The sequence below is a fragment of the Panthera tigris genome, chromosome B4 (assembly GCF_018350195.1).
Source record: "Panthera tigris isolate Pti1 chromosome B4, P.tigris_Pti1_mat1.1, whole genome shotgun sequence".
In the NCBI taxonomy this organism is placed as follows: Eukaryota; Metazoa; Chordata; class Mammalia; order Carnivora; family Felidae; genus Panthera; species Panthera tigris.
Window position 1 is genome coordinate 79230913 of NC_056666.1, and position 144179 is coordinate 79375091.

Here is a 144179-nt window from a genome sequence, read left to right on the forward strand (position 1 = left end):
GCTCAGTGTGGAGCCTGACAGGGGCTCAATCCCATGACCCTGGGATCATAAACTGAGCCAAAATCAAGTCAGATGCTCAACCGACTGAACCACCCAGGAGCCCCTCGAGTATGCAAAATAAGTCAGGCAGAGAAAAACAAATGCCATATGATTTAACTCAGATGTGGAATTTAAGAAATAGAAGAAATGAATAAACAAAAAGACAAACAAAAAATCCCCCTAGATTCTTAAATACAAGGAACAAATTTGGTGGTTACAAAAGGGGAGGTGTGTGGGAGAAAGGGTGAAAGAGATAAAGGGAATTAAGAGTGTACTTATCTTGATGAGCACTGAGAAATGTATAGAATTGTTGAATCATTATATTGTACTCCTGAAACTGTATGTTAATTATACTTCACTAAAAAAGTAAACTAGAAAGAGACAAAAAATATATATAACTGAAATATGGTCCCTTCCCTTAAGGAGCTTATATTCTGTGTTTTTCTGTGTTTTTAAAAAATGTTTATTTATTTATTTTGAGAGAGAGAGAGAGAGAGAGAGAGAGAGCGCATAGGGGAGGGGCAGAGAGAGAGAGGGAGAGAGAGAATCCCAAGTAGGTTCTGCACTATCAGCACAGAGCCCGATGTGGGGCTTGATCTCATGAACTGTGAGATCGTGACCTGCCAAAATCAAGAGTCAGATGCTTAACTGACTGAGCCACCCAGGTGCCCCAGGAGCTTATATTCTAATACAAGGGGTAAAGCATAGCTTCAAGTGTTGTCATTAGTAATATACAAATAAAGGGTCTTGGAAATTTGGAGTGGAGGTTGATCATTTGTGGCTGGCACAGTGGTGAGGGTTGATCGGTGAAATCAGAGAAGACTTTGTTGAGGAATGGCATTTGAGTTGGCTCTCTTTAGGGATAGATAGGATTTTTCCATAAGTGGGCAGCAGGGAGAGATTGTAGCAGAGAGAGTAACACCAGGAAACGTACAGGAAAATGAAGCAGAGGCTTGGCTGTGTGAGAGGGCAACAGGCCATGCACAGGTGGATTGGAGCCAGAGCCTTCCTCTGAGCACAAAGCACTTTGGCTTTGAATCCACCGCCCATGCTGAAAATCCCTGGGGTTGGTTTTTTCTACTTGCTAATATCTGTATCCCTGGATTTTAAAGTTTCTCTACTATTGTCTGCTTTGGTCCACTTGTTCAGAAAGTGCGTAGTTGAGAGCCAGGTGTCCTGGGTTTTGTCTTGTTTCCACTACTAACTAGCAATGTGGCCTCGAGCAAGCCACTCAGTTCTTTCAACACTCTGCTTATTTATCTGTAACACAAGAGGTCACAACTGATCATTTCTTTTAAAAATTTTTTTAATGTTTTTATTTTATTTTTGAGAGAGAGAGAGAGAGAAAGAGAGACAGAGATCGAGCAGGGGAGGGGCAGAGAGAGAAGGAGACACAGAATCCGAAATAGGCTGCAGGCTCTGAGCTGTCAGCACAGAACCTGACATGGGGTTGCAACTCACGGACCATGAGATCATGACCAGAGCCCAAGTCAGATGCTTAACCGACTGAGCCACCCAGGTCCCCAGAACAGGACATTTCTAAAGTTCCACTTAGTTAAAAAATTCAAGGATTTCCTCTGTTTTTTTCTGTCCTGTTATTCTCTCAACTAGGTCTGTCTACTGCACGAAATCTAAACCTGTATCCTGCCCACTTTTCACGATGACCCACTGTTGGAGCAATAGAGGTACAGTAAATAACACCCCATGTCCCCCCTCCTATGTTTAGAACCAATCGATAATCAAGATACAGAGACAGGTGGTTAAACCGTCAACTTTAGACAGACTTACTCATCACGAGTAGTACTGAGCACCCCCGGCCATCCATCACAGTAGAGAGCCTGCTTTTATTAGATTTTTCTCATGTATGAGCAGGTTGAATGCATGTGTCCTGTGGGCAGGTCAGCCCTGGATAAAAAAAGAAAACCAACAAATAACTGGAAGAGGCTGAGCTGGGCATGCTCAGTGCTGTCTCTTCAACTCACTAATCAGGTACAGTGAGAGAGGGGATGTGGAGAGAGGCCAGGAATAGTACTCTGCTCAGTGGTTCTCAAACTTCAGTGAGTGTCTGTCACCTCACCTGAAGGGCTTGTGAAAACAAGCTTGTAACAGGTTCCAGGTGATGCTGACACTGCTGGTCCAGGGACCACACTTTAAAAACCAAAGCTCCTGCTGAAGCCCTTCCACATGTAAAGATGAAGTAAGGGGAACAAAGGTGCCCTTTTAACATTTATCTTCATTTAATGAAACATTTAGATTAAAATACCATTGCTAAGTCTTTCACAGTGGGGAAATCATAGTGAATCATTTCATAATGTATGTGTATATCAGATCACCACAATGTCCACTTTACATAGCTTTACAATTTTATATGTCAGTTATACTTCCTCACTAAAGCTGAAATAAAAAAATAAAATACTACGGTTATCTGTGTGTCTTTATTTTTTCTACTAGATTGTAGGTCATAGGTAAGGAGTGTATCTTGTTCACTCCCCCAGAGCATCCAGCTGGGGGCCAAGCACATAATGAACATTTAATCAATTTATGTTAAATTGAATTAAGCCTTACATGTGTCTTTGGTGTAGAAAATTCTCCCTCTTCTCATGCTAGCACTGTGCTACTCCTTTATTTTTTTATTTTTATTTTTATTTTTTTTAACATTTATTTATTTTTGAGACAGAGAGAGACAAAGCATGAACGGGAGAGGGGCAGAGAGAGAGGGAGACACAGAATCTGAAACAGGCTCCAGGCTCTGAGCTGTCAGCACAGAGCCCGATGCGGGGCTCGAACTCACGGACCGTGAGATCGTGACCTGAGCTGACGTCGGACGCTTAACCGACTGAGCCACCCAGGCGCCCCTGTGCTACTCCTTTAAAACTATCTCCTAGGACAGTCCCCTTGACAAATGGCATTTCTCTCCATCTAGAACCCAGCGTCTAGAACTGTACCCAGGCACTTCTACTTTTTCCTTTGTTTGGCTCTGCCTGAGTTCTGGTGACTATCCTATCCTGTCTGTTCCATCACAGTGGAATCTTGCTCAGGGCAAGAGGGGAGGTTCTCTCCTTCCTCTAGACCTAGCAGAAAGAACAGTGTTGTTCATTCAAAGAGCAACAGGGAAAATACAGCCCTGGGGCAAGAGAATGCCTGAACCTACCTCCTCTGGTCCCTCTCCATCTATTCCCATGGGATTTGGGGAGGAGCAGGAAGTAGTGAAATTGATAGAAGACCCAACCCATTCTACCTGACTCCACAGAATCCCTGAAGTCTAGACTGTCTCCAGCGTGGGCACAACAGACATCTTTCTTGAAGCAGTCAGAGTTCTATGTTTTGGCATAGAAGGACCAGTGTCTTTCTATTTATGTATGGGGCCTGCCCTGAGAGAGGGGGATAGGAAGCTACTATCTTACTTGTGGAATTTCTCATATTTGCAACAGGGAGCAGTTGACTCCAGAGAAACCTGCTGGAGGGAGAATTACCATATACTTACCAACTCCTTTAGACGCTTTTTGAGAGACTGCTGAAAAAACCTTGTGAGATCATCTAAGATTCTTTGGGGAGAGAGAATTTATACTGCATGGGGAGAAAAATTGGACTGAAATAAGAGGAATCAGGAACTGGTTAAGGATTGAGACATCATGACTTTGGAAGGGAAGGTATGAGTAGAAACTGAGAAAGAGGTATTGGCCAAGAGAAACTTCCTGGAGGAGGATGCCTATGGAGAAATTTGGGAAATAAAAGAAGGATAGGTGAGCTGGAAAAGAAATGGGATGGTAATTCTAGGCTACATGGACCTTTAAGAGTCATGAAAGAATAAGTCTTGTGAGGGATGTGTTTTTTCACATTTGAAGGGAATTTATGAGGCAGGTTTGTATTGTGTATTTGTGCCATGGAGTGAGATTTCTGAATCAGGAAGATGAGATATGATTCTTATTGCAATCTGGAGGATAGACAGGATATAGATAGACTCTTCCTGGGAGACAGTTGTAGAAACTACTACAGTCACCTATCTAGATCCTTGCTCTTCAAAGTATGGTCCATGGACCACCAGCATGAGTGCCACCTGAGAGCTTGTTAAAAATGCAGAATCTTAGACCTCGTGAATCCGACCCAGACCTCATGAATCCGAATCTGCATTTTTAATAAGCTCCCAAGTGATTTGTATGCTCTTTTTGGCTTGAGAAGCACTGGCCTTAAATGATCGATAATACATGTCTGTCCTCACATGAGCACTTCTATAAGGCCTGAAAACTTTGGAATTGGGAGTCTAAGAGGAGGGGCCTAGGCTGGGGAAATTGAGTTTGGGGAAGAGGGAGAAGTGTGGGCCCTGGCTCCTCTTCTGTCTCCAGGCCTCCCACGCCAGTCACTATGCCAGGGTTTGGCACTCTGCCCACTTTGGGAAAATACCTTGCCATGCCCACGCTGGAGTCTGCCTGGTCCTCAGGGGCTCCCCTGGGGCAAGCATTGCGTGGGTCATGACTTCTGCCAATTTTGTTTCCCCTACTTCATATGATGGACTGGAAGGGACTGGGGAGGTCATGTTAGTCATGCTTCGCCTCAGGGTTGTACTGTCCCTTAGTCAAATGAGTGATAATTTGGTGATACTAATTGAAGAGACTATGGGGGTTGGAGGGACTGAAATAGGAGTTCTTAACTGTCCTGGCAGTTAAGATATTATCATGATATTTTCATGTCTCAAAGATATTTATTTTCATCTTTCAAAAGTTTAAGGAGAGACCGGATGACTGGATAAGGGGTTACACCCTGGTAGGGACCAAATTAATGCTTTTAGAGGGATCTTTTGATGATTTTTAATGGGTTAATAGCAAAATACATGGGACCTAAAATTTCAGAGACCTAGGGTGATAAGCAATAGAACAATGTTATCATGTGGATGTTGGAGAATTTTCTTAAGCTTTTGAGGGTTTGTGTACCTCACCCCCAATCAGATGAGTCATAAGGAGAGGCCAATGTTGAAAGAAAACAGATTGAGATTGAACATAAGGAAGAATTTTCTGAGATTAAAGGGTGACCAGGGGAGATGGGAAGGTGCAGTCTCTGGCCATGTGTATGGCTGTCTCACTTGGGTTTGGAATGCTTCAGACGGTCTCTTGCCCAGAATGAGGGAAATGCACAGAATGAACTCTCATTATCTTTTTTATCCCAAGAATTCTCCAGTCAACGCCTTAAATGAGAAGCTGAGGTGGATGTGTGGAGTATGTAAGACAGTGAGGCATGGGAATGATGAATGATGGAAGAAAAAAGCAATCTTATTAGAACATTGAAATCTGCTAAAAATTTTAAAACAGGGCTTGGATTTAAGAGAATAAATTGCATTTTAGGGCTTGAATGAGAGTTTTAGGTTTCTATGTCTTTCCATTCTCCAGGTACTTATCTTGTTTCATTGATGAGATTTTAAAAACTCATAAGGAAAAAGAGCAGCTCTTTTATGTATAACTTCTTTTTTAAAAAAATTACTTATTTTGGGGCGCCTGGGTTGCTCAGTTGGTTGGGTGACCGACTTCAACTCAGGTCATGTTCTCGCAGTTTGTGGGTTCGAGCCCTGCGTCGGGCTCTGTGCTGACAGCTCAGAGCCTGGAGCCTGCTTCAGATTCTGTGTCTCCCCCTGTCTACCCCTCCCCTGCTCATGCTCTGTGTCTCTCTGTCTCTCAATAATAAATAAATGTTAAAAAAATTAAAAAATATATTTATTTAAATTCAAGTTAGTTAACATACAGTGTAGTATCAGTTTCAGGAGTAGAACCCAGTGATTCATCACTTACATATACTACCCAGTGCTCATCCCAACAAGTGCCTTCCTTAATGCCCATCTCCCATTTAGCCCACCCCTCCCAACCTCCCTTCCCGCAACCCTCAGTTTGTTCTCTGTATTTAAGAATCTCTTATGATTTGCCTCCCTCTCTGTTTTTATTTTATTTCTCCTTCCTTTCCCCTATGTTCATCTGTTGTGTTTCTTAAATTCCACATATGAGTGAAATCATGTGATATTTGTCTTTCTCTGACTTATTTTGCTTTGCATAATACTTCTTTCTATCTCCAATGCCCATAGAGTGATGATGAAAATATAGCTATCATATGCGAATACTTTGTCCTATACTTTGTTCCAAGCACTTTCCATCATCACCTATTTAGTACAGAAGTTCAGTGAGGTGAGTATTGTTATCCTCATTTTACAAAAGTTGAATCTAAGGCTCAGAGAGGTTAAGGCATTTGTGCAAAGTGAGTTGTAAAGCTAGGATTTGTACCAAGTTTGAGCAAAGCTTTTGCTGCTAACTCCTAATCTGTAGTCTGCATGGAATAGCAGCTTAGTAAGGGATAGATGGCCATTGAAACTTGATGGCATAGAGGTAATTGAAAGACAGCGGATAATTCCAAATAGTGAATAATGAAAACACAATTTCTATTTGTTTTGTGGCATGTAGTCAGAGACACACTTAGTGACACATGCAAGCTTCTACTCAGACATTCTCTCATTCACCTTCACCGTGCCCCACCCTGCAGTTAGGAGCTTGGGAAGGGGGAGAGGCTGCGTATATTATGTTCATAAAGCAACTCATTGAAAATCATGTGTATGTGCCTACTATATGGACATAAATGTTTGAATTTGAGTGGAAATATGCACCAAGGAGTGGGGTACATTTATCTCAGTAGGTCTATAAACATGAACATATTTGTTAGACTTTTTGGGTATGAGGTGTGTGTGTGTACAAATCCTGAAGGAGTTAAACCAGCTATAAGGAACTGGCTGCCTTCCACCCCTGGCCCTGGTTGATGTGTTTGTACCAAACCCTGATATTTATTTTCATCACCTCTCAAGGGAACCTCAATGAGTTTTCTTTCTGGGAAGTTTATGGCTAAGATGCTGGGCTGCTTTGGGGCCCCTATAAATCTGCTATAATCAGAGGAGGTTTGTAGAGAAAGAGAAACAGCAGCCGCAAGGCAATCCCCTCCTGTCTTTTACTTTCTAGCCTAATACACAGCCGCCCTTGTATGTACACCACCCACGTAACCACCTCCCCTCTCCTAGAACCCCCTCATGGAAGGTACTAAGAGGAGTCATTTCATTTACTTCTTTGCTTCCAAGTAGGACTCTCTATTTGAGCCATCCCAGAAAAAATAGAACTAAAAATTATATAATTAAGGAATCTAGGGTTGAGATTGTGAGAAACTGGTCATTTGTGAAACTAATTTCATAGGAAGCAATGAGCTTTGACAGAAGCAGCAATGGTAAGAGGAGTTGAACGTCTCTGTTTACTTCTTTTTTTAAATTTTTTATTTATTTTTGAGAGACGGAGTGAGACAAAGTGAGAGTGGGGGAGGGGCAGAGACAGAGGGAGACACAGGATCAGAAGCAGGCTCCAGGCTCTGAGCCGTCAGCACAGAGCCCGACGCGGGGCTCGAACCCACAGACCGTGAGATCATGACCTGAGCCGAAGTCAGACGCTCAACCAGCTAGCCACCCAGGCGTCCCTCTGTTTACTTCTTTAGAAAACTTGAAGCAAAGCTCCTGGAAACAGGAGGCGGGACACATGGTTCAAAGGCAAACACAGCACAGGAACTCCCCTCCTCCAGCTTCCAATGCCGGTAGTTGGGAGATTTTTTTATGAGGGATTTTTATGACAAACTTTACTTTACATTTGACATTTAACAGCATCTCTTGTCCAGAGAAGGAGGAAATATAGATATTTATTGACGTAGAGTGTCAGAAGATCGAGGAAAATTGACTATGGAGATAGAAGGAGGAGGAGGGGGTTTCTCTCTTTCTCCAGGTATGCAAATTACCTAACTTAATTTGTGTAGCATATGCTTTTCTGTGCTTTGTGCTCTTCTCGGTAATGAGATTAAGAAATCATTTCATTGTTAATAAAGAACTCAGTGGGGGGAGAGAGGAGATGAGAGACATATAGATGGAGGCATAATAGGTACCCTGTCCCATTTGAACCATATACCCCTTAAATAAGATCAGATGCAAGACAAGTGGGGATAAATGGAACCCAAGGTGGGGCCCAGGTCCTGGCTCCTATCTTTTCTGTTCAAAGCCTCTGGCTTCTGCAGTTTTATCTTGAATTTCGCTGGTCCTTGCATTTCACTCTCTAATGATAAACAGAATTCAATATCAAATGATGCCCAAAGTCAAGAAATCCTTCCCAGTAGCTGTGTCTTTTCCTTGGAATTCGATCCTCCCAATCTCTGACTACTGAATCCTACATAATCATCATGGTCCAGTTTAAACTTTTTAAAAAATGTTTTATTTATTTGTTTTTGGAGAAAGGCAGAGCATGAATGGAGGTGGGACAGAGAGAGAGACACAGAATCTGAGGTAGGCTCCAGACTTTGAGCCATCAGCACAGAACCTGATGCAGGGCGCAAACCCATGAACCATGAGATCATGACCTGAGCCGAAGTCATATACTCAACCGACTGCGCCACCCAGGTGCCCCCATCATAGTCTGGTTTATTTTTAAATTTTTTTTTTAACATTTATTTATTTTTGAGAGACAGAGAGAGACAGAGCATGAGCAGGGGAGGGAGGGAGGGAGAGAGAGAGAGAGAGAGAGAGAGAGAGAGAGATACAGAATCTGAAGCAGGCTCCAGGCTCTGAGCTGTTTGTTAGCACAGAGCCCGACATGGGCTCGAGCTCATGAACTGCAAGACCGTGACCTGAGCCGAAGTCAGACGCTCAACCGACTGAGCCACCCAGGCGCCCCCATCATAGTCCAGTTTAAATGTTACCTCCTGCCCAAGCCTTCCTGGATAATCTGCATCAGAAGCAATTTATTTCCCTTGACCTCCTCCAGTCTTTGTGTCAGTCTTTCTGCACACTGTCTTCAGTGGTAGTTACCGTGTGTCTTCCCTTTCTCCCTTACTCAACTGTAAGCTACTAGATTGGGGAGACTGTACCCTGTATATTTTTATATTCTCTCTGTAGTGCTTAACACAGAGCTAAAGAATTGTTAAATAACTTTTGTGCATGGCATACAGTTGTAGGGAAAGAGGCTATGGGTAGAGATGTAGAATAGGGGCATTATGAGTATTGATTAAGGGTATTATTGTTAAATGGACATGATACTTTCAGATATAGATCATATTATTAGGAAATTTTTATCCCACCAGTAGATTTATTCCCATATAGTCGATTTATTCATCATTAATCCTTTCTCTCATTCAAATATATAGTTTTCCTAGTGGGAAATAGACAATAAGCAAGAAAACAAATGTTCAAATAATTACAGATTGTGTTAAACACTCAAAGGAAATAAACAGGATCTTGTGATAAAGAATAACAGGGAATTTTCTTTAGGCATGGAGGTTAGGAGAAAGACCTTTGTGGTTGCTGTAATATATATATCCTACTATTATTATGAGTTAATTCAATTTGTAACCTGAAGAGAAGTAATAATAAAATCAATAACAGAATAAGAATAGCAGCCTTCCCACCAGGGGGCGTTTTTGTCAACCCAACCTTAGGTTTAGTTTCTTTGGTCCAACTTCCCAGCCTCCCCTCTGCCTTGGGAAGTGGGGAAGTCAAGGCCCTCCCCTTGCCTCGGGATGGACCCTGCCCCCTCTTCTCTAGCCTAAGAGTCGGCAAGCAAAACAGGTGTTAGGAGCTTTGATCTTATTAGAGACTTGGAGACAGATCAAGGTACAGGCCTCTGAAATAATGCCCCAGGACGTGAGAAGCTGGGGAAGAGATGGAGACAGAAGTACACAGAGAGGCAAATTGCTGTCACAGAGACTCCCTTTTACCTCCCGTCTCAGTGTCAGTGGGTTCTGGGCTCTGTACTTCATGGGGGAGCTGGTCAGGGCTTTCGGCTTTTGGGGAGTGGGAAGATATCCCCTGAGTGACTTTTGAGACCTGCCCTAGTCATTCTTGGATCCATGCTCCAAAGTTGAAGACAACCAAGGCTGTGAGGAGCACAGAGTCTGCCAATCTCCCGGCAGGCTCAGGTAGTTCTTTAATTACCAGGATCTCCTTTGACTACTTTTCTGCTCCCCTTCTCATGGCACAAGTTGGTAGCATTAGTTTCTGCCTCTTGTAGAGGAGTGGTCACATTAAGAAAGGCTTGGGAGTGGGTAAGAAGAATAGGAGACTGGTGCCTGGAGCTTTTATACCCACTAACCTTTCCTGAGCCCTGTCTCCTGTTGGGATAACACATTTTGGTTGCTGGCTCAAGAGTAATGGTTTCCTCCTCACAAAGATCCTGACCTCCTTGGTCATGCTGAGGGACACCTCAGACTGTTGAGAACGTCTTACTGAGATTACCAGAAGTTTCTCTCATTGAAATTGTAGCCCTAACCTCTCTTCAGCCTTCACCCACCCCAGCTTCTCTGCAAGTGGTATCCTGCACAAGGGTAAAGGCTGTACTTCTTTCTGCTTCAAGAGGAACCCTACCTCTCTGCTCCATAGTCCAGAATTGTGCCTAGAGGACTCGATTCACATTGCTTTGTTTGAAGAGATACTTGTTGGAAGAGGAAGAATTATACCTCGTTTGAGTTGCTCAGGGCATACATAAGACACACTTCTGAACATCGGAGATGGACAGGCACTTTGGAATTGTGGTACCCACATAGCCCTTGAAGTCAAACAGCCAAGTCCTTGTCCAAGCTGGGCTTGCTGTGCCTGAAGCAGGAGGTATATCTTCTAACGTTTGCACTAAGGCCAGCACCAGAGATGAGCTGAAGTGGATTTTACATCTGGCAGGGGACTTCATGCTATGGGTGCAGGGAAATGGGGTAGGATAGAATGAATATTGCTTGAAGAGGAAAAGGAAGAGTGAGGCCAGAACATACATGGAGGCAGGGGAATGGGGAAGCTGATTCCTGAACCCAAGGTGCCCAGATTTATATACGGGGCAGAGTTCATAATCTGTAAGCTGTACTAATACTCTAGTTTCTAGCTGAAGGTCCTTTCTGGAGTCTCTCCCTCAGTGGGCAGCAGCATTATTGGCTCTCTTCTGAGGCAGACAGGATAGGGCATGTAGCTCAGGGCAGGCCAGGGCAGATTCTGGTGCCAGAGCCGACATTAATGCGGGTGAATATGGACATATTTTCTCAAGGAGCTTTGTTCAAAAGATAGAAGACAAGGGGATGGCAGATAGAGGAAGGAAAGGGTCCAATTATCTTTTCTGGGTCCATTGGATTAGGGGATGAGAGAGAAGGGGAGGCTTCAGCCGGAATCACAATCTCCATTAACCCTTTTCTACCACAATCCAACTGATTGAAAATAGATTGCTAATAACTTCCTTGGTCCTCCGTTCCACATCATGTGAGTATATCTTGTCAAGTTTCCCTTCAGCAGATACTCCTATGACCCATCTCTTCTAGGAAACAGCTTTAAGTCCCAAGTCCTTTCCAGAATAAGGCTCTGCAACACCGAAGCAGTATGTGTATTGGGAAATTTCCCCTTAGACCTAAACTCATGTTGTTTTCCTACAGAAAAGCTGTCTGCCTTCCTCTCCATTCCTCTCCCTTCTTCCTCTTTCCCTCCTCACCAGGCCTGTTTCTTTCTATAACCACCGTGTAGAGTTGGGGATAATGTTCTATACATTTTATTCCTGCTACTCTTGCTTCTTCAGTCTTTTGATTCTCCCCCTGCAATGTCTCCCTCCTCACCTCCTATCCTGGTAACTCTGCTGTATTTACTAGTCAGTTATTTGTGCCTTCTTTTTCTCTCCTTTCCACTTCTCTTTCCCTCTCAACTTTCTTAATATATGATTCCAACTTTGAAGAGATGGGAAGGTAAGTTTTCAGGACTGCATCTGTGAGGGAGTGGGCTTTAGGCACAGTAAGAGGCATGGTGATCAGACATCAAGAAGAAGCTGATAAGCGCTGACTTGTGTGGCCTTTGGGGCAGGTGCCTTCTCACCCATCTTCCCTAGTAGATGGGGCTGAGGTGCAAGTGACAGAGACTTAAATAAAGTTGGTTAGATTAAGGGATCAAAGCAAAGGTTCCCTTTGGTCCTATAGAACATATTCCTTTATCCATTCGTTCTTCTCAGTTTCTTAATTCAGACTTTTGTTTTGTGGGCTTATAAGGTAATTAGGGATCCTTAAGAAGATAGTATGGGCCAAGGTTATGGCCTCAATTGCAGCTTGATCCCAGCTTCAATGGAGGCTACCCTCTTTGGCCCATATGGTTCCTTAGATATGTATATTCAGCCTTCTGGCTTCACTTCATTGGTAATTAGCTCAGGTTTGAAAGTTGGGTGGCCACATAAACTTCGGGTTTTTTGATGAGTTGATTTATCCATTGCCTAATTTTGAGTAGACCAGAATCATCATAATAGGGATGATGGTAATAATGGCAGCAACTATTTATTGAGCACTTATGTTAAGACACTATACATATCATTTCACAATATATACAAATATTAAATAATATCCCACCTTCTGTAATTCCACAAGAATTCTACAAAATAGGTGATATTATTTTCATTTTATAGATGAGAAATGGAAGCTTAGAGAGGTGAAGTTCTTTGCTCAGGAAATTATGTTGATCTGACTTTAAAGCCTTGCTTTTACCCACCACGGCGCTATACTGTACAACTGTATTTTGGAAATCTTTAAAACTTTTTTTTTTAATTTAATTTATTTATTTTGAAGGAAAGAGAGAGGGAAAGGGGAGGGGCATACAGAAAGGAAGAGAGAGAATCCCAAGCAGGCTCTGCCCTGTCAACATAGAGCCTGACACGGGGCTCGAACTCACAAACCATGAGATCATGACCCGAGACAAAATCAAGAGTGGGATGTTTAACCCACAGAGTCACCCAGGCACCCCTGGAAATCTTTAGATAAAAAGACTTCTTATCCTTAGTGTTGCTGATCGGCCTGAAAGCAGCATCAGGAAAATTTAAGATGTATTGACTCTTGGGAGTAGAAAACTGGCAGATTCTGAAGGAGACTGTGGAATACGTTTTCCTCAGTAATGACAGGAGGACAACTGAGAGACCCTTCTGACCAAAGACAGGGGATGCTTTTGGCCATCCTGAGAACAATATCTGGCATATGATAGGAGCTGTGGGTCTAGTAAAGAGAATGCCTTCAGTCGATTTAGCCATGGGGATACTTATGAGAGCCCACGGTAATGCCCAAGTTCCCCTGAACTAGCCTCAGAGGGATGGTGACTCTGAGGTTACCTGTGAGTTTTGGCAGAAGAATGATTATCTGCCTTCTGGATTATTTGTGGCAGAATTTGAATTCTAGACTGGCTTTCCTCAGTGATACTCTCCCTGTTTACCCCTTCAGTTTTTTTCTGCTGTATACATCTTCTACTCCCTCTGCAGGGATGTAAACTCCTATTTATTTGAGTCAAATGGAATTAATAAGGTAAATTTGTTATAAAATATTATGTAGTGCTATCTGGTCTAACTGCCTCAACTGAGTGCACAGTCATGAATAATCCTAATCAGCAAATCTTCTGAAATTTGAATAATTAAAATATCATTTTAGTTTGGAAATGATCCTGATGTAGGAATAGGACATATCTTCTGTTCTACAAATTTGCAAAATTTCAGATCAAATGATGGAGCTTCCCTGAGGGGTTCGGATCCTCTCAGGGAGCTGGACACAGTTTGGCTCTACACCTGGCCACCAGGTCCACCCTCTGAACTCAGACCATGACAAATAACCTGCCTAAGCAGATGGGATTTTTCTTTTTGTTAATGAAATTAAAACATTTTAATAATTTGTTTTTAACTGCGTCCTCTGAACCACACATGAGTGCCCATGATGACCAGCCCTGGGCTGGGAATGGGAGATTCTCAGCCACTGGAATCTGCAGCCCTCCACCTGAACAGCTGAGGAAATAGCTCTGCAGCTGGTGAAGGTGACAGAATCAAGCTGCTTTATAGACCTGAGAGAACTTAAGTGAGGGGAGGATGAAGAAGGGGGGAGGTTGGAATAAGCAGGCAGCTTGGGATGCTCCTTGGTACTGGCTCCTTGGCAACGGTTACTTAGCAACCCTCATTCACCTCTCTTGGTTGCCTTCTCCCTCACCAACCCCCCCCCCCCCGCAGCCCTCTCCCCACCCCCTCTTAGCTGCTGCAAGGAGCTAGAGAGCTTGGAGTGAATGACAATTTGGAGAAACAGCCGCAGCCTGAAGATCTAAGAGGCTCTAAAGAAGATGGATAAGAAAATCGATGCATAATAAAAACTGCAGGCAAAGCCACCTTGACGGAGGGCGGGTGGTTCTCTCCTCCCGCCCTCGTTAGTCTCTCTGGGCTCAAGGCTTCCATCTTAGCCCAGTGTCCTCTCCTTCCCTTCCATCTGCCTTTTACTGGTTTAGGGAGGGTTGTTTGCCTTTGGGGTGGAAATAGGGAGCAAGGAACCGAGAAGAGAAGAAAATAAAGTATATGCAGGGTATATGTAGGGATGCGGGGATAAGAGAGGGAGAAGGATAAGGTAGGGATTATAAGAGTGAAACTTTGAATGGAAATGAGTTTAAATTGCACCATAAAGTACTGCCTTTAGTCAAAAGGAAAACCTTAATAATGGAAGTAGGAAGACCCCATGTAAAATGTGTGAAGTTACCTTCTCTGCAAGATATTAAAGGAAAAAGTATAAGCACTTTTCTGGAAGGGCTGGGTTGGAATATGGCTTGCATAAATGAAATACTATATTTATAAACATGCCTACTGCTGGCACATACTGGGGAGATACCAAGAGTCACCTTCCTTCTTTCTTAGAAGTGAGGGATGGAGGAAAAGACATTTGAGAGGTCTGTGTTGGCCTGATTATCTGTGGAACAATTCTGTGCCCATGAATATTTTTGGCTTTTACTATTTTCCCATCCACACAGGTAGGAAGTCATTTCTGATATCAAATTTCGCCCCGTTCTGTTGAAATTAAAACATTTGATCAGTTATCGACCCTTTATTCTTTGGTGTTTATTGAGCACCAGCTATGTGCCAGACATATGAAATAGGAACTAGGAGCACTGTGTCTATTTTGTGATACAGGGTCTAACTATTATGCACAGAGGGTAGAATAGAAATTCAGTAGTGAGTGGGGGTCTCAAATGAGAAGAGACTTATGAGAGTGCTTTGAAAATTGTGAAGTATGCCACAGTTGTAAACGCTATTGGTGAACAGATTTATTTCAGGATTTGAAGTTTTGCACTCCACAAGGGAAGAGAAGGGGTACTAAGGTGTGGAACTCATTCACAGCAGGCCAGTCTTGCTGGGAACAGTTCTCTGTTCCAGGGAGCTATGGGGACCTGGGATTATAGTGCTGACCAGTGTAGGATTGAGATGGGAACAGAACACTGCCCCCAACTTGCCTCCCACTCAGGCTTATATGCTATAATCCTCTTCTACTTTCACCTTTTCTCAAACAGGGTCTGTGCTCTTTAGCGAACCATCCCTTTCCTATCCTTCAAACCATTCCAAAATTTCCTTCATTTCAAGGATGTCTTCTTGGATTAGAGGAGAGCTGGCGACTTCCTTGGGCTCACAATGGCTGGACTTGGGCCCCTGACCCCAACCTCATGTTATATCCCTGCCCCACTCCCTTTCTCAAACCCTGTCCTTCCCTCTCATTTTGTATACATCTTGGTCTCTATTCGCAATTACACTTACTTCTAATTTCTGTGGGATATTATTATTATTTCATATTTCAGCCTTCTGATTTTTCCTTTTTGATTTTTTTGGGTTCATCTGTCCTTTATTTATTATATCATTGTGACTATACTACGAAACTTGAACGTGCAGGAAGCCTATCTATATCATTTCTTTCTGTATAACTCAGCCCAGAAGTAAGTGTAGACAGATGATGGAGAAAAGCTTAATGATTGTGCTCTTATGTCGAGTTGTCTCCTACATCAATTCTACATCCCATATTCCCACCTTCATGATCTTCCACCCATCACTGCCTGCCTCCTCCCTCCCCAGGTTGCCCATTCTGGTTTTTATAACTCTGTAACTTGGGTTCTTTTTATGCTTGATTACAAACATAAAACTCTAAAAATTATTGAGGGGGAGGAGGAGCATCAGGCTATACAAGTTCAAGTCTGACAGATACATACACATGAAATTGCAAATGGAGTACCAGATACTAACTGTACATAGTGTAAAAGAGAGCTTGAAATTGGACATTTGGCTTACTTAAGGAAGCCTTCCTGGAGGAGGAGGACACTGAGCAGGACTTGAAAGAAAGGAAGGGATAGATTTAGGTAAAAAAGAGAAAAGGATGTGCTATGCAGAAGTCAGTGTGAAGGTTGGGAGGCAGAAAGAATAGAAACAGGTTTGCTTTGCTTAAAGCAAAGAAGGCATTGTGGAATTGCAGCCTGAAGCTTAAGCTCTAAAGCTTAAGCTGAGAAATAATAATTTATAATTTTAAAAAAATGTTCATTTATTTTTGACAGAGAGAGAGACAGAGCATGAGCGGGGGAGGGACAGAGAGAGAGGGAGACACAGAATCCCAAGCAGGCTCCAGGCTCTGAGCTGTCAGCACAGAGCCCAATGCGGGGCTTGAACTCACAGGCCGCGAGATCACGACCTGAGCCGAGGTCGGACGCTCAACCGACTGAGCCACCCAGGTGCTCTGAGAAATAATAATTTAAAATGAGTGAGGATTATGAGCTACCTCCAGCCCCTGAGAAAAGGAAAGATCAGGATGACGGTGAAAGTCATGGTTGATGAGTGTGGAATGGTTAGACAGAAGCCAGAGGCTCTTAGGAAGCGTCTCCTGTTGTCCTGATTCTGACCAAAGACCTGGTCAATGACCTGTCTGGGGTGTGGGGAGAGGAGGTGGACGGGAGGGGGTGAAGATACAGGGAACACATTGTTTCCCCAGAGCTTGCATCATAGACATCTTCCTCTTGAACAAAACCCTCTGTTTCCAGCTCCTGCTGACTCATCCCTCCCTTTCCCCTTCTCCCCATTAGAGGAGCTCTCCTGGCCCCGGTGGAGACCTGCCATGGCTGCTCAAGGTAGCAGTGATGGGAGAGGATGCCTCTGCCTCTACTGGGCCGGGACCCCTGGGTTTTATCCTTTTGTGTTTTGTTTGTTTGTTTGTTTGTTTGTATTTTGATCCTCACTTGAATCTAAAGAAAAATGGAAGGAATGTTTTAGTCATATCCCCTTCTTCTGGGATGGATGACCCTTGATTTATTTCAGTTGCATGGGGAGGTGCTAGACTTTCCTGAGCCTTCTATGGCCACTTTATTACTCAGGTCAGTGTCTTAAGATTTTTGACAGTATCTGTGAGATTCTGGGAGAGGTGGGGGTTGAGGTTGATGAGGAGATTGGACTCCTTGAAGGGAAGTTAAGACCCTGTGACCTAATACCCTAGAAGGCCTAAGCATTTTCAGAAAAGATTAATAGATGATGTGAGGTCTAGGAAATGGTAAGATGGAGAAAATAAATTCTCCAGACTTGGAGTTCTGGGATTAATTTTATAGCTTGGGGAATCCCAGGTAAAAGTAGAGTGGGAAGCTTCCTAGAAAATAGGGGTTGGGATATGTAATTATAAAACATAGGCTGAATACTGAGGATTTTAACAATAAAGATGGAGAGAAAGCCAGCAGTGATTGAATAAGGTAGTGCTTCTCTCTCTGTTAGCTTCCTGAGACCTGCACAGGCTGAAGCTGGAAGGTCCAGGGAGGTTATTCCATCCAACCTGCTTTCTTACCACAACCAAACTGAAATAAATAAAGGAAACAAATATTTACTGAGCATTTATTTGTAGGTGGTAGGCACTGATCTACTCTTTCCATATGTTTTCTCATGAAGTTAAATCCTCGTAAAACCTGGCACAGTAGGCTCAGAATTTAAGGTCTCTAATAGCTGGTGGAGCTAGAAAGCAAACTCACTTCTTCTGGGTTGAGAACCATTGTTTTTTCCATAACTCTACACTGCATTTCCATCCTGGAAGTCTGTTTCTTCAGTTGGCCAGTATGGTGTCTCCAATCATATTATATGCACAATCATGTGCTTAAGGCACTGTACTAAATGCCTTGGGGTGACAATAAGAAAGGCAGAGTCCTGGGGTGCCTGGGTGGCTCAGTAGGTTAAGTGTCTGACTTTGGCTCAGATCCTGATCTCATGGTTCGTGGGTTCGAGCCCCGCATCAGGCTCTGTGCTGACAGCTCAGAGCCTGGAGGGAGCCTGCTTTGGATCCTGTGTCTCCCTCTCTCTTTGCCCCTCCCCAGCTCACGCTCTGTCTCTCTCTCTCTCTCAAAAATAAAATAAACATTAAAAAAAAGAGAAAGCCAGGGGCGCCTGGGTGGCGCAGTCGGTTAAGCGTCCGACTTCAGCCAGGTCACGATCTCGCGGTCTGTGAGTTCGAGCCCCGCGTCAGGCTCTGGGCTGATGGCTCGCAGCCTGGAGCCTGTTTCCGATTCTGTGTCTCCCTCTCTCTCTGCCCCTCCCCCGTTCATGCTCTGTCTCTCTCTGTCCCAAAAAAAAAAAAAAAAAAAAAAAAAACGTTGAAAAAAAAAATAAAAAAAGAGAAAGCCAGAGTCCCTACCCTTTGGTGCTTGAAGTCATTTGGGGTGATTATATGTATGTCATATATAGTGTATATAAGCAATATATAAAACTTATAGTGTATATTTAAGTATAGCATTGGCAAACTATACATCAAGGCAGTAAGACAATGACTAGTGAGTGATACAGACAATTAAGTGCTACTAGAATTCTGAAAAAGGAGGGGAAATCATGATGGGATGGCTAGGGAAGGCTGCATGGAAGTGGTAGGATTTTAAAGACAAAATTTAAGACTGGACAGAACTTTCTGCATGAATGGAATGGCACAAAGTTATGGAAGCAGGAAAGCCAAAGATATATTCTAGGGATAGTAAATAGAGGCTTCTCTGAGCTTCTTAAGGTCAAGGATGATATATATTCACATTTGCTTTCTCAACACACCAAAGATATAGTGGCTAGATGTTAAATGCATATTTGTGGAAGGAATGAATGACCCATTTATCTAGCATAGAACATTCATGTGAGGATCTTTTAAGAGATACGAATTGAATGGTAGGCTATAGTGGAGCCGATGAAATGACATGCAAAGTGGTTTAAATGAGATTATTCTTGAGGCAGTGGGAAGATAGCTTGGAGAAGAGACAGAGGCAGAGAGACCAGTTAGTATGCTAATGAAGTCTAGATGAGAGGCACTACAAGACTAAACTAGGCCAATGGCGTGGGAATAGACATGAAAGGGTGGAGGTACCAGCATTGTGAAAGCATGATGGACAGACCTGGTCACTGAGGGACTTTGATGGGCTAGTGGTGGGGAGGGTGTGTAAGATGGGAGAAGAGGGAAGAAGAAAGAGGAGTCAAAGATGAAGCTGGAGGTTCTCAGCTTTGGCGATTAGTAGAATAGTGGTGATTCTAACAGAAAAAGAAGAAGTTAGAAGAAGAGGCTGGTTTTGGAATATGAATTCTGTTTTAGATTAAATTACTGGTAGAACCTCCCCACCACCAGGAAAATTCATCATACATTGGAAGTGGAAGGCTAGAGAGAATGGGGTCAGGTTTGGAAGGACAGATTCAGAATTCACCCACATAGAAATAATCATTGAAGCTGTGAAAATAGATGGATGAGATAATTGAAAAAAAAAATAGGTGTCTAGAGGGAAAAGTAGAAAGTTGGAGGTGTCATCGCAAAGGAGAGAGTATATTATAGGACCACCTCTAATGTCTTCTGGTGTTGTCACCAGCTCTTTACTTGTCTTGTTCTTGAGAAGTGAGGTTAAATAACTCTCTGGAAACATAAAAGACCCTATGCTCAGCCCTCTGTAAGAATTCTCTTCTCCACTGAATTCTGGATCTTGACGAGGACAATAATAGGCTGGATTTTCATGGAAAATTTTTAGCTCATCTGGCTGAAACAGACAGAGTCTATCCTAAATAAATGTGTCTGTCTTCCCAATTTTCAACTCCCTAGAGAAGAAGTAAATACTTGGGCAGTTCTGTTTAGGTTAGCTTAAAGTGCTCATGCTTCGATGCAAACCTGTCTTGCACCCATTTATGAAAGACTAAAAACCTCAGTCTGGGAAGTGGGTGGGTGGGGTGGACAGTGATTTGCTCCTGAGCCCCAGACGCTTCAGTTTACTTTTTCACAATTCCCCACCCTTTTTACTTTTCATCCAGAGATCTCAAAGCTCTAAACAAGCCTTGATCCTCCCTGACCCCCTGAGTCATCTTCTGCTTCCATTTTCCCAGATGGGGGCGGGCAGTGAGATACTATGTTTGGGGATGGGTACATGGTGGGTGGGTAGGAAGGTTGGGGGACAGCAGTGGGTATCTAGGTGCCCCTTCCCAATCACAGGGTGGGGCTGAGGGCAGGCATCAAGGTGGTTCTATGCAGTTTGGTTTCAGCTTGTCCTTTTGAGGTTGTTTTATGACTGAAGAGACTCGGATAAAGAGTCCGAGCTGAAGAAATTGAAGAACAAACAAAGCCATAAAAGACGCCGATAAAATTCCTCCCAGCTCAGTATAGTCTTTGGATCTTCTCTCAAAAATCTCAGGGTAATCTGTGAAGGCTAATTAAGTCTCACAGCCCCCATTGGGGGCCAGGGCTGGACCAGGGCAGAACCAAGGTTAGGAGAAGGGAGCACTGAGAGATTTCTCTTCTCTCCCTCTTCTCTCAAGGGACCCCGCTGTTCAAACATCCAGTTTGGAGGTTGAAATAGGACCGTGAGGCAAAAGGGGAATGGATAATGGGAAATATTGATATTTTCTAAGAACTCTTTATTACAGAGTGCTTGAGAATCTGGGGGCAGGATACGTGATGAGGAATCTGAATTGGAGGATATTAAGAATGGAGGCTCTGGAACATGAAAATGGGGGTAGTAAAATGGGGGTGGTATGAAAAAAGGGACTAGATGGGGGTGAAGGCACATGGCCTCAGAGAATGGCAGTCTGAGGGTGAGTGGGTCTGCACTGGGGGGCTTATGAAGCTAAAGGATCTGTATTTGGGGACCAGTAGAACAGGGAGTTCTAGATGGGGACAACTGTGTGAGAATAGGGAGGAGGGCTCAGAGGTGTGGTAAGAGAGCAGAAGAGGAATGATGATCTGGGAGGGAACCTCAGCTCAGGTGAGAGGTTAGAAAGCCAGAGGTCAGCCTTTCCCCTGCAAACCAGTGATTTTTCTGTTCTTTGTTTCAGATGAATTGGTGTATTGGCCACAAAGAAATCTTATGAACTGATGTGACATAAAGGTGGGAGGGAAGGAGGTGCTAGGGGGAGTGTGTGTGTAAGGAGGAGACAGAGAGACTGCCTGTTTCCATGGTGATGGCCAAAATCTTCATTTCTATTCTCCTGATTTCTGCAGTAGGTCAGGAAAAGCTATAAGGGAGAATGCTACCTTTTCACCTCCCCAAAATAATCAAGATCTAGGGCTGGGGAGGTTGGTGAGAGTAGGGGTTTTTGGTGGGGGTAGAGTCTCTAGTTCCAAGATTAATTGAGTTATCTCCTTATATCTCTAGTTATATTTAAAAAGTCTGTGGATGGAAAGAAGCAGCAGAATCCAGAGACCCTTCTTGCCAGTGGAGTGGTCTGGGGTTTCAGGGAGTCCTTCAAGTAGTGCCATCTGGTCTGAGTGTAGCCAGCTGGACCTCTCCTCTGAAACCAGAGACTAAGTTTGGGTACTCATAGTCCAACGATCCCTCCTGAAATTGCCTTCGTGGCAGTAGGAACCTTTTTCTGAGTCTCTTCAAGAACCCTCAACACAGTCTGACTGCTGTTAGGCACTGGGCATTGAATCATGGGAGAAGAGGTTGATGATGGTGGGTGGGTAAGAAAGGCCAGTGAAGAAGCTGTAGCTGCAACAGCTCAAGTGTCACATGTGTAAGGCCTGGATATTGTAAAACTCCTGGCTACAGAATTGTTCACCCTCTCTGTGAGGACCAGAGAACTTGAGTGACTTACCAAAAGATATACCCAGCATACTAAGGATTCAAACTCACTTCCTGTCCCAGAGTACCCTGACTTTTGCTCCAGTTATACCCCTTCATAATCAGCTCTGAGTTTAAGTGGGTGCCCAGGTCCCCAGCATAATGAGATCATGTCTTAGGCACAGTAGACTCTGTGTGCTCCCCAAATTCCTTCCACCTGCCTGACTTGTCTAGTGACTTCAGAGTAAGGCAGCTGCCAAAGCTGGCTCTTCCATTCTCAGAGATTTGCTACGGGGATGTTTGCTGAAAAAATATCTGTCTCCTGCTTGTCTGTCCTGTGCTCAGTTTTTCTTAGTCATCATATCTTTGGCACCTAACTTACAGGGTCTCTGAGAAGGTACCTCCTCCAACAGTAGGCACCAACTGTGAGGCTATAAGGGAATGCCCCTTGTGCAGATATTTCCCCCCACCTTCTTTTTTTCCTGTGACCCTGCCACATTCTGGTTCCACTAGTATCATGGTGGCCCCTAGGTCTCTTGCTTCTATGCCCCCCAGTGCCTATTTCTTCTCCACCGGTAGTTCCTGCACCTTTTCCTATGTCCCCTTAGCTTTTGTCTCCTTCCCCTAGTTTCCTGTCAACCTCTGCTCATGTCCCTACAATGTCCTTAGCCCTGTTTACGCTCCCTTTCCCTTACTTTTTCCCCTTCCTTCATCCAACATTTACCGAGTACCTATTATGTGCCAGGTCCCCTTGTTGGTTCTGAGGGCACACAGGCTCTAAGCAATTTGAGAAAGCACAAAGAACTCACTCAATTTTGATATAATGTGACAAGCGAAGCCCCTTGGCCTTTTTCCAGAGTCCTCTTTCAGCTGTGACAAGTTGGATTGACTCACATCCCTTAGTAGTGCATTCCAAAGTTTCACAATTCCTACAGATGGTAAGTTCTTCTCAATGTCTGGCCTTAGTTTGTCCTGCAGGTAAGATCATTTCCTGGGCTTCCATTTACTCACCTATACTTTTTTTTTTCCAAAGATTTATTTTATTTTTAGGGACAGAAAGAGAGGAGAGAGAGAGAGAGAGAGAGAGAGAGAGAGAGAGAGAGAGGTCTTAAGCAGGCGTCATGCTCAGACTGGAGCCCAGTGTGGGGCTTGATCCCATGACCCTGGGATCATGACCTGAGCCAAAATCAAGAGTTGGACACTCAACCTACTGAGCCACCCAGGCACCCTTACTCACCCATACTTTTTAATTAAAATGGGCATCATAATACTGATGCCTACTTTTCCCAGCCCCATATGGGATGTTTGTGAAGATTGGTTGAAATAATGGGTGTAAAAGTTCTCTAAAAACTTTGTGAATGTTAGATTGTGATTCCCTCTTCTCAGTGGAAATAGAGGACAGTCTTTTCCTCCTACAAATAGTACAGCTCAAAAGATAATTTTAAATAATTATGAGTTGCGTCAACCTTTAGTCTCTTTTCTACTTACTCATTATTTGCAACTGGAAATTCTTTGACCTCTGATGCCAATAAGATCCATGTCCCAGAGAAAGACAAAAATCATATGACTTCACTCATATGAAGACTTTAAAAGACAAAACAGATGAACATAAGGGAAGGGAAACAAAAAGAATATAAAAACAGGGAGGGGGACAAAACAGAAGAGACTCATAAATATGGAGAACAAACTGAGGGTTGTTGGAGGGGTTGTGGGAGGGGGGATGGGCTAAATGGGTAAGGGGCATTAAGGAATCTACTCCTGAAATCATTGTTTCACTATATGCTAACTAATTTGGATGTAAATTTAAAAAAACAAAAAATAAAATTAAAAAATTTTTTTTGCCTTGAAGAGAACAAATGCTTTTCAATGTAGTACTAGGGATTGAGGGAAGACTTCAGAAAGGAGTCCTTAACCATCTACATATGAGGACATAAATAACAGAAGAAATCCTCCCCATCACAGTGCAATTCCTTTGCGTTATCGTTGGAGACAGGGGATCGCTATGATGACTGGGGAGGAGCCCGAGGATTACATGGGAGAGTGGTATGACGCTTGATCCCAGATGATGGATTTCCAAAAAGAAATTAAGGGTCTGACGAGGCTGCCCTGAGTCAGAAAATATCATCAAGCTCTGCTCCTATTAATGACTTAAGAGCAGCTGCTGGATTCACCCCATTACCTACAGAGGGTGGAGGCAGAGAGCAGGGACAGAAGCTGCTTAGGGGCAGAGAACTTCCCTGAATCCTAGGGTGGGAAGCCAGACTCTTCCCAGCTCGGTGGAGCCCTTGCTGACGGGGCTCACCCTTATGGATAGGGTGCAGTGGGGGATCATTCTGATGCTTCCACACTGGATGGGTCAGCCTAACTGGCTTCAGGGCAACTGCCTGACTTCTCTAGAGTTTCCTTTCTCCTCTGTCTACCTCCAGACTGACCCCAAAAAATGTTTTTGGTTTTCCAAACTCCCTTCTCTGTCCCCCACCCCCCAATAATCCTGTCAGGAATTTCTTCCTATTGTCTGACTTGAGGCTCATCCTGTATTTTCAGGCCAGCGTACTTCACAGCCTGTGCCTGGTAGAAACGTTTGCACATTGTGCTGGCATTTTGTTGTGTGGTCCCTTCGCTAACCTAAGTGGCACTTTTGGGTTTTTTCCACTCTTGTTGGTCTGCGTCTCCCATGTCTCTGACTTGAGGCAGAGCGGTTTCTTTGCTTCTCTGGCTTCTTAGGGCAGACACCACTATTTTCTTCTTGGGAATGTTTCCAATTTTGATGGTTGGTGGGTTCTTTTCAGTTTATTTTCATTCTCCACCAGTTCAGCTTATCCCTCTTCTCCCCAAGTCCCTTATGAAACCAGAAAACAGCTGTGTGTTCCCTGGGACTCCAAGCTTGGGCATTTGCAGAGCTCACCTTTCCTCTTCATAAGCCTGCTTCTGCTGGCTGCTGGGCAAGGAGATGCACACATGGCACCTGCAGAGCAGTGCCCGGTGACTCAAACCAAGCAGGTCTAGCTCAGAGTCACAACAGAAAACCATTTGTAATGTGGTTGTTTCCTTCAAATCCTCAAGAACATAAGTGACCTATCTTATGGTGGAACAGTGAAATGGAGGTGGGAGTTTGGGGCTGAGAGGTGGTTCCAGATTTTATTTTGACTTCAGGAGGCCCATTTTTCAGTATCTCCTCAGCCTAGAGGGAGCTTGGATCTTAGTCATATTTAGATTATAGCACCAACTTCTTATGGCCTCTGCCTCCACTATGATTTTTCAAAAAAGTTTATTTATTTTTAAAGGGGAGAGGGGCAGAAAGAGAGGGAGAGAGAATCCCAAGCAGGCTCCGTGCTCTCAGCGCAGAGTGTGACGTGGGGCTCAAACCCATGAACCTCGAGACTATGACCTGAGCCAAAATCAAGAGTCAGACACTTAATGGACTGAGCCACCCAGGCGCCCCATCCACTATGATTTTTTATTTTGGTATGACATACATAACATAAAACTGACCATTTTAAACATTTTTAGGTGTGCAGTTCAGTGGCACTAAGTACATTCACATTGTTGTACAACCATCACTACCATCCATCTCCAGAATGTCTTCATCTTCCCAAATTGAAACTCTGTGCCTATTAAACAGCAACTCCCCATTCCCCTGTTGCCCCCAGCCCCTGGCATGCCTGCACTACTACGATTTTACTCAGTTTTTTAAGGTGCCATTCTCATCACAGAGGCTCTATTTTATCTTCTATTAAATCTCAGCTCCTCTGACAGAATTTCAAGACCCTTCTCCACTGGCCCCTATGGACTCACTCCGATGAGCTCCTATCATTTCTTGGCCGAGAATCTCACTCTGAGAGGCAAATTTAGGCTCATGCCCTTGTGTGAATATCCTTCTTTCCTACCTGACCCTTTGCACATGTTGCCCCTGAGTCTTCCCCTCAGTCCCACTGGCCCTTATCTTCATATTCTGTTCTTAATTCTCCTGTTTTAAGACATCCTCCCTGATGTTCTAAGATGTACCAGCCTCTATTATATGACTCCTATTCTTTTTAAAAAAATTTTTAATGTTTATTTATTTTTGAGAGAGAGAGGCAGAGAGAGAGAGGGAGGGGGCAGAGAGAGAGAGAGAGAGAGAGAATGGCAGAGAGAGAGGGAGACAAAAAATCTGAAGCAAGCTCCAGGCTCCATACTGTCATCATGGAGCTCGACATGGAGCTTGAACCCACAAACCGTGAAATCATGACCAGAGCCAAAGTCAGACGCTTAACCGACTGAGCCACCCAGGAACCCCATATGACTCCCATTCTTAATCTCTGTAGTATTCTGCCTGGTTGCTCTTACCCTGTTCTTGCCTTTTTATCTCTGTCTTTGTTCCCTCTCAGACTGGAGGCCGCCTCAAGGCAGGAGGTGAAATCCATTCTGGGTTCAGGTACTCTGTTCTAGGTTCTCAACACTCACAGCGTGCTCTGGGCTCTAGGGGCATTAGTCTAACTCAAGACCCTGTTAGAAATGCAGGATCTCAGCACCCCCCCCCCCGCCCCGCCAGACCTACTGAACCAGAATGTGCATTTTAACAGGATCCCCAGATTACTGACCTGTACATTAAGTGAGAGACGCACCTCTGTAGGAGGGGGGAACAAATAATTTATATTGCAGGTGAGTGTGAGTAAAAGCTACCTAAGTAAAGCTTCTAGGCTAGATTCAAACTGTGTGGCTATTTTCGAGGAGGAGGAAGGAGGGTATTTTGTGTCTTTTGAATTTATGAGTCTCTATCAGAATTGCCTAGAAAGCTGAAAAGGAACAGGAGTCAGTGTTCTCAAGGTTAAGGACCTCAAGGGGAAGGACCTCCCTAGGTGTCTGTCTCACGGTTAGGCAGACCAGGGGCAAAGTTTCCCATGATTCACTTTGAGATTCACTGGTGGTGTTCCTCTAGAATTAAGCACTTGTTCCCCAGCAGATATTTGTCATCGAGCGCTAGGGGAAGCAGAGCTTCAGCCTTCAAGATAGCCTTCCTTGTTTCTGTCTCCATGGCTGGTGCTGATTCATATTTTGTGGGAGGTTTGACCATAGCCCAGAATGGCTGAGGTGCTGGTGTAATTCTCTCCTTCCTCACCCCATGGAGAGGGAGTGAGGAGAGTCATGAAGAACAGAGACAGGGTGTGGGAGTCAAACCTGTTCTTCACATAGCAAACGCCTCATCTCACTCTTTGCTCTCACTCCAAGAAGTGGAGTCCACAGCCCGGAAAACTAGGAGCCAGTCTCTGAGTCTGCTTGGCTCTTATTCAGCTTCCCTCTTTTTCTGTTCCTTCTCCCTACTGGAATTAAAGGGAACAGGTAACATCTCCCCCTGCTCTCCCACTTCCAGATGTAGGACAGCTGTAAGGCACAGAAGCATAGGCCAGAGGCAGGAGTCTGACATTCTTTAGGCTAGTGCCTTGCCCTCCTTGCTTATCTCCAGAAGAGGATGGCAGGATCCATTGGCCCTGCTGCTTACTCTTTAGGGCATGAAGGGATTATAAAGGAGCTGGAGGGCAAAGCAGCTTAGGGGAATTGGGAAGACATGGTATGTTGTGTAGGAAAATAATGTAATGAGAGGTTTTTCCCCCAGAGTTATGGAAAAGATTACTCTGAATCTTTCCCCCATTTTTCTAGGTCTCTGGATTTTGCTCTACTGGTGGAGACATGTATTTTTTGGTCTTCTCCTAGAAGTGATTTCTAGAACAGAGGCCTTCAGATCACATCCAACCTGAGCAAAGAACTCATGTGTGTCTCTTGTCATCTCTGCAAAAGCATTTACCCTCAGAAGCAGTGCCCTTTTACCACATGCTATAATCTAGTCCTTGAGTGTCATTGCAAAACTGGGGGTGGCAGGGTGAGGCCCTGGGCCTGGTGTCTAGGACCAGGAGGAGAGTGTAGTCCAGACCTTTCAGAATACAGTTAGTTTCCAGCATTTCAGTAAATAATAATACCTCCTCACTTCTCTCTTCTTGGGGGGGTGGGGAGCGGTGCAGCACGGGGTTGGTCATTTCATCTTTCACCAGGATATCTCACTCTTGTACTTTGTACCAGATCTGGGAACTTAGAACCACTGCTCTAGCATTCAGTGCATTATTTCAGTGTTCTAAACGTGTCCATTTTCTCCATCAGACTGAACGCTTCCTTTAAGGGAATCCCACCTTCCTACTTCAAAAAGTACTTAAGATGTTGACTTGTTTACACATAGTTCCATTATGAGAGAGGTTACTGGCACTCTTAAAAAAACCCTCAACTTCTGAGTCAGGTCATGTTGGTTTAGTTGGGCAGAACTTGTGACAAGGCTGTAGTTTTGAGCCTGTATTCTATCTCTGACTTCTTTCTGGAGCAGACTCAGTGTTTTGAATATTCAGAGGTGGGGGGATATTGCTGATGACTGGGAAATGGAGAAGTCATGAAATTTTAGCCAGGAGAAGTATCTCAAGAATCTTTAATGACTGTGTGTGTGTGTGTGTGTGTGTGTGTGTGTGTGTGTGTTGTTATTTCTTTTCCAACAGGCTGCATAATTTTTATGACCAATTATTCCATTTGTAATGATGCTGAGATAACAGAGATCCCATCTCATGCTCCATGGCACATGCCAGGCACTCATGGGAGCTAGAAGACACCATCCCTTATACAATTGGATGACTGGAGTGCTATGAGCAAGACTCAGTTCTAGCAGGAGAGAGAGACAGGGGTTGCTAAGGGAAACTGTGACAGGAAGGGTGTGAAGTACTAGAAGGGGGTGTGGAGGGGACTGTAGTTTTAAAACAAAAGAGATTTATTGGGGACAGATAAAAGACCTGTCTTCCAGCCTGAGAATTTTGTGATCCAACATAGCTTTGGTGGTGTTATTTATGCATAACAAATGGACAAGTGTCTTTGGCTGTGGAGATAGTGTCATCTCAAGCCACAAGGAACCAGATCTTTCCCACAAAGGATTTGAGGGCTCAGTTGAAAAGGACTGATTTTAGGAGGTTTAGAAAAGACTTGGCCCAGACAGGGGGGAGGATGCTCCTTTTGGGGCTAGTGGTTCTCTTTTCCCTTCCACCCAACTTTTGAGTTAGGGCAGGGCTGATAATCTCCCTGACAGATCTGGTAATTTGTCTATCAGGCTTTAAGGAATGCAGGTTAAAGACTGACACCTAGTTGCTCCTACTGATTGGTCTGGAACACTTACTTACTCCTGCCTTCATAGTGTTTTCCAGGATCTTTCCCATATACTTGCCCTCTTACTATTTTTCTGCCTGTTTTTATCTTTTTTTCCTTGCCCATTAATTGTTAAGGTTTTGATATTGGAAGTCAGCAGGCGTAAGTTTGAATCCTGGCTCTACCACTTACTTAGAATCTTTGATCTTGTTTTCCCATCTGTAAAATGCGAATAATAAGACCTACTTCTTAGACTAGTTGTACGGATTAAGTAAGAGACTGTTTGTTAAGTGAGTGCTTGAGTACTCAGTAAAAGCCAGTGAACAATTTTCTTTAGAACTCCCTCTCTGTGCTCCTTGGCCACTTTTTGATAGAGTGGAGATTCAGAGAAAGAGTGATGGCCAAGTAGATGGACGTAAGAGGATGACTGTAAAAAAAGAAAACCAGGGGGGCGCCTGGGTGGCTCAGTCGGTTAAGCGTCCGACTTCAGCCAGGTCACGATCTCGCGGTCCGTGAGTTCGAGCCCCGCGTCGGGCTCTGGGCTGATGGCTCGGATCCTGGAGCCTGCTTCCGGTTCTGTGTCTCCTTCTCTCTCTGCCCCTCCCCCCTTCATGCTCTGTCTCTCTCTGTCTCAAAATAAATAAATGTTAGAAAAAAAAAATTAAAAAAAAAAAAAAAAAAAAAAGAAAACCAGGAGGACAACAAGAGGGACAGACACCAGGGAGACAGGGACACAAACACAGTTAGAGTTTGAGGAACAGATAGTGAATACCAGGAGGAAGCAGAGAGACCATGATAGATATGCAGATGGACACGGAGAGAGGAGCAAGGAAAGGAAAGAGAAAGAAAAGGAGAGATAAAGTCAGGTGGAAAGGCAAGGACATGAGTGGAAGCCAGATAAGACTGCCAGAAGACAGGGATGAACGATTCATTTGTGGAAGCTGGCATAAGATCCCTGGGCCAAAAGCATTCCTGCTTTCTTCTTGCCCCTTGCTATTGCGGGACACAGGTTCTAAGTCCCTGGTCCTCCTCCTATACTTCCCTGCAATCAGGTCACCAGAGATGGTTCTACCGTGAGGCTTGAGCAGCTTCGCCCCCTGTTCGTCTACACACCTTGGCCCGCACCATCATAGTTACTCAAGTCCACAGGGATTTTTCATTTTGAACACAACTGTTTGGAGTGCAAAAGCATCATGGTGTCAGCCAGTCAGTGCAATAACCAGGTGTAGTTTTACAGTCACTCCCTCCCGACTGTAACAGCGCTTTCATATATCTCTAGCTGCGACAGGCAATTTTCTTTCAAAGATTGTTTTTTCTGGAGCCTGTGATTTCTACTCTCGCCTCCAACCTCTGGGATATTAAAACGGGGTCAGTGGCTCTTGGCAGGCTGACCGATTTGTGGTCATTTCCCAGCTCCTCTGTTCACCCCCCTCCTTGTTGTCTTGTCTCCAATCTTGGCATCCCTCTGCCTCCGCACCCAGTCTAGTTGGGCTAGAGGGAAAAGGCTTCTGTGGCCCTCCATACTGAGTAGTTTTGTCATGTTGTCTCACCTGAAGAGCGGAGGCTGAGTGGGGTGCGGGTGAAGAGCCAGGAGAGGATTCACCTTCCAAGCCTCACCCCTGTTCTCCGTGGTCCCTACTCTTGCCATGCTGTTCTGGGATGGAGCTGTCGGTTCATTTCCATAAAAATATTGTGGCTTATTTTCCAGGGGGAACAGTTGAAGAAATTGGTGAATTGAGCTAAGATTTAACAATAAGGAATTTTTCTCTGCTAGAGATTGAGGGTGGGGTGGAAAACATAGTGTGATATCTTTTTTTTTTTTTTTTCTGGAAAACTCAGAGCGTAGGAGGAATTCCCATAGAGATTAAGGGCTGGGTTGGGGGAGATCTGGCATACGGGGAAGAGATACGGCAACCTTTGGATCCCTGCTGCCCTAAAGAGAGACTCTACGACTCTGCTCTTGCTACCAAAAGCAGTCTCTTCCATTGTTTGCTGGTATGGCAGTTGCTAGCCAGCAAAATCGCTTTCCTATTCCACCCAGGTAGGGGTTCTTTTCTTGGAAGAAAGATTTAAACCTGCTTTTGGGGTTGCCCATTTTAGGATTTCTCCATTCCCTTCCTTAGCCCCTGATCTGATGCAAAAATCCTTCCTGAAGTCTAACTCCTGCTCCTCTTGCTTTGCTAACAGATCAAATCCTCTTGAAAAACAACACGACACCACATACTCCCCCCTCCTCACTCATACCATCCCTTGTTTTTATTAAATAAAAGTAAGTGGAGCTATAAGATGTGACTGGCCTGGATCCCGGCTTCATAAAACAAAACTAACACCCTCTTTATCAAGGGGCTGAGGCATCCAGAGAAGATTTCTTAGGCCATTTTGCTGTCACGTAAATGGGAATCAATATTCAATAAGCCCTTGATGCACTACACTAGCGGTTCACTTAATACCGGCTTCCAGTACAGTAAGTGGCGTTGATATAGGGAGGGCTTGTTTGTAAAATAACACTGCAGCCCTCACCTTCTGGATATTGGATCTGGCTTCCCCTAGGAGAGAAGATTCAAGACTCTGAGCAAGCAGAAGAGTCATCTTGCCAGGCCTGCTGCCTCAGGACAGACTCTCCTATGACCTCTCTGGAAAAAGAAAACAAATTCTATGCTTTTAAAGCAACCAGTCTAGGATCCTAGAGGTTAACAGGACTGCATTCCTATTAGGAAATTTTCCACCGTGCCGGGTCTGATTGCCTCCCTGCTTCCAATAAATTAGTCAAATTGAAAACCAATTGAAGGATAGAATTGATTCCACCATTAACAGATGAGAGTAGACTCTTCAGTGCTCTCAGAGCCTACTGTAGTTAGTAATAATACCTCATTTGCCTCAGCCCCTGTGTTGGCTGCAGGGGAACATTGCGGCCGCCTGGCCCCCTGGTGGATGCATGGTAGGTCTGGGTTTCTCCATGCTGAGTGATGGAGAGTTTGGTAGGAAATGACCATTTAAATGTGGTCAATTATTTCGTTTCCATTCTAGGACATCTTTGCAGGGAATTTGTAACCTTAGATTTACCTCTCCCACACAGCTCCAAGCAAGCATGTGTTAAGGAAAATCAATCTCATGTCTGTCTAAATAACACAGATAAATCTTGTACAAAAATTTTGTATAATACATTTCAGGGCCAAATGGATTTTAGAAAATTTATCAAACGTTTTTGGATTGCCTATGTTCTCCATTTCCAGTGTTTATAGAGTATATAGGATTCACAATCTGGGGTGGAAGTGGAAACTTACAGAGAGATTTATTCTGCATTATGGTCTTGGCTATTTCTTATCCCATTTAGGTGGTTTGACAGGAGGGAGCTGGGGACAGAAGACTTTTCCGTTCATTACTGTTTGGGGATACACTGGAGGAGGTCATATCTTCTCTCTGCAGTGACCTTGTAGGTGTCCCTACAGAGAGATGTCCTGGCTTAAATCTCTCCTAGAGCCATTTATTTATTTATTTATTTTTAAAGTTTATTTATTTCTTTTGAGAGATAAAGAGGGAGAGAGAGAGAGTGAGTGCAATCAGGGGAGGGGCAGAGAGAGAGAGAGAGAGAGAGGGAGGGAGAGAGGGAGAGAGAGGGAGAATCCCAAGCAAGCTCCGCACTGCCAGCGCAGAGATCACGAACTGTGAGACCATGACCTGAGATGAAACTAAGAGTCAGATGCTTAACGGACTGAGCCACCCAGGTGCCCCTCCTAGAGCTATTTATGTACTTAATAATTTATTGTCATGTTAGCTAACATATGGTGTATACAGTGTAGTCTTGGCTTCAAGAGTAGATTCTTGTGATTCATTACTTACATACAATACCCTGTGCTCATCCCAACAAGTGCTCTCCTCAATGCCCATCACTCATTTTCTCTGTCCCCCAACCCACCACCCCCATTAATCCTCAGTTTGTTCTCTGTATTTAAGAGTCTCTTATGGTTTGCCTCCTTCTCTGTTTGTAATTTATTTTTCCTTCCCTTCCCCTATGGTTTCCTAGAACCATCTTATACCAGACCTTTAGAAAGTTCCCAACCTGTTGCAGACAGCTTTAGTGAATCCAGAGCAAGAGGCTGGCATCTGGCCTCTTTGCTTAGGCACGAAGAGCAGGAGCGAGCTGTCCCACAGCATTTGCTTGTATAAAGTTGTTTTTATGGGGTGAGCCCTCCAAAGAGTAAGGGTTCATATTTTGAAGGAGAGGTGTAAATAAACTCTCGTGGGTTTCTTGTCTTCAGAGCTCCTTGCTTGGTATACCTGGTATTCTTGGGAAAAGCCCAGCAAAGAGTACCCAGGAGTGCTGAGTTTAGAACAGGTTCAGGGGTTTGATGACGTGGCTTGGGGCTTTTACAACTGGTTTCTGGGGTAGCTAAATGAAGGAGAAGGGTACTTCCTTTTCTCCTTTTCCAAATAAGAAGAAAAGAGATAATCTGAAGCTGGCTTAGCAAAGGACTTGCTGACAGTAAGCACAACATGACCAACTCATTTGGTGTAGAGGCCATTCTGGCCTTCCTCCCAGGCCTTATTTTCTGCTGCCCTGCATCTGGTGCAAGGCCCAAGTGTCATTATGGCATCTCTCACCACTTCAGTTTCCAGGGTTGACCAGATGGGAGTCCCTCCTTCACTCTCCCTTTCATGTCCATCCCTCTTGCAGCTGCATACTTTAAAAAAAAGTGGTGGGGGGGAAGTGCTTGTCTTTGGTTAGAAGTGTCTTCTTTGGTTAGATGAGAGGAGTCTTCTCTGCTAAGCCTCCAAACAAGCTCTCTTGTTTTAGTGAGGTGCATGCAGAGGATGAGGTCAGACCAAGAATATAGACTGAGAGCAAAGATTCTAGGGGATAGACGTCCTAGGGGATAGACGTCCTAGGGGATAGTGAACCTCAAGTTACTTTCCTAGGGAAAGAGGTCATGGACAAGACTTAAACTTTCATCACTCTCTGAGATGGTTGGGCTTCTCTCAGCAAAGGGATACATGGCCACATGTTTTCTTAAAGAGTCCTACCATGCTATATGCTAGACTTTTCCTTTGCAGTCTGCTTTATGCTAGTAATGGAGGAGTTATCATGGAGCAAGAACATCTCAACATAGGGTGTTACTGATGACCAAGCCCCTCTTCCCCTCTGGTTAAACTCCTAATCATTCGGTACCTCTGGTGGTTCGTTCTTGCCACAACTTGTGTTCTGGCATCAGTGTTCCCCCACGCAACAGCTGATGACATCTCTTGGCCTCCCCCATCCATTCAGCAACACCTCTCCCCCCAACCCGCCTCCTCTGCCTGCTGTTCCAGCCTGTAACCCTGATCTCATTTCCTCCTACCTCTCACACCATTCTAAGACCTCTTGCCTCAACCTGTGCTTGCACTCCTTTCTTGGGAGCCCCTCTCATTCTTTTGGAGAGCCTACTTCTCTCTGATCTAGAGTCTTCCCTGCAATTTTGCCTTCCCCAAGACTTTCAGGAACCAGAGGACTCTCCAGAGAGGAAGATGGCTCCTATCCTTGAAGTTCCAGCTCCTCAGTGGGATGGATTTCATGCCTGGGTTGTGTGTTGTTTGTCTGTCTCAGACTTTGCAGCCCCCGAGGCAATGGCTCTGTCTTTGCAGGCTCAGGGAAGCTTTGGCAGCCAACAAATAATAAATAATACCCTGGTAACACCACCTGCAACTTGCTAATGAGTGTCTTTACCCTGCCTCCCTCACTTCTTGGAGGTTGGGGGTGGGGACCCCCAATTTCTGGGCAAATGGATGCCTTCTTCTTTTTAAGGTCTGGGAGAATTGAGTTTGGAGGGTGGGGTCAGGTTCTTTCTTTGGGGCAGAAGAATGTATAAATGACCTTGAGGAGTATACTAAATAAAAAGAGTATACTCCTAATATTTCTTCCGACTGCAGAGTTTTGGAGATGGAAACCTTCAGGAGTGGGACAACAGGTCTGGGGCTCTTTGGATTTCCGGGGGCTTCTGGGATTTGGTTCCAGAGGCAAGCTGGTGAGTTATCACTTGACCCCATCTCTTTCCTCAAGGCATATTTTCCTAAGTAATTGGTTTTCTGAGTTTGATACTCAGGGAGTCATCTTCCTCCAAGTCCTTAGGCCTCCAAGGCCACTAAGTGACTACTGTCTTCCTTCATTTTTGGAGTACTAAAGTTAGCACACTGAAGGTAGTTTTCTTGAAGGCACCTATACCTGAAATTCCAGCAAGTGCCACCAGGTGAATCAGTTGTGATTTGGCTTTGGGTCATCTAAAGAAAGCAAGACAGGTATGCAATCTTGTCCATTTATGCATTTCCATATTGTCACCAAAAATGCCATTATTTTAAAGTATATCTTTGGATGTAGGTTTGACCCTACACAAGCCACATATGCCATCAGGCAAAAGCCCTTTCAATCTTTGTTGTGGTAGGTGTAGTAGCAAAAATAAGTGAGGAGAGTATATGATTTGCTGAGATTGTCTAATGACCCAGCTAAATGGTTCATGGAATTAGTTTGTGGTCCATTTTTCTAAAGGCAAGCTTTGTGGTCTATATCAGAAAGAGCCATTCAAAATAATTTTGGCTTCATTCCAGTGTGGTGATCTCTCTGGAACTGGGCAGGTTTGTTGGGATGTTTTCATTTACTTGATCCATGTAGCTTTTGGCATTGTGTTACAGAGGCTGTAAAGTGGGGCAGGAGAATAGGAACACTGGTAAACAGAAATCACATTCTGATGTACAAACTGTGGGTTTGCATTCAGGGTTTGTATATAAGCTACTTCGATAGAAAAATTGGTGTTGCCTCTTTTTATACCCAGGAAAATGAAGACCAGCCCTTCCCTGCTTGGCCATCCAGTGCCACTCCAAAGACTTGAGTTTCCCAGAACCATCCTCCTCAGATCCCTCTTGATTTAGGGAGTGTTTCTTTAGCTATTTTCCATCTCCTTTGAGTGGAGATGTTTCCCTCATTTCTGCTTCTCTCTTCCAAAATTGCCCTTGCCTATGCTCACTCCCCCATGCCTCCCACCAGTTCTTGGGGTGTAAACAGTTCTGTCTGGTATTTGGGGTAGACGAGCTCTGTGTTGGATTAATTCTACATGACCCTACTTGTAGACTGCTGGGGGAGGAGCTAGCCTCCTTTTCATTTCTCTGGAGTCGGCTCCCAGACCTGGGCCAAGGAGGCTAATTTTCCCACGTGTAGGAAGCTGATGGGCCCCCCTCCTCTGCAACATTTGGCTCCCTAGGTTCTCTGAGTCACCCCCTGACCCTGACCGTCTGTAGCTAGGGCTCAGACCCATAGAGCCAACCTCATCCAAGAGGGCTTAATGAGCACCTGGCGGCTAAGTGCTTTGAGATCGTTCAGATGAAAAAGGCTGTCAGTGGTTCGGGGTTATTATTGTCAAGGTGGTGGCGGCGGCAATTACTCTAGATGATCAGGGCATCCAGCTTCCTTTGTCCCTCATGGGAGCGCCAGGCTTGGAGGAATGGCAAATTGTCTTGCTCTATCTGCCTTGGATTCTGGTAGGGCATTAGCAATGTTTCTTTAATGATCTGCCATCTTCCCTCTGCAGCCTGACAGGTAGCACCGTGGAAGCTCAGGAAACTCTGAAATGCTCATTCTCTAGGAGGTGAAGTGGTCTGAGGAGTGTAGAGTTACAGCAGCTAGACTCTGTTCCAGCTCTTGCATCTCAAAAGGGACTGGAGGAGCATTCGGGACTTGAGGATGGAGGATGACCACCTCATTTGACCTCCTGTCTCTGGGACTGAAAGGGGGAGGAGAATGGTTGGTACATGGGAGCTTGAGAAAACCAATTAGATGGGTAGGCATGAGAAGAAAAGAAAATGGGTTCCCACTAAAGCTGCTCAGGACTTAGGTTAAGTTTATAGGAAAGAGAGGAAACATGTCAAACCAGGGAAGTGGTGGAGACGTTCCACCTTCTCTGAACCGTTTTTTTTTTTAATAGATTATTTTTTAAAGTTTATTTATTTACTTTGAGAGAGAGAGGAAAAGAGAGCAAGGGAGGGGCAGAGAGAGAGGGATAGGGAGAATCCTAAGCAGCCCGGAGCCTGATGCAGGGCTTGATCTCACGAACCATGAGGCATGACCTGAGCTGAAATCAAGAGCCAGTCGCCTAACCAACAGAGCCACCCAGGAGCCCCTGAACTGGTTTAAATAAAGAGAACTTTTATCTCTGACTTGGATGGTTGAAGTGAAAGAGCTTTCCAGAGACAGAAAGATACTGGGGATAACCCTAAGGGGTATGTGCTCCTAAGTGAATAAATCCACAGGCCACGATCACATCCCACGTTTCTGCCTGAGAGGAGTGGGGTTTAGTCCCTAATAATAGTGAAAGCTGGCAGAGTATTTTGAGGGGGTCACTCAAATGAAGGTGCCTCTCCATTGCTCTTGCAGCCACCTGGATGGGGCGGGCAGGTAGGAATGTCACTGGCACAGGGACCCAGGGCCCTTGCTGCTTCCCATCTTGCCTGCATCTTTACTCTGGGTGCAAACACCATTCCTTTACCACTTCCACAAAGCCAATCATTTTCCTTGGGAAGAAAGAAGAAGCACAGATTTTCCTTGAGAAGTTACTTTGTCCTATTTTCTCGGAAAGTTAGTTTTACCTCCTAGAAAATCTAACTCAAACATGAGAGATACCCTTTTATGTTTAAAAGTTTGAAATGGAGATGTCACACACTCTAGCATTTTAGAAGTCGCACAATAGTCCTCTTTTACCTTGCTTTCAAAGCCACAAATTATGAATAACGTCATCTTCTTCACTCACATTCCTCCCAGAAAGACCCTCCCAGTCACAGGTCCTTGGGGTCTGGCTTACATCTCTGCACTGTTTGCTGCCAGAAATGATGATTGTTTGAATTGTATGTTTCACCCACTCTGATTTAAGTGATATTCATTGCAATGATTAAGGATTCTAGAAACATCTTTTTAAAAAGTCACATGGCTTTGGTGAAAGATTATAAATAAGAAAGTTGTGATTGGATGATGGGCATTGAGGAGGGCACTTGTTGGGATGAGCACTGGGTATTGTATGGGAACCAATTTGACAATAAATTATATTTAAAAAAAAAGAAAGTTGTGATTGATATGGAGAAGAGAAAGGTCGGGAAAGGAGGGGAAGATAGTGGAAGAAGGGAGGAGAGAGAATATTGACCAGGGGATTTAAAGTGTTGAAGCTTGAGAAAAAGAGAATGCTGGCCTTCCCTGAGACCAGAGCAGAAACAGCTGGACTTTCAGCCTGAAAGATTAGGAGTAGACTTGGAGAAGCACTGCTTTGCGGGGATGTTGAGGATCTTCCCTCTGAGAGACTGTGGAATCTACTGCTGTTAGGAGCCCTGTGCAAAGGAACAGTGAAGGGGGGCAGACAGTGCAGAAAGAGGGCTCACTATGGTGATCCCCTGCTACCTTCCCCTTGAGCTGTTTGCTGCCCTCTCTTATCAGTTAGGACTGTCCAGTCCCGCTGCCTTAAACAGATTTGATGACTCAACAATGACCAATTAGGCGTTAACACATCTATCTCTGAGGCTATCTAGCCATCTTTATGGAGAACAGGATCTTAAATCTCTGCTCATTGGGACAGCCAGAGGCTTTGCCTAAATGGTGGAAAGAGCCATAGACATTTTTCATAATTATAATGACTTTTTACAGGGAAAGCCATAACTCCTGCTCCATAACTTTAGTGTGGAGAGGAGCCCCTCGCAGACTCCATGATGCGGGGAATGGAGCCATCTGATGGCTGTCTTCTTCCGGCAGTCTGTGCTTTCCTACCATGAACAACTTCTGGGAGCAAAATTCAAAAGGAGGATAATGTGATTTCTATTCCAGGTGCCCTTCTACTGAAAGCAGACAGACTGCAATCTCCAGAGGTAGACAGTGAGTGACAGAAGGTCTGGAATTGAATGAGTAGTACATAGCTCGGCCAACCTCCAAATAGCTATGTGTGGAAGGGCATGGGGGGGGGGGTCATTTGTTCTGGAAGGCTTCCTGGAGGAGGCAAGTGTGCAGAGGAAGAGTTCATTCTTAGAGGAAAATGGCCCTTGTGTAGAGGTGGGTAAGATGGAGATGTAAAGCAACTTGGGAGCATAGATCCCATTATGCATCATCAAGAGTCTTGTCATTTCAGTCTTCTGATCCATTAATCAGGTCATATTCAGTCTCTCCCAGTGATCCCCTATGTTTTTATAACAATTTCATGACACTCCATGAATCAGGCCCAAGAGCTTCCTGTCTCATCACTCCTCCTCTTGGCCCACCTTATTTATTGATGATTTGGTCTCTTTACTCTTCCCCTGTAAGACATATGTAAGAATATGAACCTTGTTTCATATTGTACTTCGGTAGTTTGACTTCCCCCAAACTACTAGACAGTCTTTTTCTCATCCTTCTGACAGTCTGTGCTTTCCTCACTACACCTCAGAAGCTCTTTTGGGCCAACGAGAGGGCAGCTTGTCAAAATGTGAATGACCAGCCACTCCTGCTCATTTCCCAAGCCAAGTACCCCAGAGCCGTACCTTGTCTGATGACTTTCTTTGGCTAATTATACAGCATTAATGGTTTTCAGCTTCCTGCTGTTCATCCTCACTGATGTGTTTCAGTCAGGGCGTCCCTGACAACAGAGCCTGCGTTGGCACTTTTTGCTTCATCCCACATCCCTCTTGGCGCAACTGAAAGCCTGACTTCATAATAATCCAAGGTGTTGGGGCACCTGGGTGGCTCAGTCGGTTAAGTGTCCAACTTTGGCTCAGGTCATGATCTTATGGTTCATGAGTTGGAGACCCGCATTGTGCTCTCTGCTGTCAGAGAAGAACCTGTGTCAGATTCTGTCTCCTTCTCTTTCTCTGCCCCTCCCCTGCTCGCACTCTGTCTCTCAAAAAAAAAAAAAAAAAAAAAAATTCAAGGTGCTAGAGGTGAATAGTTACCTGGGTAATTTAACCCATGTAGACCGTTTTCCTTTTCTTTTTTCTTTTCTTTTTTTTTAAAGACTGTCTTTCTGAAACATGGTTAAAGAATTTGAGTATCCATGTGATTGCTTCTGCAAGCCTCTTTGGTCAAGTAGACTTAATGTTATGGGTGTATCTTTTGTCATAGAGATTGACCTGTGACATCCTCCTGAAGGATTCTTTCTTTTGTCATAACACTGGAAAGATAAGCTAGTATGCTTCTTGGATTCAGTTGAGAAATGTCCTTTGTGATTGCTACTACTCTGGATAAGGGAAGCAAAAATGAGTAAGACAAAATCTCTACCTTTTGAGTGGAGTGCTTTGAGGTTGGTGGGAAGATAGACAAGTAAACCAGCATTTATAATACAACATGGTCAGAGCTACAAAGGAGGTGTGCATGGGGTATGGGGATGAAGGGCATACATCTAACTCAGGTGCAGGGGCTATCATTTACTGGTTCAGGAGGCAGAGGGGATGAGTGGTTGTGGTAGCATAAAACTAAGGCTAGACACTAGAAAGTCTTTCTCAATTAGATTACCATTTTTTATCTATGCATTCCTGCATTGAACAGTCAGATGCAAGTACTAACCAGGTGCTAGTCACTATGCTCAGTTGTATTTGAAGACAAATAAGCCAGCAGGGAGCTTACAGTCTAGGGTGGTGGACAGAAAAAATAACCACTTAAAATCCAATATGGTAAAGCCTGAGGTAGAAGCTGACACTTTCTCAATTAAAGCCAATTGAAGCATTGCACTGTGTAGGAATGCTTAGAAGCGGGGGGGGGGGAAAGAGGGCACTTTCAATGACTTGCCCTTTTGCTCCCTTCTAGTCTGTGAATAGGTTGATTCAAATTCCACTGTGCAGTTTATTTATCATCTGGAATCCCAGCAGTTGAAGGATCCGGAATATATCAAACTTCCTAGGTCTCTGCCTGGACACCCTTCCTAGTTCAGGAAGCAATTAGTCTGAGAGAGACAGAAGTGAGAGTGTAGGAGCAGAATATATATCCTTTTAAAATAATTTAGTAACAACCCTAGGTAAGTGACCAATAATTTATAGAGTCTATTCTTTTTATAGAGATATTTCCTTGCTGCTCAACCAGCGAGCTTGCCGGGTTTAGAGGATTAATCTTTGACGTAGTAAATATGCTCAAGTTGTAATTCAGTCGCAGGGATAAAGGGAACTTAGACTTGTCTTGTATAAGGGAAAAATATTAAATGGATTTGTGGAGGAACCACCATGGCAGTCCTTACTGGCTCTTGTATCTCAGCATCGAGAGTTTTCAAACTGCAAGGGACCCTCTCTCTAGGCCCTCTGATCCAATGGCCTTGTTTTACAGATGGGAAAACTGAGGCCTATGACACCTGAGATGGTAGTAGACCCAAGACTAGAACCCACATCTTTTGAGTCACACACACTTCAAGAGTTTTAATACTGCACCATGCTACTACCTGTCACATTCGGACTCTGGTTTACTGGCAAGACTCCTCTGTCAACTTCCTTCCACTCAGATCTTTTCTGTCCCCCTCTATTCCTGGCCTCCTGCCCATGAAACACCTTTTCTGGCCTCTGAAACATCCTTCACACACTTCCCCTCCTCAGGCCAGAATGCCTTCACTTTTCTCTCCCTTCTGCCCCTTTCTTCTCTAGCCCAGCTTCCTACTCCCTCTTCCAGGAAGCCTTCCCTAACCATCCTCCTGGCTCTTCCTCTTTTCAGCCCAGTTGTTGGTTTGTGTTTGCTGCTTTGTTGTTTTGTAAGCATTTTGAAAGAAGTTTATAGAAATGTATGTTCTACCAACAAACTCAGATGGCAAGGGCTGGAATGCACAGGGAGGATCTTGTACTGTTACCTGACAGTTGGGATTGGACAGTCTGAGAAAGTTAAATTATTTCTGTATTTGGGAAGAGGAAAGAAGGAAATGAGACTGTCTTTGAGGTGAGTGGGTATGTTAGAGACAGGGAGGTATTCGAAATGACTTCTTAAGTTTATTTTCAGTCCCAGGATTCTGTAACCTTGTGCACCACCTTGGGTATGCCAGAGACTTAGGCTGATGCTGTTACCAATTCTGTGGCCTGTGTTAAAGAACAAGACATCCTGCAACTAGTAGGTGGCAGATTGGTGCATCCATTATGTGTTACGAAGAAAAAACAGCTTGGTGAAAGGGACGTCCCATGTGGAAAGCATTGTTAGGTGGAGCACCTGGCTGCCCAGTGGATGACCTCAGTTGCCGCCTGGAGGTCTCTACCTCAGGGAAGGGAGGCCCTGAGAGCCATTTTGACCCAAGTTCAAATTCTCTAGAACAAACAAGCTGATCTCTTGCTCCAAGGCCCAGTCAAAGAGGCTCCAGTGTGTTTATTGACTCTTGCATGTCCCTGCCCTGGAGAACAAACAAACAGCTCAACCTGACTCATTCCCTCCACAACTGCACTCAGTTGTATTGCTGGGTTTTGCCCGGAAAAATCCCTCAGACCCTATGGAAATAAGAGAGTCCGTGCTTATGGGTCTCTGGTCATATATTCTTACTCCTCTTTCCCATTGAAAATTAATCCTTCCAAGAGGTGCAGAAGACTATCAGTAACTTCAGATTTGTTAGGCTTGGGCTCTCTCCATTGCTTGAGGCAAAGAGACTTGCTTCATAGATTCATTCATTCAACAAATATTTGTTGAATGCCTACTATGAAAAGAGAGGCTCTCTCTTCTCGTGATGGGGGCTTGCTGGCTCCTACTTTGGAGAGTGCTGATGCTTTTACTTTTGACTAAATGATTTGAAAGTCCCCCTTTCCTAGCATCTTGTTGTAATAGCAGTAGTAGTAGTCAGTAATAGTGACAGCTTTTCTCTCCTTTTCCACCATTGGGAGAATTTGGTTTATGAACCCTAACCATCTCCTTTCATTAAGCCTTTGGTGGAATTGTTTCTACCTCTTGGGATATTCCCACCTTGCTTTTCATAGAAACCTGCCTCACATTTTCCTCCACAGAAAAGGAGGCTGTCTTATGCTCACATCTCTGCTCAGCTCATTGCCTCTCTTTTTTAGAAGAAACTCAACTCAGACCTTCCCCGTTGTTGTGTTTCCTAAACTGTGTAATCCTCAGAAGGTTCATGTTAATAGGGGTTTCTTAAAAACAATCACACGATCAACTCAGTTTGGGAAATATAGGACTAGACAAACCAAAATGTTAAACTGCAGGACTTCTCAGAACCTTTAACATATTAATATTCATTTTGAATCTCCAAGAGGGGACTGATATGCCATATCATTAGGCCACAGAACCCCTTTGAGAGAAAAACCTCTTATCAATTTTGGGGACATTTGCATTTCCTGAAATTTCAGTTTGAAATGCTGACGTCGTGGAAGGAATATTGGACTAGGAGACAGGAACTTGGAATTGCTTCCCTCTCTGCCACTCACTTTTCTAGGTGACTCTGGGCAAGTCAACTTCTCTAGACCTCCATTCCTTTACTTGGAAAATGAGGAGTCTGACTTAAATCATCTCCCAATCTTCTTCTAGCTCTGATATTATAGAATTTTTTTTCTTTATTATCCCATTTCTTTCTTAATGTTTGTTCCTATGGTCAGTCTGAGAACCCCTAAGATGGATGTTATATCTCTTTTTCTCTGTATATCTTCCTGAAACACCCAAGACAGGGCCCATCTAAAGATAGAGTGGAAATAGAATGAAAATACACAACAGTGTCAGCACTGTGCAAAGGCATCCACAGATAGGCTCAATATTCTAAGAATCAGAAACTTAAAATCTAAGATAGTTATCTTGACATACTCATAAAGGACATGCAAATAATGGAATAGCACATTAAACCAATATGTAACTAAAGACAGCTGGAATAAATGCATTTTAGACATTACTGGAAAGGAAAACTATTTGTGGAAAGAAAACATGGTTGTTCCATGTGCTGCTGAATGTCTTAAGGGAAAGATTGGAGAAGCTTCTTGGAAGAGAGCTTCACTGATATCAAGCAAGGAAAGAGGATATTCTCTTCTTATGGGGTAGGTGAGGAGAGGGGGAGTATCTCTGGTCTATGGAGCAATCTCCTTGACTGAAAATTCAGAGAATGGAAGAAGGTTCATCTGGGAAGTATGATGGGACAGACCAGACACTGGATGTCAAGGAGGCGAAATAGGAGCTTTATCTGGAGCACCTGGGAAAGTAGATCAACACATTTCACTCCCAGCAATCTGTGGTGAAGTCAAAATCCCCGGGTGTTTGAACAAGACACACACATACATAGATGGCCCTAGAGACAGACGGATTCCCTAGTGGGTGGCCCAAACCTTTTTTGCCTTCTCTTGCTTTGGGTGTGATGGGCTAGAGCCCTAGATTAAGTTCATGCCTCTGGGCACTGTCATTTAGAGAAGATAAGAGAGATGAGCAGAGACGCTTATCTTTATGGCTGTTCTTATTTGATTTACATTCTGTTTGTGTGTGCACACGCACGTGTTTTGATCTCTATGCGCCTGTGTGTGTGAATGTGAGTTTATGCGAGTGTGTACCTCTACATATCTGTGGAAATGCGTTTTATATGTGTATATGGGTTTGCAAAGTGCTTATATGTCTAGGGCTGTGTCTATTGTAAAAGGGTGAGGCTTAATTTTATGTGTGTGTGTATAAAATGGTGGGTGCACTCCATATATATATGGATAGTGGTCAATTTTATATACATGAGGACTTTGTTCACATACCTATTGTATACATGTTTATATGTATTAACAGGCCTATATCTTAGGCTGTATCTATTTGGGTTACTTACTTTTGTATTTCTTTGCTTTAAGGGGTGAGTTTGTTCATTAATTTACTAACTGTAGAGAGCATACAGTAGAGTAGAGGTACATTTGTATACATGTACGGAAAGTGCACATGCACTTTTGTCTTATGTCAACACATTTATGAACTGTCTGTGTGTATCCTGATTTTCTCATCTAATTTAAAAACCTTTGCATTTTATAACGTTATTTTGAAAGAGAGATAGAGAGAGTGCTGAAGGAACAGAGAGAGAGGGAGAGAGAGAGAATCACAAACAGGCTCCGCACCATCAGTGCAGAGCTCGATGCGGGGCTCCAGCACACGAACAGTGAGATCATGACCTGAGCTGAAATTGAGAGTCAGAGGCTTATCCGACTGAGCCATCCGGGCGTCTCTTGCTTTGCATTTTATCATAAGCTTTCCCAAATGTTTTTGGAAAAAGCAGGAGAACCTAACTAGATTTAGTACAAGCATCTAATGTAGGTATGTCCATGTGGAGTGAAATGCATGCCCTGCTCTTTATCCTTTTGCGATCTCCTCCTTGGAGGCATCTCACCCTAGACATCCCTTGTGCCTATGGAGCTTGGAAAACTACCTGAAACACCCCTTCACCACTATGAATAAATAGCCCATCTCCCTTCCTGGGCTGTCCAACCAGGAAGGAGGGGTAGGAGATAGCCAACCACAGATCTTAAGGTCTAGCTACTTGAGAAGATTTTTCTCTTCTTTTGTCTCTTCCTGGTTTCATCTTTTCTATCCCTCAACCTGTTCTAATCCCTCGAAAGAGAGGACAAGGTTTTCTTTTCCCCAGAGAAACCAGAGAGAGAGAGCAAAGGAGATTTTGCTCCGAGGGAATCTGCTCCCATTTTATGGGGTTTGTCAATAATGTTCCTTCATTAAGATAGCATCTCAGCAGAATGAAAGAGGCCTCTGCCCTTCATGAAAAGAGTTGTTTTCTCTTGGGGGTGTGTGAGGGGGGCATTAAATAAACCTGTTTTTTAAAAAAGTACCTCTGCAGCAAGGAAATGTGTTATTATTGTAATTGTCTAATGCTAATTATACTTATTACTATAATAACCATTTTGTTGTAACAAATGATGTAATCCTCTTTATTTCTGTCGCTGCCAGAGGCGAGTGGTGTGTCTACAGCAAGAGGGTACCTGGGAGTGTTCTTAGTGGAGAAGTGCAATCAATCCAGGGACAGTGAGGGAGCCTGTGCTGGTGAATGGCTTTGCTGCTCTAGGGGTGAGGGATGCAAGGCAGAAGATGTGCAGATTGTTTTCTCCCTACCTTTCCTTCTCTCTGAAATTCCTCATTTTAGGCCCTTTCCTGAAAAGTATTCAACCATTCAGTGAGACCTTCCTTTATTCATTCAACAAACATTTATTTAGTACCTGCTATGCACCATATGTTAGAGTCAGTCATAGCGATATAAAGTAAATAAGATGGGACCTTTACTTCTGAGAAGCCCATGGTCTAGTGGTGGAGACTGATATCCGAACATGATTTTCAATGCAGTAGGATAGGTGAGACACAGGAATGTCTATTTAAAGTGCTGTGAGGACATGTGTGGAAGTCATGATTTAGTCTATATATGAAAGCTCAAAAAGCTGGGTGTTTTGGAGGCACACTAGGAATTTTTAGCACAGAGAAGGGCAGCTTGTCATACCATGGGGAGGGAACTATTAAAGGCATGAAGGCATGCTAAACCTGTTTGTTTTGTGATATTAATACCAATACCAATAATAGCTAATATCACTTCATGTCATGCGTTGTTCCAGACACTCGTGTGTGTCGGCTCACTTAATCTTTGCAACACTATGAGGTAGTGCTGCTGTGAAGGAAGGTTAAATTGAATTAGTAGATGGAAAGCACTTGGAACAGTGCTTGATATGGAGTAGTATTGGCTATTTTAAAAGTTTTATTTTTATTTTTTGAGACACAGAGAGAGAGAGAGAGAGAGAGTGCGCGCGCGCATGCACACACATACATGTGCAAGTGGGGGGAGGAGCAGAAGGAGAAGGAAAGAATCTTAAGCAAGTTCCATGCTCAGCATAGAGCCTGACGTGGGGCTTGATATCATGACCATGAGATCATCCTGGGCCAAAATCAAGAGTCAGACGGTTAACTGACTGAGCCACGCAGGCACCTGTATTGGCTGTTTTTTATTGTTTCATTAACAGATGCAAAACCTGAGGCTTAGGTTGAATAACTTGTCCAGTTTCACACATACAGTAAGCAAGAAAGCTTGGATTTGGAGCCCGGTTCTGAACAGAGCCCCAGTTTTTAACCACTCTTGTAATTAACAGGTGCATACCAGGGACAGGTAATAATTTGTGATGAGGCTGCCAGATAGTTTGGGGCTAAAGTGTGAATGGCCTTGTGTACCATTAGAGGTTCCTAAACAGAGATCAGGTCTGTGTTTTAGAAAGATTATTCCAGAAACTGGGACTCTGTGGACAAGTGGCATCTAAGACAGCTGGTTCTTACTCTTGATGTGTTCAGCTCAGCAGCTGCTATGACCAATGTGAGCTACAGAACTGCCTTAACTGGCTGCCTGGACATGGACATGGAAGAAAGACAGGTTGAGGAGATTATCAGGTTAACAATATCTAGAGAGAGGGCTAAGCCAAGTTTCCAAGGCCCCATAACTGGGTTGTTTAAATGGGCCACAGTAACATAATGTCGATAGGCCTTCACTTCCCTCGGTGTTAGTAGACACTTCAGGTCTTCTCTATTTCTGGGCTGGGGCCTTGTCCGTCTCATTCACCACTCTATTTCCAGTATCCAGCAGAGGGCCTGGCTATAGGATATGTTCATAAATCCATCATATGAAGGACTATTCACTCTTCCTGGAGCTCTATGTACCCCAAGCTTGGCCTAATGCTCCTACAATTGACTTTTTCACTAACAATCAAAAAGGTTATGCCTCTTGTTCCAAGGGCCCTTCTCTCCATCCCACCATACACGCAGACTAATAATCCCCTTCTTTTTCCTCACCTGTTACCTTAAGTTCAGCCAGTTCCCCTTAGCAGGATTTGAGGAGTGCAACAAAGGGAATAGTGATAATGGTTAACATCTACTGCATGCCTGCCAGGTGCCAGGTACAATCCTAAGTATTTTACATGTGTTACCTAAGGTCTTACAACACCAGTATGAGGAGATACTATCATGATCCTAACTTTACAGATAAGAAAACTGAGCTATGAAGAAGCCAAATAACTTGTCCAAGGTCACATGGCTTTTAAGTAACAGAGCCATATCCAATACACCAGTGCTTCTTAAACCTTAATAAGAGGGTCTTGTTAAAATGTATATTCTTGTTTGGTGAAGCTGTCATGGGGTCCAAAATTCTGTACTTTTTAATAAGCTCCCAAGTGATGAACATGCTGTTGGCCCATGTCCCACATGTTAGGTACTAAGGCTCTACACGTGATTACTTCTCCATATCAACCATTCTCTGACTCGTGTTGTCACGAACTGTCAGAGTTATTTTCTGAATAGATGGGACATTTGCTTAAAACAGTTCTATGAACCATAGGAGTTACCATCCTCCCACACAAAAAAAGGGGGGTTGGCAGATGGATATTGTATTGACACATCTTTGTGCAAAGAGCTGTGAGCACTGGGCAGACTTCATGGGTGTGGGCCCTGTCTCCTGCAGGCTCTGAGTGCACCCTACTTGATGGCCACCAGTGGAGGCACCTCTGCCTCCATTCCACTGAGGTCACTAGTTGAATTAGACCTAGGTATTTCCGGTGAAAGTGTCCCAGCCTCAAGGCTTCTACTGTAGTCTATTGATTGTGCCTTTGGAAGTCCCTAAGCTCAGATGTCTGGAATTCTTTGTTAGCCCCTTCCAAATGCACAAACTAATAGGAGAAGGCAGGAAGTATAGGAGAACAAACCTTCATGAAAAGAGTAGATCAATCAATTTATTAACAAATATTTATTGAAGCCCTGATATTAAAATACAGGGATTTTACCCTAAACCCCAGCCTCAGATGAGCTGCAGAAATAGTGTCAACTCTCATCTAGTATCTTTTCCTAGTCAATGCTGCCTTCTCCTTTATTTCCCAGCCAGACATAATCCCGAAGACAATTCTAAGGGCAGAGATACATTTTTGGAAGATTAAAAAATGCTGCATTAGAAGTCCAAAAGAAATTATTTTATTTTTCTACTGACTTGGTGAGAGCTGTGTCACAGCTCTGCTGCCTCAGCCAGGTCCCTGGTAGTTGGCTGTAACCTGAACCTCAAAGGTCCCTTCTGATTCTCTGATTTCATTCCAATCAGGCCTGGGGGCCTCTTGGTGCTCAGGTGAACCCTCATGGGCAATTATAGCTCCCCGACAGCTTGGGCTTACTCTTTGTAAATCTTAGGTAGTTCAACTCTTGGAGAGATGGAGCTCCCAGTGGGAGAAGCAGAGACCTGAATGTTGTGGAATTTCTCCGATCCTTTCCATTGCTTCCTATCCCCGTGGCCATCCCTGAAGTCCAGATCAGCACCAGCCATCTGAACGAGGGTTTGCTTTCAGACCCTTCTTCACTTTTCCTATTTAAGTAAAAATTTCAAACTAGGTCATTAATTCATTCAACAAGCACTTGAAAGTGCCTGCTATGAATAACACATTGGGCTAGTTGCCCAAAGGAATATTTAAAAAAATGAATGAGACATAATCATTAGCTTCAAAAATAGCCTAATAGAATAATAATTGTGAGCTGGAGTGTGCACCATGAGAGAGGCACAGATAAAATTCCCTGAGGTCCGAAGAAGAGAGAGCAAATAAAATAATGTGTGCAAAAGGCATTTTTTTAAACTGTGAATATCCCATACATGTAAGTTTTTAAATTCCCAAAGCAAGGAAAACAGAACAAGGTTGGGAATCAGGAGGCCTGGCCCCAGATTAGAGGTTGGCAAACTATGACCCAAGGCCTGTTTTTGTACAACCCTCAAGCTCAGAATGTTTTGTTGTTGTTGTTGTTTACATTTTATTTATTTACTTTAAAATTTATTTATTTTGAGAGAGAAAGAGAGAGAGAGAGAGAGAACACGTGCATACACTCACACATGAGCAGGGGAGGGGCAGAGAGAGAGTGATAGAGAATCCCAAACAGGCTCAGGACTGTGAGCACAGAGCTTACTCAAGGCTCTATCTCATGAACCCTGAGATCTTGACCGGAACCAAAACCAAGAGTCAGATGCTCAACCGACTGACCCACTCAGATGCCCCTGTGTTTTACATTTTTAAAGGGTTATATTAAAAAAGAAACACCAAAGAAGAATGTGCAACAGAGATCACATGCAGCTTGCAAAGCCTCAAATATTTATTGTTTGTCCTTTTATAGAAAAAGCTTGCCAACCTCCTGATCTCAACCAAATTTTACCCTAATTGTATTAACTATGTATAAACCTGCTAAAAAGTTGGAGCTCATCATGTAAGTAAGGGGGGGGACTATTCATTAATTGAATAAGATGGCTGGATTTGGTCGCAGTAGGAGGATGAATTGGAATAGGAGAGCGTTTAAAATCCCAATCTTGGGGCAGCTGGCTGGCTCAGTTGGTAGAAGCATGCGACTCTTGATCTTGGGGTTGTGAGTTTGAGCCTCACATTGGGTGTAGAAATTATTTTAAAAATTGGGGTGCCTGGGTGGCTCAGTTGGTTAAGCATCCAACTTTGGCTCAGGTCATGATCTCGAGGTTTGTGAGTTCGAGCCCTGTGTTGGGCTCTGTGCTGACAACTCAGAGCCTGGACCCTGCTTCAGATTCTGTGTCTCCCCCTCTCTCTACCTGTCCCATGCTCATGCTGTCTCTCTCTCTGTCTCTCAATAATAAATAAACATTAAAAAAAAGAAGTTACTTAAAAAATAAAAATCTAAAAATAAAATAAAATAAAATAAAATAAAATAAAATAAAATAAAATCCCAATCTAGGGTCTGGAACTAGTGGGGGATATAGATTTGGGAGTCATCAGCACACATTCAGTGATTGAAACTCGAGTGGCTAAAAATCATCCAAGCAGAAGACCAAGGATGAAAACTAGGGAGTATCTACTAGTTAGTGGGGGCTGAAAGGATGAGAGAGCAGTGAAGGAGCCTAAGAAAGTGATCCAAGCGGTAGGAAGAGAGCAAGAGATGAAGAGTATCATAAATAGAGTGGGTTGTTGACAGTGTTGGATGCCAAACAGGGGTAAAGTGGAGCAAAGACTGAAAAGAAGCCATTGCATAGGTCACCGGAGACTCTGTGAGGACAGTTTCAGGAGAGAGGTAGAGTAGAGGTGGGCAGTGCCTTTTAGGATGTTGGCAGTGGAGGGGAGGATGGAGATCAGCTAGTGGGAAGAACACCCATTTTGTCCACCATGCAGGGGTAGTGAGGATCAAATAAATTATGCATGTAAAAGCACTTTGAAAACTGTAAAATACTTACAAATAAAAGGCATTGTGTTATTATAAACTGAGTACTTTCCAGTTCTAAATTTTATTTATTTTTTTTGAGACAGCAAGCGCACGTGAGCAGAGGAGGGGCAGAAGAACAGAGAGAGAGAGAAAATCTTTTTTTAAAAATTTTAAGTTTATTTATTTATTTTGAAAGAGAGAGTGTGAGGAGGGGAGGGGCAGAGAGAGAGAGAATCCTAAGCAGGCTCCGTGCTGTCAGCACAGAGTCTCATGCAAGGCTCGAACTCACTAACTGAGATCATGACCTGAACTGAAACCAAGGCTCTGATGGTTAACTGACTGAGACTTCCAGGCACCCTCTAGTTCTGAATTCTATGAAACTATTTTTCAAAGTTTATAGCTTAGAAGCAAAGACTTTCTATTCCCTGTTATCAATTCTAAACATTCCCTTCTTCAAGGCCTTTCTCAAAGCTAGCTCATCTCCCTAGTGTCTGACTTCCCAGTATGGGACTACCTGTACCAGTTAGCAAATCTGTTGCTCATCTTCCCTGAAAACCTTATTTTCCTTCTCTTCTGAGTCTTCACCCAGGCCATTTGCTTTGCTTTAAGGTTTAAGAATTGCTTGTTTTAGGGGTTGACAGATTTAGCAAATAAAAATGCAGGATGCTATCCATTCATCCATCGATGGACATTTGGGCTCTTTCCATACTTTGGCAATTGGTGGTAGTGCTGCTGTAAACATGGGGGTACGTGTGTCCCTTTGAAACAGCACACCTGTATCCCGTGGATAAATGCCTAGTAGTACAATTGCTGGGTCATAAGGTAGTTCTACTTTTAGTTTTTTAAGGAACCTCCATACTGTTTAAAATTTTTAAAAAATGCAGGATGCTAATTAAATTTGAATTTCAGATAAACGACAAATAATTTTTGGTGTATGTCTCATGCAATATCTCATGCAATATGGGCACATCCTCTATTTTATTTGGCAATGCTGCTTCCTCTACTCTCTTAGTTTATCCAGATGGGTCTCTTCCTTTAGAACTTAACTCAAAGCTCATGATGATTGGCATGATAATTAATAAAAAGACTATAGCCTTGTTTACACAAACAGATTTGGATTCAAACCCTGGCCTTCTACTCACATGTTGTGTGAACTTGATTAAATCTCTTCATTTCTCTGAATCTGTAAGTTATCTTTCAAGGCTTTTGTAAGGATTAAAGTAAACAATATTTGCTTGGTTTGTTTGCTTAGGTCTTACGTATTTATTTAAACCTCCCAATTCCACAGGTAAATTCTTTGCTCTGTGTGCCCTCTCAGCTTAAATACTCGTACCTCCTTCATCTGCATTGCTGCTTAGGTTTTCAGCCTGGGTCAGAGTTCTGGGAGGAGGTCTTGTTTGTCCCATCAATCAGGGGATGATCTATCTGGGCCATTCCTTATAGAACCCATGGCAGGGATCTACCCACAGGGAGTTTCAGGATAAGAATAGACTGCGGGGGGGGGGGGGGCACCTGGGTGGTGTCCAACTTCAGGTCAGGTCATGATCTCGCGGTCCTGGGTTCAAGCTCTGCATCAGGCTCTGTGTTGGCAGCTCAGAGCCTAGAACCCCCTTCTGACTCTGTGTCTTGCTCTCTCTCTGCCCTTCCCCTGCTCATGCTCTGTCTCTCTGCCTCTTTCTCCCTCAAAAGTAAAATAAACAGTAAAAATAGAAAGAAAGAAAGAAAGAAGGAAAGAAAGAAAGAAGAAAGAAAGAAAGAAAGAAAGAAAGAAAGAAAGAAAGAAAGAAAGAGAAAAGAAAGAAAAAAGAAAGAAAGAAAAAAAATAGATTGCTGGGCTCTCATGTGTCTGTCCTTTTTCTCTGGACTACTTGGAAGGAACTCAAGGTAGAGTCCCTAGGAAGCTCAAGGGTGAGTCTTACAGCCCACGTTCTGTTGCTACTGCTGTGCTAGCTCTGTACAGGTTTTCTGAGTGGGTTGATAGGGAAGAAGCGCATGGTGAACCCTCTGTGGTGAGGGACGGGGAGTGGGGGAGCCAGAGTAATTACTAATGCTCTTCTCTGTGATTCAGATCAATTATAAATACTGAGATTCATAAGAATCATAGTGATGGGATACAGGCAGAAAGGTGAAGGCCGTGGATTTCCCCTTTAACTATCAAACTCTCAGCCAGAGGGCTCAGTTGGGCTTCCCTGCCTGCCCTCAATACCCCCAAGTGGCAAGTGGGAGGTAGAGTCTGGTGCCCTTGCTTCCTCTTGCCTGAAGCTCACTTGCAACCATCGCTATTGTAATACTACCCACTCTCTCTCACCCTAGCTGCTGGGGGTATGGGTAAGCAGTCAGGTTAGCTAGATCTCCTAGCTCTGATTTTTATTTCAAGCCCAGAAAAAAAAAAAAAAAAAAACCCGCAAAAAAAAAAAAAAAAAAAAAAAAAACCTACACCTGACAAAACTCAGTAATAGAAGGTGTTTTCTCCCCCTTCCCTTCTCTGGTCCCCTGGAGCTTATTTCACTGGAAGGGAATGCAGGTTGATGTATTTTTAAATGGCTTTGATTTTATCACCTTGCTTAATGATTTGGCACGTTATTTATTAGATGGGGAGCTTCCCAGAGGGGCCTGGCCCATTAACGTATAAATAATGTGGCAAATAGTTCAATAGAGCCGTAAAAAAAGTGATTTAGAAATAAATTGACCTCTGTTTGTTACATGTAAACGAAGGCCCAGGGTCATAATGTATTTCGTGCCCTTAAGCTGGGTTGGGGTGGGAAGGGATGAGTAGGGGGCTAGTGCAGACACTGGGGAGATTTTTTTTTGTCACAGCTCTTTTTTCCTCTGCCATGTTGAGGGTGTGGCGGATATGATGTGGGCTGCATGTGGTGTGTCTGTGGCAGAATGAATAGATTGATACCTATGGTCTGGGGCAGCAATGCGGTTGGTTGGTAGGGATGGAGATGGGTGGTTTGAGATGTGGGTTTCCTTCAGGACAAAAATCCGTTTGTAATTTTATTATTGAGGAGTTAATATTTAACCCAGGTGTGTGGAAAGTGAAGTAGATGGTTTGAAAAGCAGGCTCTGTCTTGGTACATCCGGGTCACTGTAGTAAGCACCTTTGATGGGGATTTGTGGTTCATCTCTGCCTAGTACAGCATGCAGCACGTAGTAGGTAGTCAGTAAACGTTTACTAAACACATATCCACATATCTCCAGTGATTGTGGTAGGGAAAGAACAGTAAAGATCATTTCTGAAGTAGAGATGTGAAAGAATGGGTATAATAGCTAACATTTACTAATCACTTCACATATGTAGCCTAATTAAATTTTTTTGTGTTTAAGTTGTCAAATGACACATATTCACAAGAGTGTATAAAAATGTATGTGCATTTTAATGAATTAATGTGGCACTTAGAAATGCCCATGCAAATACCATTTATTAAAAAAAAAAAAAAAGAATGTAGCCAGGGCCCCAGAACCCCCCTGCTTGTCCCCCCATTTTTTTAGAGAGAGAGAGAGAAGGCAGGGCAGAGAGAGGGAGAGAGAGAGTCCCAAGCAGACTCTGTACTGTGAATGTGGAGCCCGATGTGGGGCTTGAACTCATGAACATGAGATTGTGACCTGAGGTGAAATCAAGAGTCAGATGCTTAACTGACTGAGCCACCCAGGTGTCCGTGTTATGTCCCTTTTTGATCACAATCCTGTCCTTTCTCCAAAGGTAACAATCTTGTATTTTGTAATAATAATTTTCTGGTTTTTCATCATGGTTTTGGTACCAATGTATGTATCCTTAAACAATATCATTTTGCTTTTTTTTGAATCTTATATAAATATACTTGAACTGTGTGCATTCTTTTGTGTCTTACATTTTTTTACTCAGCATTTAATTTGTGAGATTCAACCATGTTGTTGCTCATCACTGTAATTTGTTCATTTTCATTGGTGTACACATTTTATAATATGAATATACCATGACTTATCCATTCTACTGTTGATAGACATCTTCACCTTTCAGTTTTTATCACCTGAAAACAGTGCTGCTCTGAACATTCTAAAACATGTATCCTAGTGCACCTGTAGCATGTTTTATAGGGTCTATATCTAGTGGTGGAATTTCTGGGTTATAGGGTATGTGAACATTCAAGTTTACTTAGTAATATCAAATTGTTTTCCAGATAGTTATACCAATTTTCCCTCTCACCAGAGTATCTGAGAGTTCCTGCTGTTCTAGCATTCTTGCCAAACTCTTAGTAGCCCTAGAATTTTCCAATTTAAGTTTTACAATATCATATCAAATTGGAATTATTATTATTCCCATTTTACAGATGATTAAACTGAATATCATGGTGTTTCAGCAACTTGCTCCAAGTTGTATAACCGGTAAATGGCAGAGCCAGTATTTGAACTTGAATTTGACTCCATAACCCAGCTTTTAATCTCTATGTTTATATTTTGTCTTGATGATGAATACTTGATAGATTTTGGATAAATTACATAGAAAATATTTTCTGCACATTTAATTTTGTTAAACAATTGAAACATTTTTTGTTATGTGTGAAATGGACTATCCCTCTTATGCTTAGTACCAACTTGTGTAGTGGGAAAAATGGCTTGTTTCAGATTTGGGGTGGGATAACCATTTAAGATTAAATATTTAATCTTGAATATGAAATATTTGTCAGAGAGTATCTGACATGGAGTTGACTGTAGGATGTCCAGATGAAGCTTCCAGAGATGATCCAGACCATCCCTCTCTAAAGGCAGGTGAAATATCTGTAAACAACTCTTGGGTGAGGGACTCCACCCAGGAGCCAGAAAGTCCTTTTTTCATGCTACTTCAATTCCTGCTGCTGTTTCAACTCATTCCCTCTAGTTCATTCTTCCAAAGAGAACCCTTAATACATGATCAAAGGCCCCCTTTCTGGTTTCAGGGTATCATGTTGGCTGGGCAGAGTTTCCAATAGAGTCAGGGCTTTAGGATGTCTTTCATCCCAAGAGCTCAAAGCCTCCCACGGACATTAACCCATTAATCACCATGCTGCTCTGTGAAGTTGAGAACAAGTCAGTGGGAGCCTCCCCCGCTTCCCAGGTAGAGAAACTGAGTCCATGACTTGTCCAGAACTGCCCAGGGAGTCAGGGTGGAGCCAGGAAAGGAACTCAGGTGTCCAGGGAGACCATCTCCTCCACTGTTAGTGAATCAGGGCTCCAGTTTTCTGCACATTCAGCAGAAAAAAGGACTCATGATTGAATGGTGAAAATTGAAGCAAGTGTTACAGGACATCAGAATCCTGGGATCACTGAGCCAGACAGCCTTGCCCAAGGAGACATGCATTCTTCAAGACCAGGGCCAGGGTTTTTACTTCTGTCTCATTGATGTGCCTGGTAGACTATGTCCAGTACATGGAAGGCCCTTGATAACTATTAAAGCTGAGTGAGTGTAGAAACAAGCAAGTGGCAAGATGCCTGAATTTGTCTTATTATCTGGGCCTCCTCCCTACTCCCAATTTTTCCTTCTAACAAGAACATCTTTGGGAAGGGGCATGAGGAAATGAACCTTCAGCTCAATGTCGCTGGGTGGCACATGAGCCTAGACAGAGCAGTGGGTAGAGAAGCCTTAGGTCCACAGGCTGGGAACGGAAGAGAGAGGGGTGGAAGGAGTTCCTGAGACTCACTCTTACTTTGCCTGAGAAGATCTATAAATGAAACTAAATTTTAAGCTTATTTCAAGAATTCTGTGAGTTCCTGCCCCTCACCTGCCAGTGTAGTCATCTGGGACAGACACCTTTGCCAATTATAGCCTTTATCCATTCCATGGCAAACAACAGAGCTCTGGGCCTCGTGACCAGATAAAAACATGAATTTTGTTTTCTCCATGTCCTCATCATTTTGTTGACATTCTCAGTGGATTGCTGTTTAGAGGAAGCAGTGAGCATATGTCACTTTAAAATATGTCATTCTCAGGCACCTGGGTGGCTCAGTGGGTTAAATGTCTGACTTTGGCTTGAGTCGTGATCTCGCGGTGTGTGGGTTTGAGCCCCACATAGGGCTCTGTACTGACAGTGCAGAGCCTGCTTTGGATTCTCTCTCCCTCTCTCTCTCTGCCCCTCCCCCACTTGTGCTCTCTCTCTCTGAGTGAATAAATAAACTTTAAAAATTAAAAATAAAATAAAATAAAATATGTCATTCTCGGGGTGCCTGGGTGGCTCAGTCAGTTAAGTACCTGACTTAAGCTCAGGTAATGATCTCACGGTGGGTTTGAGCCCCACGTTGGGCTCTGTGCTGACAGCTCAGAGCCTGGAGCCTGCTTTGGGTTGTGTGTCTCCCTCGCTCTCTCTGCCCCTCCCTGGCTTGTGCTCTGTCTCTGTCTCTGTCTCTCTCTCTCTCTCAAAAATAAATAAACATTAAACAGAATAAAATAAAATATGTCATTCTTAGTGTGCTCACAGATCACAAAATCAAAGACTCTTCTAGGACTAGAGGACCTCCCTAGTCATGGCTTATGCATCCCTGTGTGTCAGTAGAAGATGTCTACCTCAGTTATGGGATGAACTGGAGGAGAGTTATCTGTTTAGAATGTGTATGTGAGACTCCTTAGGTACATCTCTACACATGACTGGATGTGTATTTGCAAATCGATTTACCTATTGTATGGAGGAATCTCTGTGAGTGAATATGTCAAGAGAGGGGACATCCACATTTGTGTAGGCGACTTTGCTCCCTTTGCTAGCACCTCGTGTAGCTTTTCTCTATCTTCAGACCCTCCTTCCCTTCACCTCCCCAGTAGGTGCTCGTTGGCAGCTCCTGAAGAATCTTGAGGCTGGGGTTGAGGATATTTGCTCCCAATTCTTCTCCTGGCATGTCTTTATTTCAGCCACCCATCTGATCCCATCCCCATCCCTAGAAGGGCTTCCCGCTGCCTGCGTTTATCTCCCTGTTTTATGATGTCATTTAATTAGCTCGCACATGGTGGTTTTATGGGACAAACACGGCCTTGTTTGCCTTATAACTGGATTTCACAGCTCTGTGGGGACAGGTCAGGAAATCTCAGGCCCGTGGTGTGTGGAGTTCAAGAATACTGTATCTTTAGGAACCCTAGGAATTTTGGGAAGGGTCTGACTTGGAGTTCTATCTTCCAAACACTAGAAAAAAGTCCCCTGTCACTTCTCCAACTCCCCATCCCATAGCATGTGAATTAACCTTGCTGGGGAAGTGGGAAGGCTGTGCCAATCACAGCCAAGGGGATACCAATTCTTTTGCTGTCCTGAATCTCTGTTGCCTGTGTGACTGTCCTACTACTTGTGGCCCATAGATAGAGTGACCGCTCATAGGGTAGTTATCAGCCTTCTGAACATCAACTTTTGGGGAATGAGATGTGGATACTGTAGGGCATATTCTAAAATAGGGACCTGTGAGCTCAAGGTCCCCAAATGAAAAAAATGGAGAGAATCTTATTCCTTTAACAGAGGGCCTAGTGGGACAATTAGGGTGTTGAGGAAGCAGGGTTCATCCACATGTTAACTAGGGAATTGGGGCTACTCTTCATGCAAATTTATATTGGGACTGCCATGTGCTGTTTTTGGTTTGTGGTTGTTGTTTTGTTAGCTTCTTAGGTCCGGAAGGCCTGGGAATATATAAGAATGAACTATCCAGAACCATTCTAGAAAGAGGAGTTCCATCTGATTTTCCTATATCTCCAGTGAAGGAGACCCTGCCCTCTGCTTCCATGTATGCCTTTTGTGGGAAGCAGCTTTTCCTTCTCCTCTTACCCACCTCACCAAAGTATCTATACATGCACCCTTAGAAATGTCCATGAGCAATTTCTTGGTCAATACACTATTCTTTTTTTTTTTTTACACTATTCTTTTCTCAGCCTTGGACAGCACATTTCTTTGGCTTGGTGTTGGTGAGTAACCAGGTACGTGTGTGTGAAATATACATGGGAGCGAGGGATGGGCTGGAGGATCCCCGGGCAACTTCTGCTTTTTCATTCCCCCATTGCCCTCGTCCACCTCTCTGCCCCTCATGGATGAGATTCTCAACCTCAGGCCCTCACTCCTGCTCTCCCTTTACTGTTCTTCACCCTCCCCTTACTGTGGCTCCCACCGTTCATGTCTCCTTCCTTGGCCTGTCCCTGCATAGGACATCCCTTTGGGCCCCTCATTCTGAAACCCATCAATCTTGTTTTCTCCAAAACCACTGCAGAAAGATGGATAAGAAAAGTAGCCTGGAAACAGGTAAGCAGTGCTTCTAAAAGGGAAACTGAGGCAAGTATCAGTCTGGGGTTGGGAAGAATGTTAAGATAGAGTAGCAACTGGGGGAAGAGCATGCTAAATTGTAACTATAACTAAGTAGAAATTTAAAAATCCTAATCTCAGATACAGAGACTTATTTGAATATGATATGTCTTAAATGGGGTATTCTAAACATCACTCCCCTGCTGGAATCGCCTGATCTAGTTCTGCCTAGATGCAAAAGGTTAGACCAGATGAATCCTAAACTCTCAGAGGAAGGAAGGACTCAATCTCTCTAGGGCCTCTGTTTCCAGAATCTTCCTTGTCAGGATATCTTCAGAAAATGTAGCCAAAATCCCTCCTGCTGCTGCTTGTAACACGTTAGGAGTCTGATGATGAATATAGTTCATCTTGACTGTCCCCTCCTCCCTGGGAGCTTGTGACAGCACATCTCACCAAAAAACCATTAGGTTCTGAAAGTGTTGGGACTGGCCCTGGCATGTCTTTGCCCTTCTGTGCTGTCCTATCTCCGGATGACTTCAGAGAAGGTGAGGGTGGTGTTCAATGGATGCTCCCGCCTCCCCCTCCTCTTTCCTCTCAATCGCCAATATATTTTCTCTGACAGTTTGCACAGATAGTTAAGATACCGTGTAATTACTGTTGCATTTGAAAGCCAAACATGATTTATATCTGACAAGCTCAGTCATCTTTGGGATGACTTGGGATGTGTGTGTATGTGTACTTTGTGTGTGTGTGTGTGTGTGTGTGTGTGTGTGTGTGTACATATGTTGGTTATGTCTTTCTGTGGGAGCAGAGTAGGTATTGAGCCCTCTGCCTCTCTCCCCCACTTAGTTACCTTCTTTTACTGAATCAAGAAACTGGAATATACAGAGCACTGGAAGGAGAGGCAACATCCCTATTCTCAGGAGGCAGATGGGACTGATATGATACCCGGGACAACAGCAAACACACAGACAGAGGGGATGAGGGCATTGGTGGAGGATGGAGAAATACTACTGGAAGCAATATGGGTGACTTATCGACAGAGGACTTCCTTCAGGAGGGGCTGGTGGGGGGATGTTTGGAAGAAGTGGATTAGCACCCAGAGAAAGGAAAGGTGGGTGCCTTGGAGGAGAGAAAGAACCACCTTTAAGGTAAAAGAAGAGAACCTTGCAGGGAAGGAGGCAGTTTTGTCTAGCTGGAAGGACGTGTCTGAATGAGGGGGTCACAGGGAAGGGGAGGGTTGGGAGGAAGCTTATACCAGTGGGCAGGGGGGTGGTCAAAGCACTGTTGATCTTTCATCAAACTGTTGTCGGGAGGCATTTGGTCAGCACCTTTGAAAGCCCAGATCTGGGGTGATGGGGTTCTGAGGTGGGAGACTGGGCTTGAAGATAGCAGGGGTTATAGCAAGTGGGGAGGGCAACTAACAGGAGTGGGGATGGAAGACTAGAGAAGCCACCACCAGGGCCTTCCTGAATATTGCTTCTGAGCTTTGTGACAGGGAAAGGTAACTGCTTCTTTTCCACTTCCCTTCGAATTTCAGTAGGAGAACTTAAAGTTGGACAAGAGAAAGGATTGTATAATTTCCTAAAGCAAAATGCACCACTGCATCATTTCTGTGCCCTAACACAGGTTTGGCCCGTGAGGAGGGTGCTTGGCTTTAAGGCAGAAAGATGCACAGGGATAGATAGGGCTCATCTTCAGCCCCTGGGGTAGAGTGGGAGTGGGGGTGGTTGGTGTTCTTAAGTTTTGCTCTTGGCGTCTCTGGCTCAGGCTTCTGTCAGTACAGACCTGCATCCCGGCCCCGCCCCAACTGCTGATTATACCCCTTGGGATGCATCATTGCTAGGAAAGCAGATGTGCCAGATGTGACATGTTTGAAAGAAGAAAAAATCCCTTACCTCTGAGCCTTGGGGAGAGCTGCTAATCACCGTCTTGCTGCTGCTCATGGAGAGGGCGGGGCTCAGGTGGGTTTTATGCCAGCTTCGAACTCTCCTAGCCCCTCTGCAAGAGGATCTCCAAGTACCTATGGAGCCAGATGTGGAAGAAGGAGACTTGGGAGAGGAGGAAGAGAAACTGAGGCCCATGTTAAATGGAAAAGATTTTGGTTGCTCAGTAGCGGGTGGGTGCCAGCTAGTTTATTGTTCTGGGTTGAGCAATTTATGTAAGAAGGTGTTGGTGTGTGTGTGCATGTATGTGTGTTTCTAGGAATTCAACCCAATGGCATCACTTCGGTTTATCTAGCAACTTCTCCTGGAAGACCTCTGTGACTTGCTGAGAGCCCTCCTGCTCCAGGCCCTCCTACTGCTCCGCAGTCTCTCCTAGTTTTATTTTCCTCCTCTCCTCAGGAATTGAGCTCAGAACTTGCAGTATGTCTTGTCCTTTGCCTGAGGGGAGCCTCCTGAGCCTTGCTGACAGATGTCTCAGTCTGGGAAGCTCCAGCATGCTTTGCTTAGTGTCTCTCCGCCAAGACGGCGCCCGAGGTACCCAGATGTCAGGGCCCCAGTGCTTCAGCTATTCCCCTAGCCATTTCCTGATGCTGATGGGATAGAGGAACAGTTCCTTTGATAAGACTAGGAGGGGCTTAGGAGAAGAAATACAAGAAAGACTCTTGGGTGCACTAGAAACTTCTAAGTCTGAGGTCAAGGTAAAGTCACACAGTACTGCACAGTGCCTAGAGAATGGACATAATTGTTCCATGGTATCTACAATCCTTAGGAATGTAGTTGACTCCAAAAAAAAAAAAAAAATCTCTGCTCAGATTCCTAGGAGGTGATTCTTGATTACATCTTTCCTTAGGTGTTGACATTTTCTAGTTTCTAAACCAGATTATAACTCTTCTAATCTGAGCCCAAAGAAAGTGGACCCACCACTAAGGCATCTAGGCTAACCCTAGGACCTTAATGCATGTAAGTAAAATAGTAGAGTTCTATTGTCTCTACCAACTAAAAGTCCACTGACTAAACCAAATTCCAAAGTAGCTCTATCCCAAACCCAATCCTTAATCCTGATCCTGAAATTAAGCCTAACTCAAATCCCAATTCTGCTCCCCTCCCCCGCTTTCACTGCATGGAATGATTTCAGGGGAGGAGGGGTTGGGGAGGAGAGGGCAAGATGAGGAATGCCTCTGGGAGAAGGAGGAGGAGGAGATCCAGCCAGAGCGACCTAGAGGAGCCAGTGTGGTATCTGGGAGCCTGGGGCATGATCCCGGTACCTGCCAAGCCATGAGTCACGACATCATTCTCCATGGCATTTTGTTGGGGGTGTGTCTGGGCTGGCACCTGGTAAACAGCCTTGCTTGGAATGAGGTGCTTCCCCTCTGCCCCTCTCCCTAATTTGGGGACAAGAGAGAAGTCTTCTGTCCTGAGGGTCCTTCTTTTCTCTTTTCTTTGAGATTTCGCAAGACTCAAGCAAAGCAAGAGGAAAGACTTGGCACTTTGTCATTAGTTGCAAAGAGATCATGGAGAGACTAAATTACTGAGAATGCAGAGTCTAGAAGCTTCCAAATGTGAGGTGACCTCGTCCAGCTCCCTGAGCGTCATCCCCCTCAGGGACGCAGAGTTGCTCCACTTTGCCCTGTGCCCTCTCATGACAGGGCTTATGCTCTACCACACCTCCCTTCCACTGTAGCTATTGCCCAAATCCAGATAGGCATCCAGGGTGGCTGGATAGAGATCTTTATGGGAGTAAACCTGTGCCTGTGGATGAAATAACAACCGGAAACACCTGGAGCTTTTTCCTGAACCTGGTACCTCTCCCCGGCTAACTTGAGTCATGATGTGTCACTTTTCTGTCTATCTGACCCTTACTCTTGGGAAGGGAGAGAAGGAGCAGGACACTAATGACTGTTTCCTGATGTTAAGGCATGATTAGGACCATTATTGTTTAGTCCTTGGGCAAGCCAGACAACCATCAGCCTGACTCTAAACACATGTAGTTCAAGACAGTTGCTATCCTCAGGGCTCATGGAAGCTCCACTCCTCCCCCCCTCTATCCTTAGCCCACAACTGCCAATCCTGCTGTAACCACTGTAGATAGGACTTGGGGGAAGGGGGTTGGTGTGCCTGGTTCTTTGGTGTATTCCCTCTAGGCCTCTTTTTCATGCCTGGAGCAGAATTTACACTCCTCTCCCATTGCAGATTTAGCTCTTGTCCCAGCCTCCTCCACAGGGTTTGGAGGCTAAAAGTCCTCTAAAACTAACTAGGAAGTGACAGTGGTAGGTATTAACATACAGTTCTTTATGAAAGACTGCAAAAGCTCCATTCTTTGAATGACACACAAAACTCACTTTAACCAAGCCTGACTCCCAGGTGCAACCCACTTGGAAAAGACCAGCATTCCAGTTTGTTGAGGATTTCAAATATGTAATATGATTTAGAAAAAAGTCAAAATATGGGAGTCAAAGGGGCTTGGGGTCAGAGTTCCTGCCAGCTGCCTCCTTTTTCTTTCTTATAATGCTGAAATATTATAGTAATAATAATAACTAACATTTAAATGGTATTTTACAGAGGTACCTTGGGGGCTCAGTCGGTTGAGTGACCAACTTCAGCTCAAGTCATGATCTTGCAGTTTATGAGTTCAAGCCCCATATGGGACTCACTGCTGTCAGCCTGTCAGCGCAGAGTCTGCTTTGGATCCTCTGTCCCTCTCTCTCTGTCCCTTTCCCGCTTGTGTTCTCCCAAAAATAAAATTTTTTTAAATGGTATTTTACAGTTCCAGGGTATTTTCATTTATAATCATACAATAACCTTGTATGCTTGGAATTCTTACCATCATTTTACAGACAAAGAAACAGAGTACTTACATGATTTCCTTAAGGCTATGGAACTAGTAAGCAATAGAGGTGGCATTTGATCAAAGTCTAGTGACTGTTGTCAGGCTGTCGAAGATCATATGTCCAACTATCACAAGAAGAGTTAGGAAACCCTTTCTGAAGAATTTCCAGGGTGGGGAATACAGTTTCTAATGAAATCATAAATGCGTTCCTAATTCATAGGTTCAGGATAAGATGGTCTTGGTGTGACTCCCCCCCCCCCCCAGAAATGAGGTATAAAAAACTAAATCTAACCCCATTGTCAAGACAATATTAAGAAAACTGGGGAAGACGTGCCATCATATGCAAGCTAATAATATTTTATTGATGAAAATTTGGATGTTCTAATGAGTGTGATTTAGAAGGAAACTCCAGAGGCTCTAGGTCACCATTTCTAGTCCATACAGTCAACATGTGGATGCCCTGTTCTTAAACAATCAGAGGAATAGGAGCCCACTGCAATTTTTGATCCACCTGCCAATTTTATCTTAGCCTGATCTAAATCTCTTTTGCTACCTTCTCACTAGATCTGTTAGTGGGATTGGGGGTAGGGGGGATATTTCTGCCTGTCTGTTTCTCTCTCTCTATCAAGATTTGGAAAGCTGTCTAGAAGCTTCTAGTGTAATATCCACTTATGGGTTTATAAATAATTCATTCTTTTCAGGCTTCTTCAGCCTAAATAATGTCAACTCCCCTGGCTTTTTCTTCTCACATCCAGCTTTTGAATAATACTGGTTGTTTCAGGTCTTTCGGAGAGGTCAAGTCTCCTAGAATATGAAGTGCTATTATTTCCTTCCACTCTGATTCGGGCTGTTCTTGCTTTTGCTTCCTTGTTGTAAACACTTCCCAACAGGACTTCCCTCCTTCGATTCTCTCCCTCATAACCATCCCAAACTCTGTTGTTGTCTCCCTAAAACATGGTCCTAATCATGCCACTTTTCTTCTCTGCTCCATAGCTACCTTGTTGAGTGCACACTATGTGTCAGGCACTATCACTATACTAAGTGCTCCATATGCATCATCTAATTTAATCACCACATCAACCCTATGTAGTATGCACTTTTGTTTTCTCTGTTCAAAGTTGAGGAGACAGAGACACAGAGTAGTTATAGAACCTGCCGTGTCTCATGACTGGAAAGAGGAGAGCTTAGATTTAAACCCAGACCTTTGCAACCCAGAGTTCATGCTATCCCGATACTGTCTGTATATTTTTAAATGTATCTGTCATGTCTCCTGATGACAGGACCAGTGATATCTGTCATATCAAGTGCTCGGACACCACCCTATTTAGTAATGTTCAATAAATGCTTGTTTATGATTATGATGATGTAGGGAAAAAAAGCAGTTCTTGGTGAACATGATAAGGAAGGGAGAATTTTAATTGTGATTATCCAATTTGCTAAGGAGAACTTAGACTTCTTGTTTCATGTGGACTTTGCTGAATCCATTTCAAGAGCCCCAACTGTGCACAGAGCTCTCAATTCAGTGGAGGAATCCTCTAGGAACAAGACTTAGTTTCTGTTCTTGGGGAGCTCCCAGGCTTATGGAGCCCCCAGACACAGGCATTTTTATGGAATTTGCATGACTGTTGCAGGTTCAGACACCACCTAACAAGAGGTTGGACGCTCTGTTTTGCATGATGATAGAGAGAGATGGTAAAAGAGAGACTACAGATACTCTTTGGTGTCTCTAGCTGTCCTTCAAGACATGTAGCCTGGCTGCAGCACAGAGAATTTGGGCCATGTGGATTGCCTCCACTGGTGGTCTCCAGTCTGCCACTTAGCAAGGTGAGGGGAAGGGCAGTGATGATTTACTCTAGAACAAGGTAAAGAGGCTGAGGGGACAGGGAGAAGCTGCTTACAGTTGCAGGGCAGCAGAACCGAAACTACAGCCAAGGTCTCAAATGAACCCACCTGAATGTCTTGGCTTCACGGGGGTAGTGGAGATAGAGAGGTAGCCCCATTTCCATGTCAGAATGGCTCAAAACCCTGTGTGTCCTCCTAGCTCTCGCCACATGCACTTTGCTTCACTGCCTGCCCTGAAGCAAGAGCTGAGGTCTCAGGTTTTGGGGAAAGTGAGGTGCAGCGTCGCCTGACAAATGGGTGGGTCCCCCCCACCCAGTTTACAAGCCCAGGGTGGCTCCCTCCTAACACCCTCCCTCTCTTTATGGCTCTGCCGCAATCTTTGATGTCTTCTTCTGGTGAAGTGGTTCTGGGGTAGAAAGAAGCCAACCTCAGCCAAAGACGCCCCGCGCACAGTGGTGCTCAGGCCAGGGAAGGGGCTCCAGCGAGGAGGTCAGGGATTTAGCATATGGAGCCGTCAACCGGACAAACTGACACAGAGTGTCTTTTCAGATCTGTGTCTCTTTGGGAAATATCAGTGTTATATTCGGTCTCTTTCATGGTGATAGAAAGAATATGCTTGGGCTTTGGAGTGACCCAGACATGGTTCAAACCATAGATCCTCCACATTTGAGTTTTTTGACCTTGGGCAACTTACTTGACCCTTCGAGCTTCAGTTTCCAAATCTGAGTTGAGTAATAGACAATTCATCTCACAGGATGTCATGAGAAAGGACTAAAATGTGTACAGAAAGTGCACAGTAGTGTCTCATATCCAAACTTGCTCCGGTAATTAAAAGATAAGCTCCTCTGTGTGCAGGGATCTCACTGGCTTGCTCTCCTTCATATCCCTCTCCCTTCTCCAGCACCACAGGCCTCTCTGCCCTTTCTCTGCTTGGGTGGAATGGCGTTTTCACTCAAGCATCCCCCCCTTTCCTCAAAGATGCACAAATCCCAGGATCTGCACTGATCTTCTCTGTCATCAGCAGGCCCCCATCTCGAAAGCCATTTACCTGGAGAATCCTGTAAACAACCTCCTCTTCATAGTTGGCAGTTTTTCCTCTTCTCTGCCATGCTCCCTCTCTCCTCCATTAAAATGATTTTATTTGCTTTGCTCCTATTCTTATCCATCTATAATTTTTATTTTATAGTCACTCCATAATGGTCTGGGGCCATCCCTACTGAATCACCAACTGGTCTTACTTTAAGATTTAATTTGGTTTTATTAAAATTACCAAAATTCTCCCTGGGCAGGTGTAGACCTGGCCAGGGCAAAGCTCTCTAGGCTGTTGACTATGAGGTCCCTCCCCACTGGTAGATTTCCAGGCTCTTCAGTTTTTCATTCAGCCACAGCAGGTGAATGTTCCTGGTGCAGGCAGAGAGAGAGAGAGAGAGAGAGAGAGAGGGAGAGAGGGAGGGAGAAAGCGCACACACTTGCTTTACTTTGCCTTATAAAGTCTCAGAAAATGGGTTTCCCACTCCCACTACTTTTACCTATCCACTTCTGCACTTTTTGAAGGAAGAAAATGTTCATCCACCTTCCTTTTGCCTTTCTAAAATCATAAATGAGTGCTCCTGGGTGTCTCAGTCAGTTGAGTGTCCCACTCTTGATTTTGGCTCAGGTCACAATCTCTAGGTTAGTGAGATTGATCCCCACAACAGGCTCTGCTTTGACAGCACAGGGCCTGCTTGGGATTCTCTCTCTTTCCCTTTCTCTCTCTGTCCCTGCCCTGTTTGCGTGCGCTCTCTCTCTCCCTCAAAAATAAAATCAATACACTTTAAAAAATCATAAATGGATCCCAGGGTATCTGATGTAAATGCAATTGAGATCAGTGAATGCATCTCAAGTGTCAGGATTGTAGGGAGGAAACATGTACATGGATGTGTGTGTGTGTATGTGTGTGTGTATGTCTAAATGTAGCTTGGAGTGTAGATGTCTCCCATTTAGCTGTGAGAACATAGATCTACACTGCCTAGGGAAAGAGCTTCAATGTATTTTAAGTGGCTAAAGAAGCTGCCCACTATTAGCCACTATGCCTGCCCTTGGGAGTATAGACACATTCTATGAAAATGTAATCTTTGGTGTGAAGTCAGTGACAGTAATAGGTTTTAGCTCCTTTACATCTTTACTTTTTCTTTTCAGGGAAATGGGGTAGGAAAAGCTTGGGAAAAATAGGATTTTCATTTAGATCTTCCAATACGTTACTTATTCTCTTAAAAAAAAAAGAGATCTTGGGGTGCCTGGGCGGCTCAGTCGGTTAAGTGGCCGACTTTGGCTCAGGTCATGATCTCGCGGTCGTGGGTTCGAGCCCCACGTCGGACTCTGTGCTGACAGCTCAGAGCCTGGAGCCTGTTTCAGATTCTGTATCTCCCTCTCTCTGACCCTCCCCCGTTCATGCTTTGTCTCTCTCTGTCTCAAAAATAAAAATAAATGTTAAAAAAATTAAAAAAAAAAAGATCTTCGTTAGATGCATAAATTTCAGTGATAGGGCCGTTGGACCCAGAAAAAGTAGAAGAGGAAATAGGATTCAAAGAAAATGAAAATAACAAAAGAAACGTCCTGAATTAGATGTCTTCTATTTACCTTGGTGGATGATCACGGACTGTCCCTCAAGGCCGCCAATACATGTAGATCCCTTTGAGAGGTAGAATGCAGGATGAAATCCCTCCCATCCCAATTCCATGGACATCTCTGTTTTGTTCCCATGTCTGAAGAGAGACATTTTCAGTTAATAAAAGAATGTGCCTCTGTCTACTTTCCCCTCCCTGCCCCCTCCATAGTCCTAGGATGCAGGTGAGTATTTGCTCACTTCTGTCTGTGTATCCACATCCCAAATACCTCCTAAGGAGCCAGGGAAGAACTCTACAATGGGAACCATGAACAGTGCATGAAGCATGAGGCATGAACAGTGCATGAACAGAACAGTTACTAGAGAATCTCATAAAAGTCGGTCAGAGGGCTGTTGGGCTCAGAGCTCCGTTTTGGTCTCAACTTCTGCTCCCTGCCTACAGTTTTGCTTGGCTGGCATCAATCGACGCTGAAGCTGCCTGTTGCTTTTAAGGGAAGAGGGACTACAGCTGGGGTGATGAAGAGTTAGTTTCCCACCCGGAACAGTGGAGGGTTTCCACCTCTCCCGTAAGGACCCAATTTTGAATCTAGAAGGTTGAATGAGAAACAAGACCGTTTGAGGTAGCCTAACACCAGGCATTTGAAAATAGACATTTTTTTCACCATCCTTCTTTTCCTTTAAAAAAAATAATGTAACTTGGAAGAATATGATTATCCTAAAACATTTTTATTTTTTAATTAAAGAGGGTTCATTATGCTACCCGTCTCATCTCGTCCCAGAGGAGGGAAACCCTGTGTTCAGCAAGTTTGCTAAGAAATAATTATAGGTTCAGATCTTCCCCAGGCCCCGAAATTCAATTAAAAAAATTTTTTTGTTTTAAGTTGCTTGCAAGTCACATGGTGTGTATGTGTGCACGCGCGTGTTCGTGTGTGCGCGCACGCCCCAGTTCTCCTCGTAACTGCTCTGGGAATGGGTTCCCGGATGTAAGGCTTCTAAAAGACAAGCATCCCCCTCCCCCCTCCCTGACCCACTTCCAGCCCAGTTTCTTCAGCCGTATCTTTGTGAGCGGGTATTAATAGGGTGAAAAATGTTTCTGTGAAAGGAACCTTACTTTGTTTTGTGTTGGTTTGTTTTCGGCTAGCATTGCCCTGATCGTCTCCCAGCCCCCAATCCCTGGGATACCTCTTATACTGAATCCCTTATACTGAATTAGGTCAGTGTACATAAGTGGCTCTCAACGCTCACTGTGGATCAGAATCAGCTAAGGGAACGTTTAATCAGCGTAATGCCTATTTCAGGATGTATGGATTCAGCTGGTGTGGAGTGGGGTCTAGGCATCAGCATTTTTTAAATATTTATTTTTGAGAGCAAGAGAGAGAGAGCACGAGCAGAGAAGGGGCGGAGAGGGAGGGTCAGAGGATCTGAAGCGGGCTCTGCACCCTACCAGGGAGTCCCTGGGCGTAGGTATTTTTTAAAACTCCTCGGTGCCGGTGTGCAGCTAACATGCAGGGTTAGGGACCCAGTGGTGGGGATTTGGTGATTAGTAAAGACACGCAAACACGGTCATGAAACCCAAATTCAGCTGCCTAATTTGACTTTTTGGCTCATTGTATAGTTATTTTAAATAATGTAAGTGTAGGGGCAGAGTGCTTATCTGTCACTTTTTTTTTTAATTTTTTAAATTTAATTTTTAATTTTTTAAAATTTACATCCAAATTCGTTAGCATATAGTGAAACAATGATTTCAGGAGTAGATTCCTTAATGCCCCTTAACCATTTAGCCCATCTCCCCTCCCACAATCCCTCCAGTAACCCTCAGTTTGTTCTCCATATTTATGAGTCTCTTCTGTTTTGTCACTTCTATCCAAACTCTGAGTTACAGTTAAACTTGGGTGGGACGGAAAGTCATGGTTGCTCCCCTCTTCCGTCATTCCAAGAGAGGGGGCCGTTCTATTGTAGGACTGTTCCAGTTTACATAAAGAAAAAAGATTATTTAGAGAGGTTATTGTATAGAGGACAGACCCTGCAGGAACATTCCAGGAACTTGGGCAGCATTTATGGGTTCATTTAAGCCATGATCAGCCTTCTCCCGGGTTTAAAGAAAGTAGCTAAAAACCCCAGGCTTCAGGGTACAAACCCTCCTGGCAGCCAGGAATATGAGAAGAGAGAAGGCAGGACTGTGTGAGGCCAGATTCACACTAGATAATAAACCAAAACAGACATGTCTAATAGAAATCCAATAAATGAATTAATAAAATAAATAACATAAATGTGCCTATGAATCCCCATATATCTCAGCATATAAACATATATAGGTTATATATATTGGTGGCTTACCGAATGTTTATGTGCATGTGCATAGATTTAAGTAGAGTGGTATATAAATATATTTATATAACCTCACTAGCTCTGTGGGGCATGGAGGTAATTATGCAGATTTCTCAGGCATAGGTTTTGGAAATTGTAGCTATTTTCATATTTTGACTGAAAATTTCACTGATATCTTGATGCTTCCAAGTACTTAGATATATCAATTATGTATATATTTTCTATTTTGTAGGTAGATGTTTGTTGTCCATATAAACTTTTTTCAGAGAGAGGGTACTGAGTCTTTATGGATAGCCAGAGTGAGCAATTCAGACTCAAATAATCTACTTTGGGTCTTAGCTAATCTGTGCTTACAAATTATGTAAACCAGTTCTAAAACCTTTACTTATTTGGTGTTACGTAGAGGTTCCCCCTAAAAATGTGAACCAGTTGAATGAACTTCATTTTGTTTTTGGGGGTGCAGGTGTGTGGTCAATAGCTAGTAGGACCTGTTGGGTCCACTTTCAATTATTTTTGCACTCTTGAAGGGAGAAATAGCGGACAACTATCCAAGAGAGAGCTAAGAGAAAAAATTCAGTTTGGCTTTGTGATGAAGTCAGAATCGAATCTCTCATTCTTTACCATCCTCACACACATAAGCACAGGTGCGCACACATGCAGGTGAACGCACACTCCCTTTTGTCAGACTGTACCTAATGTCTTTCCAGGCTGTACTGACAGAAGCCCGATGGAGGAAGCAAACCTAAGCAGTCTCCAGAGACAAGAACAGACTAGCACACATTATCCACATAGGAGATACATGCTTACATATGTAGAGATGTGCTTTTGTCCCAAAAGGGCTTGCCTAAGACATTGTTTACAAACAACTACAAAATCATTATCTAATTTCTATGACATTTCTGCTTACCTCCCAGTTTGATTCTGTATCTGAAGCTGGGACAGATATTGGAACTGTGTGTCTCCAAACTGCCTCCAGAGTCACACGGTGGAGAGCAGGAGGGAAGCCATCCACTACCACCTTCCTGTCTCCCGCAGACAGACTGGGCTGAGCCAACTACAGAGTCTTCCAAGACACTGCTTTAAAGGTCCATTTATGACTATTTTTTATGAAAAATAACATAGATGAGTTTTAATAAGATTCCTCTCTCTCTGGGTTGGCTCAGCAACAACTTAGCTTTAAATATGCATCTCATTCCCCTAACTGCTCCTTTTAACTTGTTGGGAAAACCAAAATGATAAGATAATATAGAAGAGAGTTTTCTGAATTGTTTGGTCACAAACATCCCGCTTTATTAAATACATCCACATGAAACAACTTTTGTTGTTTTATTTGAATTCACTTTGGCTTGGGTATGTAGGAAGAGAGAGTCAAATTGCTCTGTTAGTTTTCATGGATGCTGTTCTATTTCATCCATACTACTGGTGATGCCATTCATCAGAATGTGGGCATATCAGATTTCCAGTTTTTACCTGGGATGTATGTGGTCACATACCAATAGTTTTGTACCAGCAGAATGAAGTGGGGCAAGGAGTCCTGTACCAGCTATTCATTTACTCATTCAGCAAAGATTTATTGAGCTCCCATTATGTGCTAGGTGCTGTGTGCAGTTCTAGGGTAGCAGAGAACAAGGTCCTGTCCGCAAGGTACTCACAGTATTCATGGAAGAAATGGGCATGTTGACAAATAGGGATAATACAATGTGTAAGGCATAGTGAAAGAAACAATGCATGAGGTATTATGAAAGCACAAAGGAGCAATCGGGGTGGGGGCAAGGTGAGGGTGGATTCTCAAGGGGGAGCAATTGATGAGAGTTAGAACTTTATTTCATTCATCGTTGTTATCTCCTACTCCTTCGTATGATACCATGCTTTTTGAATGAATTGATCAAGGGTTGGTTAAGTCTCTTTTTTTTAATGTTTATTTTTGAGAGAGAGTGAGAGAGACTGCTAGTGGGGGAAGGGCAAAGTGAGAAGGAAATGGAGGATCCAAAGCGGTTCCTGCTGACAGCAGAAAGTCCAACACGGGGCTCAAACTCACGAGCTGTGAGATCATGACCTGAGCCAAAGTAGGACGCTTAACCGACTGAGCCACCCAGGTGCCCGGATTAAGTCTCTCTGCAGTGGCAAAAGCACTGTAATAGGAGTCAGTAGATCTAGGTTTTGGTGCAGGGTCTGCAATTGCAGTTTGTGACTTGACCCTATCACTGTTTGTCAAGAGGAAATTAGAAGATCCTGGATGAATTCCACATCTCCACTTCCCTGGCTAAATAAAATATACTGTCCCTCCACCCAGTGTATGAATAATACATAAGAAATAAAGCCAAGATTTTCATTCTATGATCCATTCATGAAATGTTAGCTCCCTATAACCTTTATCCTTTCCCAATTTTCTGTAAATCTTTTTAAAGATATTTTAAAATTATTTGGAAGAGGATTTATAACTTCAGACTGATTTTTCTTTTTTTTGGCAAAAGTTAGGACAGATTGACTAGTACAGAGAAGGCTGGAACCTGGGGAAAGTGAAATATTATAGAACTCATTTGACTTAGTTCACCCAGGGTTGAAAAACAGTTTAAAACCATGCAGTGCTTAGAGCAGAGAAGCCGCAGGCAGGGTTCAGAGACCACATAGTGTCCTACTTCATAGAATACTGTTTCTCTCTGCTTGAGTCTAGCACAGAAGGAGACTGGTGGCCAAAGTGTCCTGACCTGGTTGCAACAGGACGACTCATATCCCTGTTGATCACGTTGCCTCTTTCTTTCCCTTACCACAGGCCAAAGGGAGGAGACAGAAACTAAATGTTGTAGGTCTAATCAAACAACTCAATGTTAAAGCTGAAGGGTCTAATCCTTCTTATAGAATTCTTACTCTTTCTGTCTAGAATACTCTTGTTTACCTCAGTTTTCTCTTCTGCAAAATAGGTGTAATAATTCCTACCCTACTTACTGTTCAACCTACTTACTTCCTTACCTACTTTCTTTTATGATACTTATCACAATTTGTAATTTGTATTTGATTAATATCTGTCTTTCTAATTTGACAGTAGTACTCATGAAGATGGGGACTGTGTTTGTTTTTTCCTCTCCATTTAATTGCCAGCATCTAGCGAAGTGCTTCCATGCATTAGTCATTCAGTAAATACCTTTGAATAAGTGAATGAATGGTATTTTGGGAATCAAGTAAGATGAAATATTTGAAATACTTTCAAAAAATTTTACAGGTGAAACCTGTGTAAAGCATTGTTTCTAGTTAGGTAGGTTGTACATTCCTTGAGTTTAGGAACTAAGTCTTAATACTGTTTATTTCCCATTCAACCTGGCAGCATACTTTTCACATGGTAGGTGCTCTGTAAGTAATTACGCTTATCACTATATTATTTAAAATAAAATTATAATACTTGCAATAAACAATCATCTGAAAGTGAACTTAAGACAAAAAATTCCATTTACAATAACATCAGATATAATAAAACACTTAGGAATAAATTTAACAAAAGACATATAAAAATTATACTCTGAGGGAGGCCTGGGTGGCTGAGTCAGTTGAAATTCTGACTTCGGCTCAGCTCAGGTCATGATCTCATGGTCCATGAGTTTGAGTCCCACATCGGGCTCTGTGCTGACAGCTCAGAGCCTGAGCCTACTTCAAATTCTGTCTCTCTGTCTCTCTCTTTCTCTCTGCCTCTTCCCCACTCATGCTGTGTCTCTCTCAGAAAATAAACATTTAAAAAAATTTTAAAAATACTTGTAATCAAGAGAGTATGGTCCTGGCATAAAGATAGACCTACAGATCAATGGAATACAATGAGAGTCCAAGAATAAATCCTTACATTTACAGCCAACTGATTTTCAACACAAGTGCTAAGACAAACCAGTGGAGGAAGAATAGTCTTTTTAAGTAGTCCTGTGACAACTGGCGAGCCACATGCAAAAAAAAAAAAAAAAAAAAAAAAAGAATTTTGACTCCTACCTCACACCATATATAACAACTAGCTCAAAATGGATCAAAGACCTAAATGTAAGAGCTGAAACTATAAGATTTTTAGAGATAAACACATGCAAATCTTCATGACCTTGGGTTAGGTAATGGTTTCTTAGATAAATGCTCAATAAGATAGGAAAAATAGGTACATTGGACTTCATCAAAATTTAAAACTCTTTTCTTCAAAGGACACTATCAAGTGAAAAGACAACCCACAGAGGAGGAGAAAATATCTGCATGTCATATATCTGATAAGAGACTTGTATGTACAATATACCAAGAATTCTTATAACTCAATAATAAGAAGACAAATAGCCCAATTAAAAATGAGCAAAGTATCTGAATAAGCATTTCTCCAAATGCCAATAAGCATATAAAAATAGGCCCAACATCATTAGCTCTCAAGGAAATGTAAATCAAAACCACTAGGATGGCTATAATAATAATAAAAACAAGATAATAATAACTGTTGGTGAGGATTGGACAAATTGTAACCCTCACACATTGCTGGTGGGATTATAAAATGATACAACTGTTTTGCAAAACAGTCTGACAGTTTCTCAAAATGTTACACCTAGAGTTACCATGAGACCCCAGCAGCTCCATTCCTAAGTATATGCCCAAGAGAAATGGAAACATATGTTCCTGTAAAAACTTGTATATGAATGTTCATAGCAGTGTTATTCATAATAGCTGAAAAGTGAAAACAACCCAAATGTCGATCAACTGAAGAAAAAGAAAGGGGACTATTCATATAATGGAATATTATTTGGCAATAAAAAAGGAATGAACTACTGATACATGCTACAACATGGATGAATCTTGAAAACATCCTAACAGAAAGAAGCCAATCACAAAAGACCACATATCATATGATTCCATTTACGTGAAGTGTTCCAAGTAGGTGAATCTATAAAACGAGACAGTATATTAGTGGTTGCCTAGAGCTAGGAGTGTTGGGGGCAGTGGGAAGCTAACAGATACAGGATCCCTCTTTGGGGTGATGAAAATATTCTAAAATTGATTGTGATGTGGTTGCACAACACTGTGACTATGTTACAAATCACCGAATTGTACACTTTAAATAGGTGAATCATATAGTATGTGAATTATATCTCAATAAAGCTTTTATTAAAAGAGAAAATTATAATATAGTGCCTGCCCTTAGGGAAAATACAAGGTAATTGAAAAAAATTTTTTTTGTTGATTCTCCATCTTAAAAACACCAGCTGCTCCATTTTGAAAGTTTATGTGTTTATTTTCTATGGGCGACTATAACTTAGTACTTTGGAGTTTAGGGTGAAGTTGCAGGAAGACATTAGAGGAGAAAAAAGGGCAGAGAATAAGGGCGTAAAGAAACTCAAGGAGGTAAGCCTTTTGGGAAAATGTCTGGGAAACCTATTCACTTTCCTAGTCAGTCTAATAGTTAGGAACGGCATCGTCAAGACTCACTAACATGAATATTTTTTATTGAGATTTCTAGTTTTGGTTGTGGTGTTTGGCCCAGCCACCTTCTTTTGGACGAAAGCCACTAAAAATATGAAACATTGACCTCCTGTCCTACTCTAGTCTCTCACATCTGTCTGAAGATCTGGATAATTGGTGGGTGTGGATAGAAAGCCATGGAGGACTTATATCCATCTGGAGAGTGGAAAGGTGAGAAGGAGCTGGGGAATGACTCAAGATTGGAGTCTAGAACAAAACACTCCGAAAACCTCCCTAAGTATATAATGGGAAGGAAATCTGACATCTTGATGACTGAATTGACTCCTACTATGTTGTAGTTTTGATTCTAGTCTTTGTTTCTTTCCTTTCTCCAGAATCCAAATTTCAGTAGCTGTTACACCCACATGTTCGGAACAGCCCCTTTGAACAGAGCCTGTCCTGACTGAGAGGAGAATAGGTAGGTGTCTGAGGCAGAGAGATCTAAAAAAAAAAAAAATCTCTGGTCTTCATGAAATTCTCAGTCTGCTGAGGAAAATAACATCCTTATCTTGAATTTTAAAATAAAGAATTAACAAATAGGAAGACTTTCCTTATTTGAAAAAAAAAAAAAAAGCTTCCTGGATGAGAAAACATTGAGCTAGATTTTAAGGTAAGTTCAGAATGTGGTTTGGGGAAGCATTCCCTCCATGTTAGGACCCAACCACAGGAATCGCTCTGCCCAGAGCTGGTTAGTCATAGCCCTTTGCCTGCATATCCTGAGTGATTTGATGTGAATAGGTAAAGTCCAGTTAAGGGATGACTGAGTGGGCATGGTAGGGGATACTTAGGAAGTAGAGTTTTGGTTTGACTGGAGAATTCAGTGCATTTGCAGTTGCCTTTAAGGGGAGGTAAGAGCTCTTGTGGACATGTGGGTTACTTACACCAAAACAGACTTGTTCTGCTCTCTGGCCAGCCCTATTCTCTGCTCTTCTTATCCCAACTTGCCTAATTGATACCTTGGCCGATGGTGTCATTAACAATGCTTGAATAATACCCTGACCGGCTGATTTCAAAATGGGAGAGGTGATTAATATGTTGGAAATCTGGCTGGGGGGTGCAAGGAAGGGGATGTCCCCTGAAATAAAAAAAATGGGGGAAGGGTCTGTTTGTGCCCCCATGGCGCATCTGTGGACTTCAACCAAAGGGAAGAACTTGGAGATAGGAGTCTGATTTGCAGCTTCTTTCTGGTTTGCTGATCCCTTTCCATTTCCACTCCCTTACCTCCCCCAACAGCACACGTTCTGACACCTACAAGCTCGTTACATGATGATGACCTATATTTTTATCTTTTTTATGAGCATCAAACACACATCGTCTTGCAAGCACATGTGTTTTTTTTCCCCTATTGACGTGTGAGTGCCTTTGATGGTAATTTATTGTAGGGTTCAGCAGCCAGGTCTTAATTGTACCCTAAAATTGCTTACCATTTTGATGCCTCCAAACCATCCCAAAATGCACCTTTTTTCTGCAGAAGGGTGTGGGGCAGCCTCCTTTTTACTGTCTTCTGTGGTAGAATGTGGAGCTCAGAAAGAACATGAGGGAAAGATTCCCCAGCTGGGTTTCAGGGACGCCTTAGTCCCCAGCTTCTAATTGCAGTTGGGCTGTACGATAGTTTTGCTCTACTCAGCAAAACTGAACTCAGTTTTTCTTCATGGTTTAGGGCTAACATGGCTTCGCTGATTGTTCAGAATGGTCAATGAGCAGTTTCTTCTCCAGCATTCAGACTTTTCAGGAAATTTCCATGGTAGCCACTTGCATCTGTGAATGCAGATGGGATTAGAAATGAGACTAGGGAGTCTGGGCTATGGCATGCAGCTAACCCAAATCATGGAAGTCATTCTGTAATAACCTCTGCTTTGACATCTAACCACTCCCTTACCTGGCTTGAGTAGAATTCAGCATTCCCTTAAGGGATGTTCAGCAGAAACAGAGGAAAAGGAGGGTGAGGAGTGAGGTTCTAATAATGCAAATTTAGCCCAAGCAGAGCTTAGTTCTTAAGTATAATTTGAATTTGGTTCCAACAGTCTTCTTTTCCCTGGCCTCACTTTATCCCTAAGTACAATAGACAGCATCATACACTAGGACACTCAGATTCATTACAGGAGGATGAGTCAGTGTCCAGAACAACTGGGAATGTAACCCACATCTCATGAAAGTGTAAGGGGAAAATGGAGACTAAAACCCTTACCTCTCTTTCTAGAGAGGCCAAGAGTAGCATTCAGTGTTGACTCTTGCTTTTGTGCTGGAAACTGGTCTACCTATAGACTGAATCCTTGTTAGCTCTTGTTACAGACTGTCCATTCCAGCTGAGTTCATTTGTTCTGTGTCTCCCACACATGACACTCACCACATGTGCTTGCTGGGACTTGTCTCCAAACGTTTATACAGGCAATTCCCTCCTCCTTCAAACTTAGGAGGTTTCTCTGTCCTCTCTGTTCAGCCCTGGCCTTTTCCTCTTTGTATAACTGGCCCTAAAGTCTCTTCCACCAGAGAGCTGCCTTATTGGCCTTAGGTGGCCTCTAGGACTCCATTATTCTATAGTTCCTCAACATTGTATTATTTGCAGTTAGTATCTGTCCTATTGTCTGCCTGTATCCATGAAAAGACTTTTTGTGGCCAGCTGAATGAGCCTTCTGACCGAAAACAAAACTATTACCATCACCTTTGAGGTGAATAAAAATTTCTTTTCTATTAAAGGCCTTTCAAAGTGGGAGATTTTATAGTCCTCCTTGACCTCCCCATTTTTATGTCCAGTGAAATTATATAGGTGGAGATGAATTTAGTAAAAGACAGTAGCTTCCATGGTGGAGTCCATGTGAAATATCATTTTCCATATGATAACTTGAAGTTTATTTGTCCTCAAACTTCAAAAGTTGAATCAGTTATCTGGGAATTCAAAGAAACATGGATCATCATAATTCATTGATTCTCTAATGAATAATGAATTTATTCTCACTGAATAAAATCCAAACTCTGTTGTGACACTACTTATATTTATGTCTCCATCCCTTCATATAACCTGGACTATCCCTCATGGGTCTATTTGAGGTTCCTGAACTTGTTCTATGCTCTTCTGCCCTCAGACTTTTGCACATGCTGTCCTTTCTCTTTAGAATGCCATTCCTTTCCTTATCAACCTGTCAAGGTCCTATCCTTCATTTAAAGCCCAGCTTAAAATCTTATTTTCCAAGAATACTTCTAGATCTCTCTAGTGACAATTATTTCTGTCTCTCCCCCAACTATGATGTCACATTATTTGAACCTCTATGGTAGCACTGTTTTATACTGGAGTAATGTATATATGTTTTTGCCTCTTTTACTAGATGGTAAGCTTTTGGAAGGTGGAGTTTATATATACTTTAACTTTAAATTCCTTTCTGTGTTTAGCATAATGCTTTGCACAATGGGTCCTTAAGAAATATCAGTTCACTGGATGAAAAAGCTGTGTTTTTATGTTTATTTTACTCTTATAGTTTTTCCCCAAACATGTCACCATCTTGCGCTGTCCAAATCAGTCTTTGGGTATTCTCAACTTCTGTCTATGGTAAAAGCAGAGCATCTAAAGTAATCTAAGTTAGACTGCAGGTAGAGCTGAAAAGTTTGAGAAGGCCCTGAAAACAGATTCATCCTTGGAAGGTTTCTGGACTGGGTTGAGATTAGCTTTCCTGCTTGACAAAGGCCTTTTGAAGGGATGTCGTGCAGAGACACTCAGGGAGAAACAAGGATCAAGGGAGAAGCAGCTGAATATTGGAAGAAACTGATTTCTAGGAATGAGATTAGTTTAAGGATTTTGTATGTCACCAAAAAGGGCTGTGTCTTTGCTTAGAGGTATTCACTTTGTTCTTGGTGCCAAGCTTGTTTCTTTATGCTATGATAATGTCGCTGAGAGCACTTTTCCTGTCAGGTGTCTAAGGAAGGGATCACAGCTCTGCTCCCATTTGCTTGTTGGTAGGACGTGAATAATGGGCTACTTTTTGACTGCTTATGTTTCGTATACTTAAGAGAAGACAAAACTAAACTTCCCAGGCCTCTTACCAGTTCCTCCCATCAACTTCTCACTCTCCCACCCCATTAGTTCTCCTGACTTCCAACAAGGCCTTTCTGGTTTTGGTTTTTGTTTTTTAAGTTTATTTATTTATTTTGAGAGAGAGTGAGAGAGCGAGTTGGGGAGGGGCAGAGAGAGAGATTGAGAAGGAGAGAGAATCCCAAGCAGGCTCCGCCCTGTCAGTGCAGAGCCCGATGTGGGACTCAAACCCACAAAGTGTGAGATCATGACCTGAGTCAAAACCGTGAGATCATGACGCTTAAGCAACTGAACCACCCAGATTCCCCAAGGCCTTTCTGATCTAAGATTAGCTGATAGCCTCTCTTGTTGCCAATGGCCCACAAGAGTCACTTCTTCAGTACCACTCCTTGGTGCTCAATTCTGTAGCTACCTTCTTGCCAAACTCTGGCTTACTATCTCCTCTTTTTCCTCCAGAAAGTATCCTCTGACTCCTTTCCAGGAATGCCCTTAACCTTTCCTCATCTTCTATAGCATAGATTACTAGACCTCAGCCCAAATCTTTTAGTGATGTTTCTGTTTATTCTCTGTGTTTATCTGTATCTTATTTCCTGTCATACAGCACATTTCCCCACATTGATATTACTTTTTTTTTTTTTTAACTTGGTACCCACCCCATAGCCTCCAGTTTCTCTAGTCAGAGAAGTCATTGACCAGCTTTCTCTTGCTTGGAAAGTCAACCAACATTAACAGGTGACAATAAAGAGAAATTTAGAATCTGCTTTCTTGATCCCTCCCTTTCACAAATACTAGCGGAGTGTCTACTATGTATTAGACGCTGCTCACATTACCATGCTTTTCTCCTGTATATAGCTTATGCTCCATGTTCTTTCTGAGTGGGAGTTTGGATATTGGCCTGATTTGGGAAATTACTTAATCTAATGTTTCCAAACAATATTGAAAGTTTGGAAGTCTCTGATGGAGCACAGAATTAGGATGTCTATTCTTTGTTAGCCATTCTCTCCATTCTTGATATTACTTTCATTATGTCCATCTCTCAGAACTTGATACAAAAAGGTTATTTTGTGTCTCATTCTGTGATGAGCAGTTAGTCCATCTCAACCATAATTTTAGCATTTACTGAAGAACTCTAAGGATTGGAGTGGGGAGACTAGATTTTTTTTTTTAAACAAGATGGGGCTCCTGGGTCCTCAGTCAGCTAAGTGTCTGACTTCGGCTCAGGTCATGATCTCACAGTTCATGAGTTTGAGTCCCGCATCAGGCTCTCTGCTGTCAGTGTAGATCCCACTTCAGGTCCTCTGTCCTCCTCTCTCTCTCTGCCCCTCCCCTTCTGGTTATTTCTTCCTCTCTCTCAAAATAAATAAATAAATAAACTTAGGGAGGCTGGGTGGCTCTGTTGGTTAAGCATCTGACTTTGGCTCAGTTTATGATCTCATGGTTTGTTAGTTCAAGTTCCATATCAGGTGAGCCCAAACCCTGCATTGGGTGAGTTCAAGCCCCGCTTCTCTCTCTCCTCTCTTTCTCTGTCTTTCTCTCTCTCTGCCTCTCATGGGATTCTCTCTCTCCCTCTCTCTCTGCCCCTCGCTCCCTTGTGCCATCTCTCTCTCTCTCTCTCTCTCTCTCTCTCTCTCTCTCAAAATAAATAAATAAATAAACTTTAAAAAAAAGAAAGAAAAAGGAACCGTGGTCCTCACCATCAAGGAACTTATAGTATAACAAATGAGACAGAAAACGTCATTTCTCAAGCTATCCTATAAAACCACACACATGTGCTAACTTATGCAATTAAATATTTTGGAAACTAAATACTGAGATGAAACAGGGACAAAGAAGTCATTTAGATCAGTTGGAGTTAATAAAGAAGACTCTTTCGAAGAAAGAGTTTTGAGCTGGATTTTGATGGGAGACTGTGGGAAGTAGAGGCCAGGAAGACAACATTCTTGGGGATAGGAGACAATGTTCAATCACAGGCTTGGATGTGGGGATGAGTCAAGGTGTGGGGCTTGGTCAATGGGTTATCTTGGTTGAAGCACAAAGGTCTAAGCAGAAAAAAATCAAAAGACATGGGTCCAGTGAGAGACTAAGGTAGAAATGGTAGAGAAACTAGATGACCAACACAGCTGGAGGCAGGGGAATAAATAAGATAACTTTAGGAACACTAAAAATTTTTTATGTTTATTTATTGTGGGAGAGAGAGAGAAAGATAGAGAACAGAGAGAGAGAGAGTGGAGGGGAGGAGCAGAGAGAGAGAGAGGAGAGAAAGAATAGAGAGAATCCTGGGCTGAAAATCACAGATCTCACGAGCTGTGAGACTTGATCTGAGTCAAAATCAATAGTTGGCCACTTAACCCAGGCTCAATTTTGGAACACTAAAATTTTTATTCTTTTCCTTAGCTTTTAAGAAAAAGGGATGGAAGTTTGGGAGACTCTGGTTACTATCTACTAAGGTCCTTTAAATGTGGTAAAGAATAAAGGCCAGTTATATTAATAAGGGCCTACACCTGTCTCTGCTCTACTCTTAAGGTCTAGGGGTTTCTTTCTTTCTTTTTTTTTTTTTTGCTTGTTTTTTTTTAAATATTGCTTACATATCAGCTGTAATTATCCAAATGGACTCTGTACTTCATTTTGCTTGGTTCTATTCTGGAATCCTAGAATGACTCTGCAGAAGTTAACTTACCCAGTCACATTGCTGCTTGCATTCTTTAGTCTACCCATTTTTCCTGTAAAACAAGATTTAGTGGTAAAGCAAAGAAACGTTCACACCTGCTATCTGCCCATTGGCCTTTTAAAAAAAATTTTTAAGTTTATTTATTTTGAGAGAGAGAGAGGGAGAGTACAAGTGGGGGAGGGCCAGAGAGAAAGGAAGAGAGAGAAAATTTGAAGCAGGCTCTGCACTGTCAGCACAGAGTCTGACTCGGGGCTTGATCTCACAAACCATGAGATCATGACCTGATCTGAAACTGAAGAGTCGGACACTTAACCAACTGAGCCACCCAGGCACCCCATGTCCATTGACCTCTACCTTTCTGGATGGATCATGCTTGAAGGGAGGAAATATACACTGCTGCTAGATCTTCCCAGCCTGTTAGAGGGAGGTCTTCCTAATATGATTATGTAAACTAACTAATGGGTTATGTGAACTAACCACTTGGAAGGAGAGTCCTGGCTCTAACTTCCCAGACTTAAATATTTCCACCTTGGATGTCTTCTGGTCTCTCCTCTGAAGTAGAAGGAAAGGGTGACTACTTTTCATATAATGTTTAAATATGAATGAGGAGGGAAAGATAATAAATAAATTTAGGTTTAAAATTTGGCTTAAAAGACAAAATACCAGGGTTCCCAGGTGGCTCTGTTGTTTGAGTGTCTGACTCTTGAAGTTGACTTGGGTAGTGAGATCGAGCCCTACATCGGGTTCCATGCTGAGCGTGGAGCCTGCTTGGCATTCTCTCTCCCCCCCCCACCCCTCCCCTGATATTTCTCTCTCTCAAAACAAATGAACATTAAAAAAAAAAAAGACAAAATATCAAGAAAGAAATTAAATTTTATAGAGAAAGAAAAAATGCTATTTTTTTTTCTATTTCCAAAGAAAGAACTTCCCAGTAGAGTGGATTATTGAGGTGACGGAAGAAAATTGTATAGTTTATCTGGGGAGCTACAAGAATTAAGTCAAATACCAACTATCTGTATGATTTTGGAAGCAATGGAATGGATGAAACTATCTCCAAAGTTCTGCCTTCAGACCTATACCTCAATGAATTTTGAATAGGACATGGGGAGAGGAAGCTAGAGTGATTTGCACTGATCTTTTCAGGCCTCTCTCTTCCCTAAGACTGCATGACTCTCTGGTTCCTCAAAGATTTTTTTGCCCTTCTGCTTCAGAGATGGAAGACCTTGAGGAATTGAAGATGAAATGTATTCAACCTAGATGTGCAAATAGAATTTTGTGACCACTTTTGATATGATTTTCATATCTAGATGAATAGCTAAGGTGAATTCTCATACTAACATTGGGTCAACTCTTCATTCCTGATTTGCAGACTCCATACTTTCACTGCCTTGGGTTTGGCAGAAACATTGTGTTAGGACTGGGGATGGACACAGATGGAATGTTTGCACATGTATGTGTATGAATGACTCTGTGTAGGTAACATAATGTGAATTTACTTCACTTTTTTAAATACCAATTATATTTGAGCTTATATATTTATTTATGAATCTGTTTAATTGTGGTCTCTGCCACTAGACAGTAAGCTACACAGAAGGCTTACATCTATTTTGTGCAGCATTGTACACTCACCACTTAACACAGGACTTGACCCATGGTAGGCAATCAACAAGTGAAAAAAATTATGTGTGCCTCTGCTCTTATCCATTGACTAGGATAATGAGAATCGCCTACTTCTCAGGGGCTTGGAGGATTCTGTATTATGGCAAGTGGAGGAATCAGAGGTGAACCACAGAGACTGATTAGATCTCTGCAGATGAGGCCAGCAGCCCTAGGGTAGACCTCTTGTTGACTGTCCTCTGCCCATCTCTGGCTGCATCTTATCATAATACCTGGGGCACAGGCCACAGAGTGATCCAAGGCTGGGGATGAGAGGAGGTGTGTCCTGGCTATCAGAATAGGCATCTTATTCCAGCTGCAATTGTTCCAGATGTGGCAGGGTTCCCAGCCCACTGACCTGCAGGGCATGGTGGGGGTTTGGTGGCATGAGTCAGAGAAGAATGTGGGGCTGGTTGTTTGGGAGTTTCACTTTGCGAGGAGAAGCCAGTTCCCCATACCTGCCAGTTCTCTAATGGTATCTCCAGGGGCAGAGCCTAGAAACAACTAGTTGAAGAAGACAGACTGAGCACCCATACTCTTTTGAATCCCCCAGGATGTTGGCAGTAGAGGAATTTAAATGGATTTGAATGGGCAAAGGACAATTCATAGACCAGCCAAGTATCATAGAGTGTTTCAATTGAAGTTTGAGAGATAATCTTATCCATGCTTCTGCCTTCATTCCAGATAAACAAAAATCTCTCCCCTTGAAGATTTTCTAGCCTATAACACGGAGGCTACATCGGGGCAGTGGAGGCTCAGCATAAGTTCTCCAAGATCCCATTTCCTCTCATTCTCCTGGTGGGAATGAGTGGACACACCAGAGAGACCCTCACTTCTACTTCCCTCAATTATGTGCATCTTCATCGAGCACACAGCGCTGGACATGTCAGCAGGTGCAGAGAGGCCCTCATTCTTGTGTCTTACTGGAAAGGGGACCTATGAATCTTGTAAATGTGATGACATCGGCAATGACAGACTCTTCAGCCGCCTAGTAGTCTGTAATTGAAGCCAGGAATTCAGCACACGCTCTGACACACCCTGCCTTCACTGTGGGTTCCCAGAAGCAGGTTCTTACATAGCCACTAGGCTGGGAGGACCCTTAACCAACCTCCTCTGACAACTATCAAGGCCTCAGAGCCGAATCCGAAATTCCCAAACCAAGTGATAATTTTATCCCACTCTCTGTTTCCATTCCCAGTTGTGTCTAAACTGTTCTTGCAAGTTATTCCCAATTGCTAAACTTCCTAGTAAGAGAGATCCAAGTCTCACTGCAGTACCGTAAGAGTTCTTTAATTTTGGCTTAACTGAAATCTTTTTTTGTGAAAATCAGAGCCTAAAATTGATCAAGCCGGAGAGCTTCTACACTGCTTTGAAGCCCCAGGCAAATAGGTTGGGGATTTTTCCTGTTGTTCTCCACCTCTCTCCATAATGAGACGCTTTGTTTCCATGAATCGGCCCTGATCCAGACTTCTAGACTCTGTGACAGGACATTTCATCCCTCCCTCTGCCTCCAGGCAGGACTGAACTTAACCCATCCCAGACTGAAGGGTGTCTCCTCCAGACCTTATTTCAAGATTTCCTGAATTTTCAGGGTCTTTTGGTTAATGTGCACATCTGTTTGCCCTGTTGTCCTGTTAATTTCCTATGGCAATTCTAGCCATTACTTCCCTTTGTGGAAAGGAGATCCATGTCCCTCATATCTTTCCAGATAAAAGTGTCTTAGTTCTTTTATAATGTTTCTTGAATGTTAGTTTGTTCTCATATCTTCCTTATGCCAGAAGAGAAAAGTATTATTTGAAATTTTCCTTGTTAGCTGAGCATTGTTGACTTGAATTAGAATTCCATATTTTTATCACTATTGTTATTGTACTCCACCCCCAACATATCTCATCCTTGCCTTGGACTGAGATTCCAAATATTGGTTTTCTCCACCTGGAATGCTTTTCCCTCTCTCTTCAGTCCTGACCTTCCATTACTTCCTAACCCTGCTCCATTCTCTCTCTCTAGCCTGCTTTTTCTAACTCTGCAGACCTTCTATATTCCCAATGCTTCTGATTCCCCTAGAAATGTAAAGAACTTCATTCAGCTGGCCTCAATATCTGCCCTCACCTTACTGTCTCCAAGTATGAAGTCCAGATGAGAAAAGCCCTGAGGTGCATATAGGGAACTGGCAGCATAGTGTAGAAGGATATGTAGTGAACAGCAAGGAAGTCAAGAAGTCCAGGAGTCTAGTGTGGACCTGTAACCTTGGAAAATTCATAACCTCTCTGGCCTTTCGGTTTAATTATTTGGACAAGAAAGTATTTAATTAAGTCATCTCTAAGAATTCTTCAAACTTTAAATATGTTATGAATCTTTTTTTTTTTTTTGGTCTCCTCCAATATGGACAGAACTCTGCAAGCAGGGAAATCACAGAATAGAAGAAGAAAGAATTAAAAGACATCATTGGAACTTACAGAAGAAGGGCCATGTGAAGACACAAAGAGAAGATTGCCATGTACAAACCAAGGAGACAGGACTCTGAAGAAACCAAAACTGCCAATGACTTGATCTTGGGCTTCTAGCCTTCAGAACCGTAATAAATATTTTTGTTTAAGCCAGAAATAAAAAGACATAATTGATTTTTTTAAAAAGCCATTTTAATGTGTAAGTTGTTCTGGTGATAACAATTATGAATCTTTAGTGAGGATGGGGGAAGGCTCCTATGCCTCCTTATCCTCTTGCAATCTTAACAAAAATTGCTGTGATGTGTTTTAGATGATGGTGAAGTGGCTATGGCCTAAGCCTTACATTCTCTGCCCAGTGGCCTGGTATCTAGACATATGCCTATTCTACCGTGGAAAGTCTGGCCCACCCTCACTAAATCACCGAAGAAAGGCACTACATTAAGTTCTTATTCATTTCTTTCCTAAAATTTCACAAGTCCTGTATAAGTGAAAAAGAAGACTATTTCTATTTGGAACTAAAAATTTTATTTTCTAAATGAAAGTCAAGTTTCTTATATAATATATTGGTTGTTATGCTTCCTAATAATCCCTGTAAAACTCGGTAACTTATAAAGTTATATGGCCACATATATGTATGTGTGTGTGCGTGTATGAACAATTCATGTGATTACCAATGTGGACTGAAAGAGACTTAGAGAAATGTCATACTGACCATGCTACTTACCCAAAGCAGGAACAGTCTTACATTATTTTAAACAACTAGACCACTTAGATTTTTTATAAAGGGGAGTTCCTGAAGAGCTGAAGAGAGGTGGGAAAGACTAATATTTATTAAATACTTGCTCTATGCTGGGTATTGTGAAAGAGCCTTCATATACCGTATTTCCTTAAAAAATATAAGGTGAAGTTTTATCTTCTCCAAATAATTACTCAGAAAAGAGGAAGTTGCTTTGTATTTGAATTCTTACAAAGTCTCATATTATTTTATAGAATATGTTCTCAATTACTTGATTTTGAAAAATTACATTCTTTTCGGAAGGATACATTAATTGGCAAAAAGAACAACCAAAGAAACAAAAACTCCAAAACAAAAAAGTGAATCAATGCTAGTTTGGATTGCTTACAGAGGCAATTTGATGGAATCTGTTTTCAAAAAACCCCAAAACCACTTTAATTTTTGGGAACATGACAAGGTATGTTATTTGAATCAACTTTCCTGCTGAAAACAACTAAAATGCTGGATAAAATATTTAAAACACCTTAAAAGCATCAAAAATCTGACAAGATAGTAAGGAAATGCCAAGCCAAATTTAATGGAAATTGAAAACTCAAACTGGTAGGTAGAACAAATAGGCCACTTTTCCCCAGAGAGTATTTGTTGATCAAGGCAAACTTGAACTCTGGTTTGAATGGATGGTCTCAGGAGTTAAAACTCGGTGTGATCTCAAAGTGGGGAGTCTAATAGAAGATGTTCCCCACATTTAACTGTAGAATCAAAGGGTTACACCTTTAAGGTAGGGGTGAAACAGAAGTAAACCTAGCCCCTCTGCTTCCAGCCTAAGGACTGCAAAAAGGTTTCTTAGGTGTTGAGCAGAGCAGAGCAGGGGGAAATTTTCCAAGCCAAATGGGTTTGCAGCCTGAATTTGCATTACCCAAGTAGTTGGGGAAACACCTCAACTCTTGAATTTGGTTTAAAATGATTCCAGTCAAGCATTTCCCCTCAGCACCTGGCAAAGGCATATATGAGAATCCTCCCTCAATGAATCCACCTTCATCCTAAACTTCAAATCCCCACAAATAATCTTCAAAGGCAAGGAATAAGCAAGCACACAGGGAGAAAAGGCAAATGAATGAGAATCACCAAAAACAATAGAGAACAAAAACAGGTTCACAAAGGCTTTGGACAATATCAAAGTTGTCAGGCATGTATTATAAAACAAGCTTGAAAATAGTTGCAAGGAACAAGAAAATATGAAAAATGACCTAGTGGATTTGAAACAGAACCAAGTAGATTGAGTCTGACAGCAGACTGGATTCAGCTGAAAAGAGAATTAGTAAACTAGAAGAAAACCAGAATGCAGCACAGAGGACAAAAATATGAAACTATGGAACAGGGTTAAAAGATATGGAGGACAGAGTGAAAAGACCTACCACATGTTAATTAAAGTTCCAAAACAAAAGGAGAGAAAGAATAGAGCAGAGGCAATATTTGAGGAGATGACAGAATTTTCTAAAACTGGTTAAAGTTACTAGGAAGCCCAATGGACTTTAAATAAGATAAAGAAAAAAATATCCACACCTAACATATGAAATTGCAGAACATGACAAATGAAGGTGTGTGTGTGGGAGGGGATGGTGAAAGAGCCAGGTAAGAGACTTCTGATTCTGGCCACAAAGAGGTAACTGATATGGAACTTGTCTTCCTGCTATAAAAACAAAACAAAACAAAACAAAACAAAACAAAACAAAACAAAAACCACCTAAAAAATCTATATGAAAAGTTGTTTTCAGACATTGGAATAAGAAGCGGTGCAGGACTGTGATCCTTGAGAGAGAGAAAACAAACAAGATGAACTCTATAATTACTCTGGATTCTAACCTGGAGGCAATTTTCAAACAACAATAGCAGAGAGGAGGCATCAAGCAGAGTAGAGTGGTCATTCTAAGTTGAGGAGATAGAAATTGGAGTTCAGAGAAGCAAAGGAAGCTAGAACTGGTGGGTCAGAATACTTGAGAGGAGGCCTCTATGTAGGGAAGGAGCTTCAGAAGTCTGAATACAGTCTCCTGGAGTCTTTGGCTGAATACTAATCTGTGTATGGGTAGGGTGAAACTCCTTGATGCTGAACAAAGAACAGCAGGTAAGTTGAACAAATCCTAGAGTTTACATGGGTCTGGGAAACATTCCAATTCCATCCACTCAGAGTAGAGACATCATTAAACATCTGGAGTAATCAGTAGAGGCTCCAGAAAGGTGATACCTTAGTATTAAGGCCAAACTAGCCCAGGCTCATCCCTAACAAAGCTTAAAAACAATCTTCAAAAAGGTAAAGCTTGTCTGTAAGTAATTTAATATTTATCAAAACAAACTTCAACATTTTTTTAAAGGAGGAAGCAAAATCCAAATGTTCAGCAATGTAACATTCACAATGTCAGAATTCAATGCAAATTACTAGACACACACAAAAGGAGGCAAATTTTGATCCATAAACAGAAGGAAAATCAGTCAACAGAAACAGACCTAGGAATAACAAAGATGATGGAATTAATAGACAATGACCTTAAAAGAGTGATTATAAATATACACAAGGATTTAAAAGAAGACATGAACATAAAGAAGACAGAAGTAGATTTTTTAAATATAGTTTCTGTAACTGAAAATATAATATCTGAAAGGGAAAATTTACTTGATGGGCAGATTAGACACTGCAGAAGATAAAATCAGTAAGTTAAAAACATGGAAACCATACAAACCGTAGCACAGAGGGGAAAAAATGCTGAAAAACAAAAAGAAAGAGCCTTAATGACCCATGAAGCTATATCAAATAGTTTAGCATCCATGTAATGGGACCAAAAAAAATATTTGAAGATACAATGGCCAATTTCCCCCCAATTTGATAAAAACTGTAAACCTACAAATTCAAGAGCCTGAACATCAAGCTGGCCTCATACAAAGACAAGTAGGGATGTCTGGGTGGCTCAGTCAGCTAAGTGTCCAACTCTTGATCTCAGCTCAGGTCTTGATCTCAGGGTCCTGAGTTCAAGCCTTGCATTGGGCTCCACACTTAGTGTCAAGCCTACTTAAAAAAAAAAAGAAAGAAAGAAAAGAAAATTACACCAAGGCACATCATAATCAAATTGCTTGAAATTTGAAAGTAGCCAGAGAAAAAGACATTAAATATAAAGGAACAGGGATAAGAATCATCAGAGATGTTTTCCCAGAAACAGTGAAAGCCAGGAGACATTGGAAGAACATTTTGAAAATGTTGAAAGTATGTGTCAACTTAGAATTCTATGTCTAGTGAAAATGTTTCTCAAAATGAAGATGTAATAAAAAAAATTTTCTTTTTCCAAACAAACTGAAGCTGACTGAATTTTGAGTGTTAAAAGAACTTTTTCAGGTTGAAGAAAAATGATACTGGATGGAAACTGGGACCTATAAGAGTTCTAGAAATGGTAAATATGTGGGTAAATATTCAAAGACTTTTTTCTTCTTAAAAAATTGTTTTAAGGGGCACCTGGGTGGCTTAGCCTGTTAAGCGTCTGACTTTGGCTGAGGTCATGATCTCACAGTGTGTGGGTTCGAGCCCCGTGTTGAGCTCTGTGCTGACAGCTCAGAGCCTGGAACCTGCTTCAGATTGTGTCTCCTTCTCTCTGCTCCTCCCCCTGCTCATGCTCTGTCTCTCTCTCTCTCTCTCTCAAAAATAAATACACATTAAACATTTTTTTAATTGCTTTAAAAGATAACTGGAAAAAATAAAAATTAAAAAAAGATAACTGGATGGTTTTTTTTAATTTTTAAATGTTTTTATTTATTTTTGAAGGAGAGAGAGACAAAGCATGAGCGAGAGAGGAGCAGAGAGAGAGGGAAACACAGAATTCGAAGCAGGCTCCAGGCTCTAAGCTGTCAGTACAGAGCCCGACGCCGGTTCCAAACTCACAAACCATGAGATCATGACCCAAGCTGAAGTAGGACACCCAAGCGACTGAGCCACCCAGGTGCCCCAAGATAACTGGATGTTTGCAGCAAAAATAATAATACATGATGGGGATTATACATAGAAATAAAATGTATGAGAATAACACAAAGGAAATGGAAGTAAACTGTTGTCAAGTTCTTACATTATATTTGACATGGTATAATATTTGAATATAGACTTTTAAAAGATTTTTATTTATTGGGGTGCCTGGGTGGCTCAGTCGGTTGAGCGTCTGACTTTGGCTCAGATCATGATCTCATGGTTCATGAGTTCGAGCCCTGCATCTAGCTCTGTCAGGTTCAGATTGTTCAGAGCCTGGAGCCTGCCTCCAATTCTGTATCTCTCTCTCTCTGTCCTTCCCCCGCTCATACTCTGTCCCTCTCTCTTAAAAAATGAATAAATGTTTTAAAAAATTAAAAATTTTATTTTATTTGTTTGTTTGTTTATTTATTTATTTATTAAGTAATCTCTACACCCAATGTGGGGCTCAAACTCACAACTCCAAGATCAAGAGTTACACACTCCAAAAACTGAGTCAGACAGGCATCCCTGAATATAGACTTTGATAGTTAAAGATGCATATTGTAAACCCTTAAGCAACCAAATAAAATAATAACATAAAAAGTATAGCTTTTAAGCCAGTAGAGAAAATAAAAATGGAATCTTAAATGAAATTAATTCAAAAAGAAGCAAGAGGAAACAAAAAACAGTTGGGAACAATAGACTTCATCTCAATTATATTGCTAATTACATTAAATATATATGGCCTAAATATTCCAACTAGAAGATAGGAATTGTCAGAAAAAATTAAAAGATCATGACCAAACAATATGTTGTCTAGGGAAAATGCATTTTATTTACTTATTTTTATTTATTTTGAGAGACAGACAGAGAGAGAGAGAGAGAGAGAAAGCAGGGGGGGAGTAGACAGAGGGGGAGAGAGAAAATTCCAAGCAGGCTCTGTGCTGGAGCTCCATCCCACGAGGTGCGAGGTCATGACCTGAGTTGAAACCAAGAGTCAGATGCTCAACCAAGTGAGCCACCCAGGTGCCCCCAGAAAATACATTTTAAATATAGGGACACAGACAGGTTAAAAGTTAAAGGGTGGGAAATGATGTGACATGCAAATGCAAATTACAAGAAAGCTGGACATACTATGTTAATCTCAGAGAAACTAAACATAGAATAGTATCAGAAATAAAGAAATATTTTATAAATTAAATATTTAGGTCTTTGGAAGCACATAATAATAATAATAATAATAATAATAATAAATAGTTGGCGGGGCGCCTGGGTGGCTCAGTCGGTTAAGTGTCCGACTTCAGCTCAGGTCACAATCTCGCGGTCCACGAATTCGAGCCCTGCGTCGGGCTCTGGGCTGATGGCTCAGAGCCTGGAGCCTGCTTCTGATTCTGTGCCTCCCTCTCTCTCTGCCCCTCCCCCGTTCATGCTCTGTCTCTCTCTGTCTCAAAAATAAATAAACGTTAAAAAAAAAAAATAGTTGGCAAATTACAGAATATCAGAATGCATAAAGCAAAAACTATCATAACTATAAGGAGAAACAGACAAATACACAATTATCATTGAAGATTTTAACTCTCATGTCTCAGGAATCAATAGAACAAATGGTCAGAATATTAGTAAGGATATAGAAGGCTTGAACAATATTACTAATCAATTTGACCTAGTTATTTATAGGATATTACCCTAGTGACTGCAGAATATATATTATTTCCAAGTACTGGTACATTCACAAAGGTAAACCACTTACTGGACCATAAGACAAGTCTTACTGAATTTAAAAAGATTGAAATCTTACAGAGTATCCTCTCTGACTACAACAAAATTAGATTAAAAACCTAACAAAAAGTACATCTGGAAAATCTGCATATTTTATTTTTATTTATTTATTTATTTATCTATTTTTAAAGTTTATTTATTTATTTATTTTGAGAGAGACAAAGAGAGCAAGAGCAGGGAGGGGCAGAGAGAGAGGGAGAGAGAGAATCCCAAGCAGGCACCACACTGGCAGCACAAAGCCCGACTAAGGGCTCGAACCCATGAACTGTGAGATCATGACCTGAGCTGAAACCAAGAGCTCTCTACTCAACAGACTGAGCCACCCAGGAGCCCTGAAAATCTCCACATTTTAGAAAACTAAATGTGATATTTCTAAATAGTCTGTGAAACAAAGAGACATCACAAGATAAAACAGAAAATTCTTTGACTGTAAGAAAAGGAAAACAATATATTAAAATTTGTGGGATCTAGCTAAAGCAGAACCTAAAGCAAGATGTATAACTAAATGTTTATATTAGGAAAGAAGAAAAGTCTCAAATCAGTATTCTAAGATTCCATTGTAAGGAGCTATAAAAGAAGAGCAAAATAAACCTAAAGTAAGTAGAAGGATTAAATAATAGATTAGAGTGGGGATCAGTGAAATAGAAAATAAACAATAGAAAAAATCAGTGATACTAGAAGTAGATCCTTTGAAAAAGTTAATAAAACTGATACACTTCTAGCTAGATTGATTAAGAAAAACAGAGGGAAGGGACACCTGACTGGCTCATTTGGTAGGGCATGTGACTCTTGATCTTGGGGTCATGAGTTTGAGTCCCACATTGTTTGTAGAGATTACTTAAAAAAAAAAAAGAAAGAAAGAGAAACAGAAGGAAGATACAGATTATAAATATCAGGAATAAAACAGGAGATATAATTATAGAGTCAAGAGAATTTAGAAGGCTAATAAGGAATATTACAAATAACTTTTATATCAATAAATTTGATAACTTAGATAAAATGGACAAATTCCTGAAAGACACAAGTTACCAAAACTAACCAATGAACACAAAATGTGAATAACTCTAGTTCTATTAAAGAAACTGAGTGTTGCTGGAGGGAAGGTGGGGGAGGATGGGGTAAATGGGTAATGGGCATTAAGGAGGGCACTTTTTGGGATGAGCATTGGATGTCATATGTAAGAGATGAATCACTGGGTTCTACTCCTGAAGCCAAGACTGCACTGTATGTTACCTAACTTGAATTTAAATTAAACAAAAAAAAAAAAAAAAAAGAAAAAAGAAACAATTTATAATTAAAAACTTTCCTCTGAAGAAAATACCAAGCCTGGATAGTTTCATTGGTGAATTCTATCAAACACTGAATGAAGAAGTTATACCAATGCTAAAAATTTCAGAAAATAGAGGAGGAGGAAATACTTTCTAACTCATTTTATGGGGCTAGGATTACCCTGATATCAAAGCCATACAAAGACATAAGAAAAGAAACCTACAGGGGCGCCTGGGTGGCTGAGTCAGTTAAGCATCTGACTCTTGATTTTGGCCCAGGTCATGGTCTTACAGTTGTGAGATCAAGCCCTGTGTCGGGGTCTATGATGACAGTGCCAAGCCTGCTTGGGATTCTCACTCGCCTTCTCTCTCTGCCCCTCCCCTACTTGTGCTATCTCTGTCTTTCTTAAAATAAATAAACTTAAGAAAAAAAAGAAATTCATTAGAGGGAGGGATTAGAGTTGGGGGGAAGGGGGAAGCAGTACAAGAGGTGAGTTAAAGCCAAACCGAGGAGCTCTGATGTGATATGATGAACATTACTCTACAGCATAATGAGGGGACCCCATTAAAACAGCTTTTTTTTAAAAAAAATATGAAATTTATTGTCAAACTGGTTTCCATACAACACCCAGTGCTCATCCCAACAGGTGCCCTCCTCCATATCCATGACCCACCCCCCATCAACCCTCAGTTTGTTCTCAGTTTTTAACAGTCTCTTATGCTTTGGCTCCCTCCCTAACCTTTTTTTTTTCCTTCCCCTCCCCCATGGTCTTCTGTTAAGTTTTTCAGGATCCACTTAAGAGTGAAAGCATATGGTATCTGCCTTTCTCTGTATGACTTATTTCACTTAGCATAACACTCTCCAGTTCCATCCACGTTGCTACAAAAGGCCATATTTCATTCTTTCTCATTGCCAAGTAGTATTCCATTGTGCATATAAACCACAATTTCTTTATCCATTCATCAGTTGATGGACATTTAGGCTTTCCATAATTTGGCTATTGTTGAAAGTGCTGCTATAAACATTGGGGTACAAGTGCCCCTATGCATCAGCACTCCTGTATCCCTTGGGTAAATTCCTAGCAATGCTATTGCTGGGTCATAGGGTAGATCTATTTTTAATTTTTTGAGGAACCTCCACACTGTTTTCCAGAGTGGCTGCACCAGTTTGCATTCCCACCAAGAGTGCAAGAGGGTTCCTGTTTCTCCACATCCTCACCAGCATCTATAGTCTCCTGATTTGTTCATTTTGGCCACTCTGACTGGCATGAAACAGCTTTTATGGATTGTTGAGTTTTTACCAGTGACTGGTTAATTTAAAGAAGAGAAAGACTGGATGCGTGAAAGGTGGTTAGGAGTCTGTCAAGATAATCCAGACATAACCAGATTGGTCTAGACCACGTTTAGGACTAACGCAAATGTCAGATTCAGTTGATGGGCCAGGCCAGGCCAGATCTAGGTCTTGCTCTGCCTTCTGGCTGGGGTGTCTGCTGTTGCTGGAGGGTCAGGCAGCTTGATTACAGTTGAACAAGGTCCCTCAGGTAATTTGTGGGCATGCACAGACTGGCCTCACTTCACACCTATGCTATGCATCTTTTGTCCCCCACCCTGGGTCTTCCCTGTTGCCACTGATGAGTAAGAAGCTTGTGCACAGTACATATGTGTACAACACACAGAAGTGTAGGGTAGTTAGTTAACACCTCAAGGAACACAAATTGAATAATAGCTAGAAGTTAAATCTTTCTCCTACTTCCCTCAAATACAGTTTGGCGATGCATTGCTTCATGTGGCCTGTAAGAAGACACCTTTCCATGTGAAGAAAACCACTTTTCAAGAAGCTCTGGTCAGCTATGTAACACATTCCTTTTGATTTGCTCTTTCTTTTTTCCTGCATTGTTTTCCTTTTCCTACACTCTTGCTTCCCTGGGATTGCATTTCTCAATAAGGTATTGTCCCATAAACTTCTGCTCCAGGCTCTGATTTCTAGAGCTAAGAAATCAGAAGAGTAGAAGTCCAATGGAGAATACGATGGAGGAATGAGAAGGATTTGGTAATAGCTTGATTATATATTGCAAATATTAAGGTAAATTTAAAAATTAGCTCCAAGTTTGTGGACCTGGGGGCCTGGGGATGGAGGTGGGTAAAGGTGTTCTTTATAGCAGTGAGGAGATAAGCGTCAACCCTAGTGCTCCTTAATGTGTGGTGACTTAAGTTGTCTGTATCACAAAAAAGGTGGTTCAAAAGTCTCCGGTCTCCTGGATCAGAGTCCTTCCCTGTATCCTTGTATTACTATTTGATATGTGTACATTTGCAATGGGGTTTGAACAAGCTGGGTTTGGCTCTCGATCCATTTTGTGGCATAAAGTTGAATAAAAAGAAATGTAGTCAGGATGACAGACTTATGAAATCACCTTCCCTATCTTCAGCTTAATATCTAGTTTAACAACTTAAAAAACCCAATGACTAGATACACCAGTACCATCTCAAAAAAGAAAATGAGCAGACCAAAGCAGTAAAGGCTTTTGTCTAAACTGAGCTATGCTGGGTCCAAAGAAACACTCTCCCCTGAGACAAACAAACAAGCAAACAGACAGACAAACAAAGGATTGGAGCTGTGAGGGAGGAGGCTTCTCTTTAAGGTCATTCAAATATTTTTTTCCAGCCTATTCATCAACAACAAGTATTAGCTCCAACTGCAAGCTCTGAAGCTGAATACTAAAGAAATATTAGCCCTCTGACTTATCCTCTGAGGATGTGAAGTATGGTAGGAGGGCCAGACCATGTGAATGAAAGGAACCTGAATATGTACACAGAGCAAGCAAGTCTCGTGCAGACTGAAATATCCAGCTGCTGTCCACCCTCAAGTAGCTCAGATTTGACGGTGCCCAAAAGCACAACGTCTCTGCTTCCTCTAAACCTGTTCTCCCTTTTGACGTCCCTACTTCAGTAGGGCACATTCAGTTGCCTGTGCCAGAAACCTGGTCATCATTCTTGACTCCTTCTCTCTCTTTCCACCATTATTTAAATGATGAAACTCTCTCGGTTTTAACTCTTCATTGTTTCTCAAATCTACTTCTAGGAGAGGAAGGCTGTTTTGATGGGAGTCTGCGCTAAAATCTTCCAGCTTAGAGATCCCCATGGTGAGGACTCACGTTCCTCATCTAGGTGGGTAACATACATTGATTTTCAAACCTAGCAGACAAAACCAGGAGCTTGTCTGCACCCTTCCATCTGTGGGACATTGACATAGGCTCTTGAAGGTTTCTGTGCGTGTCAAAACAAATGACAGAGAGAAAAGGGGGTTGAGGGACCCAAAATACCCCACACAACATCCACACAGCCATGTTTTATTGCAGGTTGTTAGGTTGTCCAAGAGTTTGTGCTTTGTTGCTGGTCTCAGGATAGTTAGCTGCCAGGGTTCTGGGAAACAGAAAATTGGATGGAGGAGCTTGATTATTCAAATAAAGTAGTTTGACACCTAAATTACCTGGATAATTGCCTCGTTGTGGTCTAGGGCAACCTGAGCCCTAGAACCATTGGAGCCACAGAAAATCTGAGAGCCATAATTGCCTGTGAGAAACTGAATGGGGCATCTGAGGAGGTGTCTGCAGCATAAGAAATGAAAACAGACTGTTCAAAGTGGCCAATGAGTAACATGTTCATTGTGGTAGGCAAAAAATCAACCCAGGTTGGAAGTGAGTCAGGGGGACAAATTCTGGCTGGTCTCTGACAATTTTCTCACTCTATTATTTGACCGCGGGTTGATTCATTCCCAGGTAACTCTATGTGGTGTACACACACTCCAGCATTTGCAATAATTAAATTTCCATCATCCAGGAAGCAGTCCCTAGTCCTCCTCACCCAATTTTGGTTTCTTGTGTGTTCCATGTTCACTAGGGGACTCAGTGTGTACTGTATTTATTTGCACTTACTTATATGTTGCTTTGCAAGTGTTTTCAAGCCATTTTTCTATCGGTCCCATGTACCCTTAAGTGGATTTATGTTCTTTCAGATGGTCTCTATGGTAGCCATTTCCCTTGTTCCTTTCATTTGCATTTTATAACTATGTTCATTTGATATTGTCTCATAAAAATCACCATGTAACTTCTTAAAACCTTTCTCCACACATTGCTTCTTTCTGCTGTTGACTCCAAGTATGAAAGCAGTGTCATGTGCAGCTAGGATAGAGCACATGTGCTGTTAGGTTTTTGCTTTATAGATAATCTGACTTCAAGACAACATCTCTAGGAAATCTTTGCATCTAAAAACCTAGGTTCCTGGTACATTCTCTGTGTCATTGCCTCCAGCACAATAAGCTGAGCCCCTTCCTGTTGGACTTGGCCTTACTCTGCTTGGAAAACCCTTTCCCCTTCTATACTTGCCAAGTGAAGGAGAACTCATGCTTCAAAACCTAGCTCAAATAGTTTAAAGCCTGACTCCTCTCCCAACCTATCTGCTCCTATGACACTTTTTACAGACCTCTGCTAAGGTCTATGTCCGTTTTTAAATGGTTGTATGTTTTCATATTGGTCTTTTCCAAAATGCATACCTCAAGACCACAGCTTTTTCAGGGCACCTGGGTTACTCAGTAGGCTAAGTGTCCAACTTTGGCTCAGGTCATGATCTCATGGTTCATGAGTTCGAGCCCTGAATCAGGCTCTGTGCTGACAGCTCAGAGCCTGGAAACTGCTTCGGATTCTGTGTCTCCCTCTCTCTCTGCCCCTCCTCCACTTGTACTCTGCTTCTCAAAAATAAATTAAAAAACAATTTAGGGGCATCTGGGTGGCCCAGTCGGTTAAGCGTCCAACTTCAGCTCAGGTCATGATCTCACAGTTCGTGAGTTCAAGCCCCACATCCGGCTCTGTGTTGACAGCACAGAGCCTGGAGCTCACTTCAAGTTCTATATCTCACCCTCTCTCTCTGCTCCTCCCCTGCTCGCACTCTGTCTCTCTCAAAAATAAATAAACATTAAAAAAATTTTTTTAAATAAAAAAACAATTTAAAAAATTTAAAAAAAAACCCACAGCCTTTTCATCTTTATAACCATACCACCAACTACTGAGTCCTCCACACAGCAGATACTCATAAATGTTAGAGAATAAACACTCAGTGGATAACTTGTTGCATAGAATGTTGAGAGCTCTCTGTTCTATCCCTCCATCCCTCCAAGGTGCCTGCCTGGATTGATTCTTCCAGCTTCATTCCTCACATGCCTTCTCTTCCTCAAGGATCAGTGTTCATCTGATTGTAGTCTGTCCTTGCCATCATCCCAAATCCCCGTTAATTGGCAGGGCTGGAATGGGCCCACGGGTGGTTTAAGTAAATAATGTGTTCATTTATAAGATATTTATTCTAATATCTATCTCAATATTTATCTCACATGTACTATGTGCCAGGTACTCTTGGTTCTAGGTGCTGAGGATACATCAATTAACGAGATAATCAAAATCCTTGCTTTCATGATGCTTTTATTCTAGTGATTTAGTCTGAAATTAGGTTGAGAGACAGACTGAGAATGGAAAAGTGAGTTTTTTTGCCTTTTGTCTGATAAATTTAATTCCAGATCTCTCTCTCTCTCTCTCATCTCTCTCTCTACATATCTTTGTCTTTCCACTTTGATTTGTTAATTGAGTTCTATCTCCATGTGGCTTTCTGTCATCATATTTCCCAGTAATGAACACTGACACATATGCCCATGCCATGCTAAGTAGACAGTGGTATCTATATACACACACTACACTTCAATAGTTACCTAATGTTTTCACTCACTAATCATCCATTCACCCAAATATCAAACCTCCCAAGATACAAATTACAAGATATGAGATACAAATCATGCCACCTTCTCTCCCCATTCAGATGCATTTTCTAATGTGTGTGCATGTGGGTGCACCTGGAACACACCTGCAGACTTTGGCTTTTCCTCCACCTCGCCTTCCTCCTTTCTCTAGCATGGAATGGGATATGCAAACATGGTCCATTTTTTCAGGGGCAGAATCTCAGAAAAGTATCATGTACTCACACTGGAGCAACCTTTTAAAAATTTTATTTATTTATTTATTTATTTATTTATTTATTTATTTCAATATATGAAATTTATTGTCAAATTGGTTTCCATACAACACCCAGTGCTCATCCCAAAAGGTGCCCTCCTCAACACCCATCACCCACCCTCCCCCCACTCCCACCCCCCATCAACCCTCAGTTTATTCTCAGTTTTCAGAGTCTCTTCTGCTTTGGCTGTCTCCCACTCTAACCTTTTTTTTTTCTTCCCCTCCCCCATGGGTTTCTGTTAAGTTTCTCAGGATCCACATAAGAGTAAAAACATATGGTATCTGTCTTTCTCTGTATGGCTTATTTCACTTAGCGTAACGCTCTCCAGTTCCATCCACGTTGCTACAAAGTGCCATATTTCATTCTTTCTCATTGCCACATAGTACTCCATTGTGTATATAAACCACAATTTCTTTATCCATTCATCAGTTGATGGACATTTAGGCTCTTTCCATAATTTGGCTATTGTTGAGAGTGCTGTGAAGCAACTTTTAAAATGAGATGGTCAAGGAGAAAGAGAAAGGGAACAAATACTTAAAGACCGTTCCCAATAGACCAGGCCCTTTATATATTTTATTTTATTGAAACTTCAAAACTATACAAATGGTAGATATTACTTATCTCCATTTCGTAAATGCAGAAACCAAGATTAAAAAATATTAAGTAATAGCGGTCGTGGTGGGGGTTGCTTGGGTGGCTCAATCTGTTAAGGGTCTGACTCTTGATTTTGTCTCAGGTTCATCTCACAGTTTGTGAGTTTGAGCCCCACATTGGCTCTGCACTGGCAGCGTGGAGCCTGCTTGGGATTCTCTCTCTCTCCATCTGTCATCCTCTCTTTCTCTCAAAAAATAAATAAATAAGCTTAAAAAAAGTGGTATTGGGATTTGAACTCAGACCTGACTGACTCCTAGCTTATGATCTTTCTTTTCCCATGCTAGGAGTGAGCCACCTGCAGGGATGTGTGAGTTTTTGGTCTGGTTTTTCTTCAGCAGTGCAGGGGTGTTGTTCTGAGCCAGTGGAAAGCATTATGGATATAGCCCACATTCATGAAACAAAGACACTGGCCTGTAACAAAAGGGGTCTGTGTATGTTGGCAGCTGGTAAAACACTGTCACAGAGATCTAAGGGCAACATATGCCTTTGTGTGCGGTGGTTTACAATTTCTAAATGTTTCCCATCCATTGAGCCCCTTTGATCTTCATACCAAGCCCTCTGAAGGATATAGTCCATGCCCATTTTATTTAAGAAAACTGAGGGGAAACAAAGAAAAATGATCACTACTTGCTGAGGAAATGATTTTTTCCTCTGTCACACACACACACACACACACACACACACACACACCTTACTGGGGCCTCTCGTAGAGTTATGCATTTTCTCACACATCATCTCTGTGAAAAGTTATTATTTTACCCATTTTACAGATTTTACCCATTTTACATATGTTTGGATCATATGATGAAACATTGAATTTAACACTATTTTCTAATAAGCTCTGCTAATTGGTGTCTAAGTCATCCTGATTGGTGGCTGTGATAACTGCCCTATAAGCTACCAAAGAGGGGGGTTGTTTCACTCAGAGAATGTTTCCTCTAACTCAATCCCTGTTTCTGCAGCTTTTTTTCTATTTCCTTGTGATTTTTATTTCCCCAGAAAGAATGAAGAATAGCCGCTGGTGGTCCTGTGAGTAATAATTCTTCAGAGTTCTGAAGCCCATTGTGCTGTTGAAGACCGTTGTCCCCCAGTCCCCATGATTTCACATGAGAGTGGACTTAACTCCAAGTGTTTCTCAGTGGAAGCTAAGAGGCATAATGTAAGTGGGTCCACTCTTTTTCATTCTCTGGACCCAGAAGACATACTTCACATGGGTCAAATAGCCTTGAGAAAAGCTACTGGCCTGCCCGCTGGCGGTGAGTGTGGACTTGAATAGACAGTCAGGGAGGACAGAATGTTGGTGGCCTGGTTTTCCCCAGCCTTTTCAACTTGCCCTCCTGTCTCGTATCTCCTAGCTTTCTTCCCTGGACATAGGACCCTTTCCTTGCTTCTCTCTACAGATCTAAGTTCACTCCTTTTTCACCGCTTTTTCCTGCCACTCCTTGCAAAACACACATGTAGACACACACATAAAATCTTGTGCATAGGCCTCCATTTTAATCCTTTACTCCCTGACTTGGCTTCTCTCAATTTAGTTTTTCCACAGCTTTCCAACACTTATCTCTGGAGCTCAGTAAGGTGCTTCTTGGGCTCTCCTTGTCTCCCTTTATTGTGGTCCCTATGTCATGAGTGCCGTCCCATCTCCACCTAGGACTGAACTCTGGTGGAAGGGACTATATCCTTGCCTACCGCTGGATTTCCCTCTACTCCCTGAACACAAGGTGGTCATCTCAGAAGTGACTGGCCCACACATCATCTGATGATTCTCCAAGTCAGCGAATTATTGCTGAAATTCTTATTTAAGTTCTGGCTCTAATTTTGGATATGAATCTAGCATTTGTCAAGAACAATTTTTCTTGCTTATGACATTAGCTCAGGGTGACAGGGGAAATGTGAGAGAGAGAAAAATATGATTCTAGGGTTGAACACAATTTCTTGGGCCAATTAACAGAGGCAGTTCACATGTTTATTATGTTTAAACTATTGGGTGATTAATTTATGGAGTTTTATAGACAGTTTAATACTCTACCAGCATAAGGAATAAGCCAGTTTATATAAAAGAAGACAGAAAGAACACTCAGATATATCTGCCTCTGATGATGGATATGACAAATGAAAGATGAGGACATTAGAAAAATTTCTATAAATTATATAGTTCAGAATGTGGGTACAAATAGTCAACTCATAAATATTGGCATATAAATTATCTTTAGAAAATTTAAAATCCTAACCTGACTGTTCCTTGCCTGTCAGCATGCATCTTGGCTACCCTACTCTGGTCATTCCCAAATTGGCATTGCAAACCCTTTGCAATGATGCTTATGTAAAAATCATAATTGCTCTGGTAAACTCCTTGGGCAAAGCCAAATTTAAAAATTAGTCTGATAATTTCTAATATTTTGTTGTCCACTTCGTTTTTTTTGAATGATCAAGAGTTGCCTGAGATTAGGGCACCTGGGTGGCTCAGATTGAGCCCCTCTGCACTGACAGTGTGGAGCCTGCTTGGGATTCCCTCTCTCTCTCTCTCTCTCTCTCTCTCTCTCCCTCTCTCTGCTCCTCCCCACTTGCAATCATTATCTCTCTTCCTTAAAATAAATAAACATGAAAAAAAATTTAATCCTATCTTAAAAGAGGTAAAAATGCCTTTTAGTGTTGTCAACTCTGTCATGCAACTGGTAATTTTAGTAGGGGAAAAGTGCTTTCCTGAAAGGGCAGCTTGATTCAAGTCGCCCAACATAGATCCACTGTCAATTTGCTTTTTGTATGCTTTTGTCTCTTTTATTTTGTTTCTCTGTAATCTTTCATTTATTCAACAAATACCTATTAGGTGCTTACTATGGACCAAGAATTATATTGTACTCGTGGTTTGATAGTGACACAATATTGCTGTTTCTCCTAATTAGCAGATATTTAAAAAGCCTAATAAAGGGACGTCTCAGTGGCTCAGTCAGTTAAGCATCCAACTTCAGTTCAGGTCATGATCTTACAGTTCATGAGTCTGAGCCCCACATCGGGCTCTGTGCTAACAGTTCAGAACCTGGAGCCTGCTTTGAATTCTGTGTCTCCCTCTCTCTCTCTGCCCCTCCCCTGCTCACACTCTGTCTCTCTCTCTCAAAAATAAACATTAAAAATTAAAAAAAAAATAAAAATCTTAATAAAGAAGGCTATATTAGGAAAACACCTGTAAGAAGAAGTTGATTAATTTTCCCTATCCCTGGAAGTTTTGCTATTTGGGGGGCAGGCAGTGGTGAGAGGGCCAATATTGCTGGGCAGAAACTTCTTCCTCACCTTAGCTCCAGCCCTGGATAGCAGGAGTAGGGGGGTTGCCTGTACTCATAGTTCCCTCCCCCATACCTTCTCACCCGTATTTTCTTGCCCCAGCTCCCCCCCCCACCGCCAAACAAGAGGGAAGCTGTCACTGTAATTAAGCAGTCTGTAATCAACAAGGTCCCATTAAGAAATAATGAGGCCAGTAATGCAGTGGGTACTATTGATGGGGGATTAGTGAAACTCATGTGGTTTCCTCTAACTCCCCCACTTACTGAGGAAGTGGGAGTGGAGAAACTGTTGACTCAGCACTCTTAGCATTAATGTCTGTGTTCCCCTTACACTCCCAAATTAACTTCCTTGCTGAAAGTGGATGTGTTGGATGGGACACAGCTCCCCACTGTAAATGGGAGCGCCTTGCTGGTAGGGTCACATCACAGTCATATCTGTATTCCCTGTACTTGCACACCGTAAGTGCCCAATAAATGTTCCATGAATTCTGGGAAAGGGTGGGCTTAAAGCACAGGACCCAAGTGTCCTGTTTTCTTACTCAAAACTTTCTCAAATAGATTATGGCTCCACTGGCATCTAGGTAAATATCATTGACTAAAAGGGTTGTTGGTACTAAGAACCAAGGGCTGTTTTCATACTCTTCCCATATTGAATCCTGCCTCTATTATAATTACCCATGTATAGGGGCATACATTCTTGGACAATAATGACTATTTTACATAGTTTTATATTTCATGGAGTATATATTGAGTAAAACTCTTGTGCTTGTTTTGCAGCAGCAAGGATTGGGACTAGACATAAGGAAAAACTGCCTGCTAGAAAGTCAATGGACAGATTCCTAGAATATCCCTTTCTGTTAATTTTCCTGAGTCCAGTGGAACAATGAAAGCTACACTGAGGACTAATCAATCTAGTGGTTCGTGAAATGTTCTATGTGATCTTCTCTGTCAAAGGAAGCTGCTCTGTATTAGGATGTAGTTCATCCACTTTCCTAAAGTGAATACCATGGAGTCTAAAAAGGTTTTTATGTGAAAGCAGGAGAATGATTTCTCAAAGTGCCTTTTAGCCCAAAGCTTCTGGAAGCTCATGCAACCTTAATAACTCTTGAGCTTATAGTTTTTTGTTTCTGTTTTTGTTCTTCCCTCAGCTCTGGGGTTAGTGCTGGATGGGTCCATCAGGCAACTAGAAGATAGAAGTTCATACAAAATATTTCACTACTTTTACACTATTGCCTCAGAGTTGTACAGCCTCTTCTCAAGGAAAGAGTTTATAACTTCTTTTAAGGTAGGAAGCTCCTCTGAAGAAGGAGGCAATGCGGCATGGTGATTAAAGGCATAAATTTCAAGTCACATACATCTGGATTTCAATCCAGGAGAGCTCCAACTCACATTCCTGGGCAAGTCACTTAATCTTATCTCTGAAGTGGTGGTAACAATACCTACCACAAAGGTTTGTGAGGATTAATAGAAAAGAAGGACATAAGGTACCTCCTAGCACAGTGCCTGGCTGATGGTGAATGCTCAAAAATGATAGTTAAGAGGAAAAAACCAAACTAGCTTCAGTCCCTCCTTTTCTAGTGTGCATCATGTAATTTTGCCTAGATTTGTATGAGCTTTGTGATTGTTCTCATGTACCTTTGTGTTTTGTTTTCCCACTTAGACTGTAAGCTCCTCTAGGAGCTGGTATGCTTTGATATTATTCTTTGATATATTTGAATTGCACAAAAGGTTTTAGGGCAGGGTTCCTGCCCAGGTACCAAATAATTATTATTGGCCCACCTGCCAGTTTAAATCCATGAAATGTGTTATTTTGATCTATACCAGAGGATCTTGCTCTGTATTAAGATACAGTTGATCCACTTTCCTAAATGCATCTAGGGGAGTCCAAAAATCTTATATGTGGTTCGAAGAAAACAGAAGGTAGGAACATACATGTACACTGAAGGTGGTAGGGAAGAATAGAAAACTTGTGCAGTAAATAGGGGTGGATGAGAAAATCTGGCCCATTAGACTTGGCTGAGCCCACACACTGAATGGAATCTTCTCTTCCAGGGCTACAGGCATGAGCTTTGCCAGTCTGAAAACATGAACTCTGGCCTGAAAACACAGCTTCAGGGTAATCCTGGCGCTGGGGGTCATCTTCTTAATCCCTTTCCCTTCCCCAAACTAGACTTCTATTTTTCCTTGTTTCTTCTTCTGATGAGTTTCCTTTTCTCCTTGCCTGTTCCTTTTTTCCCATATCTGTGGGTGTTCTCCATTTTTGGAATCTGTGTGTGTTCTCCATTTTTGGAATCATTGACAGCAAATGTCTTGTCTTGGTCCAGCTTGTCCTTATACTTTGTATCTTTGAGCTTGGCCGTCTGCTTACTCTATCATGTTGTGAGCCCACAATGAAACAAATCCCTCCTGATATCCATTACTAGTAGAGAAGCACTTCTTGCTAGATCAGACCCTTTCCACACTGCATCAGAGATCTCCTATCTTGGCTATCAGTGTCGTAGTTTGCCACCAGAAGTGTGGACAATTGAGACAACAGAAAACCCTTCCTAAAATAGTGAAAGGCCTTGGAGGCCTTTGGCTTAAAGAATGTGGAACTTAATCCCTGAGAATTTAGGAGGTGTAGACATCTCTGCCAGCCTTAATCCTCCCTGCCCCATGATGTCAGCATTTGTACATTTGAGACATGTAATAAAGAATATTAAATGATATTGCTCGCCTGGTAGTATACTGACAAGTTCCATGACATGTCCCACAAAAGGGTATGTTGATTTGGACAGTAGAAGGCTTTTGCTATTTGGGATATGGGAAAGGGGTAAATGAAGCCAGAAAATGTTTTATAGGACTGTGAGAGAAGAAATGGCAGAAACACCCAAAGTACAGTTGACCTACTTAAAAACTGGACATAAGGCCCTCCAAACTGAGGCTTTTGTAACATAAAATATGTTAAAGCCAAAATTCTCCTGCCCATAACATTTTTCTAGATATGTCTCCTGAAGCAAGGAAACAAAAATAAAAATAAACTATTGGGGGGCATCTGGCTGGCTCAGTTGGTAGAGTATGCATCTCTTGATCTCAGGATTGTGAGTCCAAGCCCCATGTTGGACATAGAGATTACTTAAAATTAAAAAAAATCCTTAAAAATAAACCATTGGGACTACATCAAAATAAAAAGCTTCTGCACAACAAAGGAAACAATCAACAAAACTAAAAAGCAACTTACTGAATGGAAGAAGATATTTACAAATGACATATCTGATAAAGGGTGAGTATCCAAAAAAATATAAAGAACTCCTACATACAACTCAACACTAAAAAACAAATAATCCAATTCAAAATGGGCTGAAGATATGAAAAGACATTTCTCCAAAGAAGACATCCAGATGGCCAACAAATATATGAAAAGATGCTCAACATCACCAATCATCAGGGAAATACAAATTAAAACCACAATATACCACTTCACACTTGTCAGAAAGGCTAAAATAAAAAACTCAAGAAACAAGTGTTGGTGAGAACGTGGAGAAAAAAAGAATCCTTATTCACTGTTGGTGGCAATGCAAACTGGGGCAGCCATCTGGAAAACAGTATGGAGTTTCCTCAAAAAGTTAAAAACAGAACTACTCTACATTCCAACAATCACACTACTGGGTATTTACTCAAAGAATATGAAAACACTAATTCAATAAGATGTATACACCCCTGTGTTTATTGTAGCATTATTTACAATAACCAAGTTTTGGAAGAAGCCCAAGTGTACTGATAGATGAATGGATAAAAAAACAAAAGTATGTGATATATATATACAGTGGAATATTATTCAGCCATTAAAAATAATGAAATCTTGGGGCGCCTGGGTGGCTCGGTCGGTTGAGCGTCCGGCTTCGGCTCAGGTCATGATCTCACAGTCTGTGAGTTCAAGCCCCACGTCGGGCTCTGGGCTGACAGCTCAGAGCCTGGAGCCTGCTTCTGATTCTGTGTCTCCCTCTCTCTCTGCCCCTCCCCTGCTCATGCTCTGCCTCTCTCTGTCTCAAAAATAAATAAAAACATTAAAAAAAAAATTTTTTTTTAAAAAAATAATGAAATCTTGCCATTTGCAATGACGTGGATGGAGCCAGAGAGTATTATGCTAAGTGAAATAAGTCAGTCAAAGAAAGGCAAATACCATATGATTTCACTCATATGTGGAATTTAAGAAACAAAACAAATGAACATGGGGTAAGGGGGAAGAGACAAACCAAGAAACAGACTCTTAACTATATAGAGAACAAACTGATGGTTACCAGAGGGGAAATGGGTGGGGGGATGGGTGATATAAGTGATGGGGATTAAGAAAACACTTACCTTGATGAGCACTGAATAATATATAGAATTGTTGAATCACTCTATTATACACCTGAAACAAATACAACAATGTATATTAACTACACTGGAATTAAAATAAAATTTTAATTTTAATTTCAAAAAAGCCAAAAGGCTCCTGCTTTCAAGTAGGGATATTCCTAAACCTACCAAACAAAGAATCCATAACACCTGTTATGGGTAGGAAGTTCTTCTGGAGTCTAACCTTAATCCTTCCAGTGCTTTTTCATTTGCCTATAGTAATGTGTTGCTTTGTAATTGTTCTTGGGTTGCTTTTATTGTGTGTGTTTTGCCTTCACAGGTAAACTCCTGGGTAGGGCCTGACTCTTCAGAGGAATTTTTTAATCTCCCCCCAGAGGTGCCCATGTCAAGGAGATGCTAGAGCAGAAGCTCAAGAGGAGTGATTAACCAACCACAGCTGAAAGCCCAGAAAATAAAACAATCAACATCCTGCATCTGAGGACTTTGCTCCAGTCTAAGACATAATCCAACCATTTCCTTTTCCTAAGATAAGTGTTGACTGAAAGGGTCTGTGTGTGATTTTAAGGGGAAAGGGCAAACAGAGCTGCAGAACTCAGGTACCGCTTTGCCTTGTGTCTGAGGCTGTGAAAAGGGAAAAGAAGTGAACTCTTCTTTGAGATGGCTGAACAAACAGGAAAGAAAGAGCCTTAAGATTCAGTGGAGAGAGGCTTATTGGAGCCTTCTGTAGTGCAAGTCAACTACCCTAGTTTTAGTTTGTTCACATTCCTTGCCATTCCCACCTGTAATTCTGTCTTGGCAAGAACCCCACACTGAATGTTCTCAAAGTACTTTGTAGACTTTAATTAGTTCTGTGGGAAGTAAGGCAAAACTTAGCCTTCATTCTGCCACAGAAATGATGGCAGTGGGGGTGGAGGGAAGGTAAGTAGAAGATGGACAAGCAGAGCAGCTGAGCAATTACTGAAGCCCACGTGGTACAGGAGGGGCTGGGGCTAAAACCCCTGAGTCCTGAGTCCCGAAAAATATTTCTCAGCCTTCCAGATTCCTAAACAGGTAGTGGGTTCATCCTACTAACCTACTTTGTTAGGGTGTTGTTGATGAATCTATCCTAGATGATAGGTTTGGAAGATTGTTAAGGAAAGCATGTCATTAAGTCCCTACTCACCCCCTCCTCGACAAATAGCCCTGGAGGGAAGTGGGTGTTAGCCAGAAATGGAAGGCCTCCACTTCAATGAAAGACTGAGATTCAGCCACAGGAGGAATTTTCCAAGAATGAGGGAAATCAATGTTGAGGGTGTTGAGTAGGGGTGGGGAAGGCCTAGAATAGGTAACACATGGTCAGATAGTCCAGAAAAGATCATCAAGAAGTGATTGAATTCTACTAAGTCATTATGGATGGCTGCTTTCCTAAAATTCAGGACAGTTTTGGTAGTAGTTTCTTTTTCTCCTTTTCTAAAGGAGGAGCCTACCAGAAGAGAATTGAGTGTTTTGCAAATTATGGACAAGGTTTAGGCCTGGGATTGCTCTGTGCCTCTCTAGAAGTCATTAAGTGTTTGAGCTCTGAAATCAGAGACCTAGGTTTGAATCCTTCTTTGCCACGTCCATCTATCTATTTGAACTTGAGTAAGTTACTTCTCTAAGCCTTGATTTCCTCATCTATAAAATGGGCCCAGTAATGGTAATTAACTCAAAGGTTTGTTGTGAAGGTTAAATTCAGCAGTTCAGGTACAACCTCAGCACAAAGCCTGGAATGTACCATCACCTCACTCTCTTTTCTGTGTGGGTTATCCACTTTTGAGTTTATCCATGGTCATTTCTTTGGTCAAGTCCCAATCTTTTCCTTGGGCTCTTGGCTGTCTTCTCCCACCCTTTATCAGGGAGAAGTCAGGGAACACTAATACCAAATTCTTTCTCATGTCATTAGGACGGAGCAGAATTAGGAAGGTCAACCTGCCGCTGTAAAAAATATTATGTAAATTAATACAGCTCTGCACCCTAGATATGTTCTTATAAAGCTTGGTAAGTGGCTATTTTTATGTTGGGTAGTTTTTAGATGACTTTCTTTATGATTCTGAAGTAATATCCTCATAGAAACAAGAATCACAGTTAAGGGAAGAGGAACTAATATTTGAATGTGAGACACTTTCCATATCCATGTCTAATTGAATCCTCCCAGTCACCCAATAAAGAGGTCATTATTTTCCCCATTTTATGGATTAAACAACTGAAACTCAGAGTGGCTAAGTAATTCATTCAGAGTCATTCTTGTATAGCTAGGGGAAACTAAATGTGAATGTAGTTCTGCCTCCCAAACGTGTTCACTTTCTACTCATAGTCAATCCTTCAAAATCTGCACAATACTCACACTCCAAGTAATTCACTTTTGCCAATGGTTCATTTACATGCATTTAAATTTCCCACACAAATTACAGAAGAACTTGATTAATCAGTTCCCATGATCTTGAGTATTAATTTATTTTTTAAATATTTTCCTTATGATTTAAAACAACAGATATCTACTTTAAGAAAGTATCCACATTTCCTTCCATTAATATGGTCTGTCAAAGCTGACTGTTGCCAAATAATAAAGAGAACATACTGTGTGATTCCATTTATATCAAATTCTAGAACATGCAAGTTATTCCATAGTGACAGAATTCAGATCAGTGGTTGCTTGGCAGGGGCTAAGGCTGGAGGGGAAGATGGCAAAGAGCAAGAAGAAGAAACTTATGGTGGTGGGGGATATGTTTTATTACCTTGACTGTGATGCTGGTTTTGCAAATGTATACTTATGCTAAAATTTATAAAATTTTTAAAAAGCTATATATTAATAATCTGCACACAGATGTAATGTTACATTAAAAGTAAAAACAGAGTATCAATTTCACTAGATCTCATTGTATGTAAAAACATACTGCTTTCTACACACCACAGCAAAACTGCTCCATTAGGCTGTAAGCTGCGGGAGGACAAAGGCTACCTCTTACTGGTCCTTAATCTCTAGCATCTAGTGCGGTGCCTGGGACAGACATTCTCAATAAGTGGTGAACAGAGGTCGTTGTTTCTTAGGAATTCCCACTGATTCATTAGAATTCAAACGTTTAAGCAGTTTGCTAAACACTCATTGGATTGCCCAAACTGAAAGAGCCACATCAAGATGCTTTTGCAAGTGTCTCAGTTCTCAGTGGTTCCAATTTTACACTTAATCATAAAGCTGGGAAGAAATGACACTGGTATGTTAACTAAACTTGTTCTGGTGTCAACTAACTTTGTGAATGTCTGTGTCTACTTTGAAGACAGAAGTTCTAAGAGAAATGAAGACTGATAAGCCAGACATCTATGAGAACAGTAAGCGTTTAAACTGTAGGTTGTAACTACAGGCTTACAATTTCAATCTTGTTAATATATTCAGATGGGGAAGTCCATGCAATAGTGCTTTCTCACACCTCCTATGCATGCACCCTCAACACATGAGCTCCCGTCCTACTCCCCCTCCACCATTAAAACCTTCTAATGCTAATTCCTACAACTTCCCTCCCCTTGACCTCTAAAATGTTATAATCATGTGGCTTTGCCTCCAAGTCTCATGTTAATTAGAGGATTATATGGCCTCTCTACCTTCAGAACAAACTCTCCACTTTTGTTCCCACTCCATCTTCCTTTTTACCCATTCTTGACCCATGTTCTCATTTTTCTCACCCAAAATAACCTTTCTTTGAATCTCTTTCCCCTGAAACTTCTTCAATTCCCTCTCACCCTTCACTCCATCATCTTTCTAAAGCCTCCTTCTCCTGCATTCCTGATGTTGGTTTATGGAAACACCATCCACAGCCTTTCAAGCTAAAACCTTTGCAGTTATCCTCACTTATATCAAGTTGATCATCCGGGCTTGTGACCAATGGAATTGTATTTCAGAATCATTTCTTAAAGACATTTCTCTTCTCTGCCCTGTTTTGGTTCAGACTCTGATTGCCAATACCCGGAACTATTGCAACATCCACCATTCACTTCTTTCTACTAGGTGTCTTCCATCTCCAGCCCAACTTCCACACCACGACTCCCACCAGAATTATCTTTCTAGAATATGAATCTGATGGGGTCACTCCTCTGCTCAAACTTTGGCTTTGTCTCTCTATGAGACACAGGCAAGCACCTTGGTGTGCCTCTAACTGCCCATCAGTCCCATCCCCATGGGTCACTCTAGGCTACTGCCACATTGAGCTTCCATGTTGTCCTATGCTCTGTGAAGCCACATGCTTATTTCGTATGGAAAATTCTTACCTGTCTTCCAATACTGCCCAGCTATCACCACTTCCAACAACACTGCACAGATACATTCCCTTCCAAGGAGTTAGATGCTCTGTCCTCTGTGTGCCCATAGCAATTTGCTTATATTTTCATTTTAACATTTATCGTGTTGTTTTCAAGTTTTTGAAAAAAATCTCTCTTTCTCTACTACCCTCCATAAACATCTCATTCAGGACAAGAATCAAATTTTTTTTGTCTTTGTATCTGCCCAGAGCAATAGTTGACATGTTACTAGAGGCCAATAAACATTTTGTTGAGTGAGTAACTGAACCAGCAGCAGTTTTCTACTGGGCAGTCCCAGGCAGTTGATGTGAAATTAACATCACCACCTTTTCCAATGTGCAAAAAAAAAGTGCATTAAGACACTATGCTACAGTTGCAGGGCAATATACCCCAAAGACAAATGCAAAAAGCTATTTGCTCTTTTTCTATTATTTGGATTAACTGATGTTTTCTTTTTTTTTCCTTAAGTTTATTTATTTACTTTTGAGAGAGTGAGCACAAGTGGGGGAGGGGAAGACAGACAGAGGGAGACAGAGAATCTGAAGCAGGTTTGAGGCTCTGAGCTGTCAGCACAGAGCCCAATGTGGAGCTCAAACCCACAAACCATGAGATCATGACCTGAGCTGAAGTCAGACACTCAACCGACTGAACCACCCAGGTGCCCCTGTATTAACTGATGTTTTCGATTAACTACTATTTTGTGTGAATTCTGCTTCCACCTCCCTCCTGTAATATTGATCTAGTTGAGTATATAAATCCTTCTCTGAGCTTATCCACACAATTGTACTTCTTTCCCAGGATAAGAAATTGGAAGTTAGTTATAAATACTGCCTCATTCTGAAATAGCAGATTTGGGTGCTCTCTCCTGGCCTATTGTCAGTCATACCTAACAAATTTTGGTATGGATATACTAAAGCTTTTCCTGGCTGGAAGATTTATTTTTTGTGTATGTATGTATGTATGTATGTATGCTTATTTTTGAGAGAGGAAGAGAGAGACAGAGTGTGAGCAGGCGAGGGGTAGAGAGAGAGGGAGACCCAGAATCTGAAGCAGCCTCCCGGCTCTGAGCTGTCAACGCAGAGCCCAACGCGGGGCTGAAACCAAAGACCGTGAGATCATGACCTGAGCAGAAGTCAGATTCTTAACTAACTGAGCCACCCAGGTGCCTTTATTTATTTATTTATTTATTTATTTTAACATTTTTTAAATGTTTATTTTTAAAAGAGAGAGAGAGAGCAAATGAGGGAGGGGCAGAGAGAGAGGGGGATAGAGGATCTGAAGTGGGCTCTGTGCTGACAGCAGATAGCCTCATGGGGGCTTGAACTCACAAGCCGTGAGATCATGACCTGAGCTGAAGTTGAATGCTTAACCACCTAAGCCACCCAGGGGCCCCTATTTTAATTTTTTTAATTCAAATTTTAGTTAACATACAGTGCAACATTGGTTTCAGGAGCAGACTTCAGTGATTCATCACTTACATACAACACCCAGTGCTCATCATAACAAGTGCCTTCTTGAACATCCATCACCCATCTAGCCCATCACCCACCTGCCTCCCTCCATCAACCCTCAGTTTGTTCTCTATCATAAATAATCTTTTGTGGATTGTTTCTCTCTCTCTTCTTTTTCCCCCCCTTCCCATATGTTCATCTGTTTTGTTTCTTAAATTCCACATATAAGTGAAATCATATGGTATTGGTCTTTCTCTGACTGACTTATTTCACTTAGCATAATACATTTGAGCTCTGTCCATATTGTTGCAAATGGCAAGATTTCATTCTTTTTGATAACTAACATTCCATTGTGTATATACCACATCTTCTTTATCCATTCATGAGTCAATGGACATTTGGGTTCTCTCCATAGTTTGGCTATTGTTGATAGTGTTGCTATAAACACTGGGGTGTATGTACCCCTTTGAAACTGTATTTTTGTATCCTTTGGGTAACACCTAATAATGCAATTGCTGGATCCTAGGGTAGTTCTATTTTTAGTTTTTTGAGGAAACCTCATACTGTTCTTCAGAGTGGTTGCACCAGTTTGCATTCCCACCAACAGTGCTAGAAGATACCCCTTTCTCCAAAACCTCACCATCTTCTGTTTCTTGTGTTGTTAATTTTAGCCATTCTGACAGGTGTGAGGTGGTATCTCGTGGTATTGATTTCTTGACTTATTTTAAATGTGTGTTGTTTTCATCTTCTAACTCCAAAATCCTTTTTTTTTCTTTCTGTTTTATTTACTCCTATATCTCAAGCACTTGGAACAGTGACTGGGACATAATAGGTATTTTATAATTATTTTTTGAATAAGTGAATATATTTTTATTATTCTCAGATATTTAATATATTTGAATACATGAATATATATTCCATATTTAAAAGAATACATATAAATATAAATATTAAATAAGTAAAACAGATAGCTATGTGCCTCCCACCCAGCTAAGAAATAGACTGTTATTAATATTAGTGAAGCCTCTTTTGTGTATCTGTCTGATTATATCCCTTTTCTCCTGGAGAAAACCTCTATTCCAAATTTTGTGCTTACCATTCCTTGCATTTCATTATGTTTTACTACATACAGATCTTTTGACAATAAATTACTTAAATTTTAATGTGTTTGAACTTTTCTAAATACTCTGTCATGATGTATAAATTCTTTGGTGATTTCCTTTTTTCTCTCATCATCATGTTTGTGAAATTCATCCCCATTGCAACATATAAATTTAGTTCATCTTAACTGCTGTATTAAATAGTTAAATAAGTGAATATGCCTCAACTTATTTAGCCATTCTCCTGTAAATAATCAAGTTGTTTTCAGATCTTTGTTTTTACAAACAATACTGTTATAAACATTGCTATATAGGTCTTCAGGAATGCACATGCAGAATTTTCTCTAGGATATATATTTACAAATAGAACTGCTGGTCACAGATAATATCATACTCAATGGTGAAAAACTGAAAACTTTCTCTGTAAGATCGGGAAGAAGGCAAGGATGCTCACCTTCACCACTTCTGTTCACAAAAGTGCTTGGAGTTCTAGCCAGAGCAATTAGACAAGAAAAAGAAATAAAAGGCATCTGAATAGGAAAGAAAGAAGTAAAATTATCTCTGTTCATAGATTATATGACTTGTTTGTAAAAAACCTGAAGATTCCACCAAAAAACTGTTAGAACTAATAATCAAATTCAGCTAAGTGGCAGGATACAAAGTCAACACACAAAGATCAGTTGTGTTTCTATACATTAACAATCAACAGGGGCACATGGATGGTTCAGTTGGTTAAGTGCTCAACTTTGGCTCAGGTCATGATCTTGCAGTTTGTGCTGTCAATGCAGAGCCTGTTTCAGATCCTCTGTATCTCTCACTCTACTCCTCCTCCAGCCTCTGTCTCTCAAAAAGAAATAAACATAAAAAAAAACCAATCAACAATTAAAAGGGAAATTAAGAAAATAATCTCGGGGCACCTGGGTGGCTCAGTCGGTGAAGTGTCCAACCAGCTCAGGTCATGATCTCACAGCCCATGGGTTTGAGCCCCGAGTCGGGCTCTGTGCTGACAGCCCAGAGCCTGGAGCCTGCTTCGGATTCTGTGTCTCCCTCTCTCTCCGACCCTCCCCTGCTCATGCTCTGTCTCTCTCTGTATCAAAAATAAATAAAAACATTTAAAAAATTAAAAAAAAAAGAAAACAATCCCATTTACAATAGCACCAAAAGACAGGGGTGCTTTCCTGGTTCAGTTAGTAGAGTATGCAACTCTTGAGTTCAGGGTTATGAATTCAAGCCACATGTTGGTCACAGAGCTTAATTAAAAAAAAAAAAACAAAAACAAAAACAAAAACAAAAACAGGGGCATCTGGGTGGCTCAGTTGGTTAAACGTCCAACTTAGGCTCAAGTCATGATCTCACGGCTTGTGAGTTTGAGCCCCACATCAGGCTGTCTGCTCTCAGTGCAGAGCCCACTTTGAATCCTCTGTCCCCCTCTCTTTCTGCCCTTCCCCTGCTCACACACACTCTCTCTCTTTCCCTCTATCTTTCAAATATAAAACATTAAAAAAAACAATAACATCAAAAAGAATAAAACACCTGTATTTACATTTTCTTCTTTATATTGTGATGTCTTGATATCTTAATTTTTTTTTTTTTTTTTTTTTTTTGGCTGGGGAGGGACCACCCTTCCTGTAGTTAGCCAATTCTTAGAAACAGTAAAGACCTCAGCTGGGACCATGACTTTGATATGCAAATTAACCAATTCAGAGTCATACCTCCTTTATCTAGCCAATGCACACAGGAAGCAATATTCCCCTGCCTTAATCATCCCAAGGCCAGCTACCAGGAAACTAGAGACGTACAGCTCAAAGCCACCAAATTATTCAAACTAGCCAATCCTAAATTGTCCACCATGCCTTGCCTTGCCTTTTGCATGGAAACCCCAATAAAGGCTATGACTTAAACCTTACCCTTACTCTTATCTTCTGTATTCTGACCACCTTGATGTTTTTCCATGTGGCTTTGCAGGTCTTGTCATGCATCCTGCTTCTATGACTTGTGGGCACGAGAAACTTTGTTTTCCTGAGCCTCTCCTCTGTCTCCTTTAGTGGCCACACCTGACTGACAATCTCATAGACAAAATACAAAACAATAAACCTAACCAAGGAGGCAAAAGACTTATACACTGAAAACTACAAAACTGTGCTGAAAGAAATTTAAAAAGACACAAATAAACGGGAAGACATCCCATGTTCATGGATTTGAAGCATTAATATTGTTAAAATGTCCATGCAAATGATCTATAGATTCTAGATCATTTAGATCTAGATCATATAGATTCTAGATCATATAGATCTATAGATCTATAGATTCAATATATTCCTCATCAAAATTCCAATGGCATTTTTTTGCAGAAATAGAAAAAAAAACATTCTAAAATACATATGCAACCTCAAAAGATCCCCCCAAAGCCAAAACAAGCTTCACAAAGAAAAACAAAACTGGAAGCCTCACAATTCCTGATTTCAAAACATATTATAAAGTTGTAGTAATCACAACAGTGTGGTACTAGCAAAAAGCCAGACACAAACCAGTTGGTTCCATAAACCAATGGAACAGAATAGAGAACCCAGTAATAAGTTCTCACAATTATGGTCTAATGATCTTCAACAAAGGTGCTAAGGCTACACAATGGGGAAAGGGTAGTCTGTTCAACAAATGATGTTGGGTAGATTAGCTATTCACATGCAAAAGAATAAAGTTGGACCCTTACTTTACATATATAAAAAAATTAAGTCAAAATGAATTAAAGACCTAAATGTAAGACCTGAAACTATAAAACTCTTAAAAGAAAACATATAGGAAAAGTTTTGGCAATGATTTCTTGGATATGACACCAAGAACACAGGCAACAGAAACAAAAATAGACAAATGTGATCACACCAAACTTAAAAATTTCTGCACAGCAAAAGAAACAATAAACAGTTGAAAAAAACCTACAGAATGGGAGAAAATATTTGCAAACTATATATCTGATAAGAGGTTAATATCTAGAACATACAAAGAAACTGCAACTCAATAATAGATCCAATTAGAAATTGGGCAAAAAACCTTAAAAGACATTTATTCAAAGAAGATATACATATATATACATATGGCCAGCAAACATATTGAAAGTTGCTAAACATTATAATCATTAGGAATATGCAAATCAAAACCACAATGAGCTATCACCTCACACCTGTTAGGATGGCCAATATAAAAAACAAACAAACAAACAAACAAACAAACAGAAAATAACAAATGTTGGTGAAGATATAAATAAATTGGGAGCTTTGTGCTGTTTCTTGTGGGAATGCAAAATGGTACAGCCATGATGGAAAACAGTATGAAGTTTCCTCAAAAAAATTAAAAATAAAACTACCATATGACCAAGCAGTCCCATTTCTTTTTTTTTTTTTAATTTTTTTTTTTTTGGGGGGGTACAGAGAGAGACAGAGCATGAACGGGGGAGGGGCAGAGAGAGAGGGAGACACAGAATCGGAAACAGGCTCCAGGCTCCGAGCCATCAGCCCAGAGCCTGACGCGGGGCTCGAACCCACGGACCGCGAGATCGTGACCTGGCTGAAGTCGGACGCTTAACCGACTGCGCCACCCAGGAGCCCCAAAGCAGTCCCATTTCTAAGTATTTATCACAAAGAGTTGAAAACAAGATCTCAGAAGGATATTTTGTATACCCTTGTTCATTGCGGCATTATTCATAACTACCTAGAAGTGGAAACTATCTATCAACAGATAAACGGATAAAGAGCCAGTGGACAATGCAGTGTAAAAGTGCCTATAGTTAATACTGCTGTACTATATACCTAAGGTTAAGATGATAAATTTTCTGTTATATTTTAAACCCTCCTCCCCACACAAAGGATCAACAGAATTGCTGGATAATAGGGTATGGGTAGCTTCAACTTTAGAATATAAAACTAAATTGTTTCCAAATTGGTTGTGCCATTGGCACTCTCACTAGCAGTGTATAAGAATTTTGCTCCACACCCTCACCGGCATTTGGTGTTGTCATCCTCTTTTTTTTTTAATTAAAAATATTTTTTAAGGTTTTTATTTATTTTTGAAGGAGAGAGAGACACAGCGTGAGCAGGGGAGAGGCAGAATGAGAAGGAGACACAGAATTCGAAGCAGCTCCAGGCTCCGAGTTGTCAGCACAGAGCCTGATGTGAGGTTCAACCTCATGAACCGCGAGATCATGACCTGAGCCAAAGTTGGATGTTTAACCAACTGAGCCACCCAGGTGCCTCGGTATTGTCATTCTTTTAAAATTTGGCCTCTGGGGCACCTGGGTGGCTCAGTCAGTTAAGCATCTGACTCTTGACTTCGGCTCAGGTCACGATCTCTTGGGTTCGTGAGATCAAGCCCACATCAGGTTCTGCCCCCTTTTCTTCCCCCTTCTCTCTCTCTCTGTCTCTGCCCCTCCCCCTCTTTCTCCTTCTCTTTCACTCTCTCTCTGCTCCTCCCCCTCTTGCATACATGCTTTCTCTCTCTCAAAATAAATAAATAAACTTTAAAAAAATAGAAAATAAACAAAATTTCACCTCTGACAGTTTTAATTCACATTTTACTGATTACTAGAAGGTTTGAGCATCTTTTCAGTTCTCTATTGGCTATTTGGATTTCCAGTTAAGTGAATGACGTATTCATGTCTTTTGCCTATTTTTCTATTGTTCTGTTTGTCTTTTCAATTGATTTTTATCAGTTCTTTGTATCTTCTGTGTGTAAATCCTTTATAAGTCAACTGAGTAGCAAATATCCCCCAGTTTGTGGCTTGTCTTGTTACTTTTAAAATGGAGACAGTTGAAGAAAATAATCTTTTTTATGTAGTCAAATTTCTCCATCTCTTCCATTATGAGTTACTCTATTTGTATCTTAACTTAAGATTTTTTTTTTTTTTACCCTGAGATCACAGAGACATTCTATGTTCTCTCCTAAAAAATTAAAGTTGTGGTGGAATTGAATTTTGAAGAGGTGTGAGAACCTGGAATGGTAAATCAAGAGAGGCTTTCTTTCTTTCATGGGAGGCAGATGTCCAAAGTAATCTATCTTACATGGAGTTAGAGCCAAAGCTGGTGTAAGAGAGAATTGGTCTAACCTCAGGAAGGGTTTCCTGTGGATGAGGGTTTGCAAAGTTTCATTGGCTTATTGAAGCAATGGAGTCTATTTCATTTTGTTTGGTAGCAGGGGGTGGTTGCTTGGGGGTTGTTGAACACTAGAGAGATTATAATTCACTTGGAAGGGAAGAGGCGAAGAGGCAAGGAACAGACAAAATGATTACTAGTTCTCTGTGAACCCATATATATTGCTAACAGGCTGCAAGGCACAAAGTAAAAATAAGTGTTACAGCTCTGTCTCTGTTTTCATACTTACCCCTTATCTTTCACTTAGAACTTCCTATATAGCAAAAATAAAACAATCTCAAGAGAATATGGTGAAAACCACAGTGGAAAGGATAAAAAGCACAGCACTGAGAGTTAGAAATACTCTACTTGAGGACCAACAGAAGTATGAACTCATCTTCTCTGGAGCCTTTGAAAGTCCAACTAAAATGGCTTTGAGTGGATGAAGGAGACCTTTGGAGCTATTTGGATCTTGGCAGAGGGTTTTTTTCTCAGTCTCATGATTGGGTCATCTGAAAAATCCTTCTTGTTCTACTTAACCCAGGGTGGCCGCCCCGACAAGGAGGACATTTCAGAAGGAGCCAGTAGAGAATGTTTGGGAAAGACAAGGAGACAGAAAGCAGGAGTGGAGTGAGAAGAGAAGCTCTAGAGGAATAGACTGACAGAGTGGGGATGAATGACACTCCTGGCTCCTCCAAAGGGACATCACCATCAATCTTTAGTTTTTCATCCTAAGCTAGTGAAGGGGAGCAAGAGAGGAAGGACAATGCAGTGTAAATTATTACACAGCCCTTGGCTTTCAGAGTACCGCCAGTAAAAGAGATTTATGGAGTGAAAACTCCAAGCATAGGGTGCTAGAAAATGCTCACACCACCTTCAGGCACACTTACCAACTACATCTGTGTGCTCATGCATGCGCCCCTACCCACATGCATACACATACATTCACCCCCCATAGAAACAGTGTGTATGTAATAGTGTGCAACATGATTTCACTACACTGCAGAAATAACCCTGACCATTCTTGTTTCCACCAGGTTCCAAGGTAGATCCAACCACTGATGTGAGTTTTGTTCAGGTTGACATGGGATGAGAGGGGCACCTATAAAAGAGATGAGGAGTTGCAGAAGTTGCACTAAGGATTTTAAACTGAATATGGGGAATTATTTTTCTTGAGGAAGGACATGAAGAAAGCAGTGTTTCATGCAGGTTACTCCTTTAACTGTATGTAAAAGGGAGTTAAGTTTTCATCACTAGAGACAGGAAGACTGAGAAGGAGACTCTGCCATTGAACAGATACAAATAGTGGCTCCTGGAAACTTTAGATAAAAATAAGGACTGGGGCACTTGGGTGGCTCAGTCGGTTAAGTGTCCAACTCTTGATTTCAACTTAGGTTATGACCTCACAGTTCATGAGTTTGAGTCAGCAACAGGCTCTACTAGCGTAAAGCTTACTTTGGATTCTCTCTCTTCCTCTCTCTCTCTACTCCTCCCCTGCATGCATGCTTTCTTGTTTTCTCTCTCTCTCAAAATAAATAAATAAATCTTAAAAAAAAAAAAAGGACTAACTGCCAAGATGAGACAGATTGATTCTAGGGTAATGTGTATCTGTGTCCTGCCTTCTATTTCCAATTTCCTGGGAGTTGGGGTACAGCCAGGAGCTGGGGGAAAGGGATCTTTGCTCTCATGCCCTTGGGTGCTGTAATAAGGAAGCCTACTTCCCTGTCTGGGTTTCTCAGGAGTTCACTCAGAGGCTTGCAGACAAGGACTTCTGAGCTAAGCCCATGGCTAAGTCCTGGCTGGTGTGAAGCAACCTCTTAAACAGAGAGGCAAAGGGAAGGGAGGCTTGGACTGTTGAGAGGGCAGCTCAGCTATGCTCCTGCTATGGTTGGTTTTCGTACACTCTGTACTGATTGTGACCACTCTTCCTTTCTTCCCTTGATTCAAATATTAATGATCGGGAATTAACTTTGGGCATTTAACTTAACTCTCTCATGCTTTAAGGGTAACAACATATAGGACATGCATACATAAGACTTTATTTTTTTTTATTTTTTTTAACGTTTATTTATTTTTGAGACAGAGAGAGACAGAGCATGAACCGGGGAGGGGCAGAGAGAGAGGGAGACACAGAATCGGAAGCAGGCTCTAGGCTCTGAGCCATCAGCCCAGAGCCCCACGCGGGGCTCGAACTCACGGACCGTGAGATCGTGACCTGAGCTGAAGTCGGACGCTTAACGGACTGAGCCACCCAGGCGCCCCAGGGAGGCAAGATTTTAATATGTTTAAGAGCAATTGCAGAATCATCATAGAGCCTTGTGATATAATAATTTCAGTTGTATTTGCTTTTATTTGCAATTTATTAGGTTGGACCATATGTGATTGCTGACATGTTTGAACGTTTTGATCTACAAAATAGTAACCTTGTAAATTTCACCTGACTATTAAGAACCTACGGTGTGTGGGGCGCCTGGGTAGCTCAGTCGGGTGAGCATTCGATTCTTGATTTCAGTTCAGGTCATGATCTCAGGGTCATGGGGGCGAGCCCCACATTGGGCTCTATGCTGAGTATGAGGCCTGCTTGGGATTGTCTCTCTCTCCCTCTGCCCCCCTCTCTAAAATAAAAAAAAAAATTTTTTTAATTTTTTAAATGTTTATTTATTTATTTTTGAGAGACAGGGACAGAGCATGAGCAGGGGAGGAGCAGAGAGAGAGGGAGACACAGAATCCGAAACAGACTCCAGGCTCTGAGCTGTCAGCACACAGCCCAACGTGGGGCTGAAACTTACAAACCCTGAGATCATGACCTGAGCCGAAGTGGACGCTCAACTGACTGAGCCACCCAGGTGCCCCTAAAATAAAAAATTTTTTAAATGAACCTACTGTGTGGTTAATAAGAATATAGGACAATGTGGTAGAATAGGTAAAAACCAGAGCCAGACTGCCTTTTTTTTTTTTTTAGATCAGCTTCACCACTAGTCTTACATAACTTTTCTGTGTCTTCCTCTCCTCATCCTTAGGCTGGAGATAAAAATACTACTCACCTCCCAAGTTCATTGTGAGAATTTAAATTAGCTGTCATACATAAAGCACTTAAAATAGTGCCTAACACAAAGCAAGCTCAGTATAAATATTGACTATTATTACATGCTAGTCACTGCTACCTCATTTAATTTTATTATTAGATATTTCAGTCACACAAAAAGTGTAGATAATAAGAAAATTAACACTTATGTGCTCACTTTCCTGCTTAGAAATAAAACATCGCAGATATAATGGAAACCCCATAGAAACCTTTCCCCTATCACAGTACTGTCTCTCTATTCTCAGAAGTAACTCTGTGCTGAATTTGATGCTTATCATTATTATCAAAGTTTTTATACTTTTACTACATATTCATGTAACATAAGCTATATACAGTATTGTTTAATATGCTTCTTAATTTTTATAAGTGGTGTCATACCATACTTATGCTTCAACTTGCTTTTGTCGGCCAGTATTATGATTTTGATATTTATGTGGATTCATGAAGCTCTAATTTATTCATTTTAACTACTGTGTAGTATTCCACTAAAAAGAATGTGCCACAGTTTATTTAGCCATTTTCCTTTGGGGTAACATTGAAGTTGCTTCCAAATCTTTGCTATTATAGACTCATTGTTTAATTTCATCAGCCAATTTATATTGAGAAAATGGCAAGTGTGGCTAAGCGGCATGATCAAGGGAAAGAGTGATAAGCAGTTTCTTCAGGTAAGTTGCCAAGGATTTTCTTCAGGAGAATATTGAGTTAGGGGAGTGATTTATTTTTTTAAAGATTATTATGGCTACTGTCATAAAACCCAACAGGTAAAAATGGAGACAGAAAGACTGGCTAGGAGTTTATTGCTATATTTTAAATGAGAGGTAATGGTGACTTAGATCAGGGTAGTAGCAGAGAAAATCACGGAATTGGACAGATTCAGCATATATTTAGAAGTTAGACCTAATAAGATTATCCAATGGATTTGATAAATATTATGTAAAAGAGAAGTCAAAGATAACTCAAGTTTTTTGCCTAAGAAAATGGATGAATGATGGTGCTATTTTCTTAAATGGAGAACTTTTCATGAGGAGGAGATTTGGGGGGGGTAGTGAATGAATACTGTCCTTTGTATTGAACATGTTAATTTTGAGATGCCTATTTTTTTTTTAGTTTATTTATTTTTGAGAGAGAGAGTGCAATCATGAGTGGGGAAGGTCAGAGAGAGAGGGAGAGAGAGTTGGGCACCCAGCTGACTGAGCCGCCCAGGTGCCCCTTGAGAGGCCTATTAGACATCCAAGTGGAAACTTTGAATTGGAAGTTGAATATATGACTGTGGTGTTTAGGGGAAAGGGATAAACTAAATATGTTAATTTAAAATTCATTAGCATAATAATGTTTCTTGCCTTGAAATCTCATGTATTTTCGTCTAAAGGTGTTAAACTTCTGCTTTTTACACACATTTAGACTTTTAGTCCTATTGGAATTAATTTTTTTTCTATAGTGAGAGAAAAGGATTTCATTACCCCACTAAGGTGGCCCATTTTCCCTAGCAGCATTTAATACATATGTAGTCCTGCCTTTTCTCCACTGGTCTGAAATATCAAACATCAAATTTAAATAGCACATGTCTGTTTCTGGGTTCTCAAATCTTTTAAATTGGTCAATTTGACTCTCCTTATGCAAATACCACACCATCTTAATCATTCTGTGATTTAGTCAAGGGTGTAAGAACAGAAACAACTCTAGATATTCCAGGCAGAAAGGAATTTACTACATCAAATTAAAGAATTCAGTGCTTACAAAATTGTTGGAAAGGCTGAAAGAACAGTCAGAAGGTGCCACTAAACTCATTAATTGAAGAACATACCTCTGTGGTTGATCAACAGGCCAGTAAGAGGCTGCTCCCACCATCATAGCTGCCAACACTACCTATATATGCCCCAAAGCTTTTGAGAAAAGGCTGTAGTTGCTATTTATAACTTTCTTAGTCAACTATCCATTCTTTTTTTTTTTTTTTTTTTTTTTTTTTTTTTTTTTTTTTTGTCCTTAGTCACATCCTGGCTGATTCTAGTTCATTGTGGAGAGACCCAAATCTTTATTCCTGAAGGAGCTGCTTGCACTGGGTCCTGCCTGCACTGGGGTGCTCTAGTTTTCCTTAGTCATGGAGGTACTGTGAGGCACCTTAGAGGATCCCGTGGGTTTTAAGCACACTCCTCTTTGCTGTTATTATGAGGCAACAACTCCCTTTCACCTAAGCTGGTCCAGAAACCCTTTTGCCTGTTAGCTCAGTGGCATGAAGAATACAAAATGACCGGGGCGCCTGGGTGGCTCAGTCAGTTAAGCGGCTGATTTTGGCTCAGGTCATGATCTCGCACTCCGTGAGTTCGAGCCCCGTGTCAGGCTCTGTGCTGACAGCTCAGAGCCTGGAGCCTGTTTTGGATTCTGTGTCTCCCTCTCTCTGACCCTCCCCCGTTCATGCTCTGTCTCTCTCTGTCTCAAAAATAAATAAACGTTAAAAAAAATTAAAACAAAAACAAAATGACCAGGAAGCTGCAAACATCTCCTGGAAATTTATACCTCTAAACCAGCAGAATCCAAAGTTAAAGAAATTGGAGGTAAGAAAAAGGTTCAAGGAGGTCATTGTGTCTTAACAGTGAGAGAAGTCAGCCTTATATACACTCCTTAGTGTTTAGATCCATATATTTTATCCAGGGGGAAAATACCTCCAAATATGGCTCACCCAATCAGTCTTGAAAGATAGCACCCTAACCTCCAAAGGTGTTGTCTCCCAGCTGGCTCCGTAATTGAGTCTTCATTAGGCCATTTTATCATTCCATAAAATCAGCCATCTATGGATGACAGAGTGTATGATAAGGCTATAGAATCCTGTGACCATGAACCCACCGCCTCACTTCTTTTGCATGAACTTTGAATGGAAAAAGTATAGTGTGGGATATCATGGTGGTGAATAAGGCATTCAGTAAGTTGGTGGATAATGATGCTGACAAAAGCCTTGTGGGCAGAGAAGGCAAATCTATATCCAGAAAAAGTATCTATCCCAGTGAGGACAAAATACCACCTCTTCCATGATGCAAGAGATCCACTATTATCAACTTGTCTTAGCTGATTCCTTCAGGTACAGTACTGTATGGCTCATTATTGGTCTATGTTGTTGAGAGATTATCTTTAGGAGGTATATAGTAGCCAGATCTGCCTTGGTGAGAGAACATCTGTTCTGTCGTATAATTTCCAATCTTGCTCTCATAGCTACAGTGTTAATGAGCCCTTTTAGCAAGCCCTGGGTGTCTTGATATAGAGGCTTACTTACATGTACAGATCCAGGTCATCTTGTCCACCTGATTATTGAGACCTGCCTTTTGGTGAGTGAGCATTTACTAGTTTGTTGTTTTGTTGATTATTCCTATTGTATCTTTGTTATCTAATTTTTACTTTTTTAAAGTTTATTTATTTATTTATTTAGCAATAGAGAGCACAAGCAGGGAAGGGGCAGAGAGAGAGGGAGAGGGAGAGAGAGAGAGAGAGAGAGAGAGAGAGAGAGAGAGAATCCCAAGCAGGCTCCGCACTTAGTGTGAAGTCGATGTGGGGCTTGAACTCATGAACCATGAGATCATGACCTGAGCCAAAGTTGGATGCTTAACCAACTGAGCCACCCAGCTGCTCCTCTAATTTTTACTTTTATTTCTTTCCATATGCTTTGGTGGGGAGAGTTTGCTGTGACATTCTTTTTGTAACTTCTTCAGTTGGGAACTTAGCTCTTTGTTTTTCTTTCTTCTTTTCTAATGTATTATAGAGGGGCTATAAACCCCTCCCTGATGCTACTTTAGCTGTATCTCACATATCTTGTGAATTTTCTCTATTGTTCAGTCTAAATATTATCTAATTTCCATTATTAGTTATGCTTTGAAATTTGTTCTTAAATTGCTAAATATGGGATTTTATGTTTTTGTTATCTAAACTAATTGCTTATGTTCAGAGAAATGTCGTCTGTATAACACTGATTTGTTTTGAGATTTGTTTTGTGGCCCAGCGTATGGTCAATTTTTGAAATGTTCTGTACATTCTTTTATTTTTATTTTTATTTTTTTGATGGTTATTTATTTTTAAATTTTTTAACGTTTATTTATTTTTGATACAGAGAGAGAGAGAGAGAGAGCATGAATGGGGGAGGGGCAGAGAGAGAGGGAGACACAGAATCCGAAGCAGGCTCCAGGCTCTGAGCCATCAGCCCAGAGCCCAACGCAGGGCTCAAACTTACGGACCGCGAGATCGTGACCTGAGCTGAAGTCGGACACTTAACCGACTGAGCCACCCAGGCGCCCTGGTTATTTATTTTTGAGAGAGAGAAACAGCCAGAGTGGGGGAGGGGCAGAGAGAGAGGGAGACCCAGAATCCAAAGCAGGCTCCAGGCTCTGAGCTGTCAGCACAGAGCCTGATGCGGGGCTCAAACCCACGAATGGTGAGATCTTGACCTGAGCCAAAGTCGGACATTCAACCAACTGAGCCACCCAGGTGCCCCCATTTAGTTTCTTTTTTTAATGCTTATTTTTTTTTTGAGGGGGGCGGCAGGGGAGGGGCAGAGAGAGGGAGACAGAGAACCCCAAACAGGCTCCAGGCTATCAGTGCAGAGCCCACTGCGGGGCTTGAACCCATGAACTGTGAGATCATGACTTGAGCCAAGGTCAGAATCTTAACTGACTGAGCCACCCAGGCACCCTCATTTAGTTTCTTTTTAAACTTTTTTTAAAAAATTGAAGTATATGGAGTGTTTGGGTGGCTCAGTTGGTTGAGTGGCCAACTCTTGATTTTGGCTGGGGTCTTGATCCCAGGGCCGGGGGATCAAGCCCCGTGTCAGGCTCTGCACTGAGTGTGGAACCTGCTTAAGACTTTTTCTCTCCCTCTGCTCTTCTCCCCCACTCACTCTCTCTCTCTCTCTTTCAAATAAAATATATAAATAAATAAAATAAATTTTAAAAATTGAAGTATAACACACATAACATACATAAAAATACATATAATTTTAATGTATTTTGTATTCATTACTGTAGTTACAGAAACAGAATGTTGCCAGACCCCAGATGCCCTCCATATGCCCCTTTCTGATCACAGCTGTCTTCTTCTCCACTAGAGGTAACCACATTCCTGACCATTATGGTAATCACTTCCTTGCCTTTTTAAAAAAATAGTTTACCACTTAAGTACGCATTCCTTTTTCTTTTTAATTTGAGAGAGAGAGAGAGAGAGAGAGAGAGAGAAATTACAAGCAGGGAACAGGGGCAGACAGGAAGAGAAAGAGAATCCACACTCAGTGGGGAGCCCCATGTGGGGCTAGATCCCACAACCTTGGGATCATGACCTGCGCCAAAATTAAGAGTCAGATGCTCAGCCAAATGAACCACCCAGGCACCCCATAAGTATGCATTCCTAATAGGTTAGTTGCATCTGTTTGGGAACTTTATAAAATAAATACTGTATATAAATGTTCATGTCTTGATCTTTGGATCAATATTATATATTTAATATTCACCTTTTAATGTGTTTACCTATAGCTCATTTATTTTTTGTCTGTGTTTGTATAATATTCCACTGTTTCATATACCAAATATTTAGCCATTCTACTGCTATGTACATTTTGTAGTTTCCAATTTGGTGCTATTATGAACACTGCTGCTATGAACATTATGGTACGTTTACAGTGGTTAATACAGAAGTGCATTTTTGTAGGTTATATAGTATGAAAAAGAATTGGCAAGTCCAAAGGTATGCATACCTTCAATCTTATCAGATAATGCCAAACTATTCTTCAAAATGTACTGTTATACTTAGTATCAGTAGTGGATCGGTATCTTCATTGCTTAACCTCGCCAATTCTTGGTATTATAAGGGCATTTTTTATTTGAGCCAATACAATGCATATATAATAGTGTTTCATTATGGCTTTAATTTGTATACACTTCTATCTGTTTGGTTTTTATATTTAGTGATCCTCCTAGATATGACCTATTGGCACCGAACATCCATTCCCATTCCCTTCTACTTACCTTTTCATACAAGAGACTCTAGAAAGCAAAGCAAATAAACACCTACCTACATTTCCCAGGTTCTGGATACAAATTAGGTTCTACCAAAAAGATATACTCATGAAAGATTTAGAAGGCAGAAACAAGGTAGGAGCCACCTTTCTGATATTTTCAGTGCTGCATTTATCTTTGTCAGTGTGAAAGGCAGGTATGATAAAGATAGTGAGGTGACTCTGACTTCCACTCCTCGAGCCCATTCAGTGATTTGTAAACGCCTGCTTCCCTGATTCCCTCTTGTTTAAAAAACCTAGAGAGATTTCTTTTCAATCCTTAACGCTGTCTGATACAATGACCATTGCACTTCATGTAATCTAAGATGATATCAGAGGTAAGAAACACCATTATTTTATTGACACTAAGAAAGCCACTGCTGCAATTAAACTAAGATAAATGTTTTCCTGACACTTAGCAATTTTCCCGACCTATTTAAAGAGCCATTTTAGACTTTAGACATGGGTTTTATAATTTATTACTCTTGTGTATTTATAAGAAAAGAAAATATAAAGGAAATAAATGAGTTAAGGCACTTCTAACACTTCTGCACATTCAGAATCCATCTGTTCTTAATGTCTTTTAAACTCCATGCTTTTCCACACAATGGCATCTTCTGTGACATCAAGAGCATTAGTAATGTAGCATTTCACAAGAGTGCTCCATATTGTCTCCAGGATTTGTTCAAAGTCACTGTCATCCATTCTGCAAATTTTGATGTATATGAACAGGCAATGACAACTACATCAAAAAGGCTGCCTAGCCAGCAGTTATCGTAGGCAATATCCTAATTTCAGAGATGCTAAAATGTGAACAAAGCACATCTTAGAGTTAGTGAAATATGGTAACTTTTTCTCTTTTTTTTAATGTTTCTTTTTGAGAGAGAGAGAGAGAGAGAGAAAGAGACAGAGCACAAGTGGGGGAGGGGCAGAGAGAGAGAGACACAGAATCTGAAACAGGCTCCAGGCTCTGGGCTGTCAGCACAGAGCTTGATGCGGGGCTCAAACCCATGACCACTGAGATCATGACCTGAGCCGAAGTCAGACTTATCTGACTGAGCCACCCAGGCATCCTGGTATATTTTTCATATTTAAAAATTCTCCTAGCTTCTTTTTCAAAATTGTTCTTTTTTTAAAACAGTATTTTGTTTTTTCTTATTTTAAAATTCTTTCTTTGTAGCCTTAATCACATAAGTGTACTTTATTATCTGGATCTGATAATGTATTATTTCAAGTTCTGGGGAGTCCAAATCTGCTATTTGATGTGTGTGCTGACATTTATTCTTTTGGATAGTTTCTTTGCACCTCTGTAATTTTGATTTATGAGCTTATCTTAAGCAAGATTTTATCTGTGGGAATTCTGTGTGGCCTAGTTGAGTTTGTCTCCTTTCAGAGATGTTTTATATGTTTGCTTCTGTCAGGCAAAAAAGCCTGGGATCACTTTTTTTAATGTTTCTTTATTTTGAGAGGGAGAGAGACAGAGACAGAGAGCACAGAGGGGGAAGAGCAGAGAGAGGGAGAGAGAGAATCCCAAGCAGGGTCCATGCCATCAGCACAGAGCCCAACCTGGGGCTTGATCTCACAAATGATGAAATCATGACCTGAGCTGAAATCAAGAGTCCATCGCTTGACTGACTGAGCCACCCAGGTACCCCAAACCTGGGATCACTTTTTTTTTTAAGTTTATTTATTTTGAGAGACAGAAGGAGAACATGTGTATGTGACAGCAATCTGGGGAGGGGCAGAGAGAGAGGGAGAGAGAGAATCCCAAGCAGGCTCTGTGCTGTCAGCATAGAGCCCGACTTGAGGCTTGATCTCACAAACATGAGAATCATGACCTGAGCCAAAATCAAGAGTCAGATGCTTAACCAACTGAGCCACTTAGATGCCCACCTGAGATCACTTTTAATATTAATTTCTCAGCTAAAGAATCCCCACACTATACATATAATTGTGAACCCCAAGATGGCATAAAGGGAGGCAAAAACATCTTATTAGATAATGTGTTTTCATATGTTGGAATTCTTTGCCAGAATCCTGACCAAGACAAACTTCTTTGTCCTCTCTCCTTTACTAATGGGCAGATATTTTTCCTACTCTTTATTTTTATTTGGGCCAAGTTTTGATTTCCTATTTCTGTATGACCATTAAAACCTAATCCCTAGGGGTGCCTGGGTGGCTCAGTAGGTTGAGCATTAGACTCTTGGTCTCTGCTCGGGTTATGATCTCACAGTCTGTGGCTTCAAGCCCTGCTTGGGATTCTCTCTCTCTCTCTCTCTCTCTCTCTCTGTCTGTGTCCCTCCCCCCAGCTCACAGGCACCCTCTTTCTCTCTGTATCTCTCTGTCTCTGTCTCTGTCTCTCTCTGTCCCTCCCCCCAGCTCACAGGCACACAGGCTCACAGGCTCACAGCTCTCTCCCCCCTCTCTGTCGTTCTCAAAAATAAACTTGAAAACAAACAAACAAAACCACCTAATCCCTAAAAAAAAGTAAGGAGATGTATTGACTGGAGAAATGGAATGTAAACAAATGATACGCCAGTTAAATATATCAAATTGGAAAGAATTAATAAACCAATCTAAAGTTTGTATCCATGGGGCGTCTGGTTGGCTCACTTGGTGGAGCATGTGACTCTTAATTCTGGGGTTGTGGATTACAGCCCCACATTGGGTGTCGTGATTATTTAAAAATAAAATCTTGGAAAAAATAAATAAAATAAAGTTTGTATTCATGTAATTATAACATATAAAGATAAGGATTCTGATTAGTGTTTAACCATAAAACAAAATTTAAAAAAACTCAATCCCTTTGATGAGATCAACAGCTACTCCCAAACACACTGTAGGGAATATTCAGGATCAGCTTTCCCATTTACCATTCAGGTGTTTCGGCTCTCTTATTTTTGATCCCTTAGGAGATTTTTCTGTTTCTATCAAGCTCAGTTATACATTTATATATTTTGTATGTTTATTTTTTATTTTTGAGAGAGAGGAAGAGCATGAACGGGGAGGGGCAGAGAGGGAGACACAGAATCAGAAGTAGGATCCAGGCTCTGAGCTGTCAGCACAGAGTCCAACGTGGGGCTAGAACCCACAAACCGTGAGATCACGGCCTGAGCCAAAGTTGGGTGCTTAACCAACTGAGCCATTCAGGCACCCCTCAGTTATACATTTAACAGAATATTTTAGGGGCACCTGGCTGGCTCAGTCAGTAGAGCATGCGACTCTTAATCTTGGGGTTGTAAGTTTGAGTCCCACATTGGGTGTGGAGACTACTTAAAAACAAAATGTTTAAAATAAATAAATATTTTATCTTTTATCTAGTATTTCCAGGTGCTTTATAGTAAATCATTCTTTTGAGAAAGAGAGAGAGAGAGAGAGCTTGTGCCTGCACAGTGGGGAGAGGGGCAGAGCATGACAGATAATCTTTTTTTTTTTATTTTTTTTTAACGTTTATTTATTTTTGAGACAGAGAGAGACAGAGCATGAACAGGGAAGGAGCAGAGAGGGAGGGAGACACAGAATCCGAAACAGGCTCCAGGCTCTGAGCTGTCAACACAGAGCCCCCGACGCGGGGCTCGAACTCACAGACCGTGAGATCATGACCTGAGCCGAAGTCAGACGCTTAACCGACCAAGCCACCCAGGAGCCCCACATGACAGATAATCTTAAGCAGGCTCCACACTCAGTGTGGGGCCCGACGTGGAGCTTGATCTCTCGACCCTGGAATCATGACCTGAGCTGAAACTGAGAGTCTGACACTCAACTGAGTGAGCCACTCAAAAGTCCACCTCGTTAATATGTACTGCAAAATTTCCATTTAACAAATGGGAAAATTAAGGTTCAGAGAGGTTAATCATTTCCCTGAGTTCACATAGATAACAAGTGGTGGAACCAAATTTCAAACTGAGGGTGTTTTTTTTTTGTTTTTTTGTTTTTTGTTTCCAAACTGATGCTGTTCTCATTGAACCAGTTAGTCAGCCCTACTGTTTTCAATCTCCTAATACTACAGTGACATTCCCATATTTACAGTTAATTGAATGATTACATTCTTGTCTATTACAGCAGAAGGTTTTAGTTATTTGCACTTCATAAAAATGCCACAATGAAACTTTTGAATGAATTTTTGAATATTCTATTTTTTAAAAAATAGACTTCTGGGCTTGGAATCCACTTTAAAAGGGCAATCCTGTCCCTCCCTTTGCCTCCAGACAGAACCACCCTCCAACAATTACTCACAATCTTTGCTAGATGATAATTTCCCTGGGATTTAAGATGCTATAGAAGACAAACTACAAAGTCTTTAAGTCAAACTCCTAGGCTTAGCAAGTCCCCTGGCAGGGTTTTTCTTCCTTAAGTCTGAATTCATTCTCTCCTTCTGCACCTCAGTCATCCTGTTCACAGGGGAGAGACAAAAGAGCTTTCCTCGTCCTCTATAAATAGCATCTTTGTCCCTCCCCATTCCTGAGCAACCACAAGCCCCTACGGAATCACTGATACTTTAAGCTTTCCCTTCTTTCTTCCTTTTTGGTCATGAATTTTTTTCTTGGCTGTAACTCCTGGTGAGTTATCTCCCCTTAATGATGCTGACATACAGGACCCAGATAAAGTGCTATATAAATGCTAAGTAATCACAGCCAGGCTTGGCTTTGTGATACATGTTATCTCAGGCTGTTGTATTATGGGATCAGCTCCCTGTTGACATTCAGGATGAAGTTTACCAGCTGTAGACCATTTTTTTTTCTTTCTTCCTTTCTTTCTTTCTTTCTTTCTTTCTTTCTTTCTTTCTTTTCTTTTTTTGTGCAACGGAACAGTTTTATAAGTACTGGAGCTCTACTAGAGCCGTCAAAAGAGAGTATGCTATTATTTGCCAGTCTGTGTGTGCTTCCACACGCACACATATGTGGAGCATTAAGGTATAGCGGCATACTAATAGAATTTCAGAACATGGCTGCTTCGGAAGATGGGAGCAGATACTCTGCTGGGTGTTGGGGGTGAAAGTGGGGAGAAATCCATAAAGAAGAGGGATTATGGTGGAGATGGGTATGTAGTCATAACATAAAGACTGGATCTGTTGGGGCGCCTGGGTGGCGCAGTCGGTTAGGCGTCCGACTTCAGCCAGGTCACGATCTCGCGGTCCGTGAGTTCGAGCCCCGCGTCGGGCTCTGGGCTGATGGCTCGGAGCCTGGAGCCTGTTTCTGATTCTGTGTCTCCCTCTCTCTCTGCCCCTCCCCCGTTCATGCTCTGTCTCTCTCTGTCCCAAAAATAAAAAAAAAAAAATAAAAAATAAAAAAAAAAAAAAAAGACTGGATCTGCTTAAAATGTTAAAAAGAATTATGATTATGATTATGATTATGATTATGATTATAAACAGAGAGCATGTGAGTGAGGGAGAGGGCACAGGGGGGAAGAGAGAGAGAGAGAGAGAGAGGAGAGAGAGAATCCTAATCCTAAGCAGGCTCCACGCTCAGTGCCGAGCCCAACGTGGGGCTTGATCCCACAATACTGGAGCCATGACCTGAGCCCAAATCAAGAGTCTGTTGCTCACCCAGGGGCCCCATTCAATGTGGCTGATTTTTTTCATTGATTTGACTAAGTCATCCCATTGTTTTGACATTGTATAACTTTGTAATCAAATCAAAGAACCCATTTCCAACATTTGTGTAGAACAAGTGACTATAGGCCTGTTCGTGCTCAGGTGCATTGTCTGTATGACACCAACCAGTTCTGGAAAGGTGAAAATTTAAGTCATTTATCCCTTGGACTTCCCAATATCAGAAAACATACTTGGAATTTTGTCATTAGAGAAGAGAACTGAAAAGCTGTTTGGGCATTTTGTAGTCAACTATGGTTATCTTCTAATTTTATTCCCCACCCAAGACTTCCAGGCACTTGGATAACATTGTGTGTGTGTGTGTGTGTGTGTGTGTGTGTGTGTGATATAATATAAAATATTTTAGGATTACAGGTAGAGGGAATCTTAGATTTTATAAACAATTTTCACATTTAATAGATAAAGAAACAGAGTCAGAGAGAAAATGACTTACCAAAGGATATTCTGCTAGTAAGGGACAGATGTGAACTAATAATCGTATTTTTGACTCCTGCAAGATTCAGTGCACTTTCCTCTACAGTACTGCGCTAGTGAGGGTTAGAGATTGGACTAATATCCTACAGTTCTTTCAGAAAAGGGGCATTATATTGTTTGGAGTAATTGGTTAGCTGTTCTTGTTTCTTTTTTTAAGTTTATTTATTTTATTATTTTTTTTGAGAGAGAGAGATAGCACAAGCAGGGGTGGGGCAGAGAGAGGGGGACAGAGAATCCAAAGCAGGCTCTTGCACAGACAGCATAAAGCCTGATGTGAGCTTGAGCCCACAAACCATGAGGGATCATGACCTGAGCCAAAGTTGGATGCTTAACCGACTAAGCCACCCAGGCACCCCTGCTCTTGTTTCTTATAGACAAAAATAAGACGATTTTAATGCTATTTTAAGTCTACTATTCTCTTAGTCTTTTTTATAGTATACTTATGAAATGAATACCAGTAACTCCATATCTTGTGTCTTTATCCACATCTGAAATGGTGTATCTTTTTATACATGTGCATTTCTAATATGTACATGAATGTTATTCAGCATCTCTGTGTGTGAATATGTATGTGTGTATGGGGCAGAGGGGTTAGCGTTATGCTTTCCTCCATGGATGTATGTTACTCAGAGCCTATCAATCAGTCTACCTACTAACTTGATGTCTAATGTCTATTGTTGGTGGCTATTTTGCATGTTCTTCTAAAGTTTCAAGAAGAAACACAACCAGAACATAAAAGCCTTAAACACACACATATATGCACAGACCACAGAGTCTTATGGGTAGGCACATGCCACAACCCAATCCCTGGCTCTTCCCTGGATCCTCCTGTTATAACTGGCAGATACCATAGCCACTTCAGACTGATACCAATGAGGCAGCCTGTTTTTTCCGTGTTTGTCCCATAAAGCTGACCAGAAGTGACTGCATCACTCTCATTTGCTTAGATTTTACCTCTTTTCTGAAAGATAGGTAGAGCAAAGTCCTCTTCCCCTGTCAGCATGTTTGTTATAAATACCTTTACCCAGAAATTCATGTTTGCTTCATCTTCTCCTGCCAGCTTTTCTTTTTTTTTTTTTTTTTAATTTTTTTTTCAACGTTTTTTATTTATATTTGGGACAGAGAGAGACAGAGCATGAACGGGGGAGGGGCAGAGAGAGAGAGGGAGACACAGAATCGGAAACAGGCTCCAGGCTCCGAGCCATCAGCCCAGAGCCTGACGCGGGGCTCGAACTCACGGACCGCGAGATCGTGACCTGGCTGAAGTCGGACGCTTAACCGACTGCGCCACCCAGGCGCCCCTCCTGCCAGCTTTTCAATTCATCTGCTTCCCAGCCTTTTCACCCATGATTCCCTGATGCACAATTTCTGTTCAACCAGACTCCTGTACTCTCTCCACCAACACACCTCTTGTCTTCTCCAGGCTCTAAACTGCATAAGCCATTGCCCAACTGTGGGACGCAAGTCTCCTCCCACTTCTGCCCTCAACTCCATTACAGGTTCCTCCCCAGCTCTGAACCATCTCCCCTCCTTGGGGATCACACCCTTATTTGATTCCTCCCACCTTGCTGCAGCTCCCACTCCTCCCCTACTTCCTCCTCCTGCAGGGATGTCCCTCTGCCCTCTTGTCGCTCAGTCTTCTCACCTTTACTTCTGTGACCCGAGTCTCTGTCCCATCTCCACACACAGTTAGAGGTAGGCTCCCCAGGGGAGGGACTGGCCTGATCTCTTGTTCTGTAGTGGTTCCCTCCCTCCTGCAGGCAGTGCCTCCTTCCTGATAGGGCATTTATTGACAGACTGGCTGGAGTAGAAGCTCGGCCTTGATACTGCTCCTATCTCTTTTCTTAATTAATTTGATGTGTTTGGCATCAGCTCTGCTGCTAGAGGGGTATTTGCTAGGAGGCAGAGGAGTGTCGGAGGCCTTGCTCCTGTTCTTTCCCTTCCCAAATAGACTAGTATTTCAACCTGACAGCTCCCAGCCGGTCCTCTGGCTATGGAGCATTGAGTGTTTATTTTCCTGATGTTTTTATTCCAAAGTCTTTGCCAGGGTCATGTTGTTGAAGTCTGCCAAATGACAGCAGCCCCTGACCCTGCTACTGAATCTGACACATTTTACAGGTACAGCTGTTGCAAGAAAATTATAGAAGCCAAAGGCAAAAAAAAAAAAACAAAAAAAAACAAAGAGCCTTGAGAGGTCATCTTGGACATGCCCCTGTCTCTGGCCTGGTACCCATAGATTTCTGCTCAGGTAAATTAGAAAGATCTGGTTTTCAAAGTGCTACACAAAGGTAATATATATCATACTCTTCAATTCTCATTCCATTATCTAACTGCCCTCACTGTCAGAATAATATTTCATTATATGGACCCACAACCTTTCCTTTCTAACGTCAGGCCTTTTCCATGACTGTTCCCAGAAAGAAGATGATGGTAAGAGCATAACCTGCTGTACACTTGAAAAACTAAGAAGACTGGATATAATCCAGAGAAAGTGGGCCAAGTGGTCAACCATGATGAGTAACTCAATCTTTAACACAATCTACATTCTTTGCAGAGACGAGAGTAATTTCCAGATGGACTTACCTGTTAACGAAATGTAGACTTTCAAAATTCTTCTTGGATCACAATGGTAAGCAGATTTCCAAGTTCAGATGAGTCTCACCCCCAGATTTCAATGCTTTTTGTCTATGCACATTCCAGTCTACAGCTCTTTCCCCAGCTCAGGCTCAGAGAATGCTGGTGCCAGTCAAAAGTACACACACTTACCAATGGCCTATGTAATGCCAGGCAACTGGTTGGAAGCAGAGGAAAATGTCATCTGGTTAATCCGTCTACTCGCCTCCATATATCTAGATATTTGGAACTGACCAAATGACCAAAGAAATAACCCACTGAAGTTCTTCTTTGTCAGCACGTAGATAGCCCTAAAATGTTGTAGCCAAGCAGAATCCATGGGCAATGGATAGCTGCATCATTAATACTTCTTTTCTCCACTTGGCATGCTGTGACTGGACGGGGTTACTCTTCACTTGGTGACCCCAAGGCTGGCCTGAGTGGCTTGGCACTGGTCATAAAGAGAGATGCCAATATCTCCAAAGTGCCAGGGAGTCTGGCAGGCATCCTGACTATCAGACAGCTGCTGTGATTCCCATAAAAGAAGAAGCAGAATGCAAAACAGAACTGCAGGAAGGAGACTGCCCAGTTGCTAGTGTTGGAAGGGGCCAAAAAATGGGAATTTATTTCCTGAGAGTGAGTCTAGTCTATATATCTTAGGAAGACAATGGGGGTTGGGGTGGGGTTATGGGTGAACCAATTCAAAGTAATATATCTTCATCACCTTTGGAGAAAATGCTTTCATACCAGCCATCTTTGCAAGGGACCAACTGGGGCCGTTTCTACACAGTCTAGCGAAGCAAGCAGTGATTCTGTATTTAGATATGGAAATATACCAAACCAAATAATTCATAAAATCTACTTAAAATTCTAAACCATCTAGATCTACACTCCCTTGTCTATGTACCAAATTAATTGCTAAGGTTCTGCTTCATTTGGTGATATGTAGTTTCCACTACAGTAGCCCTGATTTAATTGGTTTATCTCTCCAACTCCAAGTCACAAAACATTGCTTGAGCCCATCCCCCACTCTCTCCACCTCTCAAACTGCTAGTGAGTCTGAAATGGCAGCTGAGGATAGAGGAAGAGAAACATAAGGTTAAGAAATAAAGAAAGCAAAGGACACCTGGCTGGCTCAGTCAGCGGAGCCTGTGACTCTTGGCCTCAGGGTTGTGAGTTTGAACCCCATGCTGGGGTATACAGATTACTTAAAAATAAAAATCTTTGAAAAAATAAATAAATAGAGAAGCCCAAATCATCCCCTTTCTCCCTCCACAAGCATCTGGGCTACAGCAACCCAAGTTAGGGAAGGGAGAAGATTTCACATTAAATCAAACTCAGAGTCTTGACGATATATCGGACTGGACATTCTAACTATAGATTTGAAATTATGTATATAACTTGAAATTGTTATAGGACTATCTGTTACCTAAGAATGAACAGAAGAGTCTTGGGGCTTCCTAGGGTTTTAATCCAAGGGTCAAAAAGGATTGCCTAGCATCCATTGACATTTACAAGGGGTGATGGAAGATAAAAATCAAGTTGCATTTTGTCTGTTAAAGGGTATGTTAAGATGGACTGGGTGGCCATAATACACTCCAAAATGTACAGTGGCTCAAACGTAATAGAAAATTACTTATCCCTTAGGTAAAGTCCTAGGCAAATGCTTCTTGTCAGTGGAAAGCTCTCCTCTACATGTGATTCAGGGGTCCAGGCTCTTCCAGTATGAATGTCCACTATTCCCTAGGGCCTTGAGCCCAGCATCCATACTGAAGAAGGAGACAGAAAGCATGGGAGAGGTGGATGGGGACACATCCACTTGTTAAAAGGTTTGGCCAGGAAATGGCATATACATTCCATTGACTAGAATTCAGTCACATGGCCACATCATACTAAAGGAAGCTGGGGAATGTAGTCCAGCTGTGAGCCCAGGAGAAGAGCTCCCAGATTTGGAGCAGTTGCTATAGAGACCATCCTGGAAGATCCTCATGGAGAACCAGTGGTTCAGGCACAACACAGAGCATAACTGTGAGAGTGCTCTTTTCTTCAAAAGGAAGATCATCACTCCCCAAAGAGACTTTTCGCCAGGTCGTGTGTGTCGACGAATGGGGGAGAATAAAGGTGGAATGGAGTAGAAACAGAGCAAACACCAGGGGAAGATCAGCAGTAACCACAATCAGGTACCATGAAGATGGGCAAGGCTGGTGTGGCTTGACTACTGAGACCTTCCACTTGCAAGAGACTGGTTCCTTCCCCCCATGGAACCTCTGACTTCTTGTATAGTGAAATGTGCCTGTAGCCCCCAGGTCTTCAGAAGCCTGGAAGTGGACAGTACTCTTAAAACAAAAACAAAAAAAACAAAAACAAAAAAATGCCTTTTTGCTACCAAAAAGAATTGCCAGTGAAACTTGCCAGTGGACCCAGAAGCCAGTAAAAACCAGTGAAGTCAGAAGAATTGCCTGGCTCTTTGACCCTAAACAAAATCATGTATCACATTAGATTAATTCCCAAACTGAATTTAATTTTTTTTTAAGTGCCTCGTTTTGGTAGGATGAGAAGACACATCTGGCAGGGATGAGGTCATCACAAGAAGAGTTTGAATATGTGCAATAAAAAATAATAATAAAACAAAACAAAACACCGCCTCTTCTTGAGTCTCGCTTGAGGTAGAGCAAACAGCTTGGCAGGAACCATCACGGAGGGCAAAGTTTCCTGCAAGTCAATCTCCTCTGTTACCTATATTCTGGGCCTCCAGCTCGCTCTTAAAAATCAAAGGGCGCGGGCCCACCATTCTGAGCGACACTCACGACCTTATTCATGTCTGTGTGAAGTTTCAATGGACTTTTACATTAAGCTCCCTCCCCTGCCCTGTTTCTCGAGAAGAGCTGGAACATACTCTGGTAAAACAAAAGGGGAAAGGGGAGACGGTCTGTCAAATCCTAAAGCAAAGAGCAACCCAGGCTTCCTAAGTAAATTGAAAAGGACTTGGGGGGGGGGGGAATAATCCGTTAGTGTAGATACCGCGGGGTTGAAATGACTCCCCATCCCTGCAATGCCATATATAATTAAGAAGGACCCGATCTGCGCCTTCAGGCGTGAGCGGCTCTGGGGGTTACAAAGCAGCAAAGAGCGGTCTTTGGAGGCTTGGGGTGTCAGCAATCCCTCAGTTTACCACGCCCCCCCCCTCCTCCCAGCCGTCCACGCGAAAGCCGGGTCCGAAGGCTTGCAAGGTCCGGAGACCTGCTCCCCGGGCTCGGCTGCGGGGCTGTGTCCCCGCGCCACCGCCGGCCAGCCGCCCACCGCCCGCAGCGGCCGCAGTTCGGACTCTGCCTGCAGAGGGGGCCGCCCCTCTCCAAAAGCGGCTTTCGGGAGCTATCTGTCCCGGGAGGGCCAATGCGGGAAAGTGACTGGGTCCCCCACCGTGGAGACGTAGCAGCGGGACCCCGCTCCAGGAAAGGACGAGGAGGCGCTGGGCTCACGCCCGGCCCCAGTGCGGCGCCAACACGTCCAAGTTCCGCTAGGAATGTCTGAAAATCAAGTTTCTCCCCATTAGGTTCCTCGCCCCCCTTTAAGTCTATTCCCTTCCAAAAACCAAACACTTTGACGGGCGGTCGCCACCCGGTCTGGGAACTGAGGTTCTGATTGGGACAGATTTCGTTTGGTTCAGGTTGAAGAAATAAGGGTCGACCTGTCCTAGGGTGGGAACGTGGGGACCTCTGCCTCTGAACTGTGCAAACCTCTGGGGCTCCCTCGAAGAGGAGTGCGCTTTCCCAACTGCCCCAAGCCTCGTTAGGTTCCGTGGAGACCATGGGCACCACTGGACCCCGGACCACTGTGGGGGACAAAGAGAAAGCACTGAGAGCCGCTGCCCGCACCACTCGAAGTCGCCCGCGGGAAAGCCCGGTGGAACGCGCGCCGCTGCGGGGCGAGGAGAAGCCGAGTCTTCAGCCTGTTCTCCTCCCTCAGCTTCTGCTATTCCCTCCGCCTGATTTCGGCTGGAGGAGGTCGTGGGTGTTGGAGGGCAGAAGACGAAGCTGCTGGGGAATTAGATAGGAAGGCAATACTCCTGAGTTCCTTGACCGGCCCTGGGAGAGAAGAAAAGGAAATAACCGACTGATATCAAAAATAAAGATCTGGAGCGAGATTATGATCGCACTGGCTTTTCTGCTGACGCTCCCCACGCATGTCTGAGCTGGCTCTGTCCGGGAGGGCACGAAAAGATGCTTTTTTGGCATTAAGCAGGAGGACCGCCCCCCCCCCAGCTTTGGATACTTAAAATTCAAGTGCCAAATGACAGCTGAAGAAATGGTGGAGAGGGAGGTGTTGAGGGTTTTTTTTTCATTGTCCTAGGGGTGTGTAACAAAGCGGATTTTGAAGCGACTACAAATACTTTCCCTGTTCACGGAGCGTGGACCTCACTCTTCAGGTCCACTGTGGGGGCGGGGGGCGGGTCACAGCGGCAAGATTCTCCATGGACGTGGGCGGACAATATTCCAGCATCCTAAAAAACATCATCAGAGCGACATCGTGGAAAAATTCTGGCAACCTCTCCTGTCACTTGCCTTTTGGTTATTTGAGTAATTCAGAAAAAGTAGAATTTTGGTTGCTTGGGGAGGGTCCTCATCGCTGGAGAAGAGAAAAAAAGGAAAATCTAATAGAGAATGGTGGATTGTGTTCTGAGATGGTGCAATGGGTCCCCTGTGCATTTTTTTTTTTCTGGTGTAAAAGGACCGAGTCCACCTTTCTGGGGCATCCATTTTTCGAACGAGACTGCTCCCACTGTGGTAAAAGACATAGGGCTAGATAAAGTTACCAAAATGTGCGTGTGTGTGTGTGTGTGTGTGTGTGGGTGTGTGTGTGTGTGTCAGGGGGAGAACAAAGGTTTTCTACTTATATCGATGGAAAACATATTTCTTGGTGGAAATCATTCTGGGGCTCTAGTTTTTTTCCAGGGTGATCAAAGGTGAGTAGGACCAGCCCCCTCCACATAATCCTTATTCTGAATATGCACTTGCAGGTGAATCTGGGGCATTACTCCCCCTGACTTGAACCTGTAGATTCAGATCCTTATTCCAAGGTGGGCAGAGCATCTGAGAAATCCCTACTGAGTTCAGAGCCTGGGGAGTGAGCCC

General features: G+C 42.1%; 1 long non-coding RNA gene across 3 annotated transcripts; it reads left to right on the forward strand.

Annotated features, from left to right (window-relative positions):
* Positions 1 to 690: 690 nt before the first annotated feature.
* On the forward strand, positions 691 to 87770 carry LOC107179571. 3 transcript variants are annotated; one of them, XR_006219974.1, is made up of 5 exons: positions 691 to 704; positions 1651 to 1724; positions 76364 to 76544; positions 76709 to 76791; positions 87112 to 87770. It is a non-coding gene; the product is annotated as an uncharacterized LOC107179571 (long non-coding RNA). The 3 variants fall into 3 exon arrangements; XR_006219973.1 differs by lacking the exon at positions 691 to 704 and adding an exon at positions 1533 to 1558; XR_001510223.2 differs by lacking the exons at positions 691 to 704; positions 1651 to 1724 and adding an exon at positions 71826 to 71992 and having other exon boundaries at positions 76458 to 76544.
* The last annotated feature ends 56409 nt before the right edge of the window (positions 87771 to 144179 follow it).